General features: G+C 44.0%; 3 protein-coding genes, 2 long non-coding RNA genes and 2 other non-coding genes across 20 annotated transcripts; 2 read left to right on the top strand and 5 right to left on the bottom strand.

Moving 5' to 3' along the window:
* Positions 1 to 9,909: 9,909 nt before the first annotated feature.
* HMGB1 (high mobility group box 1) lies at positions 9,910 to 18,775 on the bottom strand. 3 transcript variants are annotated; one of them, XM_075139812.1, is made up of 5 exons: positions 18,574 to 18,775; positions 15,518 to 15,680; positions 15,101 to 15,246; positions 13,908 to 14,082; positions 9,910 to 11,877 (listed from the first exon to the last, which is right to left on the bottom strand). In XM_075139812.1, the coding sequence occupies exons 2-5, from the start codon at positions 15,665 to 15,667 to the stop codon at positions 11,701 to 11,703; spliced, it is 648 nt and encodes a 215-aa protein (XP_074995913.1). In that variant the 5' UTR covers positions 15,668 to 15,680; positions 18,574 to 18,775; the 3' UTR covers positions 9,910 to 11,700. The 3 variants fall into 3 exon arrangements, with proteins under 3 accessions (XP_074995913.1, XP_074995914.1, XP_074995915.1); XM_075139813.1 differs by lacking the exon at positions 18,574 to 18,775 and adding an exon at positions 16,556 to 17,140; XM_075139814.1 differs by lacking the exon at positions 9,910 to 11,877 and adding an exon at positions 11,887 to 13,263.
* A 5,794-nt stretch (positions 18,776 to 24,569) lies between these two features.
* LOC142077748 (uncharacterized) lies at positions 24,570 to 30,311 on the bottom strand. The gene is made up of 4 exons (XR_012671995.1): positions 30,037 to 30,311; positions 26,801 to 27,200; positions 26,209 to 26,437; positions 24,570 to 24,838 (listed from the first exon to the last, which is right to left on the bottom strand). It is a non-coding gene; the product is annotated as an uncharacterized LOC142077748 (long non-coding RNA).
* A 176-nt stretch (positions 30,312 to 30,487) lies between these two features.
* On the bottom strand, positions 30,488 to 72,107 carry LOC142077747 (uncharacterized). Of its 7 annotated transcripts, none has more exons than XR_012671990.1 (7): positions 72,027 to 72,078; positions 61,282 to 61,449; positions 59,533 to 59,707; positions 57,579 to 57,654; positions 57,191 to 57,267; positions 46,380 to 46,533; positions 30,488 to 31,336 (listed from the first exon to the last, which is right to left on the bottom strand). It is a non-coding gene; the product is annotated as an uncharacterized LOC142077747 (long non-coding RNA). The 7 variants fall into 7 exon arrangements; XR_012671991.1 differs by lacking the exon at positions 72,027 to 72,078 and adding an exon at positions 43,253 to 43,387 and having other exon boundaries at positions 61,282 to 61,954; XR_012671988.1 differs by lacking the exon at positions 61,282 to 61,449 and having other exon boundaries at positions 72,027 to 72,107.
* Positions 71,970 to 88,896, top strand: USPL1 (ubiquitin specific peptidase like 1). 6 transcript variants are annotated; one of them, XM_075139807.1, is made up of 11 exons: positions 72,109 to 72,238; positions 72,397 to 72,468; positions 73,667 to 73,744; positions 77,975 to 78,141; positions 78,719 to 78,847; positions 79,794 to 80,445; positions 82,640 to 82,726; positions 83,147 to 83,276; positions 84,535 to 84,660; positions 85,331 to 85,491; positions 86,654 to 88,896. In XM_075139807.1, exons 4-11 carry the CDS (start codon positions 78,043 to 78,045, stop codon positions 88,558 to 88,560), a joined length of 3,291 nt encoding a protein of 1,096 aa, XP_074995908.1. In that variant the 5' UTR covers positions 72,109 to 72,238; positions 72,397 to 72,468; positions 73,667 to 73,744; positions 77,975 to 78,042; the 3' UTR covers positions 88,561 to 88,896. The 6 variants fall into 6 exon arrangements, with proteins under 6 accessions (XP_074995906.1, XP_074995908.1, XP_074995910.1 ...); XM_075139808.1 differs by having other exon boundaries at positions 72,175 to 72,238; positions 73,667 to 73,729; XM_075139810.1 differs by lacking the exon at positions 73,667 to 73,744 and having other exon boundaries at positions 72,175 to 72,238; positions 77,975 to 78,070.
* A 4,320-nt stretch (positions 88,897 to 93,216) lies between these two features.
* TRNAV-AAC (transfer RNA valine (anticodon AAC)) lies at positions 93,217 to 93,289 on the bottom strand. Its single transcript has one exon. It is a non-coding gene; the product is annotated as a tRNA-Val (tRNA).
* Positions 93,290 to 93,528: 239 nt separating this feature from the next.
* TRNAN-GUU (transfer RNA asparagine (anticodon GUU)) lies at positions 93,529 to 93,602 on the bottom strand. Its single transcript has one exon. It is a non-coding gene; the product is annotated as a tRNA-Asn (tRNA).
* An 8,464-nt stretch (positions 93,603 to 102,066) lies between these two features.
* On the top strand, positions 102,067 to 109,609 carry ALOX5AP (arachidonate 5-lipoxygenase activating protein). Its single transcript, XM_075139804.1, has 5 exons — positions 102,067 to 102,209; positions 106,796 to 106,895; positions 108,109 to 108,179; positions 108,844 to 108,925; positions 109,426 to 109,609. The coding sequence occupies exons 1-5, from the start codon at positions 102,140 to 102,142 to the stop codon at positions 109,586 to 109,588; spliced, it is 486 nt and encodes a 161-aa protein (XP_074995905.1). The 5' UTR covers positions 102,067 to 102,139; the 3' UTR covers positions 109,589 to 109,609.
* The last annotated feature ends 33,514 nt before the right edge of the window (positions 109,610 to 143,123 follow it).

Here is a 143,123-nt window from a genome sequence, read left to right as displayed (position 1 = left end):
TGACAAGATATATTTCTGGTGTTCGCATGAACAATCCTTTTCATTCAGGACTTTCCTCGTGCTGTAATAATTTGTTGGTTTGGGGTTGCTTTTTTTTTCATTTTATTATTTTAACTGAAACTGGCACAATGCCCTCATCGCTTGTGATAAACTTGTTTGTTTACTTATGTCGTGGTAACCGGAGAGCTGGACTCGGGCTCTGCTTCCTCGGACGCTGCTGGTTTCCTACCAGAGCACTCGGGGCCGTTTCACACAGGTAGTGAAACAGAAAAACAGCATTTCATTGTTTTCTTGCCATGTTGCTTGCGGATGATGAACACTCCGGCTTCCGCAGGCCACGGAGCAGGGGCCCACGAGACCTTTTCTTACTCAGACCCCACGGCACAAGGACCCCAGCCCTGCTCGGCCCGGCCTGAGGCAAAGGCAAGAGAACTTTGCGGGAGGCGACGCCGTTACTTCATAGAATCACAGAAGGGTTTGGGTTGGAAGGGACCTTTAAAGGACATCTGCTCCGACCCCCTGCAATGAGCAGGGACATCTTCAGTTAGATCAGGTTGCTCAGAGCCCCGTCCAACCTGACCTTGAATGTTTCCAGGGATGGGGCATCTACCACCTCTCTGGGCAGATTCCCCAGAGCAAAAACTCGGGGTTTGCTCTGGTACAGAATGGGAGCTGAGTTTTCTTCTGAACCGATGTTATTCTTTACTGAGCTATGTTTAGCATCCAAGAAAATACTTTGCTTTATGCTTAATGTTATATAAATACATGGAATGTGTTTAATAGACACTCCTGCAGCTCTAAATGTGTTTTAAAAACACGCTGCTTTCCTGAGCATCGTAGGCAGCAAAGGCATCGCTGTGCTTTTACAAGAAAAACCGAGAGCACAAGCGCACGTTTGTAAGTGAAGACACGTTATCATTAATTATACATGGTTTGAGTTTGTGCTGACTTGCCGTTCCTCCTTGGATCCTGCACCGAGTCCTGCCTTTCTTATGGCACAGATAATAACTTAAAAGAAAGAAGCCCAACACAATTGCCGTGATCTACAGCAGGGCATCACATGTGGAAGACATAATATTTGACGGTAAATTTTTGCTTTGACATTATAGTAGAAGTTAAGCGAAAAGGTGTCAGCCTTGGCCTAGAGTTTCACGAGTGCCACAGGCGGAACACGCTTCTTCGGGCTCTTTTAAACCTTCTCCTCCTCTTCCAAAAGGAGAAACTTGCAATCTGGACTCAATTGAACCTTAAAGCTGTAAAATTCCAGGTTCCAATAAATCTTCGTTTTATAAAAACACATCCAGCATATATCAAAACAGAGACTGTAAAAGAAATTAAACATGTGTGGGTCACATACTCTGCTGGATGCTCCCTAACAGTATTGCAAAACGAGTGGAGTAACGAGGTGCAGTTCTGCTATGAAGTTTTGGTACCTCCGTGTAGCTGCCCGGGGCGCCCACCCGGAACACGAGCAACCACACGGGGAAGGGGCCGGCGGCTCCGCTCCTGCGTCGCCTCCGTCCTTTCCCGGTGCGGGCAAGCCGGGCTCCAGCCAGCATCCCCATGGGCCCAACGCCTGCGCTCGGCCGGGGGCTTCGGGTGCTGGGGTGACAGGATGCACCAGCCGCAGGATGCGGCCCGCGGGCACCCCGCACACCCTCCCTTCAGGAGGGGCCCAGCACAGCGGGGACCCGCTCCTCCAGCCCCAGTGAGCGCCGAGGCCACGGCGAGCAAAAGCGCTGTAAATCAAAGGGAGAGAAAAGTAAAGCGGTATTTGGGGGGAGGATTTGCCTGCCTGTTCCCGTGAAGTTGAAATGCAAAGCAAAAACGAAAGCAGCTGGGATCACGCTGCAGAGAAATGGGCTTTTAATAAGCTCATTTTCAGGGCTTTAAAAAAATTCTGCCTGTGATGTAATCTTGACATTTCCTGGCTCACTGGCGATTTCCTCGGATCAAACACCCGGAATGCCGGGGAGTCGTCACCGCGCGCAGCTCGTGTTACTCACGACATCCCAGCGGACGCGGGAGGAGAGGCGCGAGGTGCCGGGACCGGGGGCAGCAACCTGCGCCCCGCTCCCCCCGCTCCTCCTCGGCCTGGCTGGGCAGGCACGGGGCGCGCACCTTCCCTTCCAGAAAGGCTTCTTCATTCCGGGCAGTGAGGTTTAGGGCTCCTGGCCGGGGATGCTGCATGCCAGCAGCCTCCGCAGAGACACTAAAGCCTGAGAGGGCCCCAGCAGGGTTAGGCCCTCAGGCTTTATAACAAGATATAATCTATTTTTTTAAAATCTATTGTATTATGGCAATTATATGAACTCCCAGGTGACTTGCTGGAGCAGTCACGACCGAGTCCAAAAGCAGGCAAAGCCCTGTACACTTTGGAAATCTTATCATGAAGATTCATCAGGTTTCAGCTAGCAATGTGCTGAAACTAGAAAGTTGCGGGGGAAAGGGGAAAAAAAATCCAGCACACTTTCTTTATTAGCATTTTACGGAAGTATTTCAGATCATATTCAGAGCTCATTTAATGTCTCCTGGTTCTCGTGAATTCAAGCGGCCCCAAGGAAAATGCCTGTAAGAGCACTGGGATGTCTGTCCAGGGGGTCCAAAACCACGGGACCTGGCAGCAGTTCCCAGCAGCGGGATGCGACAAGCCTGCCACGAAATCGTAACACTGGGATGAGCAGCGGGCGGGCAGGCAGCGCATCCTGGGTTGCCAAAAGGAGCCCCATGGATACCAAGAGCCCCCATCCCCACCTGCCACCCATGGGGACATGGGGACAGCTCCCGTGACCTCCCGGGGCAGTTGGTGTGTGCATTCTCATGGGATAACGCTGGGACAGGACCAGTCTCCCTAGCTCAGGGGATGCCACAACAGCGCAGCCGGAGAGGGGGACCCAGCAGGGCACAGTCGCAAACTCCCATCCTGACTTGAGATCCTCCAACGTCTGCTGCCGCGGGTGGAAGGAGAAAAAACCCAGACTCTTCCCAAATTTTGTTATCTGGATCTCCAAAGGCTGTCCAAATTTGGGTTGCTCAGGAGCTCTCTATTACTAATTACCCTAAAATAAATAAAATCAAAGGCAAGCAATGAAGGACCCGTCTGGGAAGCACTCGTACCGTGACCAGAGACCCCAGGCAGCTCTTCCCCACCTCTTCTTTCTCACCAGGGAATTATCCGCAAATCGAGCTTCTGGAAATGCGTCACCTGGCGGCTGCGAGCGCCGGGGGCTGGGGGCGGTGGGACCCGCGGGGGTCACCCTTCTCCTCCCGGCTGGGGGCACCCAGCTGGCTCCGGCTGGCGTCGCCTTTGCCATGTTTAAACATGGCAGCTGCAGCCAAGAGGTTAATGCATGCGCCTCTTTCCTCTTTTAAAAAGTATTTAGACGGGGTATTTAAAAGGGTATCACCAACTAATTTGATGCAGCACCAGCATGGCTTGAGAAGTAGTATTAAAAAAAAATCTTCTAATATTAAAAAGAATTTTTTTTTTTACGATTTCCATGCAAACCGTGTAAATAATCGAGGGAGGTAGCCACAACCCCACCCTGCGCAGCAGAAAGAGAAAGCGAAACGAATCCCGCCGTGCAAGCTACAAAGCCCCGGGCCGGGCCGGAGCAGGCGGGGCCCGGAGGAGCCCCCGCGGCGCCGCGGCCGCGCTGGGGCCGGGCCCGGGCAAGGGCTGGGCCACGGGCTGGCAGCAGGGACTGGTTCAGCAGCACCGCAGCTTCGGCTATCTAGACTTTCATTCATGTAATCCTCCAAGTCTTGTGTTAACACAGATGGGTCGGGTTTGGGTTTTACCTTAATTATATCACACGCTCCAGCTTTTTATCATGGTATTTTCAGACTTAAGTCACTTCAATTTTATTATTGCAGGTGGCCCAAATAAATTTTCATTAACTTTTTCATATATGTTTTCTAAAGAGAACTGTAAAAGGAACAGTTCAGAGTTTTGTTTGGGTTTTTGAATAAGGATCGGGAGCAACTTCCCTATCAGTTTTACAACGATGTTCTCTGTTTTGCCTCAATCCTCACATTCAATGCAGCATTCGAAGGCCAGAAAAATCGTTCGTACTTATGTGGCAGGCACAGATATTCAGATACACAAACCAACTTTTAAATGTCTTTTTTAAAGACATTTCAGGCAATGACAATTGTGTTACATATCCCTGTTTCCGCGTTTCTTTCCTACGTTTTGCTTCACTAAAGACCTTCACAAAGCTGTATGCGCATAATCTGCCTCACACGAACAGCCTCCTTGAAGCCACGACTCTGCCATGGCTTCTCCCAAGGTTAATTTATTACCAATTAATTTGAGGTGCTCAACACCTTTGCAACAGCTGGTGTGAATGCTCTAAATCTACAGCTGGAAATCAAATATGGGTAAATGTCTAATTAAAAAATAAAAATAAATAAGGAACACAATTAGTAATCTATCAGTGCTTGGATACCAAACCCAAAAGCCACAGAAAAAGGGCGCGAGCCTAATGCCCACAACCCCTTTTTGGAGCAAAGCTACACACCGAGCAGCGCAGTACTTTCTCTCTGAAGCATTTTTAAAAGTCTTCTGTGGGACGGTGGAGTTGTCCTGAACTTTATTGTTTTAAAATTAATGCAGAAAAATGGGGAAAAAAGGGAGTTTCCTCTGCAAAAGTTATGGGCTGCTGATTAAGCACTGGGGATACCAACTTGAACTGACAGAGAAAAGTCCACGTAAAATTCTCATTCTGCATGTTTGCCTTTGAAAACCCGCCTGTCGAGTCTCCTCTGCCTTTTGCTTGTTCTCATTAAACCCCAGACGTCTTGATGCTGTGAGGTTTCTGTACGCCGCGGGTACGAGCCATGGCTCGGAGCGGTGCTCTGGGACTTGCAATCTCCGTGTTTCTATTTCAGCGCTACGCGTGATTAATCCTCCATTTCATTCATTGTCTTTTTACTTCTCTGCTACTGGGAACAGTAAATAAGAGGGAAGTTGTAACAAGAGCCTCCCTTTTATTCAGAGACCTTCTGTTTCCTGCAGGCTGGCGGCTTCGAAAAAAATCACAGCTCCATTGTGCTCCAAAGTCATGTTAAATGATTCAGATGGAAAGAAAAACCCACGTCAGTAGGAACAGGGGACTCAAAGAGGAGCGTCGAGGCCGGCGGACGAGGGACACTGCTCCCGGGCAGTAGCACATCCTGAGGATGCTGCACCCCATGGCAGCACCGACGTTATGGTTTTTACCCCCATTTTGTGGGTCTGTGGAAGGCGGGAGCTGCTCCCGTCATTACGGGTGCTTTGGTGGGTGTCCCCGAGCACCCTTGGCACCACAGGAATGGCATCAATTGCCTGCGGGCGGTGGGGCAGCAGGACAACTCTGCTGTCCAACCTGGAGAGCCCGGATCCAGCCCCCAGCTGCCAGGGGTAGGTGGACTCGCTCCTACCCCCCGGAGCGGGGCTGGCAGCGGTGGGTGCCAGGCAGGGCAGGAGGAGGGTGCGGGCACCGCTGGGTGGCCCCTGGGCACAGGCAGGGAGGCAGAGCCCGGGTGCTCCTGCGCAGAGGCAGAGCGTGCAGCTCCCGAAACGGCATCGACGTCGCTGAACATCTGGTACAAATGCTCCCCAAAAATAGATCATTTCCTTCTTCCACCTCAAAGGAAACAGCGTTGGAAGGAGGCTCAGTCACACCCGGGCCGCTGTAAGGAGGGGTCCCTATCACAGGTGGGTTCACTGGCAGCCTCCCGCTGGGAGCTGGTTACACATCCCGGAGCGCGACTCTGGGACAAGCCATCAATCCCAGGCAGGACCCAAAGGTCGAGTCCTGTGAAAATGCCCAGGCAGGTCCTGTGCCCGTCAGCCCCCACGAGCAGAAACCCACCAGCACTTCACCATCGGTGGCTGGTATAGCAAAAACAAACCCTCCTGTCCCCGAAACCTGCCATTAAAGCTGCTCCTGTGCCGAGGGGCTCAGGCTGTGATCAATCCTCACCTGCATTTTCCAGTATCGGTTTTACAATATAGTGCTTGTTCGTGGCATCTTCCTTATTGGAAGGTGTCAGTAGAAACGTGTGTCAACAGAACTAAAACGAGCACAAGCACCGCTACAGTCAAGTCTGATAATAAAACATGAGTCACTGTTATTCAATCATTTACTAACGCACATTTTGCAAGAAAGTTATCTCTTCTAGGAATCATCACCACACAAATTTGAGAGGTTTTTTTTTATATAGAGAGCACTGTGATTTTGCTTTTTACTGCGTAGCTGAGTCCTCACAGGGCTGGTGCCTGTGATCCCTATCTGCAGCCCGCCGCCTCGCTCCCTTTGCATCTCCATTTCAAACCCGAGCGTGAGCCCCGCGCCCCGGCGTGACCTGCCACTTACGCTCTGCATCACACGGCCGTGGGCAGGAGCCTGCCAGCCTTTCAACGCCATCCTTCCTCACAGCAGTTTTCAGGCCCGACGTCTCCCTGGCACCAGGAGCGAGCGGGCAGCAAGGAGGGGGCTGCCGGTGTCCCCGCGGCTGCCATCGGTACCCCCGCACTGCTGCAAGCCTGCATCATCTGCAGTACCGCTGGCTGGCGTTAGTTTAGGGGACGGGCATTTTCCCATGGGCAGGCTGTGGAAGAGTGTGGTCAACCCCAGCACTTCGGCGAGGGAGACTTTCTTCCCAGAAGAGCATTATTTGCATTGCTTTCTTGCGGTTCGGTTTGCGAAGGAGCAGGGGTGTGTCAGGGATGTCGCGCATCCCAGACATTTCTTCGAAAACGTTTTTAGTCTCAATAACAAATGCACTCGCCAAACATCGCAGCACATGTTCTCGGTTTCCCCTCGATAAGCCTGATTTTTTGAACGGCGTCTTGCAAAGGGCACTTAAGTGGTGACCTCTTGCTGCTGTAAGGTGTGAGGGGAGCTGGGTCCTTTCCAGGCATTCAAGCTGTAGCGTTTGGTCTTTCCTGTTTTTATTGAAGAACTTTTGGGAGGTCAGAAATGTGAGATTTGAGCTTTTGCTGCCTTAATAGATGAAAGGCTGCTGGAAGCATTAGGATGAATTTCCTTTGTGCCAAATGGCCATCATTTAAGTCAAACACGTTGTAACAATATAAGCAAGATTTTAAAAGGTGTAGCTAAAAAACCCACACTTGCCTGGCTTGCTCGCTCCTCACTGCTCCGCCGTCTCACCGCTTAGCTTGATCTCGAGCACTCCTGCTGCAGGGAAGGCTTGAGCTTCTGATGTAGCAAACAGGTAGACAAAGCTAATTTATAGCTTAAGTCTTTTATTCCATCATAAAGTAGCAAAAGGGGAGGCTTTTCTCTCTTGCAGGTCACCTCTAATAGCGATCACTTCAGCAAGATGGATTTCAAAATTAGGTGCTCTCGAAGCAGAAGCCACACTGTATTTTTCAACAGCCAAAGCAGCTGTAAGAGCAATCTGACCTGCATTCTTAATAATAAATTCACTGGGGGGAAAAAATCCATCTTTGTTTTTCTGCTTGAAGTACTGTCAAAAGAAAAGCTGGGGCACAACATATACACAATAAAAATATAAGAAAACTTCTGCAAAACGATACAAAACTCTTGGAGATTTACTTTTCCTATTTTTTTACTCAAACATTGGGAAAAAAATCTGACAGCTTGTCTACAAGTACATTATTTTGGAATAAAGGATGGCGTTAATTTAAAGTTAACATATTCTAGACTAAATTAATACCATCTCAAAGTGTTCTTCATATGTAGGGTGCAATCCAGTAGCAAAGTCTGGCAAAAAGATTATTGATAAACACCCACATTTAGGGACTGCATTGGACTACCTCATTTGTAAAACGTCCCTTAATATATTTCAGGGCTAAAATAATGTCTATTGCAGCCTGCAAAAGTAAAATGTCACACACTTACTTTCTTCTAAAGCAGCCCCAAAAAGATGTGGAGTCTGTAGTCAAGTACAACGTGATGGTAAGCTAAAGAATATAACGATGGAACATTGTTTGAAAATACTTGGCATTTTGCTGTTATTAATAAAACGATCGGTACATTTGCGTCCTAAAAGCCTGTAGCTGGTCAGCTACTACTTGTAGAGCCTGGAAATGGCGAAAATTAATCACCTCTTGTATTAAATACTATCTCTGTATTTTGCCAGGTCTCTGTTACAGACTCCGTATTGAATAACATATTATAACCCAATGCGGTACGTTGGCTTTACTGTCGGGCACAGCTGGGAAGGCAGAACAGGAATGTTTATTCTAACTAGCAGGTTTAACCCTTAGGCTAGCAAGAATTAGGAAGGGGTTTTTTCAAGCTCAGCTTGTCATCAACCCAGAGAACCTAATGCTGCTGCTGCAGTCCACCCAGCTCCTCTTCTGGCGGAGTTACTCAAACCCATCTTCCCGCTTTCTAGCAAGCCTAAACCCAGCTATTACTTAGCCTTTCCTCATTCACGCTGGGCTTGTTACACTGATAAAAGGCGCTGTAAAGGGACTCAGTCTCAGCAGTGCCAGCACCACCCTAATTAAGCTGCAGAAATCTTTTCAGCCACCTGATACCTGTTACTTCAGGTTTCTAGAGGCCCATCTGCCTGGACAGAAACATTTTGTTTAACTAGTTAACTAGTTTAACTAAGTTAAAAATTACAGAGCAAACCTAGAAAGCAGGTGGCCACAATGCAGCTCCTTTCAGGACCAACTGAGATAAACAACCATTTAGCATTCAAGATACCGTAACTACTGCTTATTAATATTAAAGTTCTCTCCAAAGCAATTCCCATTTTTTTTGTTTAGAACAGGAAAAGCCTCTTCTCCCTCTACATCAAGTATTTATTTGAAAGTTAAAGCCCTTAGGAAATGCTTTTCGTTTTGACAGCGACGCCAGTGCTGTCCAGTTCCCCTGTAGGGAACCACTGCCTAAACGGTTGCAATTTCACTGCTCATTATCCCTCAGCAAGCACCAACTTCCAAAGATCACGGGGAGGCAGATTCAAGCAAAAGTGTCAGCAATAACTGACTTCAGATCAAGTAATCTTGTAGTAGTCACGTCTGACCTCAGTGCCGAGAATCAGGCCGAGTTTCGACCACGAGGATTATTTAACTGCTGGAGCTCGCAGGGGACCACAGCTGGGGAAGAGGCAGGTCCTTTCCAGCAACAACTCTCAAAAGCTCTTATTTTATTTTAAAAGGAGAATTAATCTGCCTAACTATGGTATTCCCCTCCACAAATAGTGGTTTCATTGTTCCGAAAGTTTTCTAGAAGACACAAGTGAAGACTTCGGTCCCATATACGTGTCCAAGCTCAGTTCATCACAGGCACGTACCAACTGCTCACAAGAAAACCATGGCCATCCTGGAGAGCTCTGGAGGCTTTGGTACACCTCCCAACCACCATCAGCCTCTGCAGAGTAGTACCGCAGGTTGTTTTTCTCAGAAAGTAGCATTTATAATTATTATATTACCTACCCTCTTCAGCCTTGAGCACGCTCTGTTTGTTATCAATGTGCTAACCCAAAGATAAAGGCAAACGCCATGCCTGGCTGCTGGGTAAGCGCTTGCTACTCATCTTTTAAGATCAGCCGAATCCTCTAGGTTACTTCTGTCAACATCAAGCACCGAGAACAAAGGCACAAGATTATAGGGATCTCATTAAGTATGTTTGTTCCAAGAACAAGAAATGTGTCTACTTTCCTCTGATGACCTGGGGAAACAAAAAAGGCCTTCAGCACAGAAAATTTATTTGTAATCGGTTATGAGCATTTGAATGGGTAATATCCAGTTTAAGAAGAAAAAAAGTAAAATCTATCTGTCCTACACTTTCTGTATCGTGACCTTGTGAACAGCATCGTTCTTCTGTTTGAAACAGAAAGCAGGTATGTACATCTCTAAAAACACCAACACACACAAAAAAAAAACCCCTTAGGATATTAAGTGAGCCATTTAACTAAGTATTTAAAACCTCTGCAATTATTAGTTTATTAGTATCATCCAGGATTCAGATGTTCAATATTTCTCCTGAAGTTATACATAAATGCAAATTGAAATAAGAATCTGAAAGTCAAAATTGTATAACAAAACAATACTCCATCACAAAAGCGTGTAAAATTACAAGAATGCTATTTTTTTTTTAAACACTGGCACTTAAGAGAACCATAATTTTGTAACCACAAAATTGCCAAATTGTCCCCCAAACTGGTAAGCAGGTATATGTGAAAATAGTTACAGTTGCCAGCACTTGAAGTTTTACTAAATATGCAAAAAAACCCTTAGCTTTGGTTTTGGAAGAGAACTATATTTGACCAAATTAGACATTGTTGGTATACCATAAACATTTCACTTTTTAATGCAAAATTTAATAAAATGTACTTTTCCATACAGCTATATTTAACTTAAAAATGGGCAAACATCAAGAGTGCGGTATAAAACCTAACAGGAAAAATACATCTTATCTCATTTTCAATTTGAGACAATATACAACTTTGTTTAAAGGGCTAAAACTAGAATTTCAAGAATACAAATATGAATTTACATAGATTTAACAAATAATAATGGTACCATTTATAGAAATCTTAGAAAGAAAAATCATTTCTCGTGGGCCATTTGCTACCAGGAGAGTTTCATGGTATAAAGCCCGTGGCCATCACCAGACCTGTCACCAAAAAATAATATGGTAATTTCATGCTTTTAACTTTACACATTTTAGGTACGCTCATCGCTCGCAAGTGTTCAGAGATTTACAAATACAACTTCCATTACATGGTAACGGAGTCACACATGTAAATTTCTCTACACCGGATGGACATACACTCTTCCTATGGGTCCTTCTAGGACAAAATTTAACATTCCCTCCCTCCCCGCCCCGCCCCAAAGTATTTAATTTCTGTAAAATTGAACTCTATACTTCTCAACTCTCCAAGACTGGTAAACTCATGCAACTCAATAGAATATTACATTTCACAAAAATCTGAACAAATATCAGTTTGTTGAGATTGAATTTTTTTGTTTTGTTTCCAGTTACGGAAGAATATTCTTTCATCATATGCCTATATATTTCTTTTCTTACCCTATCATGATTATGCAGGGTATGCAGATCAAAGCTTTGTTTATCAGCTGGTTATATGAAAGATGAAAACTGTAATATTCCCGTGATCCCAAACGGGCATTCAATAAAGCAAAAGATGAGTTCCCCTCAAAAAAAAAAAAAAAAAAAAAAAAGAGAGAGAGAGAGAAAAGAAAAAGTATGATTTTTCAAGGGCACCTATTAAAAGGACAACAATACTAATAAAAAAATTGTATTTACTTAGAAGCATTCAGAATGTCAACAAAACAGCTGCAACTTTTTTTTTTCCTTTTTGCAATTACAGAGTGGTATTCAGTTAACAGAACAACAATTATTTTTATGATGCATCAGAGACAACTGAAGATGAAAAATGAACTACATCCCCGTATATAACTAATTTGTGCTGTGCACCAACAAGAACCTGCTTTAAAACTCCCATGCCAATTTACAACCCCCACACTGTACCAGGCAAGGTTAGTGGCCATTGAAATACCACTAAGGACAGGGCTATCTAAAGACACATTCGGTAGTGTGTTAACTATACAAAAAAAGAGACACTGTACAGTTTAAAAACAAATCTTACACAGCCTTACATTTCAATTTTTTTTCTTTAAAAGGAGTGAGTTGTGTACAGGGGGGTTAAATGCTTTATAGACAAGAAAGAAATTGCTCTAAAAGAGACTTATTCATCATCATCATCATCTTCATCCTCCTCCTCTTCCTCTTCTTCATCATCTTCATCCTCTTCGTCTTCATCCTCATCTTCCTCCTCCTCCTTCTTCTTCTTGCTCTTCTCAGCCTTGGCAACTACTTTTTTGCCTGCATCAACCTTCCCTTTGGCCCGGTATGCAGCAATATCCTTGGAGGAGAAAAGCAGGAAGAATCTCTCAAAGATTTAACCAGCCAAGAGCTCTGAGCAACTTCCAAATGGTACTTGTGAAACCAGAGCCACCCAGGTGTCTGCCCCTTCTCCACATCCAGTGGGGTAGGACCGGGAGCTGTAGCTTCAGTTACAAGGTGAGCTGAGGCCCAAAAGAAAGGGGAACCCTCTAACACAGAAATGATACTGGCACGCTGGGACACGCTGCTTACGGCTGTTGAGGAAACTCCGCTGTTAGGCGTCTGGGAACAGGTTGGAAAAGCTGCTGCTTCGGATGGTAAAAGCACAGCTGAGCCCACTATCCCGTAAGGAAACGAAGTAGGGAGACCTCTTAAGGTCCCCTTCTAGCCCTACCTTCTATGCTGCCTAAAGAAATGCACAGGAAAATCCTTGTTTGAGGCACAAAATTGTGATTAGCCATCCAAAACACATTAGAATGACACGGCCTAATATTTGCAATGTTACGCCTCAGCGAAGAGCAATTATATAGAATTCTGCCTAACTGAAGTTTACAAAATAAAAGGTATAAGAACTTGATTAAAGGGTAGACAGTGCCACCTTCTGCATGCAATAAATTTATTCTAGTGGTTTGTAATGCACAAAATTCAGTTCCTGTTATAGGGAAGTCAAAACTGCAGCTGGAAGACCAAGCCAGAAAAACGGTTAGACTTCCCGACTTTGTGCCAAAATAATAAAAACAATTATGTAACAGAATTGATCTACAGGACTTCAACACACCAGCTACAGAGAAACGTCAACACCTTTACGCAGATGGTCCAAATCTTCAAATGCTCTCCATCCAGTAAACATTACACCACTAATCTTACAGTTCCCTGAGACTTTCTTAAAACTTAGCATGAAATTTTCAGAAGATACAATAGCCACCGAATCGAAGGCCAAGCAGTGAAATACTGAGACTACTGCACCTTAAAACCCCATTTGTAAGTGTAAGAAGTAAAGACAATATTAGTGAAGATTAAAATACCTGGGAATAAAGATTAATAATTCTACCATTTAAAAAGTCTCTTAAGAGTTGCCTTGGCTGTACGTACAAATAAATACCACACTGAAGAGTTTAAGTTGCACAGGAAGGACAATATGGGAAAGCTTCTAGACCTGCAGTTCCTCTCCAGCACATAATTAGGACTCAAAGAGGCCACCTTGCTCGCTATGATGCTACAATTTTTAAGTGGTTTTGTTTGCCAGCAGGAGAAATACCCAGAGGAAGGTCACGGCACACAAATGAATGTACATGGTATACATTAGCTATAGGTGGTTGCTGACCCACTGTAAAGCATCATCAGGGGATGCTAACATGCATCCCCTCTTCCCTTGGTTTCTTCATATTGGGATGGGCATCTGCCTCTGGAAATAAAACCACATGTAGCGCTACCCTGTGTGCGCCACACATTTCTACAGCTCCAATAACAATGATGGGATTTAGCTTTAATAATTCAAGAAATTGTATGACATGCTGCTTCATATGTATTATTAACTATATTAATTACTAGAAAGGAGATGGACACAAACTAGGTACAGGAAAAACACATGTCTAAAACTAGCATCTCATTAGTGTTCTCACATTATCCCAAGAATAAACTAAAAATTATCCTAATGTTCAGGGATGTTCATCAATACCAAACACCTCCAAAACCAGGGAAAACCATTTTATTCTTTACTGGTGTTAACTTAATACTACCAACTTAACTCAGATACTGCTGTGACCTGTTGTTTTAGTAACAACACAGACACCATGGTATCTATTAAACGATCATTGATGGTCCTGAACTACAGATGAATGCAAACAGTTCAACACGAAGGACGGTAATTTAGTGTTATAGTAATAAACTGTATGCTCCTTTACATGATATTTTCCAACAAATATAATGTGCTAATGATAAATGTCATGATAATTTGCAACATCAGGTTATCAGAGTACACAAGAAGGAAAAAAATGTCTAAACTGAGGCTTGACCTCCCCAAACCATCTCCATAAATGTCAATGTTACCTTTTCATACTTCTCCTTCAGCTTAGCAGCCTTTTTTTCATAAGGCTGTTTATCATCTGCAGCAGTGTTGTTCCACATCTCCCCCAGTTTCTTTGCGACATCCCCAATGGACAGACCAGGATGTTCCCCTTTGATTTTTGGACGAAATTCGGAGCAAAACAAGAAAAAAGCCGAACTACAGAGAGGAAAGAAAGAAAGAAGAAAGGAAAGAGGGAAAAAAAAAAAAAAAGATAAGATTATTTTAATTTTAGACTTTACTATAAAAGAAAGTTTTGTGACCTTTGTTACTGTTTCTTAGGTGCTTTTCCAAAACACTCTTAAAAGTGAGACAAAGGTTAATTACAATGGAAGGTATTAGAACTGAATAAACTTTGAAAACTCAACGCACCCTTGTCTCTTAAGTAATGCTGCACATCTGGTCCCATTTTTGGCAGGACCCTCAGAAGGGCAAATTTTATATACTATATGCAGAAAAAATCTTAAAAAAGGAGAATGAGTGAATGATACCAGGGGAGCAAATGTTACGTCAGAACTGCTAAAGGCAGAGAAGCTGCAATATTTGTTATGAGAATTAGGATTTCCAGATGACAGCATCAGCCCAAATAAGAACATTAACTTGTACAGGAACTTTCCTGTTCCTTTCAGCGTTAGCTCCATTTAAAACACACACAAAAATGTACTGCTACAAAGCACTAGTGTCTAGTATAAGGTGAACCTGAAGTCAGCAGTCTTTACGTAGTGCCTGAAGTTTTAATTCTCCAAGCTGTTTTTTGTGCATGATCATCCCTCTAACCTGGTCTGTGCAAAAGCCTCTTAATTTTAAATGGACTGCCAGTCAAAAATTCTGCTCAAGCCAACAGGTGGGGAGGGCAGGGCCTGAAATATTTTACTGCCATTTTACACTAGAATTACCCTCTTAAAAGAAATTGGAAACTTGAGTCAGAACTGCATGTCACCGATTTTTGCATCCACTTTTAAAGGCTGATGTTATTCCAATTTAGATAGAGGGCCAACCTGAAACCACAAACCTGTAATTCTTAACTAAAATTTCACCCTATCTTTACACCACTGGTCAGGAAAATCATGTAGTCTTGTGTTTCTGAAGTTCCTAAACCTGGATAAAATGATAATTTTATAGATACACTCCAGTGTGATGGTCCCGAACAAGATAAACTAACTAGAAATCTACTTACGGAGGCCTCTTCGGTGCATTTGGATCCTTGAACTTCTTTTTTGTTTCCCCCTTAGGTGGTACATAGTTTTTCATTTCTTTTTCATAACGAAGCTTGTCAGCCTTTGCCATATCTTCAAACTTCCCTTTCTCCTTAGAAGACATAGTCTGGAAGGCAATTAGAATCATAGAATCACAGAGTATCTCAAGTTGGAAGGGACCCATAAGGATCAAAACGGTCTTTTAAAATTCAAGTGCATTCCAAAATTTCAGTTGGGGGAGCTAAAGGTAAGGCAAGAACAATGCTGCTAATCTTAAAACTGCACTTCATACTTACCTAAAACCTGAACTTTTAAAGAAATAATTTACAGTCTCAAATAGTATTTCACATAAAGCAATCGTTTAAGGTTTTGTGGTTTTTTTAAGTGGTTATTCCTACCTTCCATCGTTCTGAGCATTTTTTTGAGAACTCTGAAAAGTTCACTGAAGCATCTGGATGTTTCTTCTTGTGCTCCTCCCGGCAGGTTTGCACAAAGAAGGCATATGAAGACATTTTACCTCTCGGCTTCTTAGGATCGCCTTTGCCCATTTTTGATGATTTTCTGTAACAAAACAAAAAAGACATCTTTAAAACTTTTACTTTTTACAAACCAATGTGGGAAGTAAGGATCATGCCAAACAAGACCTGTCAGAGCAGCATTCTGCAATCATACAACAGGAAGAAGTTTCACTTCTAGAAAATTTACTGAAGATTTCTGCCACTGCTGTTTAAGGTGACCTGGACGCAAGCAACCTGAAACCTCAAAGGGCCTTCAAAACGTGCAGTTCTGATCTCCTGCGAACAAACACGTCCCTTCCAAGCAATCTGAAAGGAAGTACTAGCATCACTGCAGCGGAGACTGCACTTCTTGATTACTGCTGGTGTATCAATACTATGCTTGGAAGGAATAAATTATATTGAAAGAAGGGAGAAAGTACCAGAGTATCCTGTCTCAGCTGGCTTTACGGGTTACTGATTTTTTTTTCCCTAAAGGTCGTATTTCTATCCTCCTCCCCTGTAGGCCTTGGGTGCTCATTTGCAAAAGATATGTATTTTTTTAAATTATTTTTGTATGCCATATATTATCACTCTCCTTTAAGTGCACTGCAAAAATCTACTCTCTCTTTGTATGTATACCTAGAAATACAGGAATGAAACATCGCACTCAGTTAAACATGTTATAACCAAGCCAGGGACGCAAAAAGTATGACATTTACATATGACTAGCAGAGCTGTGCTCAGCGTGAGGACTATCTGACTCTTTCAGGGACTGAGAGGGAATGAAAAACACCTTCCTGGAACTTTCACACCCAAGACAGACATTCAGAGTATTTCTTCATAGCTCCCTGGAAAAAGCCACTTGCACCCTGACAAACTCTGCTCTTCAGCAGGAATTAAAAGGAAAAAAAAAAAGTAAAAAAAAAGAAGCGCACGCACCGCCTGCCCGTATTGCCACAGCAGCAGTATTTCCTATCGGTTTGGCGGATAGACAGAAACAGATTTCTGCTCTGTGACTAAACACGTCCGGTTTGAAGTTTCTATCAAGTAAACAAGAGGGCTGAAGAACCAGGAGCCGCTCCTGCCTGCCATGGAGACATTTCCAGAGCCAGCCGGCACCCAGGGCTCGGCTAGTGGCTGGGGCACTTCACGCTGGCTGTGGGGGGAAGGTGGTGACGGCCGGGGGGGACAGGGCAGGGGTGGTTCAGAGGCATGGAGTGACTGTGGGAAGGATTAGGCACTGCGACCGCAGCACTGCGACCATGAGCTGGCGTTTAAAAGCCTCCTTCCCGCCATTTTGGACGTTTCCCCTGCGAGGGGGGCAAAGGAAAACTTCAGAAGTCCCCTAAGAGACCTGCTGGGGGTGGGGAGGGAAGAGAAAAAAAAAGAGTCCCGTTATTAGGGGAAAGCTGTGGAAGTTCTATTTTGTGTTCACGCGAGGGCTCGCAGCCAGCGGGCGGCAAGCACATGCCCTGGAGCCGGCCACCGGGGCTGCGGCTTCCCGCAGGCGGCGACCCCCGGTCCCGGCCGCCGCTCGCGGCCCCGGGACAAAGCGCCCTCCCGGCCGCCGCCTCCGTCCCCCCGCGGCGGGGCGCGCCGTCCCCAGGCCTCCCCCACTCCCCGCCGCCATGAGGCCTGGCCGGCGAGCGAGGCGAGGCGAGGCGCGGCGCGGCCTGCCCGCCCGCGCGGCCTGCGCCGCCGCAGCGGCGGCGGCGGGAGCGGCCGCCATGGCGCAGGCTCCTGGCGGAGGAGGTCACCCGCCGCCGAGGCTCCTTCCATTTTGTGCGCTGAGGAGAGCGAGCCGCCCCCCCGCCCCCGCCACCACACCCCCCACGGCCCGGCGGGCGGGGCGGGGAGGCCAGGCCGCGGGACCCCCGCCGAGGGGCCGCGGCCAAGCCGGGCGGCGACCCCCGGCCCGCGGGGGCGCGGCGGCAGCAGCGGCGGGGCGGCGCGGAATGGCCGCTGCTGGCGTCGCCCGCGCCCGCCGCCGCGCAGAGAACATGGCTCCTTCCTCCCTTCCCTTCCCTTTGTGTGAGCGCGCCCGCTACCCTGGCGCACACGCTCAGCCATTGCAGCCGGGGGAGGGCGGGCGGGCGGGCGGGAGGGAGACGGGGGGAGGCGGGTGGGTGCGGGGGGAGCGGTGGGGGAGTGGGGGGGCCGGCGCGCTTCCAGCGGCTGCCCGAGCCCCGGTGGAGCGGGCAGAGCCCCAGCGGGGACCCCCGCTCGCTCCCGCGCCCCGCCGAGTTGTACGGCCCCTCGGCCGCGGGCCCCGCGCCCGGGCGAGCGGCGGCCGCTGGAAAAAAAGTTCCCCCGAACTGCGCCCCCGCCCGCCCGAGCGCCTCTCTGCTCCGCCGCCGCTCGCCTTGTTTTCTCGCTCGCGGCTCCCGTCAGCCATGTTACAGCCGGGCGGCCGCGGGGCCAGCGGCTCCCCGGCCCGCTCCCCGCTGCCCCCGCGCTCCTCGCCGCCCCGGCGGCGGCCGGCAGCGCGGCGCGGCCCGCCCGAACCCCCCGCCGCCTCGCCGCGCCTGTGCCCGCCGGCTGCCCCGCCGCCGCAGCGATGGCTACGGCGAGGCACCGTAAGCGGCTTACGGCGGGGCACGGCGCGGCCCGCGCCCCCCACGGCGGGCGACTCCCGGCCGCTCGTCCCCCGCCCGGGCGGCTTCCTCGCCCGTCTCCCTCCCTCCCTCCCGCCGCCCCGCTCCCGAAGTCGCCCGCCGCCCGCGCCCCCGGCGCCCCCGCCCCACCCCGGCCGGGGGGCTCGCCGCCCGGGAAGGCTCTCCCGGGCACAGCCCGGCTCGCCTTTGTGTGCCGGCGCCCAAGCCGGTGCTGCCCCGCGCTCCGCGGCCAGGCAGCGGCGGCGGCACGGCGGGCAGCGCCGGCTCGCCGCCCGGCTGCGAGGGAGCGGGCGGGCGGGCGAGCGCGCCCGGCCGGCCCGGCGGCCCCCGGCGCGTACTCACCCGTGTCAGAGTCGGCACGCAGCCCTCGCTCGGCCCCGAGCCCCAGAGACGCTACCCCGGCCGCCCGCCCGGCCCCAGCGCTGCCTGGGTCCCTGTGTAGCCCGGTGCACCGCAATGGCTGTGAGAGCGGGATCGATACGCAGCCTCCTCACACTCTCAGCGCTGGTAACATTACTCTCAACACAGCCCCGTCCCCATTGGCTGCCGCCAAGCCAGCCGCCGCGCCGATTGGCCGAGGCCCTTCCATTGTCCTGACCAGAGAGCTCCGGCGATTGGGCGCGGCGCGGGACACGTCACTGAGGATTGAAAGGGCGCGCAAATATAAAAGTGAGTGGAGGGAGCCGGGCGGCGGCGGGATGCAGAGTTCCGAGGCGGCAGCTCGGCGCCGCGCCGCCGCCTGCGAGGAGCGCGGGCCGCTGCCGCCCCGCTCGCCGCTGCCGCGGCCCCCCCGCCCCCGAGGCCCCCCCCCGCGCCCGGCCCCCGCCGCCCCGGGGGGAGCACGGCGCAGGGCGCCGGCACCGCGGTAGCTCCCGCGCCGCCCCGGCAGCGCCGCCGCCCCCCCCCCCCGCCCGGCACCTCCCCGACGGGCCGCGCCGCCCCATTTCACAGACGCGGAAACTGAGGCGCGGGGGTCGGGGCGCAGCGGGGCTCGGAGAGGCGAGCCCGCGTTTTCCGACTCCTCTTGCCCGGCTTCAGCCGTCGCAGGGCGCTGGCTGGCACACGGGCGCTGCCTTCTGCTGCTGCGGCAGCATGCGCGGTTCTGCCTGCACGCGCTGCCTATTGTGGCAGTTTGGGGTGTTTGGTGGGTTTTTTTTTTTTTCCAGAAATGAGTAAATTATCTGTAAGAACAATAATTGGAAGGTCTTGGCTTTCTTCATAACTTCCTGGGTGACAAGGAGCAGGCCGGGCAGCCCCTCCAGTTCTCAGCGCTCCTGGATTGACGCCCCAAGTGCCAGCCTGGGCATCCCAGTGCAGAGGCGGGCTGAGCTAGCAGAAAGTTGGCAGTCTGGGCCACATCTCACCTGCCCTTTGTTGCCCCTTCTCTCCTTGCTTTTTTATAGTCATTTGCATTGTATGAATCATCTATGGAGGACTATGGAACAGAAGGAATACCCCTTTACATCTGCTCTGCTGTTTACATCGACTGGTGCAAACAACGCTGTGAGGAGCACTGTTGAGATAAATCCAAAACTACTGACCTTCCTGAAAGGCGTTACCAGTGCATTTACTGAAGTAGCAGAAACGTGAATGATGAGAGCTACACAGATGTACATATTAAACTGTTCTTACCTCGTAACTGTTGTTACCGCTGGCAATATGAGTAGCAGGTAACATTAAGAGATGGTCCATACGATCCTTAGTGTTTTGTAGGCCACCTAAACGTGAAAACAGGACAAATCCTCATCTAACAGACCACAACCCTTCCAAAACTTCATGGATAGGAGATTTTAAGAGAATGTGATAATTAAGTAGATTACCAAAATCGACTATTAACACATGAACATTTGTGACCAATAATAAAATCTAAGTATTATCATCTGACAAAATAAACTAATTGATAAAGTGTCTATCTTTTCTTTGCTGATACCATTGAGTAGCAGGCATTAACTACAGTGAAAAGTGAGTCCTAGGAAGTCATGTTTAAGGTCCCAAGCAAAACCTGCCCCTACATTCAAGAATAATAATTCCATGGACCTTTTCATTCAGCCCAATTCTGCTTGTTTAGTTCTTAGTAAGAGAGAAACTTGGAGAATACTAGTCTATTAACTTTAGGCTTATGCAAATGATAAGCTGTACAAATACCGAGAGTTTAAGAAAAGCCCCAAACCCACATCTTAAATTCATAATTGTACCAATTTCCAGTGCAGCCGGGCCTAAGTTCAATAGACTAGCTTCCTCTTTCTTTAGATACAAATGTCATTAAAAAGAAACCAATATAATTATACTAGTACTAGCTTAATGCGGACAGTTTTATGCTGGGATGGCTCAATTCTCTACTTGCTTGCATCCAAGTTGGGTGGATTGAATCATTTCAATTGTATCAGTAAAAGAGTCACGATAAAATCCTGTGAAGCTTCACCCAAGGGGTCACTTTGCACAGTTCGTCTCTAGGAATCAAGCCACAGAAGAGGCTGCAAGAGATGGCTTTGCCACAGACTTACTGTTTGATGATCCTTGGACAAATCTTTGTGGTCATTCTTCCTTCTTTAAGTGGGGTGGTATTTCTAAAATGTTTATAAGACACTGTTACAACCGAAGTAACTCTCAAGTGAGCAGATCCCCTAGCAGAGGCCATGGATGCTGATCTGCTAGAAAGAGTTACCATAGTGGATGGAGTGCAGCGACACTCTACGCTAAGTCTCAGTCCGGAGTGCTACACATCGATGACTGGTCTCAGTGTCATGTTGACATTTGTGTCATATTGGACGATGTGAAACAAAAACTGCATTTTTTTTCCTCACTGGCTTACTTCTTTCAATACGCTTTTGCGCACAGTACCATTAAGTCCCATGGAAGTAATATATAAGGTTCTATATACGATATAATAGGTTCCTGTTTAGAAAGCTGGCAGCACATATTAAGATACATTAAGCTGAGAGCTGTTCAGCCCCCCAAGATGTAAACCACCTCCCAATAAGCATCTGAACATCCAGCAGGGCAACTTTATCATTCAAGAAGTTTATACCAGGGCTTCTTTTGAGTGTTATTCAGATTTTCTACCCTTGCCCTCTGGCGATTCTCTCATACAAGAGAACACTGATCTCTCCTCAAAGTCTTCCTAAGTTAACTGGGCCCCTCATGGCTGAGGAACAGGCCCCACAAATCATACACATTTTTACACATCTGCTGACAGAATATTTGTATTAGTTATCATCTGATCCCCTTAGTTAATCCAGAGTCCAGTAATTTCTGTTCCGGATCCAATGCCCAAGCCAGTTGCTGCTGCTTGGTTATGATTGTTGCCTCCTAACATTTCTCCTTCTCAAGCTGGCGCTTCTTTCAAGATGTTGCTGGTGAGAAGCAAACAAATTCCAAATCTTCTATTGCAATTATCAAATGTTTGGCAAGCCAGGGTGCTTTATGGAAGTCAAAGATCCTTCTAAGTAATGACCCTAATTCTAAAACTGCCTCATTTGTGAAGAAGTGCCGATGGACACATGAAGACAGCGGTTCTGCTATTTGAAATCATGTGAAAATACATGAACAGTGAGGAACACTAATGTTTCTGTCTCAAGGAAAGTCTTTTTTTTGGCTGGTTTGTGTCTTAAAGTTTAAACCTTTACACAGAATATGGAGCAGAGGAAAACTCTAAAAAGCACAAGCATTTATGTGGCTTAGCGTGCAGGAGCTGATAGCTTTGCACATACTGAACTTCTTTACAGTTTCTTCCATGAAAACCAGACCTGAAAGAAAGGAAAAGGAAGGCATTTATTCCCAGCTGTTGTCTAGAGCCAACAATTTAGTAAAAGGCGAGCGATGAGGAGGTTCTGATTACATGACACATTCCTGTAAAGGTTTTCCTTCATCTCTACTAATTACATGCTAAGGCCTGTACAGGTTTTCATATTCCAGTGGGTTTCTTCTGCAGCTCTGATGACAGAAATAAAAATAATTTGCTCATCAGTTGCAGACAGCAGCATTTTTTACGGAAGCAGTGTATGTTTCTTCTCTTGTTCATGCTGTGCCACATCCATTCTGATACTTTACAAATAGGCCTTCTTCTGCAAACCTTACTGAAGTCCAAATGTGTTTTAAATTACACTCCACATGACAGGTGCAGTCACTGAGATAATTTGGATAACACAAGCCATCTTCGACTTCATGCACAGAGGCTTTGCCCACGGAATATTTGGGTCATAACAGCCCCATATGACTGCTCTGGCTAAAAAAGTATGTAGCTGCACAGGAAGTTTCAAAATCCTATTTAGTAATTTTGGTGTTTTGCAAACTAGAATATACTTTGGGAAAAGTTACGCGGATTGGATGTCATATTGCAAAGAAAGAGTAAGACTATGATTTCTATTAGATATATGTTTTCAAATACTTCAATTTTTACAATAGCCTTTGTAGCTACTTACTTCAAAACTAGTAGAAATGTTTGTAAGGAATCTTCTGGCTCAACTTCTTTTCCATGTAAGGCAAGCTGAACTTGGATGGAAACATCAGCTATATATTCTTAACCTTTTTTTAAAACATCATTTTGTTTTCCATTTTCTTTAGAGATAACAGGGAAAGGCCTCTCCAAAGACAGAACTGTTCTTCTAAACAGCGTATTGCTGAGTAGGAACAGAAAAGTTCCAGCTGAATGATGAAAACAGTTTTATTTTATTTATTTAAAATTATCCTCTCACATCATCCCCCATGTAGCTCATAACTGAAGACTTCTAGCAAAGACAGACAAGGATGGAGAATCTCAAAGGAGCACAGACTACAGAGACCACCTGGTTGGCAGTGAAGCCTGACCAAGAGATAGATGCAGAGCGGGGAACTCCTTTCTCCTCAGCTCCCAAAATAACATTGTGAAAAACCTTGGTGAGACTCCTCCAGCAGAATTTTCGAGGAAGCCACAGTATATAAAGAGTCAGACCTTAGAAAGTCTCTGCCCACTTGAGTGCTGTAGTTGCTGACAGAGGTGAGAAAAGGAACTTGCACCAATTCCATGAGACACAGGAGACACAGGACGCGGGACAGCACTCCCCTCCTGGGGCAAGAAGATTGCTGTTCCATGCCACCACCTTCTCTTGCAAATTTTGCTTTCTGTGAAGGACACTGCTTACTCCCAGTGGTTTTGGCTGGAAGGCAGATGATTTCGTAGCTCGCTTTGACAATGAAGAGCTTCAGTGTTGTCACTGGACTTCCGCATTTTGTCACTCTGTCCTCCCTCCCAAGGAACGAGATCATTGTTTCTTCTGGTCAAAATTAAGAGAGTATTACAGTGAAAATGGCACATCAAAAACTAGCTTGTCAGTCAAATCCAAAGCTACTATTAGGCTATTTTTAATGAGATCTGAAAGACTTTCTCAACAAAAAATGTTACATTTTCAGCTCAAAACGAGAGCAAAACATCTGCAGAGACAGGGCACCTGGGCACATGTACTTATGATGGAGCTGCTGCTGATTTAGATTGTCACTGTTGCTTTCGAACACTTCCAGCCATATAGCGGGTAGGTTGTTCACAGCATATTTGGAAAAAGCACTGGCCCTTTTCCGGAGGCTGCAGTGCCAGCCTGTATGCAGCCCAGATGAACACAATTCTCAGTTGCTTATTAGATGCAGACTTATGCAGACTTATAACCAGTTTTTTCCTCCAGTGTCTTATTTGAAATCTTCAGGACATACTTCAAATATTTCCTTAAAATAATTTCTGGAAGAGAAAGACTCCATTCAAAGAAATGAGACTTCGCATGGCTGCAAATAGTAACAATGCATGGAATGTGCTTTGCTTTACCTTTCTGGCTGGATTTGCTCAGATTGCGTCAAGTAATCTGCATATATTGCTGGCTCTCTTCTATTAGCATGCACTATCTAGGGTTTCAGAAGGCCATTTCAGTGTGGATGAGTGGCTGGCTACTCTAGATGTGCGAGTAAGTGGTAACTGAGGAGAAGTAGCAGCCAGACAAGGTAACCTCGGCTGACTACAGGAAGTGGTCTGGGAGAGGCAGGCAGGGAGCTGGGATGACACCGGTGCCGCTGCAGTGATTTCCTTGCCAGGCTTCATGTGCGAACCAGCTGATTTTTGTTGACATGTGAGCCCTGCAGACAATTCCATCGTTTCTAGAGCTGCTATGTTCTTAAATCAGGGTCAGTACTTACACAGTGCTTTTATCCATAGAATGGATAATGTTTAAATTTGTACGCTTTTTGAGGAATTAACAGATACACAGTAAAGTACCCAAGAAAACATATTTCCATAGCAAAAGTGTATACCTACACTGTTCAGCTCATGAAGTGGGCAAAACTGATGAAGATACATCAGTATGGACTTTTCTTTTGATGATCAGTATGCCATTAACATTTTTTCACAGTGAAAATGTGTATAGAAAGTAACCATTTCATGGTAACAGTAATGGAAATTATTTACTATTATGACATGTGATTCCCTTAGCATCTTATTCCTTATGTATAAGTACATAACTTCTTTAAGTGCCTCTGTGGAGCTCTCAATGCAGAGTTTCAGACAGATGGGAACTGTGTTCAGCTTCAACAGCAAAAAAGAGTTCAAGAAACGTTCTTCCAGAACTGCACTATTTCTGAAATCACTGACCTGTTGAGATGTTTGCTTTGCTGAGAGCACAACATGCAGTGCAACATCCACTTATCTCTTCAACTTTCTGAAAACATTGCATCAAATATTCAATTCCTCTCCAAAATCTCCAGACCATTTATGTGATTGTATACTCAAGTCCACCACAAAGATAAGAGTTATCAGCTGCTTCTAATAAACCCAAACCACTGCTCTCCACCTTCACAGACACTCTCCTCTAAAGGTATTAGTACTCCGCCTCCCTCACTTCAGTCTAGATGCAGGTAAGCTTCTGATGCTGACACCACTATTGGACTTCTACACCTGAACAGGCAGAATCCAACCAGGCCTAAGGTGATGAAAAATATCTGAGATTCCCTTCCTTCTTATTTTATCCAGCTCAGAAGATTCAACAAGATATGCTCCCTCACACCTGGGACTCCTTTAGATAGCCCTCAATCCTACACATTAAATTGAAAAGATTCCTTGAGCCAGGTATAGTGCTGGGACAGAGCTACTATTCCCTTATCTATATGTTTTCTGAAAATACACAATATACAAACATCCTTTATACAGGACCCTATTCATATCTGCAACACAGGCTAAACCATCTGCTTCTGAATATGCAGAAGACACCTTAACAGCAACATAGTCCCTGATATAAGAAATCCTAGCACAGTATTATTGCCACAAGACAGGAAAATAATGTGAATTTATGGGATGCTGATATCCAAAGAAATAGAGGATGCAGCACACATCACTATCTGGTAACTACACAAGATCTACCATGATGTCTACGCTGCATACAAGCAGTTACAGGAACTGCTGGAGGACATAATCATTAGCTTGCGGCTCAAAAAGGAATTTGCATAGTTTGACAGGACAGTCTTGTCCTTTCGCTGAATATAGCCAAGTGTATATGGTTGTCACTGAGTAGTGTCCGTCTCATCCCTTACAATGCAATGGTAGATAATTGAGTGTTTCTCATTCATTCAGGGAATTGTCCACATCTTCAGCAACTTCATTAACTTGCTAACTTCCCAAAGAGATATGGTGCTCACGGGAGATTACAAGTACTACAAGTTATCAGAGTGAATGACTTAAGGAGGGCAAAGAACATATCCTGGAAGAGCAGAAGCAGCTTCAAAAAACTGTTATCCTTTCTCCACCCCTCTCCTTTCTGTCCCCTTTCTCTCCTTTTCCCCATACTTCTGTGCAAAGATAAGCTAGAAAATGCACTGTGGCAGCTGTATCTGCTCACCAAATACTCACCAGTAGCATTACTTAATGATAAAGTGATTTTTGAGCCACCACCCTTCTCCCCTCACCCCCAGAATGGCTATCCAGTATATATTATACTCCAGTGGGTGCTGCATTGGTCAAACACCTACCATTACATACCGCTGTCCCAATTTATTACTCGTTCAGGAAGGAGGATCACCTCTTACATGGTCATTCAAAGAAATGAAGTCATGCTAGTATTCTTATGAAGACTGTCTCCAGCTTCTATCATAATGATCCTGTTTCTTCTACCATCTTCTTTCCCAGAGCCATCATCTCCCTTTATTTAAGGGTTCTATTCCAGGACTTGGGAGATTCAGGAGAAGAAACTGAGGCAACCTAGGATGTAAGAAATGACATATTTTATATTGACTAAACCTGTGATACCAAAAGGCGTTCAAGGGAATGCCCACTTCTCTCATCTCTTTCCAACAACAGGTAGTTGTTTTCAAAAGGGCTCGGTGACCTCATCATCGCAGGGGGACAACTTCTACCCCAAGTCACCCTGTGCTACCAAAATCTTAGCATTAATTTTTTCATTAACACACATTTGTAGTCTAAATCTATTTAGATCAGTACTTTCTTAACTAGAGGCCATTTGACTTTATACTCTGTCCTTATTCGCCTTTACTCCTTTTTCAGGAGTTTTAGAGGATTTTAAGTCTTTTACATTATTTTAATTCTCCTTTTTTTCTTATTTACCGTGTTTCCATGAACTTCAATTTTGTTGAAACAGATTAAACTCCTTATTGAATATGCCCCAAGTTTCACTGAGGGAATGTTGCCACAAAGGAAAGGCAACTTCTTTTAGAAGTCAAAAAGCAAGAGTTCAGACAGAAAGTCAACGTGATGATCTCAAATTTGTGTAAGACACAACATTAGACAAACTTGCATTAAACTGATCTGCAGTGCTGGGAGTTTAAACAGTCTGTAGTTCAATTTCATGAAAATCTGATGGTTTCCATGACAGGTAAGCGTGGATCTGGGAGTGCAGATTCAGTTTCGATGCTGATATGCATAAAAGTCATTGGGTAGGCCGAGATGCTTTGACCAGGCAGGGATCTGATTAGTCTCCTCAGGGTAAATTTAACTCAACGTTTTCCTAAAGCATGGATAAAAATCAAAATGAGTAGTCACTCCTTTGGTAAGAAATACTGAAGCAGTAAAACTTTCAATAGCCTCTTTGAAGCTGTGGATTTTGATTGTTTGAATTGTTATATGACTTAATGGAGATAGCTTGTATAACAAAATAAATTCTTAATACTATGTTATTTATTCTCTTACAGCATAACAGATCACATAACTGTTCTAGGGTTTCCAAATGTAAGCAAGTGGCTACTTATGGGATTAAATGGATGTAAGGGATGCATGTTTTCACATCCATTCACAGTCTCTATTTTCAGTAGCCCAGATAGTCTGTTACTAACATAGGTTTCGCATTCAATCCTACAAAATTTTGGCAAGCACGTTTACTGTGTTTTCCATAGCACTTAAGGTTTTGATGTATTATTGTTGCTTCACAATTAAGATTAGTATTTTTATTTCACTTCTATCTCCTTAAAAACCTCAACACAAATACGAATACTTTTGCAACCCCTCCTGCACACCCACTCTTGCTGATTTGATAGATCTTTTGAAGTTTATGAAGCATTTAAATGTTTTTAAAATGATCCATCCTTTTCTGTTGTCTAATAATTACATACTCAAATGTGTTGAAGTCATATTAAATAGATGTTTATTTTATCTGACCTTGCAAAAACATTAATTTCTGACCATACTAACACAGGAGTAACTAGTGAAGTAATTTTACTTCTGTGTATGTGACTAGTAAAATACAGTTCTGTGTCTCTTTTTTAATAGAAAAAATAGAGAAGGAATAGAAAAGAGCCACAAAAGTCATACGAGAATGTGAAAAAATAATGAGAACCATAAAAAGCTCAATTTGTTTAGCTTTTAAAAAAAAAAAAAAAAAAAGATTGAGAAGTAACTTGATTACAGGGTAAAAGCACCTTCCTAGGTAGAAAATAGTGAGGACTAAAGAGCTCTTTAATCCATCAGAGAAAGGCATAACAAGAATCAATGACTGGAAGCTGAAGGCAAACAAATGCAAATGGAAATAAGGTAGAAAATTTTTAGCAGCAGGCATGATTACTACTTGTATTATCCTAGTACCTGGAAGCCAAGTCATGGATTAGGACTCCCTCACACTAGGTGCTGGTAAAAAAAAAAAAAAAAACCACCACCAACCAACCCCCAAAAACGCCAAAACAAAAAAAAACCCCAGAAAAGAAAAAACAATCCCTGCCAAAAGGTTACAAACAATGCATAAGATGAAGTAACATAACAAATCAATGATAATATTATCTGATCTGACAGGCAGCAGTTTCAGGCCATGGTTTCACGATACAAAGTGTTGAGTTGAGATACTGGCTTAAGGTGATTCTGCCCTATCAAGACTGATTCTTCCTGCTCCCACAACTTCTCTACAGCTGTGAAACTTTGAAAAATGATCCTTATTAAAAAAAAAAAAAGTGTTAAAAGCAGGGGTTTCATTTTTTCTTTACAACAAAATGCCAGTGGAACTGATGTACTTTTGCAAGTGTTTTGATTTTTATGAATTTCAGTGAATGGCTTGACCAAAATTTTCCTAACTACCCATATATATCAGTACCATCTCCCACGCTGTTTACAGGACATCTGAATTTGCTGCATTACTTGTGGGAAAAGACTGCATAACCCAGAGAAAAACATGTAAAAGCAAAGCACGAACATTTCTTTGTTTTCCTCACAGCAAATCACTAGTCTGGTCACCAAACATTAACAAAAACTGAAACCTAGCCCATAGCCTGGCAAGATTACTCTGAAAAAAACCTATCATCCTAATCAAGTCTAACATAAAAGATAAAGAGATGAGCTTGTGATTCCCAACATCACTGCTCTGGCACTGGAGTCTACACACCATCCTTGGTAGCTTGCAAACACAACAGGCCGCTACAGTTTGACTGAGAAGAAGGTTAAAGGGGGAAGCTGAGAGCAATATTTTTCTATTATAAAAGTTTTTGCTACATATTTTTAAGATCAAGAATCATATGGATTGCCCCTGAAATTCATCTGGGAGAAAACTGGGAGACTTGAGAAGTGCCTCTTCTTATTTTCCAGCAGAAAAACATGGACAGGAAAAAATCCCACCTTTGATTTCCATTTCTTTATTTACCCTATTAGCAGCCTATAGCCACCACACACCCCCAACATTTACTGCACTGAGAAACCCCGGAGGAGCTCATTTCTTGGGCTAGAAATGCTGAAGAGAAAACAAAAGCTAGGGTAAACTCTCCACAAATGGACCCTGAGACTGAAGGCAAACCGGGTATACCCATGGCGTTTCCTACCCAGCCTTCTTCCTTCCCTTCCTCCCTAGAGGTGGCCAGCTCTTCCTACCAGCTGATGTTCTGTATTTCACTGAGCTGAATATTCACGTTTGGATGCTAGACAGGGAAATGGTTACAACCAGATCTAAAAGCATTCATTTTTTCTTGTTCCTTGTTAAAAATACCCGAAGCTAGAGCTGTAACAAGCTACATTAAAATAATGTTATTTCATTGCAAAGTTTAAATACTTAAGACCCTTAATATTTGGCCTCATCTACTCTACTAAACTCTTCCACAGGACCGCGGCTGCCTTGTGTGTGCAGGACACACGCTGCTCAGGAAATGAATCAGGGTTGTGTATCGAATTAGATTATTTATAGGTTGGTATATGTGTTTGCTCTAGAAGTTGTGCAGAGAACAAGACAGACAACTACAGGAAGAGAGCAATGGGCATGTGGTTAAGGCAGTTGAACGCCACACAGGAACACTCAGTTCTGCCTCTGCCTTTGCCATCGGCTTCTGTGAATGAGGAGCGAGTCAGACCGAGCACCTTGGCAGATGGCCACCAACCTTGTCTTCCTGATTTTCTGGGAGTCCAAACCGAAACACCTTGGGCCTTTCACGTCGAAATGCAAAGCAGTTGATTATAATGGAAGCTTTGGCTTTTGAGGGAGAAATGGACCTGGAGGCACAAGGTTAAAAGGCAGGAGAACCCAATTAATATCATTGACTTTACTACTGACTGAACGAGTGGCTCTATTTTCTCCTTGGTCAAACAGGACAACGGTGCTTTTCTGCTGTTCTGTGAATACGCAAAAAATTCATCAAATACTGCGAAGCTCTTGGAGATCATTGTAATAAGCCCACAAAGAAAAAAAGGAAGGTATTTCTGATTCCCTATATACAGAGAAAGTTTTGGATCTTTTCATCTGTTAATTATCCTATATTGCTACATACTTGCTTTAAAAAGTCTATACAATATAAATACTAACATGCATAGAGATGGAGCATATCCATTTTTCCCCTCAAACTCTATTTTTAAGGTAATTTCACAAAGTCCCTTCCAGCTTCTATCAGGGCTATTTAACTTTAGTACTCAGTGAAACTGCAACATAGTCATATGGAACAGGACAGGGAACAACACTCAGTGTAAACAAAAGATATACTCTGGTTCACAAAAATAAAAATATCCTCACTCTCATGTCATATAACCACAGCCACAGAAATACAAAAGCAACAGGAGAGCTAGTAAAAGTTAATGCCTCTTCCTACTTATTTTATTGGTCTATATCACAGTGTATCATCATATTGAAAGCTTTCAGTAATAGTAGGCTACTAAGAAAATAGCACATTGAAAAATGAAATAAAATAGATGTACTTTATGTGCAACAAATACAAACCAAATTTACCAACATCTTTAAAAATGACCTTAATAAAGTTCCAACAGTTACTCTGACTTCAAAATCTGAGTTAAGAGAAATACCACAACGATTGAAAACACAGGTGATGATCTCCTCCATTATAGGTAGGAAGCCATTGAATGTAAAAATATAACACAATAATCACGGCAATCATGAGGTTTTGGCACATGACAACAGAAATATTTTAATCATGACTGACAACATCCCAAGCCTACGTGTCTGAATGCTACTAAAGTAGATGTGCATGAGACTCAAAGACAATACCGTTTTGTAGGATAATTTTCATGAATTAGAAGCAAATAGGCAGGGGAATAAAATAGAAATTTAGGTTCGGGCCTACAATCAAATCTTCAGAGTAGAAACTTGCAGTCATCCAGAGTCCCATTAACTCAGTCAGGCCCCATGGCTATTGAGGTCCATTTGAGCAAATCCAGTGGCAGGATTAGGGCCTAAATATGTAAACAGAAAAAGGATGAAATCAGGTACCATAGTGCACAACTCCAATTAGAGAGACACCAAACTAGACCCAGAAAAATAATCTGAGTGTCTAGACCATTACAAGACTCACATTTTTACCACAAAACGCTGCAGCTACAGGAAAAGGCTACAGTGATATCTTACATCAAGAGGTTTATACAGCATTAATTGATCCCAGCATATTCCCCTTCAGGCAAACACGAGTACCTGCAGTGCGTTTGCTCACCTCCTGTGTGCTGCTGATTTTTCATATTTCTATATAATTTGTTTTATTATTTTAAATAGAGTAGTCTAAAATCAATAAAGGCGGTATTTTTATCTTCATCAACTCTTCATTTCTAGACATGTAAATTTTTAGCCTCTTAGTAACATGGTGACAAAAACTAAAATGAGATAATCTTACCATATTTTAAAACACTGTAAAACTGACAGAAAGTAATATTATTTCTATAAAAACATTCACTGTTTTGCCCATCTGAAGGTTGTGAGAAGTTCTAGCTTGGCAGTGTGTTAGATGAAGTCACTTTTTATGCTGATGTTTCTCCCTAACATACTAATAAAGGCTCATGGTAGCATACACCTACTATCATACACAATTGCCAATGAGAAAATGTACTGTCTCAAAAAAATGCCTACTTTGTAAGGAAGTTTGCCTACCGAAATACATGCTTTAATACAATAGGAACGTGCAACAGCAGCAGTGAATACACTACAGGAGTATCAGGTTTATGGCGGAACAGGCACACAGACCCACGGGCTACACCATGGAGTATCGTGTCATCTGAACTTCAGCAGCAGCACTTATCATCCAGCCCAGGAAGAGGTCCATGCCTTCTGCTGCACCTGGCACCTTCACCGGTACTACCTCTCTGACATAGCCAGACCAAAGATAGTATGAGGTTGTCCAGGAGTATGATACCATTCTTCCCTTTACTATAGTAGAGTTATGCCTTCAGAGATCAGCATGTAACCAGACAAATCAATATAAACAAATTTTCTGTCAAAAAAAAAAAAATGTTCAGGAGAATCAACTGTCTGGTTACTTTTACTTCTCCTACTTGATGGCTTAAGACGCAGCAAGATCCTTTATATGAAATAAATTAATAAGTTTAAAAATTATTCCAAGATAAGCGAGGACATGAACACCTGAAATTCACTGAAAGAGATGTTGATTTGTCTATAGCGCTGATGGAGAGGTAAGGACTCAAATTGTTATTATTTCTAGGTGGAAAAAAAATACTATACACAAAGTTTTCTATGCACTATGCACGTGGATATTAAGACACCCTTTTTGCCGAGATGTGACACTGTCTTTACTTAGACTACTTATATATGAGGAAACTCACAGATAATGCAAGACAGATTTCCAAAATTTGTGGGAGATGGTAATGGTTTTGTCTTTTTAGTGTTGGTGTTAGCCTAGGATAGATATCAAAATCTTTATTTCCATTTTAATGTTGAATTCCCACTTGTATACCACATGCCTGTCAGAAACTGGTACATGATAAAGAACCAGTAAGACCACACTTAGAAAATAGTGTAATATTTTGGTTATTTTATCTCAAGAAGTTACAGACTAAAACCTGGCTGCCGCTCAGTAAGGACACCAGGGCAGGGGGAGAAAGCGCATCCCAGCAGGGCTCTGCCTCGCTGCGTGCAGGCAGAGGTCCCAGCCGCAGGGCCGGGCGTGCCAGTGGGGAGCAGAGGGACTCCTGAGCCCCCGCCTCATCTCTCCCCACCGGCTGCGAGCATCCAGCCACCGGGATCCCGCAGACACATTGCGCTTTTTGCCCGCAGATGTCTGGCATGCCATGAAGTGTGCTTGCTCACGAATTCACGAATTTTTAGCAAGCAAAAGGTCATTTACTGCCTTACCTGGCCATCACTGCTCTTTCTCTGAATAACCTGAAGCTATTGAAGGGCTATTAATATCAAATTCCTTTCCAAAGAGTTACATTTTCGAGTAAAGGCAATTTTTACATTTCTCTTCAGAGCAGAGCATACTACATACTTTAATATTTTAATCTGGACACCTAAGACAATCTTTCTTCTTCCTGTTGCAAAAATGCATTAAAAGTTTGTATTTCCACACCTGGTGAAAATGTATCTATTATAAAAATAACAAGAAAGAAAATAAAAAGCTGTTTGTTTTCTTTCTTCAGGTTATGCCTCCCTGATACTAAAGTTGCCTCATCTCTGATTTAAGTGAGAAAAGCCTAGAAACAATTCTAATTCACACCTGTTTGCTACCGTGCCCATATGACTATACGCCAGTGGAAAATTAGCCAAGAGCAGATGTTATTTCCTCTGCCCTTTCTCCGGTCCCCCTGCTCAACCTGTGAGTTCTGGGACGTGCTGAAGGGGGAAGGAAAGGATGACTGCGGCTGGTACAGGACCTGACTATAAAAGCCTCAAGCAAACTGAAAACTTCCTCCTGCTGGGGAGAATTCTTACATCATCAGGCAGGACCAGAATAAGGAACTGAATCAATTAATTTTATTACTGAAGTACTATGGAGTATAGTTATTAGAAGGCTTGACTTAATAATTTAATTGTAAAGAAATTACTGTACCCGGTGTTCGTTATTACTATAAACCAAATGAAAAGATCAGTGCCTTTCCAGCAAATGCAAAACACACCTTTTCATGCTAGCCACCCCACAGCGACATAACAAATCAAACTGAACAATTAATGTCCAGTCCTTGGTGGCAGGTGAGGAAATGTTCTAAACAATATTACGTGGGAAGCAATCGTAGGAGTGAAGAACTCCAAATAACAAACAATACAATTATATTTGAAGACAGATCTTTAAGGTTTTCATATGAATGACTTAATTGCTGGTGACACACACAAAGCTGCACAGCTACACCATCATCCTGCCTACTGCTCAGACACATAACTCTAGCATCACCTTAGGCCCCAAATTTACTCCAAATCCTAAGATTCATATTCATAATTCGCAGATACTTTCAGTGCAACATTTCCAAGATGGTATTTTTCTTAATTCTTCCGATCAACTGAAGCATTCAATCAGGTCATCATCATCATCGCATTTTGATTCAGCAACATTTTTCTCTCTGCTTTTGAGAAACGCAGCCTAATCTCACTTGCATTCATTCAGAAAACTGCTGCGAAGACTCTTTTCCTAGTCGATCACTTGGAGAACACGTCACTGCCTCCACAGCTCTCCCTGACTTCTCTAATATCTGTTACTTGTCTTCACTTTCAAGGCCCTTCCTCGCTTATCACCACCACACCTATTGTTCCTTAATCACCGTCAGGAAGCCAGCTGTGGTTTCCTCGCATTTGAAGCTAGGCCAATTTTCATCAAACATAAAGCTGAAAAGACCGTTAGATCATACGGTTCGATTTGTTTATTATTTCGTGTTTGGCTAGAACACTTTCAAACCCCCCCCACTTCTTACTGAGAAAATAATTCAGAGATGCTTCTTGTATCTCTTCCCTTCATATCTCCCACCTGTCATTCACTATCAGGCATCCAGCTTCCAGCTCCTCTCTCACCCACACATTTTCAAGCAAACTTCTTACACCTTTTCCCATTCTACACCTTACACTTTAGGGAAACTCCCTTAAATATTTGAAAACATCCTTCATTGCTCTTCTTCAAAGCCTTCTCTGAAATTCAGCTTACTAATATCCCCTACAGGCCCTATAAGCAAAATGTGTTATAAGAAGGTATATACACACCACCTAATTTTAAGTATCTAAAGTAGGCAAGTGTGGGATGTAGGAGATGGATCCTCCTATACAGTAAATGGAAAGAGGCTACTGTTGAGAGCGATTTTGATGAAGGAACTCCTAAACTATTCCAAACTGTCCTTTGAAGGAGTCTTTGGACAAGCTGTGGAAATGGCCTAGGGAGATCAGTCTTTCGACTTAGGTACTTGAGTTGGATGCCTGAAGTACAAATGTTCTCTCTCAATTCCTAGTATTTCCCTTCTTAGTTGCGTATATTTTCTCTTTTCAACTGTATCGTATTTACATTGCAAACATTTAGGATTGCAGATAATCTTCTCAGCCCGTGTTTGTGTGGTGCCTAGCATCACAGGAACTTCAACGCCCAAATAACACTATTTTATAGCAATGCAAAACCAGTCTTACAGCTATACAGTATTTTATTAAACAGTATCTGATCATGTAATTATCATAGAATTATGCACACATGCCAGGTAGAAGATGCACAGCTATGCATCAACTTTAACTTTGTTATTTTCTAAATTCCTTAATGCTATAACAAAGAGCTGGAATGTATTCATGGCTGGCACCAGTTGGTTTTCTCCCCAGTCTGAATGATGGGCAAATCCTCTAGACAATTCAACACAGTGAAAGAGAAGGGAGAATAAGAGTGATGGGAAGGTGGATCCAGGATGCTTGCAGAATTTTTGGCAGAGAAAGCAGGGTGGGGGAAACAAACCATGGAAACCTTTGTCATGTGTGTGACAGATGTCATAAGCTATTTTCTGAAACAATCAATGGGAAAATGGTAGAATGTAGGACTGATAAGGTAAAAATAAGAAATATAAGGAGCCCCTGCATATATGCAAAGAGTTCATGCCCCACAACACATGCTTCTCCCTGTTAAACTTATTGAACTTTAAATATACCCTATTAAAAAGGAAATTTCAGTAACATGACGAAGGTCCCTAAAGCCCAAAATAAGGAAGCAAAACCCCCAGATACATCTTACATGCTAAGAAAATCTCTGAGTCGCCAAAAACATGCTTATTTCTGGGAAAAAGATAATAAAACATTAGGAAGAAGCAATGAGCTTCAAGAAGTTATTTGAATCAAATAGGAGTCTCACACAAATTTGGAAATCTAATCCTAGTACAAACAATAAGCAAAAGTCATACCAGGCATCATGTACAAAAGAAATAGAATAGAACAACTACTACTGCTGATGGTCTAGTTCTTGCTCTGGATCTATTCATGCAGGTAACGGAAAATAAGTTCTTTCAAAGCCTAAAGTAAGAGAAGAATTCCGCCTGAAGCAAACAAAAAAAAACACCTAAGACACACATAGTCATAGATCAAAACCTGATGAGAATAAACAAGGCAAAATATTGGATTAAATGATTGATTTAATTATAATAAATTTCATTAATGGCAAAGAGTTAACTGCAAAATGTCTCTAAACAATGGATTTGGTCCTATGTTATGGTTTAGTTGTTAATTATCCAGAAACTGGAGTGACTGAGTACCATGGCACAAAATCTGCAGTTATTTAGGTTACTCGGAATCATGGAAAACTGTTAATCTAACCAAAATAAATAAGTGGGCCTCAAAAATGCCAAATCAAGTTTAATTGATGATAGACAACAAACACATACAAAAATAAACCCAAGAGAAAACAGTTATGAGGTTTCAAATTAAAGGCGCAACTGCAGGAAACTCGATGTAATAAAACTGAGTATGTTAGGCAAGGGGAAGATAAGTTACCTACAAAATCTCCAGGTAAGTGGATGTTACCCACTGACATTTATTCTCCCATAGATTTAATTCACTCATACTCTTACGCTCATTTACTCACAAGCACCAAGACTGATCTGTCCAAATGGTCTGGCCAGGATAACTTATGAGAAAAACAAGAGCACAAGGGCCATCAGCTATTAAGTCCTCACCCCATTTCAGGAGTTGTTCTTAATTAGCAATAAAAAACTAGTATTTGAGCAGATCCTTTAGGATATCCTTCAGGAATCATCAGCTGTGACAAGATAGTCCTTTGCCTCAAGATCTTGCATACCTCGCCTTCCATAAATCTTAGGCCATATTGCTGCCCATTGTCTTTTTTTCCCTCATTTGTAATACAGGTCTGAAATGCATGCCTGCAGTCTCTTCTCCTGTTCGGCTAACAGGAAAAACAACGGTGTATATGATATACACAACCTTGTTGCCATCCTCCTACTGTTAGGATGGAAGGTCTTCTGCTGGCAAGTCATCTGTGCTGTGGCACACAGATACTGCTGGGAATGGTGTCCTGGAAACGGTGTCCTTCGTTATCGGTACAGGCCATTTCTTTAACTCTTTGTTTCACTCTTTCTCCTTATGCTTACGCACACATTTCCATCCATCCTGCATTCATACCAATCTTAATACTTCTGTTACAACTCTCTGCATAGTTTTATGTTAGTTAAACTGATCTGATGCAGATCGCTGCACAAAGGATACGTTTCATACTTCTACCTCCTCCTTCCTTTGCCACGTGCTCCTCTATTTTCCTTGCAACAGCAGCCGCAGCCATCACTGGTAAGCCTGCTCAGGGTGCAAACCAAGAGAAAAATCAGCTCTCTATTGGTAAGACTAGGATTGCTTTTTTAACGGTGTACTTCCATGAGCTGGATCACTGGGGCGATGAATGCCAGTGTCAGGTGCAAGGGAGGTGGTAGGACTGCCTCTGTTTAATGGAAGTTGTTCATTAGATCAGTTAAGCCGTCATGGGAAAGAACACCAGATCCCTTGGCCTCAGGAAGGAACTAAGGCACCACTTCAGCAGTTCAGTGAAAATCTCTGCTCAATATGCCGCTACGCTCAAAAAACCAAACCAAACCAAAACAAAAAGCAGGCTGCTTAAACAATGGAAGAGAATTAGAAGAAAGCCAGTGTAATAGGATTACAAAAATCAATGCTGTGACCTTACCAGAAAAAAACACATGAGGATCTCCAAAAGGGTACTAAAGAACTGGAAAGAGTTCAAATGTGAACAATGACAAGCGTTGAAAATATTATATGAAGAGAAACTGGCAAGTTTAAAATCAAGTGTGTTATGAGTGGACACAAGAAATAATAAATGCTCTGATCAGACATTTCTATGCTTGCTATCTTATAACGCAAGAAAAAAATACCCAGAAACATCCAAAGTGTGGAAAATTCAAAACTGATCAGAAGAAATGTTTTTCAAGTCATATGTAATTTATTGATGTTGATTATCAAGGAAATTCAGTTATTAATGCAAATACAATGCCTCTATCAACACTAGTATAGATCAAACCAGTTACTACATAAAGAAATCAGGAAGAAACTGATTTGGAGTTAACATCAGCTGAAGCATCAGGATGTATTTACTAGTGAAACAGGAAAATGTATTATGGTTTAAGCCAATGTGATAACTCCTATGTAAAAATATCAATTTCAAAAAAGGAATAGCAAGTTGATTTCATTATTGAACTTTTATTCACAATCTCACACTAACTTTTCTTACAGTTTGCATGAACTGCTATTAATAGCTCATTATCAACAGTATAGTGATAGAAGATGTTGAAACAACTGAAGTTTGGACACTTTAAGCTCTTATGTAAGCAATATAGGCAAATACATGAAAAATGAAAATCAGCATGATTATAAACTCATTTTCTCCATCACTGTGGGTTCTACCTAAAATGTATTTTTCCTGATTTCCAATCACAGCCAGTTTCTTAGAAGTTTATTTTTCGAAGACCTGAAATTGAGCATTTTTCCCCTTACCAATTTTTTTTAAAAGGATTGTTTTAACAAGGATTCTCATCACAGATCTTGCTAAAAAACACCTGAAAAGTGACTATTTACTGATCACCCACAAACAGGGGAGCTAGAAATAGCTTAAGTACTAATTCATTAGCATGCCACCACTATACTGCTCGGTTATCTTGATTAGATCATCCTGTTTTAGTTTGAAATGCATATTGTCACAGCACATACTAGAAAACACATTGCCCCACTGTATTAGTCATTACAAAGACATTCAGAAAATTATAATTCTTTCTCAAAGAGCAAAGAGTGTTAATTTTATTAAGATGGGAAAGGAAAAAAATGAAAGAGAGCAGAAGGATGGGGCTTCATATATTTTGAGTTTTTTCCACTGTGTCTGGGAAGGTAAAGAGAATATAATAATGTCTGGGGGTGGGGGATAGTGGGGGAGCAGGGAGGAGAGGCTGCCAGTACTGCCAACGCAAGGATGGGACTTCACGGTTTAGTCAGTGGCTGGGTCAGGTAAACAGGGCAGAAATAAATGGCTGAAGCAACACGCAGTACAATAGAGGGTACGCAGTACAATAGAGGGTACGAATGAAGACTCAAAAGGTCAATAATATAGGCAGCACAAAGAACCAAAAAGATCGCCTGGGAACTCTTTCTTGGAGAAAGAGAATGCAGCTGGTACCCGCACGAGAGAAACTGAGAAATTTAAATAGCTACATAAACTTTGTGCAGTGACACTTGAATGTAGGCAAGGGTACTGGTTCTGGTAGAGAAGGGAATTTCAGTCAATGTAGGGCTGTAGGCCTGAGAAGACCTTACTGTCCGCAATGACAGAAAAGCTGTCTGGCATAAAAGCAAGCCAACAGGTTGCAGAAAGGCATTATTTCCAAATTTCTGAATCCAAAAAGCAGCATACCTTTCATCTATGTTCCAAAAGCAGCAGACCATTTACCACCAGGAAATCGGAACATAACATTTATTCCCTTTGTTTAACTTACTCTGTTTTGCAGATGACACAGGCTGTGAATTTGTGAGTAAAAGAATTGTCGCTTGCCAGATTTATCTTTTAGTTGTATAGCTTTTGCCTATGATCATTTTAATAACACATCCCATTGGCAAATATTGATCACTTTCTAAAATAAAAGGGACATTTTACTTTTCTAAGCCTATTTTATTATATGCTTGAAAATATGTACTGAATATAAATAACTTGAAATTTACTTCACTGTACGTTTACCTGCAAAGTCGCCCCACGCACTTTTTTCCTTTTAAGTAGAGGGTGGGCAATTGCAATAAACTAAACTCCTCTGGGAGAAGGTGTAAACGAACTTCATTTACATGTGAAGGAATTTCTTGTTAAAGACATTTCTTTGCTCATTCCAATAATATGAAAGCTATTTTTGTGGTAATAAAAGGTTTTGGACTGAAACAGGTATTTCTGAACTTCTTGTTGATGATTAATGTACAGTTTAAGAGAGCCATTACTTTGTGACAGGCACTTAGAGAAGCCAAGAGTCAGATAATATATCAGCTTCTGCTCCACTTAAATTCTAATTTAATGCTCAGAACTCTCTTATTAACGTCTTGTTTTAAATATTAAACAGCAAAGAGTTCAGCACGATACATAGTAGTTACTGTAAGAGCAGAACACCTGTCTTGTAGTGTGAATATCATGTAGGCATTAAGCAGAAGATACTTTAATATTAGCCAAAGCATATTTTTGAACATGAACATTTGCCACACTCCACTGTATATCCATTAAAGGAAGATGTATGTTTATGCTATATATGCACAAAAGAAAACGGACATAAACAAAGCAATAAAATTACTTCCACTCACATGGTAAACTTTCAGATTGTGCTTATCATTTGGTCTGTATGTTGTGCAAATTACTGTCCTGAAACGAACAAAATATTTCTTGGTATTTTAAATGTTTTCACCTATAATTATTTACGTATCATTTTCCAAGGTAACAAAAGCTCTAGGCAGGAGCGTGCCTCCATTCCAGTGTGTGGCCCAGAATTACACAGAAAGGCATGTTCCCAGCACCAAACAACTCACAGCGCGCTCTCATCTGCATTAGAAAAAAGTACGACGACGATATCAGCAGAAACATTACAGTAACACACGCGCATCCCAAGCACATTTGTTGAAAGCAGAGTTCAAACACACGGCGAAAGACGGCTCTAGGTCCAAAAAGCTTACAGCTAAACCAGGCTACACTACGGAGAACGGCTAACCTAGCCCTCGGCAGCGCGGAAAGCCACAGCAGCAGCACCACCGAGCCTGCCGCCTGAGCGGAGACGAGGAGGCGGGAGAGGAAGACAGGAGACGGCGGCGCACCGGACTTATCACGGCGGCAAAGGTCGCGCTGGCTGCGAAGAGGGCGAGGCCCAGCCTGGCGCGCAGGGAGCAGCCAGCGGCGCCCGCCCCGCGGCGGCGGCCCGGGCGGCAGAGCCCAGCGCGCGCAGGGCGCACCGTGCGGCGGACAGCCAATGGGGAGCGGGCGCGCCGCCCGCCCCGCAGGCGGCAGCTGGCGCGGCGGGCAAAGGTCCGCGCGCCGCCGCGGCCCCAGCTGCTGCGGCCCCGGCTGGCTCCGGGCGGCGGCGTCTCCCCCGGAGGAGCCGCCCGGGTCCTAGTGCCGCCGAGCCCGGTGGCGGCCGAGGCCAGGCAGGGGCCTCTCGCCTCCTGCCCCGCCGTGCTGCGGCCCCGGCCAGCGCTGCTGCTGCTGCCTCCGGTGGCTGGAGTCACCGAGGCGATGCCCTGATCATCCCAACGGAGGCAGTTTTCTGATCGCGCTGCCAGCTGGCCCAAGGCAACATTTGACTCGAGTACTGATCTCACGTAAAGACCCTGAGGCCGCTTGAACGCGCTCACGTGCAACACCCCCGTGGGCTGGGTGACTGGCAGAGCTGTGCACAGCCACGGCCGAAACCACCGCCCCAGAAGAAAAGGACTAAAGGATTCAACAAGAGAAGGAAAAGGTCAGTACCTTCAGCGCCTGACATCAACCCTGCCTGTGCTTATAAGAAACTCTCAAAACCCAGCCCCTAAACTTAACCTTAGAGCTGCGCATCTTCATCACGCGGTACAGGAAAGGAAAAAACGCTGTGAAACAAGCGGGAAAGTGAGAGCAGGACTGCAGCTGTACATGCTGTAGCATACGCTAGTAAGATTCCAGGATCTCTCCTGGCAAGGCTGAAACAGAGGAAACTGCAGGAAGAGCAGCCTGGGTGAGGCACCTTTTACACCTGCAGGTGGAATACACCAGCATGCCCAGTTTCTGGCTTGCTGTTGCACCTTAGGTTTATTAAAAGCGAATGCAGCCTTACAGGAAGGCAGAGATAACTGCCCTCTGCATCTACACCCATTCTCTCAAACACACCAGCCTGGCCAGAGCAGCAATTGCAGGTTTATTTTCACTTTGCTACCTCCTTCCTCTCCTTCCCTATACTTCAACACCATTTGAAGATGAAACAGTAGTATTCTGTTACATTTTTATACCTTTTATACTCTTTTAGTGACACATTTTTAAGTGACCTGAGATGACTTGGTCTGGGGTGCTAGAATCAGAAACAGAATTGAAATGGCTACTTCTATTGCCTTCCAGTGTTGCCTATGGAAATTGGGATCAGTTTTGTTAATTGTTACACGTAGTTTTCATTATTGTGTCTATAGTCTTGCAGCCCAAACCAGACAAGGGATGGACAGACCAGCTCCACATCAGTGGAAGTAGAGTCAGGTGAGCATCAACAACCTCCTCTTGAAAAGGAATAGGGAGATAGACGGAAAGACTCACACCCAGTGTACAGCCATGAGAAGTGTAAAGTGAAAAATTTATGGGAAGACCACTCTAGTATGAATGTATCTGTTCGCTTTGGCATAAACTCCTCCACTACATATTAGGCATGATAGAACAGGACCATTATTTAAAAGCCAAAGTACCTGACTCATGATGTTTATCTATTCTGTCGCAGCAATCTCTTATTCTTATTAAAACCACAGGTCTCTCATCCAGAGAACAAATATTCTGGAGCTATGTACGTATTTTCAATATACAAATCAATGGGGACTGTGGTGGTTTGACCCTGGCTGGACGCCAGGTGCCCACCAAGCCGCTCTATCACCCCCCTCCTCAGCTAGACAGGGGAGAAAAATACGACGAAAGGCTCGTGGGTTGAGATAAGGACGGGGAGAGATCACTCACCAATTACCGTCACGGGCAAAACAGACTCGACTTGGGGAAATTCGTTTAATTTATTGCCAATCAAAATCAGAGTAGGGTAATAAGAAATAAAACCAAATCTTAAAACATCTTCCCCGCACTATTATAGTTAATGCTACTGTACAGCACATGGAAAAAAATAAAATCCCAAAGATTTAAAAAAATATCGGAAAAAATGTACTTCACTTACATTTCAAAACCTTTCCTCTCATCTTGCTGCTGTGAGTACACATCTGTCTCCATATTACAGATACTAAAGAAATGTAGGACCGGAATCCCAGGCCAGTTTTCAACCTGCTTCTTGCAGTGTTCCAGTATGAAGCTTCTGTAATATGTGATAATTTGTGTGACATGTTGTCAATAGGTAAATCTGTTTTGTCTGTGACGTTTTTATGAAACAAGGAAAAATTAAATTGGTAAAAAAGCCAAAATTCAAGGAGAGCTAAGATAACCAGAGGCCAACTGGTTCACTCTAATTAGTTTTTTCACAATATGGAGAGCGTTAGATCTGTGCCATCAACTTACAAAATAAAAGCATTTCTGAATGTCTAAATCATTACAAAAATACACAGGTGGCAATGCAAAGCAGATACTTCTATAGTCTCTCATCAAATAGTGCAGAAATGAATACACTGAGACTGTGCCACTTTATAAAAAAAAAAATCACTGTTTTTCAGTTCCAACTTAGGCTCACAAGACAGCTGTAGCCTACAAACTCAGCAAATCATCGATGTGAAAAAGAGCAATCAGACATGGTACAACACAGCTTTTTAAAAGAACGTACATTGAGTAAGTAATTGATAGCACACACATCCAATATGCACAAAACTTCTCAAGGATTCAAACGGGTATGAGGATATTCCACATTTTTATATGTAATGGCATCAAGTTTCACTGTGGGCTGCAATATTGAGGGCATGCCTTTAGGCTGGCCTGTTCATTTAACGTATGAGTCATTCAGAGTGGAAACAACATAACAGAAACATCCACGAACTAATGAATTGTGAAAGAACTATAACATTTTCTCCCTCAGGCTTCCACCTACTAAAGTGTCACAAATAAAAGTTAATATAACAAAAATGATTTAGCAAAAGAAGAATTAAACACTAAATGACAGTCAACTCTTTTACAAGTCAATCACTTGTTTTAACTGTTTTTATTTGAAACAATACCAGTCAGTACAGTCACCTTAGAAAAGATCAACAGAAAAAGACACTCCAGCCTTGATTTTTGTAAGTACTGCAACTACAGATAAAATACCTCTACGACATGGAAATTGCAAACTAGTCCTTCAGAATTTGAGAGGTTTTAAAACTAAGAGCTCACCCCTCTCTTCTCCCCCCCCCAAAAGCTGGTTTAAAATATAAACAGATCAAATAAATAACCAAACACTTGCCATGCAATGAACTGGAGTGAAAGATTAGCCTGGCAAAAAAAAGTTGAGCAGCCTAACTTCCTCATTCGAAGTTACTACGATAGCCTACAGAATCACAGCAGTTTAAAAAACTGCTTATAAATATATCTAAGCAGATATCTAAGCTTATATTCATATATCTAGCACGCATACTTTTCCAGTGCAGATAGAGGAACCTAATGCCCTTACATTACAGTTGCTGATTTGTGTTTTGAATTTTGGCACTGGAATGAGTGCGTAGCACTTTGAGGGCCAGATTTTCTCTCTCACCCACCTAGAAAGTAAAAATGAAAAGCTGAGTGTTGCAGAAAGGGATATTAAATAGAAATCACTATTAGTCACTTCCATACCAATCTAGTTTCAAATGAGGAGACTGCTTACATTAATCTTTTCAGGTCTCACTTACATCAGGCCTTTGGAGTCTGGCCACAGACCTCTCAGGAATTCACCTACCAGGCATTCTCCATACTTCCTCTCCCGATATCTTAGTGAGGATACTCTGGTTTAGGTATCTCTTAAGTTATGGTGCATGTCTATACTGTGGAACTGAGTACAGTGCAACTAGATTCTGTCAGCCAGGCTGGTACTCCTGACCCCCAGGATTCACTACAATTTTGGTGCTCTCATCAGGTGCCCATAGGAGGTATCTGTATTAGCACAACGCGTCTGAGCTCCTTATCCTTGCCTCTCAACGGGGCTAAGGGCTCTGACAGGCACACAATGGACCGAACGCTGTTACCACTCTCAGACATTAACCCCCACCCCTTTGACAGACATTGTCCATCCAATTAATGCCTAATCTGCTTGCGAATCTTCTCCTGAGCCACCACAGCTTTTAGCATGGCATGAGAAAATTAAGAGTTCCTCAGGTCTGTCAAAATCCTAATTTCACTGGAAGTAGCATGCTGCTGGGACAGCTACCTCAATTATGAAACTAGTTCATCAGAAGAACACTCAATCTCTGTGCTGCTATTTACTACATAGTGTATACATACCAGGACCTCAAATACCTTTAAGAAGAAGCTTTAAGAACTGCCAGCTGTTATCGGAACAGTTCCACTGCAATACCAACCACCAGTGGGACTCAAAGAGCAGGAAGAAAAAACAAAGGCACAAATTGTTTGTGAATTTCAAGGTATCAGTATATACATTGATAAGAACATAATTGGCTTTGGTGAAAACAAGAATTTTTGCCTAAGGAATTGTTGGCCTAAGCGATTTCAAAGACTAAATTGAAAGGAACCACTTCTACTACACTGTACTTCCAGTAAAACTTCCACTGGTGTTTTTACCATTTGTGTACATTACTTAAATACTGTGAAACTTCCAACGAAGTAGAACCAGTACTTAGCATGCTGCCATTATGGTTTTTTTAACCTATGCAAGGATTAAAAGTTTCCAGCTACGATTAATTTGTCAATAATTACGTAAGTGTTTCATATCTCCTGCAAAGTTGGATGCAATGCCTGTTAGAGCAGTTACATGGGTAGTGGTGAAATATGCCACCAGAGGTTAGCTATAACATTCTCTGAGTATACTCCAACTGCAAGAAAGCTGTTTTTTTAAATGACAGTTCAAAAATATTCAGTTCTAAATATTCAGAGAAACAGGCTTACAAATAGTGAGCCATAAATGGCCACTAACTACTTCTCTAAAATAACTTACTTTTCTAAAAAGATACTTTAACTGTTTTTATATGCAAGAAGTCACTGCTAAGGAAACTAAAGTTGTTGTACACTGTTTCAGAATTTAAAATACTGCATGATATAAAGCAATCCTCTTACTTTTCATATTTTAGAAGAAATTTTCATTAAACAATCAGGCAAATCTTCAGAAAGAGATACAAACACATTTTACTGAGAACTATCACATACTGTTTAATAAATTACATGCAAATTCTTACCAGAATGCCACTGCTTTTGAAGATACCATATCCATTGTCATCCTCAAGATATCCATTCATATCCATCATTAGTACCTGCACTCAAGCTTTGGAACGGATTTCTGACAAGCAACCTGCACCTACCAAAATGGTTTCTAGAAAGCACATTTAAAAGCTGTAAAACATGGAAAACAAACCAACAATTTGCAAACAACTGCAAGTGTAATGCAAACATAGTCAATACAAAATTAATTCTAAAATGTTCATCATATTATGCTGGACTGTAATATAACCACAGTTATAACATTATACTTTTAAATCACTAGTTCACCTATAGAAAAACTGCAAGAGTAAAGTTCCTCTTATCTTGTTAAATCTCATATACCTCATCTCATTAAGGGTAGTCATTTGTCTAGAACTGATTTCTTATAAAAATCAGGATAAAGGAATATTATTCTTAACCATATTTAAGGTCTTCTAAGGACTAATGAAAACTGAAGTTCCATTATGCTGGACAGCGCATAAACATAGAACAGTAAAAGGTCCCCGATTATATAAAAACCAACAGTCTAAACCGATAAGACAGCATGGGGGAAAAGTTCACACACAGCACAAACAGCATGATTGTAGTAAATGTAACAGTAGTTCTATTTTGGGGGTGGCTTTTGCTTGCATAGAAAATGGAAGGAGATACAGAGTAAGGAGGGCAGATTGGGTGGGGGGAAGCATATGCAGTAAGCAGGATGGAAGCAGAAGTAAAGAGGTTGAATGGAAGGAAAGAGAGTGGAACAAATAGTCAATGCACATAGAACAGAGAACAGCTAATTAAAGCTAGTGAATGTTCTCTGAATGTTCAAAGGTCCCTGGGCTTTTGGCTCTTTCTGTTCCTGCTAGTTACTCTCTGACTAGGTCCCTTCTTTACTGCTCCCAGGCTTAGAGCAAAAGGGTTATACTGATTTTCAGTCTTTTCCCCATTGCGACCCTCCCTCCCCACCTTTTAATATGGGATCAAGATCTCTCCCTCACCTGTAGCTTTAAAACGGGAATCATCTGAATCTGCTCAACATTATCTTTACAGAACAAGCACATGCAGATCGTGAATCACTTGTTTGCAAGTGATTCAAGTTCTGATGTTCTGACTTCAACTTTCTTAATTCTTTCTCAGGTAACACATATTGGACAAGATTCGTTTACACAGCATAAAAGCGAGGCAAGACACTGATCTATAAGACAGCAGTTGAAAGTTTGGTCAGACTACGTTATACCTCGTGTTCTATGCTGAACAAGAGAGTTAAGCTAGGACTGGGGGAGTGGGGAAGGGGCAGCTGCTCTATAGGCTCTGGTGCATGCAGCCAGATGGAAATATTCTAACTGTTCACAGTAAACTGTACTTCCTCTAGTATTAACTGAATAGATTAGGCTTATATCAGAGAGGAAGATGCATTTTTATTGTCAAAACACTCAGCATTTATATCCTCTAGCATAGATGGAGATAAGTCTGTGTAAAGGGCAAGTTTGCCCACAAAGGCAAATTGAACCTCCAAAACTGAAGTGGTGTAACTTTTCATGGGGCTCTATGGATAAGGGCAAATAAAGTAGAATGAAGTCACTTTCTTCTGGTATAAGGTCTCCAATACAAATAGTTTATACAGGCATAGCAACTACAATATAATTAAAAACAACTTCTGGAATTGGGCCAGCCCCTCCGAGGTTGTTTCCTTCTATGCAGAAATAAGCTACCAATATATACAGTTTTATACTGATACAGCTCTATTCACACTATGGGGAAAGACGGCTGCTACATTAATTATACCAGTACAGATAAAGTAGCAAAACGTCTGACAGAGAACTTAGTGTCTCAGATATAGTCCATTTACCTACTGCAAGACAGCTGCAATATTCCTAGTGCAGGCAAGGCTTCAGAGTACTAATTCTTGACTTAAAAAATAATCCCTCCTATGTAATTCCCAGAACATCATCAACCTTTGAGATGTTAATGGAATTACTAGAGACAAACCAGACTTTGAATTTCTGCCAGATTCTGTCAGGAGTTCAGCTGACAAGAGTTTTCTGCATGCCATTCAGGTGTCACTATCCTTTTCATAATACTGTTTCTTTTAAAAATATTTTTTTTCAGCAACAATGCTGTGATAATTTTGAATCTTGGTAAAAACACTGGTAAAAACAAAGTGTGTGTTTTGGCTTGAAAAATACACATAAAAGCAATTACTCCTCCTCAGCCAGACTACAGCTTTGGAAATTATCTCTGACTTGCCAATGATAATAACAGGCAAGTAGTTATCCAGCAAAATCCCTTTAGTTCAGCTGCACAATAGTATTTCCACCACTATCTATACTTTATTTGGTTGTTTGAAACAGCATCTGCAAATTCAGGCTGCACTGTTATAAAAAAAACCAACCTTTTTGCTTGTAGAGGAACAAACTTTAGTTACTTCCCCAAGTATTCCTTAAAGGAGAAAAGAGCTAAAAAAAAGTTTTAACCAGTGTGTTCCCTTTAGAACACTATGAATGGTATCTTCCAGACAACTGAGTTGAGACACCAGAATCACCTGATAAAACAAGAACGCATTTTCCTCCTTACTTATGACTTGTTTTACAATAGCTTCCAAAACAGACTCGAGATAAATGCATATATGTGGGACAGAAGTTCAGTAATTCATTTAAGCTTAAGTTACAATGTGTGAGTCTAGAAAATGTACCGATTATGTTTCTGTAAACTAGGAAAACTATATGAAACATGAAGGTGTGCTTTTGTTTCCCTATGTCCCTCTCCCCCGAAAATAAGACTCCTACTCCCAGAAATCTTTGGATAAAGTGAAATATCTACAGTAGTAACTTGCTTACTGAAGGTGAACTGTATGTGTTTCATTAAGAATAAGAACTGTATCGACCATAACCTAGCTAGCACATAGAAAGTACTGACAGGTATATCATAGAATCATAGAATAGTTTGGGTTGGAAGGGACCTTCAAAGGTCACCTAGTCCAACCCTCTGCCATGGGCAGGGACACCTTCAACCCAATCAGGTCGCTCAGAGCCCCGTCCAACCTGACCTTGAATGTTTCCAGGGATGGGGCATCTACCACCTCCTTGGGCAACCTGTGCCAGTGTTTCACCACCCTCATTGTAAAAAATTTCTTCCTTCTATCTAGTCTGAATCTACCCTCTTTTAGTTTAAAACCATTCCCCCTTGTCCTGTCGCAACAGGCCCTGCTAAAAAGTCTGTCCCCATCTTTCTTACAAACTTCCTTTAAGTACTGAAAGGCCACAATAAGGTCTCCCCGGAGCCTTCTCTTCTCCAGGCTGAACAACCCCAACTCTCTCAGCCTTTCTTCATAGGAAAGGTGTTCCATCCCCCTGATAATTTTTGTGGCCCTCCTCTGGACCCGGTCCAACAGGTCCATGTATTTCCTGTGCTGAGGACTTCAGAGCTGGATGCAGTACTGCAGGTGGGGTCTCACCAGAGCAGAGTAGAGGGGCAGAATCACCTCCCTCGACCTGCTGGCCACGCTTCTTTTGATGCAGCCCAGGATACGGTTGGCCTTCGGGGCTGCGAGCGCACATTGCTGGCTCATGTCCATCTTTCCATCCACCAGTACCCCCAAGTCGTTCTCGGCAGGGCTGCTCTCAATCCCTTCATCCCCCAGCCTGCATTGATACCGGGGGTTGCCCCAACCCAGTTGCAGGACTTTGCACTTGGCCTTGTTGAACCTCACGAGGTTCACACGGGCCCACTTCTTGAGCTTGTCCAGGTCCCTCTGGATGGCATCCTGTCCCCCAGACATGTTGACCGCACCACTCAGCTTGGTGTCGTCTGCAAACTTGCTGAGGGTGCACTCGATCCCACTGTCTATGTCATTGATGAAGACATTAAACAGTATCGGTCCCAATACGGACCCCTGAGGGACACCACTCGTCACCGACGTCCATCTGGACATTGGGCCGTTGACCACTACCCCTCTGGATGTGACCATCCAACCAATTCCTCACCCACCGGACAGTCCACCCATCAAATCCATACCTTTCCAGTTTAGAGAGAAGGATGTTTTTGGGGACTGTGTCAAAGGCCTTATAGAAGTCCAGATAGATGACATCCGTAGCTCTTACCTTGTCCGCTCTGTCATAGAAGGCCACTAGGTTGGTCAGGCAAGACTTGCCCTTGGTGAAGCCATGCTGGCTGTCTCGAATCACCTCCCTGTCCTCCACGTGCCTTAGCATAGCTTCCAGGAGGATCTGTTCCATGATCTTCCCAGGCACAGAGGAAGGCTGACAGGTCGGTATTTCCCAGGGTCCTCCTTTCTAGCCTTTCTAAAAATGGGTGCAATGTTTCCCTTTTTCCTGTCACCCAGGACTTCACCTGCCATGACTTTTCAAATATCATGGAGAGTGGCTTGGCAACTACATCAGCCAATTACCTTAGGACTCTGGGATGGACCTCGTCAAGTCCCATAGACTTATGTATGTCCAGGTTCCTCAGGTGCTCATGAACCTGATCTTCTCTTACAGTGGGAGGGACTTTGCTCCCCCAGTCCCTGTCTTGCGGTCCATCCACTCGAGTGGTGTGGGAAGAGAGGTTGCCAGTGAAGACTGAGGCAAAAAAGTTGAGTACCTCAGCCGCCTTCTCATCCGTTGTTACCAGTTTGCCAGTCTTGTTCATCAGAGGGGGTATGCTTTCTTTGACCTTCCTTTTCTGGCTGACATTCCTGTAGAAGCCCTTCTTATTATTCTTTGCATGCCTTGCCAAGTTCAGCTCCAGCCGCACCTTGGCCTTCCTGACCCCAACCCTACACAACCGGGCAGTGTCCCTATACTCTTCCCAGGATACCTGTCCCTGCATCTACTGCCTGTGCATTTCCTTCTTGCCCTTTAGTTTGACCAGCAGGTCTCGACTCATCCATGCCGGTCTCTTGCCTTCCTTTCCTGATTTCTTACACCTGGGGCTCGAGAACTCTTGTGTGCTATGGAAAGCATCCTTAAAGAACTGCCAGCCCTGTTCTGCTCCCTTGTCCCTGAGGGCAGCTTCCCAGTGGGTCCTATTGACTAATTTCTTGAACAGCTGGAAGTTTGCTTTCCTAAAATTCAGGGTCCTGACTTTATTCTTCACCTGATCCATATCTCTCAGGACTGTGAACTCCACCAGTGTATGATCACTGCAGCCCAGGCTGCCTCCAATCTTGACATCACCGATTAGCTCACTTGCATTGATGACCAACGGGTCCAGTATCACATCCCTTCTGGTGGGGCTGTCTATTACCTGGCTTAAGAAGTTATCCTCAATGCATTCCAGGAGTCTCCAGGATTGCCTACAGCTCGTTGTGCTTCTTTTCCAGCAGATGTTGGGGTGGTTGAAGTCCCCCACCAGGACAAGAGCCTGCGAGCACGATGGCTCCTGTAGCTGGAGTAAGAAGGCTTCATCAATAGCCTCCCCTTGATTGTGCGGCCTGTAGTAAACACTGACCACAAGGTTCCCTTTGTCGCATCAGTCTCTAAGTCTTACCCATAAGCTTTCAACCTGCTCGTGGCTATTCTTCAGAGACAGCTCTTCGCACTCTATCCATTTCTTGATGTAGAAGGCAACCCTCCACCTCTCCTTCCTCACCTGTCCCTTCTGAACTGCCTGTAGCCATCGATAGCCACACTCCAGTCATGGGATTTGTCCCACCAAGTTTCAGTAATGGCAACTAGGTCATAGCTTTCTAGCAGCACAGTGGCTTCCGACTCCTCTCGTCTGTTGCCCATGCTGCGTGCGTTGGTATAGAGGTACTTCAGCTGGGCTGTCGGTCGTGTCACCTTCTTAAAGGAATATCCCTTAATTCCTTTGAGGTATTTCAATGGTGTTTCCCTCTTGGCTTCTATTACCTCAGGAGCTCCTAGCTCATCTCCGTAAGACTTCAAGTGTGCTGCAGTGAACCCAGCACGTCTCAGAGCAACAGGCCGAGGGCCCTCACTAGCACCCCGTCCCTCTAACCTTGGCGTGTTAACCCACAGCTTGTCACGAGCAAGGCTGATGTTATCGCCCTCCCCCTTCGAGCCTAGTTTAAAGCTCTGTCAATGAGCCCTGCAATCTCGTGAGCAAAGACCCTCTTTCTCCCTTTGAGAAAGGTGAATCCCATCGGACGTTAGCAAGCCTGGTGCCATGTAGGCCATGCCATTATTGAAAAACCCAAAATTGTGGCGGTGACACCAGCCACAGAGCCATGTATTAATAGACTGGGTCTATCTGTTTCTTCCAATGTCGCTGCTCACAACTGGAAAGATAGAGAAAAAAATAATCTGTGCTCCAGATTCCCTTACCAACCACCCCAAAGCCCTGAAGCGTCTTTTGATTGCTCTTGGACTACACGTTGCAGCTTCATCGCCACCCACATGGAAGAGCGGTAATGGGTAATAGTCCAAGGGCCGTACCAGGCTAGGAAGTTTCCTAGCGATGTCCTTAACCCAGGCCCTAGGGAGGCAGCATATTTCCCTAAGAGGAGGGTCTGAGCGGCATATTGGACCCTCTGCTCCCCTCAGAAGGGAGTCACCTACAACTATAACCCATCTTTTCTTCCCCATGGAGGTGTTGATGATACAGGAGGTAGGCCTTTTTGACCTTGGCAACACCTCTGGTGTAGATGGACCGTCATCCACATCATCCATCAACTGGCCTTCCACATCCAGAGCCTCATACCTGTTGTACAGGGGCACCTGGGAAGGCGAGGTGGGCAAGGAGGCGGTTTGTCTGCCGCCTTGAGCATGGACTTGCCTCCATTCACTCCTTTCCTTTAAGCTATTGCCTTCAGCTTGGCGGGGGAGGATACAGGATCCCCTTGATCTTGTTTTTTTTTCTGGTGGCTGTCCCTGTTCCTGACTCAGGGAGGGCAGAGCATGGTTCCACCAGTCTATCTCTTTCTCAGCCTCCCTGATGCTCCTTAACCTTTCTATTTCCTCTCATAGCTCTGCCACCAGGCTGAGCAGATCATCCACTTGGTCACACCTCACAGCTGTTCTCACTACTGCCATCCATTACCAGTGAAAGGCTCTGGCACTCCCTGCAGCCTGAGACCTGGATGGCCACATGTTTTCGTGGGAGCTCTGTCTGGCTTGCTACATCCATATATATAAAAAAAAAAGTAAAAAATTTATTTTTAATAACTTAAACTTGTTCTAATCTTAGGGATGGATCTGTGTTGCAAACTGAGGTACTTAAAAGTTGGGGGTTTTGTTTGCTAGTTGGTCAGCCTCAGTAAGAACAAAAAAATTGAAAATAAAAATCAACAATACAGTCCTTGTAATAGTAGCATCTTGTCATAAATAAATGGGAAGGGCATACTTATACAGAGAATCTTGTTAAACAAACATGACACCTCTATATAGAAAGACTATCTCATTACAAATAGTTAACAGAGCACTTTAAGGATAAACAAGGCTGGAAGGTGGAAACATACATGACTGATGTCTCCAGTAGGAAGTCAGTCCACAGCAAGTTGCAATGAAAGACACTGTCTCTAAAAATGGAGGAGAGAAAAAGCAGTAGCAGAAACAGGTCAGACTCTAAACACCCTCATCACCTGGTGTTTAGAAGCAGAAGGCTATGCCAAGACAGACACTGCTTAAAGAATCATGATCATATTCGTCGATGAGCTAGAGAGTAAATCAATGCCGGAAGCAGTCATGAAAACAACTGGTAGAACTTGGCAAAAAGATACGCCTTTAACTAAACCAAAGCAGAGGACACTTCATCCATCTACAAACTGTAATACTTTGCCCCTTAATTTAAGTGTCTTCAAATGAATCACTTGTCCTTTTAAAGTATCTGGAGTCCCAAAGCCAGGTATCTAAATGATTGCATAAAATTAAATTCAGTCACTGACTATCCCTCTCTGATGTGCTGATTGGAGTCCTCATTTGATACCAAGTACAGTATTTGTATCCCATAAGGTAGTATTCCATAACTTGGACTGTAATCCAAGAAAATGTATCCTCTTCCTGACCCAGAGAATACTCCTCTGTAGTTCTTTCCTTCTGCTGTGCTGCAGCCTCTACTATCTTTGGAACAGATGTGGTACTTCAGACTAACTGTTCTGGCCATTGGGTATTGTTAAACCAAGCAACCAGGAAGCTGTACTACCTAACATACACAATTACCCATTCCACAGTAGGATAATGAAGTTAATCTTCAAGGCACTACACAGGCTTTGTCACCTTTTCTTGGTGAGCATGTCAGGAATGAGATATCCTTTCTTGGAAGACCCTGAAACTCCCATAGCCGGATTGCAGATAAGGCAGAAGAGTCTCCTCCTTCAAAATTGTAACCAACCAGCTCAATATGACAACATCAAAATGGTGGGATCGAAGAGGAGAGTATTTAAGCTGGAAGTTGATGATCAGGACAATAAATTTCTGGGTCTGCTCTCAAAAGAATATGATGCTGGGAACCAAAACCAGCATAGTTTGTTAGATTGTATCCAGTCCTGCCATCGTTGTACAGCTTACCTTAGGGCTTAACATCAGCTCTGACAGCAACGAGCCCTCTCTCAGACATTCTTGGATCACAAGCCCCAAGAACAAGGTAAGATATGTCTCTCAGACAGGGGAGAGGAAGTTAATTGTGTTCCAAAGAGAAATGGAATGAAGATATTCCATAATACTAATACATCAATGTGCTAGGCACAAAAAGAGATATGTGCACAGCTTATATATTGCTCAGATACCATGCTTCTAATTTACAGTGCTAACGGCACATACTTACCTACAGTGATACGGATTGTCTCTTAAAAGACATCACTTCTCTAAGACTGAATCTGCTGTCTGCTATGTGATTTTTTTAATTATCAAGAACTCTTAGTAACTGTTGCTCAGATTTTATATAACTTTACAAATTCAAAAGGTGCAGAAATTTGTCCCCAATTGTTTAGTATACCCGTGACAAGAATTACAGGGATTACTGAATTGTCTAGGGCAAAAAAAAAAAAAAATTCATCACCCCTGAAAAAACATGCAACTTACTACAAGCATGTGATATTTCTTCCACTTACTTAAATTAATTAAAGAGCTACTATGAAAACACTTGTATTTTAATAGTTTTGTTTAACCAATTGCTTGGCAGGAATAGTTGCTTACTTTCTTAAACCAGATGATCTACTTCAGATGCACCTGTTTCTCTCACAGTCTATACTGCCTATAGAACTGAACATAGAAAACCCTAAATATCTCCTTGATGTTAATGGTTCATTGAAATATTTTTAAAAGGTAGTACATGTATTTCTTTGATTTCTTGTAATCTTTTTTCTTAAAATACTCTCTGTTTTTATTCTTGATCTTGATCTCAAAATACTGATCTTTTACAGTATCTTTCTGATTTTGAAGTAGGCAAGGACGTAAGTCTATAATTGAAATTATGTAAGTCTTAAAAAAAAAAAAAAGAATCCCCAAAGCTTTAATGTTTTCTCTTTGAAATACTATCATGCAGAAGTGTCCTGGTTTTGGCAGGGATAGAGTTAATTTTCTTCCTAGTAGCTGGTATAGTGCTTTGTTTTGGATTTAGGGTGAGAGTAATGTTGATAACACCCTGATGTTTTAGCTGTTGCTGAACAGTTCTTACACTAAGTCAAGGACTTTTCAGCTTCTCATACTGCCCCATCAGCAAGGAGGCTGGAGGTGCACAAGAAGCTGGGACGGGACGCAGCCAGGACAGCTGACCCAAACTGGCCAAAGGGATATGACATCATGATGAACAAAAACTGGGGGGAGTTGGCCAGGGGGGCATTGCCACTGCTCAGGAATCAGCTGGGCATTGGTCAGCAGGTGGTGAGCAATTGCACTGTGCATCACTTGTTTTGTATATTCTTTTATCATTATTATTATTTTCCCTTCCTTTTCTGTCCTATTAAATTGTCATCCCAACTCACAAGTTTTATCTTTTTGCAAATTCTCTCCCCCATCCCACTGCGGCGGGCAGGGAGTGAGCAAACAGCTGTGTGGTGTTTAGCAGCCTGCTGGTTTAATCACGACAAGAAGAAAAACTTTTTGCTTTTTAAATAGGAAAATTTCTTGCTCTTTTTCTACCAATTACAGAACTATTTTCCACCTTCCCCCCGCCCAAAACAGAGAGTGAAAGAGGACTCTGAGTGATAGACTAGGACAGATTACTGGAAATGGCCGTAACAGTTCCTGTTCCCATTGCGCGCCCTGTTCCTCTCCAAGTACCCTGCCTCCGCTACTGAGGCAGCAGTACCTGCTGCACCACTGTACTTTCCAAGAGCAGAAATAAAAGTAAAGCAGCACCAGTTCCGGGCGAATATAAGGCTCTAGGTTACAAACTGCATTGGATGTTACAACACAAACAAATGAGCTACCCTTTCCCTGGAGAAAGTGGGAACCAGCTGGAACAGGAAACAAATCAAGTTAATCCCATGATCTGAACAGAGGCCCTAACACTTACTCCAATATAGAATGTGTTACTTCTAAATTATGCATTACCAAAAGACATCTCTGTCTTTGCAAAATGGAAATTGCAGTAGCTGAACTAGCTAAACACTCATAGCTACATTGGAAAATAAGATAAAAATGTGGCTGGGAATAGAACTAGACTTTCATGTTCTGTGCCGGTAAAGAAGTCCTCTTTAGAAACAGTACTGCTGAAATGTTAGATAACTGTATAATGCTCAAACTCTAACTAACAAATCCTCTCACAAATATAGGCACATCTATTTTAAATGCAAATGATAAATGGAAAATATTTATAGTTTAAGTTGCACCCCTTGCTACTTAATTATCATTATTTAAAAAAGAAGAAACCTTTAAGTTCCTCCTCCAAAGAAGTTACTTACCTGAACTGTAGCTTGGGAGTCCCCAGTAGTCAGTCTGTTCTGAGATTCTCATCCCACTGAATGTCAAAGACCTAGTACTTCAAGGATGGGATTTCAAAATCACTTAGTGATGACTTAACTTTGTCTCACTAAAGATAAACCAACCTTTATTCCCACTCAGGTCAGCTCATTGATTTCAGAGAAAACACATTTAGAAAGCAGAGCTGAATACTTTCAGAAATTCCACCCATGAGATAAAAAGGAAAAACAACAAACAGAAACTGATATAAACCATCTAAGACTTCTTGATGCATGACAAATCATGCATTTTTATATATTTGTGTGCATTACAAGTCATTGAAATTACTTTTAACGGCTCGCTGAAATAATATAATCTCAAATACCTTACCTTCATACTCTTCAGATGCAGGACTCTCTTTATTCTTTGAGGAAAACCCAATTTTGTCCATGTACAGGAGGTTGTGCTAGGAACAATAACAGTTCTGCTGAAAGATCCAGAAGAAAAATACACTCACTGCTCTCAATATCCGTATTATAGGCATCATAAGCATTATTATTGAATAATACTGAACTTTCTTTATGTTTTACTCTTGTCCCACTTTGGCTTCTCTAGAACTGTGTTCAGTAACAGTTTGACTTCATGTACTGCCAGAAGCCATTCTCACCAACAGGAAAACCTATTAAGCTTAAGAATATTGTTCTTTAAATATATTAAAAATAAAGTCAGATGCATCAAGCCCTCAGTTTTTATAATTCTGTAGGATTTATAAAAAAGCATTTTGAAATTGTCATCTGGTGGGCACTATTCACTACATTCATAGTGCAAAATAAAACCAGAAAAAGAAATATCTCCAGAATGAATTCTCTTTTGTGATGATTTCATTTAAATGCATTTCAACTTTTAGAACTTCACTGAAGCAACAGCCTGATTTTCACTGGTCCTGTCCCTGTTTGGAGTACCTTACTAACAGTTCAAAAGCTTTTCTTAACTAGTTTATCATTTTTAATTATCCATTACATTTATAAAGCATTTATTTAAAACAGTATCTTCACATTTTCTCTAAGTATAAGGACACTAAAGTACAGGCTTACACTAAAAAAGTACTGTTCTTTCTATGTCACTGAAGTTCGTAAGCATCAATACTGTTCCAGGATGACATTGATATAAAGTTAAGCATGTGCACAAAAACATGCAGAACAGGAGCCTCTGTTTCTGGACCCAAAAGATACAATAGTATTAAATTTTAAAAATCTAGTACTTTTCGTTCCGTAGGATTTTTAGCAAGACAAATGGTATTGTTAAGGCTTTTCAGATGATATATGCATCTATAAAGAAATATTTTTATATATGCAAGTGATCTAGTAATTTAGCAACAAAGCAGACAGTTATCATAAAGAGGTTCTAGATTTGTGTGCACCACTGAAATGGCTGACAAACTGTACTCTGCCTTTCTGGTAAGAAGCAATTTGGTTGTTTGGTTTTTTTTCAAATTATCACTTGTTTGACTGCTGGTTGGAACACTAAACGCGTAGCTTGTGAGAGAATCCCTGCAGTTTGCAATGAGAACACCGGAAAAGAAATTCAAGTACCTGTTTAAATATTCATAATTGTTTTATTATTCTACTGCTAACACTTCTTATTGTACATTGCATACAGTTCCCATGCAGAATACGACTATAAACCAACTTCTGCTGTGAAGTCATTATTATGTTATAAAAATAATTGGATGTGTAGACAAAATAAACACAACATACAGTAACCATTTGTCTAAAATTAAATCCTGATCCAGTGTTACCATGCCAAGATTTAAGGATTTAAGGATCCATTTTAGAATGGCAGAAAATTCAAAAGCTGATTTTTTTCAATAGAAAATTTGAAGATATTCCACATTGTGAAAACCTGACCATAACTTCCTTTTTATTTCCCCTGAATGATTTGAGACTTAATTATTAACACTTACATCCAAAACAACAACTCTGGCTTAGCAAAATATTGAAATCAGAAAATAAAGAAACACATAAGAAAAGTCTGAAAAAGAACTTGTAGCAAAAGGGAATTGTGTCATTACGATCACCATAATCTCCATCCTCAACAGCTACTCCAGAGATAATAAATTATACTAAAATAATTTTCCAGACGATGATTTCCCTCCACACATCTCGTAAGTATGCCTGCTACTGCATGTGCCTTTTAATTTCAAGATACTTTACGTGTCAAATGACCAACACAAAGGCTGACAGGCTCTGACATGACATTGCACGTATGCTAATTTAAATGAAATGCCAGACTACCAAAAACCAAATAAGTATAATTAAAAAAATAACAAAGAAAAACCACTTACCTGAACTTGACAAAGCACCTCTTAGCTGCATGGGTACTATTTCCCAAATGAAGACTCTTCCTTGCAAGTAAGTGGGCTTTCTTCAGATCATTATTCTGTGGCACAGGCTCCTCCAAATGGCAGAATGAATGTATTGCCATTATTGAAAATTTACAGATAATATGAAGAAACTGAACTGAAAGCAAGAAATACAGAGGCTTTATTTTGTGTAAACCTACTGAAAAGATTTTACTTAGTTTTCAAGAACTTGTTACTTATCAATAGCATTTAAAAACACAGAGAGGATATGTATACGGACTGATTGATAAAATAAGATAAATGACTTAATTAAACCAGATGGACAGTTCATTTGAGCAGAAATGCCCAGGTAAAGACCTTCCATTTAACGCTACTGTGGAGCACCACTTCAATAAATTTTAGGGCTGTTTCTTTTACAGTGGGCACACTGCAAAGAAGTTTTCACCAGGGCATCTATAATGATACATGTATTTTTGCAGAACATTTACCTGTAATTTAGAATTATCTTCAAGTTGTTCAAGTTATTCCTTCCACTATGGATAATTTTGTAATTGCAAATATCAAATGACATCTACCATTGTTATGCTAATATATCCAGCCTTAGAAGTTTGCCTTCAAGTTCCTCAGATCTTTCTCTGATTTTACAGAATGTATATAGTATTTTACTTCAGGTACTTATTTGAGGACAAGACTAATCACTTCCAAGACAGATTCTAGAGGCATAATTTGATGAACATGTATTTTGGTAAGAGTGCCAATTCAAACAGAGATGACCCTCCTGCTGCTTATTCTCATCCTTGTGCCACAGCCTCATTTGTGCAGATGTCTCTGCTGGTGGAGCCACTCGGAGTACCACATTGAGGAACTAGCTTGGGCTAAAAATTGCTGCTTGTCATAGACTCCTCTTGAAGTCAGGATCAATTTTCTGATCCAAGTCACTGCATGACGACACAAATGACTGTGCTAATACAACAGGAGGGAAAATGCAGCTACAAATGTCAGCACTTCAGAAACCACTGTTGTCACCTAAGTGTAAATTACAAGGTAGATCACGGCTTTGCCACTGAAAGCAGCATGGGGTATTCTTGGACTGCTTTACCTTTCATTTCCATCTCTGCATCATAGTTCACCATCCTCACAATTGCACCAAAAATCAGTGCTTGTAGGGCCACACCAAAATTGCTTGGGTTACAGTTTCCTGACAGAGGCCATACATTGTAAATTTAAGAAGGTGGGATGAACTACATATGGCATGTGAGTATACGAATATACATGTGGGTGCGTCTCTCTCTTTTCCCCTAACAACTTAGATCATTGTTTAGACAACTAAAGACAGAAGACATTAATGCTGTTTAATGTGTCTGCCTAGGTTATGCCTGACCCTTTCTAACTTTTGAATCCACTACCTGATTCAAACAGTTTTGTTAAAGAGGAAGGTTCAAAAGTCATTTACAGTTTAATGAGAAGTCAGAGAGTTCAGAATTCCAAGTACTGGGCAGGTGCATAGAGAAGACCGACCCACAGACCGCCCAAACCAAAGGAGAGGCTGCAGCATATGCCCATGTTATTAGAAAACAAACACATATGTAAGAGACACATCTTATAAATACCCCAGCTGCAGCTGGTACTTTTCATTACCTCTGAGGTACAACTACATAGGAAACTAGGTGCTGTAAGATCTTGTGCTCACAGAACTACTTGACTATCCATTTAGTATTCAAATCTACTTACGTGGCATTAAAATATGAGTCTTTGGTTTGCAAGTTCCAGATCTGCTCCTTGTGTTCAGTTTAAAAGTACGGTATGTACAATACTTGATAGCTTCCGGTCTTCTGGCACAGAATCTCAACCTAACGAGATGCATTCGTAGCAGATCAGCCACTTCATCCTTTAGAACCACTGAATGAATGAATCGCATTCATGACTTAGGGGTCTTTAGCACTTTATTCTAGCATTCAGTCTTTTGATTCTCTAATCTGATAATCAGATAATGTCTCATCAACATTATTTGAAAAGAATAAAATGTCCACAACATCTTTGTGGTGAAGAGTAGCATAAAGAAATCACTCCACTCCTTCCTAGTGCCTCTTACTCTTTTTAATTGCTTTCTATACTCCCTGAAAGTCCAGGAGATCTGTCAAGTCCTTAACACATTACTTACTATGTTACCATCCTCCTTTTCTTTTTAAATAAAAGCATACAAATAACCAAGTATTTCCCGGAAATATGCTGCTACCAATAAGACATGATAACAACTATATTCTGTTACTGTGGTTAACTCAGGTATTTGGAAGGGTTAAAATGTTGCATAAAAACATTTCTGGTCCCATGCATGTGAAAGTGATTGGCCTTTTACAGCCAGTAATTTTGAAATTTCCTCCCTCATCACCAACTTCTTTCTTAAAAATAAGTAATTAACAATACTAAATGAGAACAGTTAAAGATGTATCAATAGGTATAAATTTTATCCAAACATAGGAAGGAAATCCATATGAATTCCCCATGCATCTTAATGAGAAGGATCATGCTACTGTTACTTACTATGTTACCATCCTCCTTTTCTTTTTAAATAAAAGCATACAAATAACCAAGTATTTCCCGGAAATATGCCGCTACCAATAAGACATGACAACAACTATATTCTGTTACTGTGGTTAATTCAGGTATTTGGAAGGGTTAAAATGTTACATTTTAAAATGCTACCAAAATACAATTTCTTAAATAATAGTAGAGACTTGTTCATTTTAATAGTCACTTAACATGTATTGTTTATTAAACTCAACTAGTTGTGTCTTGACATCTATATATATTCAGAATCTACGTAGTATATTCTAACAGTGGGGTGTTTTGTTGGAATTTTTTTGGGGGGGTGGTGGGTTTTGGTTTTTTTTTAAATATAGGAATGCCCTCTCACTTTCTGAGTCCTTGCTTTGGAAAGTTTTTAGGGCCTCGAGCCTTTTTTAGACTGCTAACCTGCACTGATGGCTTTGTTACTGTAATCTCAGTGCTAGCAGTACCTGAAATAGGCAGAGTAAGCTTAAGCTTCATAAAGCATCAAATATTCAGGCACTCTACTCTGGACTAGTTCCAGAACTGGAACCGAGTCAACTGTATGCTAGGAAGGAATTCCTATACAAGGAATTCAATGTGATATAAAACTGTATATAAGGAATTCAATGCAATAGTCAAAAAGGCACGAGTGTATTTCTCTTATGGTTTAAATCTTAAACTTGGGTCAAATTTGCAACTCCATGCTACAACATGATGCAATAGGTAAAATAATTGCAATGATTTGCTAGGGCTTAGCTTATTCAATTAATATGTTTTTTATAAATGAAATATCTGTTTGCATAATACAAGTGTGATAATCATAAAATCATTCTAGTTGGAATAGACCTCAGAGGTCATCTAGTTCATCCTCCTGCTCAAAGCAGCATTAATATGTGAATACTCATTAATGATACAGGTCACACTCTTAACCTTGCAGACCACTAATCACATGTAATCCTTAATCAAATGCACTCAACTGCTTTTGATAGGATTACTTATCTGCAGAAGGGTTTGTGGACCAGTTACTTGCCATACATTATTCCTAAGCATGGCACATTATAGTACTTCCCAGCTACCTCTGTAACCGGTATCACACTTTAATTTCACTTTAAACATCTTCTAAGCAGGTACTGTTTTGAGAGCACTTTTTGAAGTCGGCCTACTGTGCATGAGTAGATTTTGGTGTATGAGAATAGGATGGAGTGAAGTGGAGGGTGATAAACCAGTGAGCGAGGCAGGAAGCACAGAGTTGGGTCCTGGTTTCAGGTGTGTTTCTCAGGTTGATGAACATAGGATAGAGGTCCTCCTCTGAAAGATACCTATAAAACTAGGGAAACTAATACCACTGGTACCAACAGTCTTTCAATCATCAGTGCCAGTGACCGAACTTCAGTAGAGTAAGTTTGGGAACCTCTGCTTTAGTGTTGCAGGTTTATTTTGTTGCTCTAATTTTGCACTGATAAGGATCTCCATTTTGGATTTGTATTCAAGTTTACACCTTTTCTTTCATGCATGAAGAAGTGATTTAATATGGTACAGCATTGCTAATTAAAAAAAAAAAAAAAATCACCGAAACAATCCAAATGTAAAAAGAAAAAAAAAAATTGAAATGTTTTATAAAACCATGATTACCCAACAACACAAGCTGAATTACAAAAGAAATTTGCCTTATATTAATTCAGTAACATTCCTCTGTTCTGAAGCATAAAATACAGTAACAGTTTATCTATGCTGTGTGGCGATACATGAACTCTGCCACACTAACTAAATAGAAAAGAAAAACTCATTTCTAAATAATTATTTTATTTAAACATTTATTACCTGCTATTGTAAATAACTTCAGATATTAATACAACTTCATTAAAATTAAGTTTATTTAATACAACTGAAAGAGAACATAATATTTTTATTTACTTTGTTCATTTATTAGGATTCCATGGTCATTTTTGTTTACTGTAAACCTTAAAAATGCTCTAAATGGTAACAACAGCAAAAAAAAAAAACAGCAGCAGGATATATAGAAAGAAAGAAATTTAACAGCTTTGATAACCTTGCTTTTAGGCCTATCTAAAAGGCATTTTTAAACACCCATATTTTAAAAAATATACTGAAAACATTTTAAATTCTGCAATTCAAGACGTTATTTACATGCCTTCCCCAAGCATTCATTAATAGCCACAGGTGTATGCTAGGTTGCATAGAGGGCCTGTCCCTATTTGACCTGATATACTAGCTCTTAAAGTACAAGGTACTCCAAGAATTTTACTCTTAATTATCCACAAAAAGAGTTAAAGTTAGACCTCTCAACAAACTTTCCCGCCAGTATATAAGTGGCAGAAGTTAGGTCACATGATGGTGCACATGCATCAACCACACAATCATGAAAGGGACATGGTTGAAAGATGCAGGTTAGGAAGCAGCAAGAGACAGGAATCAAGGAAGCAATTCTAAAGCCAAAAATGAGAGATCAGACAGATCCCCAAACTGACAGAATATCTTCACCAGCAAAATTTCCACCTTAGATAGCTTTATTTTATAGTTCTGTTAAGAAACATTTAATATTTTTCTGATTAATAAAGCTGAATAATCGATTCTACTAAATATTTAAGTTCCCTTTTAATACAAAACTATATTGCTTTTGTGTTTTAGAAAGTAAAATTTTACTAAAGAATACTTGTTTGCAACAAAACTAACCGCATTTCCATGCTTGTGGAACCTTGCCTAGTATTTGGCATTCTAGTTGAGACAGGAAGCTCAATACCTGACTACCAAGTAACAAGTCACTGTCCTGGCACCTTGTTTGAGGGAAGAGCGAACAAATTGCAGGGAGATGCTGTCATGATATCTTACAAAGGCAGACATGCCCAAACCTTCCTAGGTGCTGCTGCCATATAAAAAGCAGATGGTTGGTTTTGAGTTTTGGCCAAGATGCGAAACTACTTTCCTGAAAACTTTGACTAGAAAACAAACAAAAAAGCAAGAGAGAGCGCACAGAAGTTGTGAGTGTCAATTATACTGTATTGTATACAGAGAACGACATCTGTATACAGGTGACATAACATCAGCTCATCTCAAAAACTTCTGCATTAACACACCACAGGTTATATGAGAATTACCAGCATGGCTAGTTAATAACATTTCTGATATAAGGAAAAAGCACTATCGGACTGAAAAGGACAATTACAGCCACTCCCTTCTGTTCTAAAGGCAAAGGTAGAAATTATGCTTTATGTAGAACAATTACTGAACATTATCACAGTTTTGGAACATATTATCTCTAATTTTAAAGTATAAAGAAAGGTTGAGAGATTGACAGGGAAGAGGACATACAATTAGATGCATTTAACAGGCCAATAGGTTGCAAGACATGAGAATGAGAGGGGTGATAAATTTACATCAGCAAACAAGAAGGTAGTAATATTTAGTTTCAGCTAGAAGTTGAACTATTGATATATTAGTCTCCAGGGAAAAAAAAGTAATAGCTTTTTTGTCAGCACCATTATCCCCTCTGTCCACTCCCCACATCCCCTGCCAACACAGGACCTAAGAATTTTAGAAAAATGCTCTACAAACAATTTGGGGATTTTTTAAAACATTTATTTATTTATTTAGAGAAGGATAATGGTCTCCAGGCCCAAAATGTTTGCTTTTTGAGGGTGAAGAACTACATATATTCTTACAGCAACCAGCATAACAAAACTCAATCATTATATGGCCTTTCAGCACCACCACAAAATAAAAACTGACGTATAAAAATATCTATGTCCTACACTTCATAAAGACAAATTATTTTCTTTGATTAACCCTACCTAAGGAATTAATTCATACCATCAGATTTACTAGCTGTTTCACCAAGCCTGATACTACATTTTCAGACATTAAAAAAAGCACCAAAGGGTAATTCAAAAACAGGAAAGATTTTGCAAAGGCTTTAAGTTCACACAGAATTAGTCCCACCAAGTTTAACAAACTATCTAGACTTATGCAATTCTATGAAATATCAGGGAAGTATGCAATATGTTGGCAATTCAAGAAAGATGAGATGGGACAGGTATTTTAAACTCTTCAGAATAAGCATTAGTCTTTCTTTGCATTTATACAGCACTTATTAGAAAAAGATGCCAGCAAATGGAGCCTCTGCTCATGCATAGTGTCAGTGGCTATAACAGCACTAGCATCCTTACACAGGATGTTTTCCTAAATAGGATTGTAGAAAGCAAAAAAATCCAAGACTAAATAAGAAAAGGACCACAAGATAATGGTGATAAAATTTAGTTCAAGTATCTATAAGTACTGGAGGGAAAAGTCTCTAATGGATAGGGAACAATACGTCAGTATAAGTTTAACTAGATAAGTAAGAATGGATAATCTGTTACTTTTAAACTTTTCACGAAATATATGATTGCTCCTTCTTCTTTCTCAGTATGGACTGCCATCTTACCAACATAGAATCAGTTTACTTGGAGAGACTCCTTCCTTTTGAAAGTACCAGAAACTGGACTACATGAAAAATGTCTTGAGGCATATTATAGACTGTAACAAGAACTGGTTAATTTCTTGGACAGGCAGTGTGTTACGTAATATTCTTCGTTCTGCTAACACCTGAACCAAGTTCTGCAGGCAAGATATTTAGAAACTTTTTCCAAGAGTCACAAGGGTTCGACTTTAATTACTATCTTTGATTACCGCTTATTTTCAAGGAAACAAACCATCCAGCCTTCAAAGTTACTTCGAAAACAGAATGAAACAATTAGATTCTTTTTTAAAGAGTCATATATTACATCAGATATTGTATTCTTACATAGATATAATTTGGAGTTGATTTTCCTTTTATAAATACACACAAAAGAGAAACAGCACATTTTACATCATCCCAATTTTCTTAAGTCCTGTAAAACATTGCCTTCAGCTGCTATTGCTGAAAATAAAACCTAATGAATCACCTTACTGATAAAATGTCTTTGAATTCTGCCATAAGTCTATCACTTAAAATTATAACCACAACTAAGGAAAAAAAAAAAAAAAGAATTCCTTAGAAATCTCAGTCTTTCATGCAGAAGAACAGAAAGTCAGTATAAAGGCCAAAGAAAAACGAGAGTCTAATAGAACCTGTCTTTAAAGAGCAACACCAATTTAAAAAAAACAGTATGAGACCGGAAACCAACATATCATATTTGGGCATCAAATATTATCCATTATTTGTTCACTTAATTTCAAAAACACTTTGCTTGCTCTAATCCTTTTTATTTTGTATGTCATTTCACCAATACATCTCCAAACTTCCACATCAGTTTTTAAAGCCCTTACCATCATAATCAAGCTAGCCAAGATCTCTGCCCTTACAGAGACATGAATTTTGTCTGACTGTTGTTACATTGTCTCATGCTGGGTCCCATTCAATTTCTTCCATCAACATTAAAATGTATTTTCTATTTACACTGACTTGCACTAAGAGTAGTAATGCAACACCATGATGCCACAGGAATGTAACCTAGCTATTGGAAGAATCTTAAGGACAGAAGTGCACAACACAGCGACCATGATCATACCAAACATCACCCATCTTTACACAGGTTTCTGAAGCTACATTTCATTGTCGATACTTTCCCACTAGAAATATTCCTGAAAACAATTCATTTCTGAAAACCCAAAAGCTACTAAGTTTTGGCTATTGTTCCCTACTGGAATGGAGTCAGAAGCCTACAGGCTGTAAGACAGGGAGGTAAAATAACTCAAAATAATAGAATGAAAATTAAGAAAAACTATTTTGAAGGCCAGCTGCAATTCCCAAACGGAAATCTTTGCAATGATTTCTGAGAACACTGCAGTGTTCAGTTTCTGTCTTTGCTACAGAGCGAAGACGATGTTCCTGTTAAGGATGACAAAATAAGAGCCACTCTTAAGACCCAAGAAAAAAAGAGTCTACCTTTAACTCAGAGCAGTGAATAGATTTCTCCTGCTTTGGCAAGGCTACAGACACCATAGTAGGGAAACAAGCATTTATTTTCAAAAGTATAGGGGGGGGAAAAAAAGAGTCACAAAAATGTCTTGTACGAGGTTTTTACTCCAGAAAAAAAGGATTTAAACAGGTAGTGGTTGACAAAAGAGAACCTGGCCTCATGTTTTAGCTATTGATTTTATAACCTCTGTCTCAAAAAAGATCTCCCTTTCCCTGGTTAAAATACTACAATGCAATAGCCAAAGGATACTACATGTACACATTAAAATCAGTAATGTTTGTGGACTTAAAATTAGTTATGAAATGCAAGAAAATTTACAATCACAGTAATCTTGACTTATATACACAAAATTATCAAAGTTGAGATTACTGTGACTGTAAGCTTTCTTGTGGTGTATATTTAACAACAGAACATTAATAACATAATCAAGCATTAAACAGAAAAAGAGGTATACATATAACTAATTAGTTGCCGTTGTCTTCTTACATTTCCAAAATGGCACTTTGCAAGTTTAAATTTTAATGTTCTTTTATTAGTTTTCGGAAAAAGAAGAAGGAAAGCCAAGCAAACATAAAACCCAAGGGAAAAAACCTTCAGAGCAAGTTTTCAGTTGGTACCTCCCACTCCATATTCAGTTTCTCAGGGACCATCATGCAGTGACAATCTGGTTAGAAGTAAGCAGCCAATGGGTGTGTAATTTGCATGTGAAAATATTTTTAGAAGACACACATGAATAGCACATGTTCTCAGCCTGAGTACAATCTTCTAAATATATGCCCTGAATATTATTTCCCCAACATTCATAATTATTTTCCAGATAATGATTCCTGGTACAGATATGTTATTCTTTGAAAACAACATATATATCAAGCCTTAAACAACACTCATTTTAGAGTTCACCTTGGGGGCTGGGCGGAGCCTCTATATGATCAATTTTTCTCCTCCGTATCTGAACATACTAACAGAAAAAGAAAAGAGTTTTTTTTCCTGTTACACTACATGCTCGATGTACACACTAAGAGGCTTCAGTCATGGAAAGTCTGCCCATTCCAGATATGCCTTTTAGAAATATTATAACAAATTAAAATTAATTAATACTTAAACTGTTTTAAAGTCTTTACTGCTGATGTAATCACAAAGTTGGCAAATTATGCCTGAAAACAGAGTGCAACAAGAGGATACCCCGATTCAGAAAGTTAAATCAGATATGTATGTTCACTTGCCTGAACCAAAGCAGCTTCAAAAATTGTATCAGAAAACCCTTTTAAGAAAAAACAGTTTAAAAAGGTAAAGACGGAAGTCAATAAAACCAGAAATAAGTCATGTGCTCATACATTGTTAGTTAAATCTAAACCAAATCTAGTCAAACTGACACAACATGCCGGAGAAAACAATGTTTGAGTAAATAGCAGTCTTACTAGATCCCAAAGTCATTACCAGTCCACATCTGGAACACCCAAACCAATTCCTGGTGACTCCGGAGTTTGCATCGTGTAGTAATCACTACTTTAGGACTGTTTTGTTCAGGCCAAGAAAAGTTCTATTGTATTGTGAGATGACAAACCTGCATTTCTTTTCTTTGCCAACATGCAAACTCTCTTCCTCAAGCACGTGGAAAAACTCAGGTCTGGATTCTTTCTTTGACCCAAGCTTTCCTTTATTCAAATTGAATGTCAGGGAGGAAAACAGGAGGAATACCAGTAAATTATACCGTGGTACTTAACAGTATATAGAAAATACCTGAAATCATAGAATGGTTTGGGTTGGAAGGGACCTTTAAAGGTCATCTAGTCCAACCCCCCTGCCATGGGCAGGGACATCTTCAACCAGATCAGGTTGCTCAGAGCCCCGTCCAACCTGACCTTGAATGTTTCCAGAGATGGGGCATCTACCACCTTCTATCTCCTTCTATCTAGTCTGAATCTACCCTCTTTAGTTTAAAACCATTCCCCCTTGCCCTATCACAACAGGCCCTATTAAAAAGTCTGTCCCCAAATATAAGTTAACTTACCAAATAAGCTGGGGTGAAGGGGAAAGGGGAGAGACAAAACAGAAAATGGAAGCATTAGGTAGCTTTAAAAAATCTTAACAGCATCAAGTCATGAATTCTAACTGATCAGAGAACTGGAATCTATACTGGAGCTTTTTCAAAGACAATCCATGCTAACAAGCAGGAAAAACATCTACTTAATCATTCTAGAGCACAAACACACACACACAAGCAAACATCTTTTACCACATCATCTGTTAAGCAGTATACACTTGAAACAAAAGCTTATGCTTGGTGGAAGCCCAAAACAAAACAATGGATCCTAGTCACCCCGGAAAAAGTGAAAACTTAAACTGCAATGAAAACAAGCTAAAAATTTATTATTGAAATTAATAAACAGAGCATATATTAATTTGCATACATCCAAACACTGTATTTTAACCATAAATAAGTATTAGTAGGGCTAAAACCACAATACTCGGAGTCCTAAAATGCCACAAGGAAAAACATTGCGTATATACAACTAACTAGTGAAACTACTTAACATTATTTAACCAGTTTTAACAATCATATACACCAACTGAAAAAGAGATGAAATACACACTGCATTTGATGCGCTACGTATGTAGAAACACCAGTCTCAATGGCTGTAGAGCCAAGTGAATTCCCTCTCCTATTCAACATACTCAAAAGTGCTTTACACTCCTGATTAAAGTACATAGGTGAAAAAAAAAACAACACATTCTCCACAATGAAAGCACTAATGGGTGAAAAACCAAGATCAATTTTAAATATACTCCTCGCAAAATCATTACCAAATGTCATTGCAATCTTTCTCCAGTGAGGCAAACAACTTCCTCCAATAGAGCAAAATACCTTCAAACATTAATTCAAGCTTCAAAACATTGCTATACAAATCAAAGGAAGAATATCACTGCAAAAAGCTAGATTATGTAGGTTACAATGGAGCCATCATACTAACAGATTATTTCACGATGTAAATCATATAATGCTAAATGCTTTTTAAAAATGCAACTAAGAGTAAGGTGTCAGCAGAGTAGAGGCAGGCAAGAAGAGAGAAGGCATTTTTCTTGCTATCACTAGAACAGTTTCCTGACTCATTCCATCCTGCAGCCCTGGGGACCAAGCTGCCTTGGTCCACGCTGACAGCCTTCTTGACGTAACTGAAGCAGAGCATTGACCTAAATGCCGATGCTGTTGAGCTCCTTCCAGCTCATGCTCCAGGAAAAGTGGCAATATGGTTTCAAAAGCTAGCATCAAATACTCGAGCTATTTCAGCTTGAGACTGCTAGTGCAGAAATGCTCGTTGAGACCGAGAGCCCCACATCACCTCAACCTCTTGAGACTGAAATCTTCAAAAACGACTGCAAGGCAAACTCTAGGCTGCTTAAGAGAACATATTTTCAAAAGGGAGCCTGCACATCACCACAGCCCATCGGTAGAAGCAGAACCGGCAGAACCAGCGTCTCGGTGCTAGGAAAGGCAAGACCCGAGGTACAAAACCTCGGACAAGGTTAAACCACACCCTGGGCATGATTTTAAGCAGGTGTTCAATGAATTGCAGGTTAATTCCCAACTCCCTGCCCCAAGCAACGCGCAAAGGCATTGCCAGGAGCGACGTGGCTGTGAGGCGGCAGCGCGGTCCCTCCCGTTACCGGGGCGGGCACTGCAGGGTACGGGGGCCGCAGGCCTACGGCAGGCAGGGCTGCCGGCCTCCCGCCAGTGAGCTGCAACGGGCCCAGCTGCCGCGCTTCGCCCCTCCGGCTGGCGGGGGGAGCAGGTGCGGGCCCCCTCCTTGCTCAGGCGCTCGGGGAGGTGGCGGAGGGGAGCGATGCTCCGCTCGCTCCTCGCAGGGCCGGCCCCCACGGAGGCGAGCGGGCCGCGGCCCGGATCGTCCCCTCCCACCGCTCCGCATGAGGGAGCGAGGAGGAAGGGAAGGGGGGAGGGGAGAATACCTCAGCCGCTGCTCGCACCGCCGCCGCGCAGCCCCGCTCCCGCCCGCCGCCCGGCGGCGGCTCCGCCTCCGTTGCCTGCCGGGAGCGGGGCGGGCTGGCTGGCATGGCGGCGGGGACGCGCCGGAAACTGCGCAGCAGCCGGGCGGGCGGCGGCGCGGGCCACGCTTGACGCCGCCGGCCGCCCCGGGGCAACGGCCGGCGAGTAACGGCTGGTGAGTAGCGGCTGGCGCCCTACGGCCGCGCGGCGGGGGGCCGCGCCTGCGCCCGCCCCACGCACGTGCGGCGGGGGCGGGCTGCGCGGGAAGGCCGCTGAGGGGAGGAGGCCCGGGGGGCGAGCGAGCTCGGGTGTAGGGTTGCGTGTGCTCCGCAGGGCGCCGGGCAGCGCGACGCTGAGAGCCGGGAGCGGTGGAGCGGGGAGCCGAGGCATGGCGGCAGCCAGCAGGTGAGAGAGGGGCTCGGGTCGTGCCGCGCGTCCCCGCCGCGGGGCCCGGCAGGGCGGCTGTCGCCGGGAGGGCCGGGCCCGGCGTGCGCGGCGCTCTGCGGGCGACGCCGAGCCCTTTGGCAGGCTGCGGGGATGCCCGTTCCGCGGGCTGTGGTAGAGTGGTTGCCTTACGGCTTTCTAAATGCCGACTGACTATTTCACGTCAGTAGCTGTGCCGTTAGGGTGTGCGTTCCCTTTCTCGGACAACTCTGGCTGAAAGCACTGTTGAATAAGAGATGCACTTGGTGAGATACTAGTGCATGTGTGTATATATTTGCACAGTTTTCTTATGTTCTAACAGCTACCTGTATAAACACTTTTTGCTTCTACAGCCTTTCCATAGCATATGGATCACTTTGGGTGTGGATTAAAAATCAAGGAGGCTGTTTAACCATAGGTTTGTCTGAAACAGTTGAGCACCTTTTGGTGTTGAAGGAAGGCAGCAACCAGCACACTGGGCCAGCACAGCCCTGGCAGCTGGTTAGTTGGCAGCCCACCCCTGTGCCCCTCATTTCCACTGGCTTGGGTCAGAGACTGAGGCTCTGCCTATGCTAAGTCCCTTCCTGAAATCTTGCATCTCTTAGCTGCAGCTATAATAAACTGAACTAGTTTAGGCTTTTTTTTTTTCTTCCCACACTAACATTTTTTTTCAGGAGGACTGAATGATTTGTCAAAAAAACACGTAGTCCCTCTCCCTTGTTGTACACCCATCAAAGCATTTAGTATGAGGAGGTTAAAGAGAAGTCTGACTGTAGAAGAAACTTTTAGAATAGCAGAGTAATAATGTTGCACTCTAGTTTATTTTGCACCTTCATCAGTTTTATCTCTATTTGCCTTAGTCTCTGTTAGGCTTCTTGCAGGAAAGACATTTGTGTTTGCTTCCACGTACGGGAGCTTTGCAATTCTGCCCAGCGCTTACAGGCTGGGCTGTGGAGAGAGTTACTTTGTGACAGCAAAAATGTCTTGGTACTGTTGCACTTAATGGAATACATTTTGTGGCCAAAATTGTAATTTTACTTTTTTTTTATGGATTGTGATTTGAATATTTATAGTTATGACCTCAGGTAAAGAAAAAACTTAATACTCTGATTTCTTCTTGTATAAAGAATGGATAGGTAACAAATAACACAATGGAAATTTTTCTGACTTTTTTTTTCAGACTTTTGTTTGTTTCTTTTCATCTTTTCAATATCCCTTTGATGAAGGAAAGAAGACTTGTAAGGTGATTTACAGGAAGGTGATTTTTAAGTGTGCATTTAGCCTTTAAACAAAGAGGAGGTGTTCTCTTCACTGTAATGTAATCAGTGTTCTGTCACCTGCTTATTGCAGTTTGTAACTGATTTTTGTTTATAAGGTACTGTTTCACAAGGTCCAGCTCACTATTATCAAAAGGTCCAGGTCCCTTTTACCATAGAATCATGCAATGGTTTGGGTTGGAAGGGATCTTTAAAGATCATCCAGTCCAACCCCCTGCAATGAGCAGGGACATCTTCAACTAGATCAGGTTGCTCAAAGCCCCATCCAACCTGACCTGGAAAGTTTCCAGGGATGGGCATCCACAACTTCTCTGGGCAACCTTTCCCAGTATCTTACCACCCTCATCATAAAGAATTTCTTCCTTAGGTCCAATCTAAATCTATCCTCTTTAAATTTAAAACCGTTGGACTTTGTCTTGTCACTACAGGCCCTGGTAAAAAGTCTCTCCATCTTTCTTATAAGCCCCTTTTAAGCACTGAAAGGCCGCAATAAGGTCTCCCCGAAGCCTTCTCTTCTCCAGGCTGAACAACCCCAACTCTCTCAGCCTTTCCTCATAGGAGAGGCGTTCCAGCCCCCTGATCATTTTCATGGCCCTCCTCTGGACCCGCTCCAACAGGTCCATGTCTTTCTCGTGCTGAGGGCTCCAGAGCTGGATGCAGTACTGCAGGTGGGGTCTCACCAGAGCAGAGTAGAGGGGCAGAATGACCTCCCTCGACCTGCTGGCCACGCTTCTTTTGATGTGGCCCAGGATACGGTCGGCCTTCTGGGCTGCAAGCGCGCATTGCTGGCTCATGTCCAGCTTTTCATCCACCAGTACCCCCAAGTCCTTCTCGGCAGGACTGCTTTCAACCCATTCATCCCGCAGTCTATTCATACCGGGGGTTGCCCCAATCCAGGTGCAGGACCCTGCACTTGGCCTTGTTGAACCTCATGAGGTTCACGTGGGCCCACTCCTCAAGCCTGTCCCGGTCCCTCTGGATGGCATCCCGTCCCTCTAGCAAATCAACCGCACCACTCAGCTTGGTGTCATCTGCAAACTCGCTGAGGATGCACTTAATCCCATTGTCTATGTCGTTGATGAAGATATTAAACAGCACCGGTCCCAGTACGGACCCCCGAGGGACACCACTCGTTACTGATTTCTGCTTGGGACATTGAGCTGTTGACTGCAACTCTTTGGATGCGGCCATCCAGCCAATTCCTTAGCCATCTAACAGTCCATTTATCAAACCCATATCTCTCCAATCCTTCACCTTTTCCTTGTTTTCTGTCTTCTGCCCTGTCAGCTCTGTAGCTCATTGGACCTTTTCATAGGCCAATTTAACTCACTGGAATAGCAGAAAAACTTGTGCTTTACTGAGTTTTCTGCTGTTTTGTGAGTTCAGTTATCTTGTGGAAAGTCTGACGAGGATGTGAGCTGTCAGGGAAGGTGGGGGGAGAAGAGAAGAGAAAAGAGAAGAGAGACCTCCCTATTCTGCAGCAGCGAGCCATTAGATCAATTCATCTACTCAAGGAAGCATAACCATAGCATTAATAATTATACCAAGTCCATAGCATATTTTGCATTACATTTTTCAAGTATCCAGGGTAAAAGAAGGAAAGTAGCATAAATGGTTTAAAACATGACCCAGTAAGCTTGAAAGCGTGTTCCTGTGTACTTTCCCACCTGTAATGCGGATATTACACGTTGCTGCAATGGGTTGTTTCAGTACTTGATACAGCAGTCTTTTAATTTACTGTTTTTCTTGGCAGCTGGTGATCTGATGCCCAATTTTTGTACATTGTGCAAATGCAAAGATCACTAATAACTTACTATAATGTTACAAATACTGAAGTGTACAAGCAGGCCATTTGGTACCACTCTGCATATCAGACCCGTTTTATTTGCTTGATGTTTTTATGTCTTTGAAATAAAAGACATAAATAAAAATTTTATGTCTTTGAAATAAAATTTTTTTAAAAAAATATTTTTTAATATTAAAAAATTAATAAATTTTTTTAAATGTTTGTTATATTCGTAAGTGCAATAAAAGTCTTGGACTCCAGTACTATAGTACTATTGCATGGTGATTATAGTTGGGGGAGGTATGGTACATCTCAGAAGAGTATTTAAGCTTTAAAAAGAAGAGCAGAACAGAGAACATAACTGAAAAAAAATACCTGCTTTCCTTTTGAGAGGGATGACAGGGAAAACAGGGACTTGCAATGAAATAAATATGTTTTATAAAACCAAGGCATGTTTAAAAAGGAATAACCTGCAGGTTGTTAGTATTACTAACCTTTTTGAGTGTGTGTTGTATTTATGTGGTGAGAAATTGCCTAGAGTTCCAGTCATGTATTTTATGTATTTTATTTACTCTGGAGAGCTGAGACTGCTTCAGGCCAAGGAATTGACTAAAAGTCCCCTGAACAAGTTAGAGACATTTTCTTACTTGCTATGGCATGGAGAGTAAAGTTGTTATGTGTTTTAGCATGGTTGATATCTGCACAACTTGTATTGTATAAAAAAAAATCAAGTTCCTGGCTAGACTAAATGTATGATAATAGAGTTGAGTCACAGTGTGATAGTGCTATTGCCACTGTGTGAAAAATTGGAGAGCTTGCTTTTCCTTTAGAGTCCAACAAGCTTGTATACTTTGAGCTGATTCATTAATTTTTACCTTGAGTGAGTCCGGGACCATGCTGTTTCTTGTAACCTTCCAACTTTACTTTGAAAGCTAAACATGCACTCTAAGGCTCATGGGTTGATATTTTTATGTTCTTACCTTCCATTACAACCATTAGTTTTATAAGTCAGGGCATACTGTCTTTACATGCTGCAGCCTGGTAATTTTGAAAAGTGCTGCTGAACACATCAAACGTGTCGATAGGACACACCATGACCTCATTGACCCTCTCTTAAGTTGCCATTGGGGACTGATTTGAAATGAGTTGTTACATTTTCCCTGTGTTTTTTTATTCATGCTCTGTTGGTTTTTAGCATTCTGTCCAGTTCTGTAGGGTCTCTCCTTGCCCAGTATTATCAATGGTTTTGGGCTGATTGGTATTTACACAGATCTCCAAGAATGCCTTGGGAAATTTCTTTTTTCAAAAGGAACTATAATCTGAGTTAGTGCTGTAGTGTAAGAAAGGATTGAAAGGACGTTGTGGTGTGGGAGAGGATGTTACTCAGTGGAAGTAATAAAAAGAGGACAGTCATGGCTGAAGGAAATAGATTACATTGATGACTTTGCAACTCAACTTACCTTAACTTCCTCCTGTATCTTAAAGAGATATGTATTTATTCTAGTTAGTTCCATTTGAAGTCAGCAGGAGCAGAATTGGGTCCTGTAGTTCTAAACCTCTGTGTTTTTCTGGCTGATTCAAGGTGTAGTGAGCCTCAGTGCCAGTGAGGGAATGGACTTATGGAGCTGCCTTCTGATATGTACCTGGTTCATACTGAAGTTGTCCTCCACAAATGTGTCTGTGTGTATGTGTGATATGTGAGAAAGGCAAAATTTGGCCCTGAATTTGAGAAATCATCTGAAATAGAATATTCAATGTCACTTGTAAAATATGTAATAGAGTTATATAGCAATGATACTGTGGAAGAGCTTTAGTTTGCTAAAGGAAGTGTATAAGGAAGTATATAACATTGTTAAAATAACATTAGGAGAAGTTTCCAAAAAGTGCCAGTAACAGCAGGATGCCCTTCTGTAGTTAAAAATTGTTACCTTTGCAGGATAAACTTCTAATAGCTTATTATGCACTAAATTCACTGTTTTGAAAGATGGAACAGTGGGGTTTTTCTGGTTGGATTTTTTTTTTAATGTTCCTCAGCAGCCATCTATAACTGTTTGGGATCTTATTGTAGCCATCTTTAAAGAAGTTTGTTCTTTCTGTGGGTTAGATGCAGTAAGCTGAGATGCCCAGGCAAGACATCTACATTTCTGCAAAGTATAGTGCACTTGGAAAATATGTGAGACCTTGTAGAGTGCAAAGAACAGATCAGCTTGCAAATTCAGGGCCTAAAGCTGTTAAATCTATTATGTGACATATTTAAAGTTTTGAGTTCATAATTTGCACAGAAAATAAGTATTTTCAGTTGAGAAAATACTCTTCTGAATTCATTCTCACAGAAAATACAGGCTACATTACTGTTGGTATTTTTTTTTTCCCAAAATTTGATCTAATTTTTCTTTAATTGTTTTATTCACTTCTTATTTTTCAGGAGTCTTTGAAAAATCCTTAGTGGTCATGACATTGTTACAAGTGACATAAATTAGCCAGTGGCTCAGAATGATGGATACCCAGAAGACTACAAATGGTTTGCAAGTGATTGGAGAAGGGACTGGTATAGGGAAATCGACACTCCACATGGTGGGGTATTTGGGAAAAGTCAGTTGACACTTGTTTTACATATGTGCAAAGTTCATATTTTTCTCTGCTTTGAGAGATTTTTAATTGGTCTTAATTTTACAAAAAAAAAATCTCAAAATTATTTTCCACGGAAATCTATAACAATGGCGAAAGATTATTGCAAGTAAATCTGTGCCTATGATTTTTTTACTGGCACTATTTTTAGAACTGTTTGCGTTCCTATGAAAATTGATTTGTCTTTCAAAGATCTGAGCTTGTGTTCCCTGGCAATAAGTGTCCTGTGGTTTAGTTCAAGTAGAATGAAATGTTGCACAATTGTGTTGTTAAAGATACCTTATTAAATATTTGAATATTTAAATCAAAAGATAAATTTATTTAGAACACTCTACAATGGGAATATATATCTTATAAATATTAAAAAAAAAATCTAGTTTTTTGTGTTGTATTAGGTATTATATTTAGAAGTTGCACGTTGGTTTTCTATCTTGGTATGTATGTATGTCTTACCTTGGGATAATACATGAAATACGTAAATTTATGCTGTTTTTTCTGGTTTTTTCTTGTTTTTTCTTTTTTTTTTTTTTTCTTTTCTAAGAACTGTAATCCTGTGGAAACAGCTGTACGTGAATATTGTCCAGTCTGCAAAGAGAAGGGCCAGATCCAAGTTTTACGGACTTACCGCATTAATTTTCAAGAGTCCATTTTTCTTTGTGAAAATCCTCAGGTATTACACTAATTAACGGTTTTGTTTGGTTGTGTAGAGGCCTTTACCTTCACCAGTTACACTTCTTTAAGTTCAAGATTTTGTTGGTGGTAAGCAGACTGTTGGAATAGGACCCCTTTGAGTCCATATGCTGGATGATGTTTGCCTGTATATAGACAAAAACATAACTAACCTGTGTACATGCAGTGTTTAGGCACAGCTAGCTACCCTAAAGAATTAAAAAAAGTAGATTACAATGAATGAAGGAGAGTTTCGCTTGTGTAACAGGGGAACACAAGTGGTACTAAATAAATCTTTGTATGAATCAGAATACAAGGATGAAATTTGATGATCCATGTAACTAATACACGACTCTTGCAGATGTGAGTCTCCCACTTTCCCTTCTTTAAGTCTGGGTAATGCAAATAGGTTTGTAATTATAATTACAATGTTTTTCTCCTCCCCGCCCCTTTACCTTCAACCTTAGCTGGATTTCTGTGCTTCTTGATATTTGAGTCATGATTTTGCTGCCTTTCCCTTCTCCACTGCTTGTGTATGTGGGGAGGATATAGCAATCCCATATGGACTGGTGCCCTTAAATTAGTAGATAGAGACTAGACTAGATATGGGTCTTTTGAGTTGCTTTTCCCATCCCTCCCCACTTTTAAGTAATCATAGTATCGTTCTGGAGATTGGTAATAGTTTTCAGGGGTTGAAAGCATTTACTGGAAAAGTAGTGTTGATTATCACTACTGATATATTCACTTCACAATTGCTTATAAGACAGTGGTTGGATAAAACACCCTTCCTGTCATACATATCTTGAATTTATGTATTGATTTCATTAAAATATCACTTTACAGAAGTCCTACATTCCATTTTAAGAGTGTGGTTTGTACTTTTTTTAGCTCTTGTTCACCTGAAATTGCTATGTAGATTTCACTATAACTTTCTTTCTTTCCTTTAGTGTATCTACCCACTTGGTTATAAACCGTTAAACAGCATAATTACTTCTGCTGAGTCAGAAAATCATCAAGTTCCATCTACTCATAAGAAAAGGAAATTGTGTGATATCAGTGACTTTTCTCCTGTTGAATCACATCCAAAAAAAGCAAGAACTAATAATGTGGTAAATGTTGAGCACACTACTAATACAGACCCTGTTGTCAAATGCTATCAGAATAGCTTATGTGTTCCTAAGTCAAGCCTACACGATGTGTTACAAAATGACCAGCAAAAACTTAATAACAATGTGGAGTCCTGCATCCAGAAGGTGGATTTTGAAACAAACACCAACAACTATCAAGAAAGTCCTCCTAAGACTTCTAGTCCCAGAACACAACTCTTGCCAAATTCTGAACTTTGCCCAACATCATCTGACATTTTGCTCACAAGTGGTAAAGGTTCCACTAATAACACAGATTTATGTCTTCAGTGGAGAAACATGCATAATCTTTGTTGGTTAGATTGTATTTTGTCAGCACTGGTACACTTAGAAACATTAAAATTTGCTCTAGCAGAAGAATATAATGATGGAAAATGTTTACTCCAGAAACTCTTAAAAAAATATAATAAAGCAACTGTGCTTCTGAATACCTGTAAAAGGAGTAAAGTAAAAGGTGAGTAAATTTAACTGCTGTTTCTTCATATTCAGACTGACCTGATCTGCCACAAATATGCGGAATTTAGTACAGTGCACTTAAATATGCCTCCATTCTATTTCAAGATCACAAAAGAATGAGTTACAACTCATTACTATGAATTTGCAGAGTAGTGTGCTTTATCTAGCAGAATCCCAGTAACCTCAAAAATTGTTTTTCTTGGGGCAAATGTGCACACTTTGAAGGCATCAAACACTAAGCATTTTTTGAATTTTTTTGTCATATCCCACATAGAGAATTTGTGAATTGTTTATGTAATTGAGCCTTACTTTGTTTCCTTCCCCTCTGTTGATTAACATATTAGAATGCTGTTCTAATCTTAATCTTCAAAATAATTTTTGTTGTGATTTATGTCCTTGTATAAATGGGAGGTTGCCTTGTCACACCAAAAATAGTAAAGTTGGGAACATATGTTCTCTTCTGGCTCCAGCTGTGCTTATTGGAGGAATGCTTCCCCTGAGGTCTGCAAGCTGTGCTGTGGATGATAGTGCTTCCTAATCTGTTTCAGTCAAAATTAGTCAAACACATGAACCTGGTTCATATTGTCCGGAAAGGGTTAGTGATTACTCACATGTGCAGCTTAACAGGTTCGAGGACTGTAACCTCCAAGCATAGGGGCAGTGATGGGCAGCTGGGGGGCAACCTTCCAGGCAGCACAGCTGGAGTCAGAGGAGGATGTGTCACTGTAATCTACTAGTATGGCCTTTGGTCATTTTCTGTACTGTGGATTCAGTTTAAGACCCTTAACTAAGATCTATTTTTTTTAGTCCTCTTGAACTGACCCATTGGTGTCGTAAGTCTGAACTTCTAAGAGATCATCTGTTAGAGAATTAATACTGATCTCTGGTTAGCCAGTACCTTTCATGAATTTTTTTTTCAATAGACATTCCAGGAAAAGTATATGTTTGAATATATAGACTGTAGTCCCAGAACAGCATTACATAATTTGAAGAATGTTATATATTTCCTGGGAAAAATAATGGGTGTATCAAAAATGGTTTAATCCACCTTGTGGCAGAGAAAACATGCTATTTTACGGGGGCGGGGGGCGGAAATCCAAAAAGATTCTGAAGTAGTTCATATACTCTGCTTGCCAGAAAGTCAGGCTGCTTGATTTTAGGTTTTCAGCTATTACCTCAGAACTTGTCTGAAATGTGTTTCTTTCCCCTCTGTTGTGCTGTGTTTGCAAAGGCACTCTGGTGTGCAAGAGCCCTTAAATGGGGATGTTAGGTGTCAGAATATAGTGTCGTTTGAGATAACTTAAACCTTTTCATTTCCAGGAATTGCTGCAAAACAAATTAGGTTATTTGGGCAACAGTGGAGAGGGGATTGGATGAAGAGTATTGTTGTGGAGAATAGGTGTAGTATTTATTCTGCCCTTCTGCATAGTTTTTCAGCATCTTTTATATATGGTTGTTTTTAAAAACAATCAAAAACAATAGAGCTGCAAGAAACGTCTTTTTACCCTTTTATAGACATAGATTTTATACATAATAAATAGTTTCAACAGCTGTTCTAAATCCTCTAATTTGTGCAGGTTATGATCATGATTGTGTAGTAGAAGTTATGTTCTTGCTTGTGCTTAAAGAATGTGTTTGTGAATAAAAAATGTAACTTGCAAGTTTAAAATACATACTAAGATATATAAAGTACAATATTTTAAAAAGTATTTTTACTATTTTAAAGGCTGACTTAGGAAATTAGTATTTAATGTGGAATTACACACTTAAATGTTTTATTATGAATTATATAACATCATAAGAAAGCATGTAAGCAAATTTTTGTGCTTTTGATCTTAAAAATCTACTATTAATCTCAGAATCGCCAGGATTTGTAATGTCTGGTTACATTATCCTTAAGTTGTAACTATCTAGCTATTAGTACACACTCTTAGCCATAATTTAAGTCAGGTCAAGTAATTTCTGGTTAGCAGACTGCAGTAACATGTATATAACTTCCGTAAATTCTTTTCTAATTTTCAAATCAATTAATACCAAGCATTGGCTATTTTACCAACAGCTTTAGGCAAGAATAGGTCAATATGAAAGGCATCAGTTTGCAGAGAATGAATGCATGTTAAGCGTACATATGCGTGTGAAAGGGTGGGGGTGTTACACAAATACATGAAGGCATATGTGTTTTTTTTCTTTAGATTTTCTTCCAAAAGCAGAATCTCATCTCAATGAAATCAGAAGCAGAATGTTTACACAGCTTCAGCCTCAGCTTAAGTGTGAATTGGGTGAGTAATTAGTGCAGCATCTTAGTATTTACTTTCAGGAAACTCTACATGTAAAGCCTTGTATGTCAGCGTATAAAAATACATACGTACGTATGCATACAAGGCAGCTTGCAAATACATTTGTTTTTATTGGTGACATACACATACTTTACAGTGTGATCAGCTGTTTTGTCCCTTGACTGGTTTTGAAGTTTCAGAGAGCACGTTCTTGTCTTTGTAACTGTGCTGTGGTCATGAAATTGTCATTGATAACAACCTAATAACATGGATCAATCCCTTTGCTGTGAGGATTAGGAATATAGCCTTGAAGGGATAACTGGAATTAAAATCATAGCAGTAAGCTTATCTTCTTCGTTTTTGAAGTACTGAAAGCTGATTTGAAATATGCAATGACTCTCTTTTTCTGCCCCATCTTTGAAGGTAAGAAGGAGAGTCCAGTGTTTGCACTCCCTCTACTCTTACAACAGGATCAACAAGCTGAGAAACTATTCTTGCATTCATTTTCATGGAAGTTTGAATGTGTATGTTGTGGCTACAAATACCAGGATAGGTGAGATTTTTATTTAAGTAGCTTCTATATAATTTTTCTATCTTACCTTTTTAAATCTGCATATAATAGTTGATTTTTCTTCATATCTCCAGGTTTTGTACAGCTTATGCTTGTTGGTGAAGTTTTACAGGATCCACTTTTTTAGACTAGCGTTTGCAAATAGTTTACTGCTGTGTAGTGTCTTAGGAAACCACGTTATCACTTAATCAAGAAAGAGATAATGGGTAACTCTGTAAGTCCCTGGCCATGCTCACTCTGATACTTTACTAAGAGTATACAGATTGTTGCGGTTCTAAAGAATATATGCCTGGTACACTTTTGCTACTGAAGAATATCTGTAATATTCATTTGGATTACAAAGAATCAGAGATTCACTCACATAATTTAGTTATTTTAAAATAGTATTAGGGGGAAGTAATTTCTTGAGAATTGATTTAGTTCTGTGTAGCTGCAGCTACAAGCTAGTCATTCAGACTCCTTTTAGAGTCAGCAGAAAAAGAGACACCTTCAGAAGACAGCTCATTTTACTTGAAAAATACCTGTTTCTCTCCACTCTTTTACGTTTATACAATAAAATTGTAGATCCCCAAGTGAGATGAGATTAATGCTATTTTACACTGCCAGCTAATGTGTAGTCCTGGTTAATAGGATGTGTTCAAAAGCCATTGTTACATACTGTGGGTTTTTTTAAAAAGTTGAAAAGTCTAGGTTAGGTTGAATATAAAGGAAGTCCCTTCTGTGGCTAATGAATGAACAAACTACATTATTTCACTTTAATATCCCGTACATTGTATTTTCATACAATATAACCTCAGTGTAATCTCAGCTCTGAATGTACTGTATTTGAAAACAAAACCTTGTATAACATGGATTCTGAGGTAATTTGTTACCGCTTCCCTCTCTCCTTCAGATTCTGTATTAGCTAATAAATTATGCAGATCCTAGTACAAGCTCTGTCTTATGTTGGAAAGGAAACAAAGGTAACATCTAAGGGAGAAAGAGCAAATAATGTGAAACTGAAGGCCACAGAGCTGCTGACAACAAATGGTGACTGATACTGTTTGGCAAAACTGAACTCAGTGCTGACTTGGATGTGATGCAGTCACAGTGGAATTCACACAAATAGCATGAATATGAATAGAATTTGGCTTTGTTATAACCTTTTTGTAGCTTTTCTCCTGGTAAAGTGTGTGTATTTATTGTTTTCTGATCAGCAATCAACTTACTCCTTTTTTTCTTTTCTCGTGTGTGTGTCCAGATTTAGGAAAACACTAACAACATTCACAAATATAATCCCTGATTGGCATCCACTTAACGCTATTCATGTTGGACCATGTAATAACTGTAGTGATAAATCTCAAAGACGACAGATGATCTTGGAAAAGTAAGTTTGAATATGTGAACTTGAAAATAAAATACATAAAATTCTGACGCTTCATTTATTGAATGTATCACTTTCAAAACCAAACTATTATCTTGGGTTTACAGAGATTCTAAACTTTAAACTCTGATAAATACTCACTTTTTAAGATTTTAGATCATTCTTAAATGCTGAAATGGGAAATAGTGTTTAATAAACATGAAACATAGAGCAGTGTTTAACATGCTGACCAGCACATGTGTTTGAGCCAGGTCATAAATACTACCAAGTAGTAAATATAGACAACTGATATCAGTTGTCAGCCTTTCCACAACCCCTGCCGTTGGTGGATAAAACTGTTGTCTGATCATCTGTTTACTAGTTTGGCTTGGGAACAGTGTCCTTTCCTACTGTGGTTATGGCACAGTTGTCTCTTGTTTTTCTCACCTTTTCTCCACCCCCAAAATCCCTTAGGTGGTGGTGGTTTTTTTCCCCTCATCTATAACAAAATGGAATATCCAGTTGGGGTATTCTTATCCCTTGACTACCATGCAATCTGGAGAGTCCTGAGTGGAAGCAGAATAGTAAGGGCAGGACTACATACTCTTTGAGATGCCTTACTTGTGATTTTTCATTAGGAACTTTTGCCACTATTTTGTTATAATAAACCGGTTCTTTATTGTTTCCTTATTAGAGTACCCTCAATATTAATGTTACATTTCGTAGAAGGCTTGCCACATAACAACCTGAAGAACTATTCGTTTCGGTTTGAAGAAGACACCTACCAAATAACAGCTATTGTTCAGTATCAAACAGATAAGAAGCACTTCATAACCTGGTCTTTGAATCCTGATGGTAGGAACCATAAATTCTATTATAATACTTAATAAGTCTACATCAAATACTGTTTGTTGGGTTACTGCTATATTCTCAACGATCCATATATAATAACAAGGATTTCTTTTGTCTGCATTCCAAAATTCATATTAAAATTCTGTGAATAATTGTGGGAACTTTGTTACTCAGGGTGAAGGTTTCAGTTTGGTTTAGCTGATTTGTTCAGCAGTGTTCTACACTGTACTCACTGGCAAAAGTTATTTAGGTAGAGCTGTTTCCTTTCATAACTTTCTATAAAATTAAAAAATACAGTCTCAGCATGGCTGTGGGACAAATGGTATCGGTTATTTTGAAGCCAGTTATTAATCCATTCTTGGCTGGAAGTGAGGGAATCTATGGACCTATCAGCATTAATGAAGTTTCTTTTCATTTCTGAACTTCACTGCACGTGAGGAATGGAAGGCACAAACTGATGTTTGTGCAAACATTACTAATGGTATCAAGGTTGTACCATTGGCAGGAACTCCATAATCAGAGAAGGTGAAAGGTTGGTATTTTGATTCTTATGCTTCTGCAGAGAGAATGGAGTGCAGTCTTATCAAGTGTTCTGACACCACGAAAGTTGTCTAAATCATACTGCCAGAATTTAAGAAGAAACAGGAAGAGGAAACAGCTGGGAAGCACCTAATTAGGAACATCCTATACATCATATATATCTATTTTTAAATTCTTAAAGCTGTAAAGTATTTGCTCATGATGTGTGAACAATTTGCAGATGATTAAAATGAGCAGTTTCTCTTAAACCCCCGTGCCTCCCACCCAGGCAAAGAAAAGGCAGAGGAACTTAATTTGAGAGGTAGTTCTTCCCTCAGACCTGTGCAGGTATTTTCAGACAAGATGTCAGCATCATTAGCTGAGACAAAAAAAACTTAACTTTGTTTTTTGGCTGACCTACTCTGATCTGTAATAATATTGCTGCAAATTCTGCTTGTGTGTGATCTTTTTACAGTGCAAACCTCCCAGTTTTCTTAAATGCAATAAAGAGTGGAGGGAAAAAAACCCTTTATTTTCTGCCTATCAGGGGAATGGGTTAATAAAAATATTTGACAAGTGTCTGAGGATAGTGACTTCAATTTTAAAAATCTCTGAATCTCTACACTGGTTACTATTTATTTTTCAGGAACTTGGCTTGAATGTGATGATTTAAAGGGTCCATATTGCAAGAGACATAAAAAATTTGAAGTTCCTCCTTCAGAGATTCATATTGTTATCTGGGAAAAGAAAACATCCCATGTGCCAGAAGAACGGAATTCACAGTTCCAGAGTAAAAATATTGAAGATTTTCTTCTTGATAAAGTACAGTCAAATTCCACTGTGTTGCATCGTGGTTTTGATAACACTGTAGACAAAACACCTGCAGAACATCGCAAAGAGGATTCTGTGAGAACTCCAGATAAGAAGCAGCAGCAGGTAGCTGAGGATAAAAGTAGCGTTCATCATGGTTTAGAAAATCTAGCACATGATGATCTCGTTACACTGATGCTTGAAGAAATTCAAGTGGACTCAGAAGGTAAATCACTGTCAAATGGACAGATGGTGGGAAGTAACCTTCTTGTTGAAACGGGCATGCCGCAACAGGGGGAATTAACTTTTTCACCTAGCCCTCCATATACAGGAGAGTTTGCTGGAACTAGTCTAGCTATGAACAACAAATGCATGTTACATGAAAATTCCAGCATTTGCTTGCCTCTGGAAGAGCTGAACCCAGCAAATATTATTCCTCCTGTGCCCAAAAAACATGACCCTGACCCATCTGACTCATCACTTGCTCAAAGAACAGATGACAGAACTAATTTACCTAACAGAGAACATGGATTAAATTCAGAACTACAGCTAAACAAGAAGTTGTCACCAGTAGAGAATATTATGCAAAAATCACCTGACTTAAAAGATGCAAGCAAAATTATAGTTAATTCTCAGGTTGCCAATTCGTCTGCTGCCAATAATTCCTTTCAGCCTTCACACAAAGACCAAAAAAGAGGATTTGTAGGAAGCTGGGTAAAGAAATTATTAAGCAAGAATACTTCTTTTATGCCTTCAAGTGCCTCAGCTCTCAAGAATGAGAGAAGTTGCAAAACTCCCTCAATGCAAAAAATAAGTGAAGTACGGTTGCCAGTTAAGGGAGCAAGTAACTTTGGTGGATTTCAAAGCAGAGGTACAAACAAAACAACTGAGACCCTGAAGTCAGTGGTTCCTCAGAGTAATAATACTCATCCTTTATCAAATTTCAAAGGATTTTCTCAAAGCACTCGTCTTCCAACAGCAAGTCATACCACTATTGAAGGTCCAACTTGGAATAAGTCAGGAAGTACGTTGGGTACCTCAGGTAAAGCGACTCAGTTCCATTCACCTAGCTGTAACTCTGGGAAGGCAGAAGAGTCAGATAGTGACAAAACAAAAAAACTTCGCCTAAAACTGTTAAAAAAACTTAATGCTAAAAAGAAGAAGTTGGCTTCACTGGATAAACTAGCAGTGGAACAGATGAAACATGAAAAGCCTATGAGTGGGGATGTAAGCACCCCATCACAGATTGAATCTCACAATGACAGTGAATTATTGCAGAGCTTTTTAAGGGAACTGCAGTATCAGATTGATGTCGCAGATAATGAATCTGAATTTAATGCAAACTCTGTATCAGGGTGCACTAGCCATAATAACAGTGATGAAATACTGGCAGAATTACTGTCCCCTACTTCAACTGTTGCTTCCTTAGAGGCTCCAAAAAGTGAAGGTGAGTGTATGTACATGGAAATGGTAGATAGCAGTGTTGCAACAACAGCGTCTGATGAAAAGACCAGTGTGCCACAAGCAGCAATGACAAGCGAGGAGCACAATTATTACAGTCCTGTAAAGGACAGTAATTCAGAACTTCATACAATAAGCAAACCCAGTGTGAAGAAACTTACTTTTGAAAGTCCTACAAGGGAAGATATCCTTGAAGACCTGTTCTCCATTTCAGCACCAAGCTCAATGGCAGGTGACATAGATTTACCTCATTTTGATGAAACTCTGTTTGAAACTTGGTAAATATTCAGTTTCTTCGTTTTAAGTATTTTTCAATATTATGTATATTTTGAAACAAAGCACTATTAAATTATGTTTTCTAACTAATTTAATTGCACACTGGGTGTACTTGAACAATTTACATTTGAGGTATTTTTTTTCTTAAAACTTTATTGTAGCAGACAAACACGGTTTTAATGCATTTTACTTTTTTGAGAAACAGTTATTTTAGCTGTCAGATATGATGATGATTTTTAATTACAAGTTTCTGTGAGTCTTAATTTTTGCTGCTTTTAATATGGAAAACTTATCCATATTCTACTGAGTTTGAGAAATAATAAACTTCAGTAGTCTTGATGATGTAATGGTGTAAGAAATATTATTTCGGTAGTAGTGATTTATTTTACACAATTACCCAACTCCTTTGTCCGACATTTAAAAAAAAAATTACCTTCTGTAATCGGGGATGATGGCGTCGTTTGATACAAAGATCATTTGCAACACTAAACTGGAGGCTGGTATTCTGTTAGGAACTCCACTCTTTTCAGAATTACTGTTCAATAAGCTCACCCTGATGTATACACCCCTTGGATCCAAGGAAGGATGGGTACATGGTGGAAATTTTCCTGTTTAAAGTTACGGCACGTACTGAGTTTTCATCCCGGGTAACTGAAAATATAATTTGGCAGAATATTCTTCTGATCCAGGTTATTTTTTAAGCAAAATTAATAAGATTTGCACTGGAGTTTGCAGCACTAAAAAAGAGTATCAGATGTAACTTTTAGTTATTCATAGCTGCAAATTCACTAATAAAAGAATTAAAGTTAACGGTAAGTTAGCACACATTTCTGTTGTCACTAGGAATTTTTCATGGCTAGAGCAGCGTGTCCCCATCCATACGTGAGAGTGCCAAGCAGAGGCAAGGTCAACAGGAAGAAAGTGATGGAAAAGGTGGCAAGACAGCAGTGAGGAAGCAGAGGGATTCACATCTTGGTGTTTCTGGATTTCTATAGCTTTCATTTTGCTAGATGGGAGTCTTTTTTTAAATTCATGGACACAGAGCTGAGGGCATTATATGCTAAATTAGATTAGGTATACATTTTTCTCGTACTCGGAAATAAGGATTTTATGAGCAAGTCTTTGTTTCAGCCATTTTTAGAGGTATTCTGCATTTTTTCATTGTTTTAGATCCCAAGTTCAAAAGGTAAGTCCTCAGTCTTACTCTTTCAATAGGTGCAGTTGAACATAATTGTTATTACAAGGCGTGGGTGCAAATTTAAATGGTCTTGGATTGCTTGAACCACATTCACAAATTGTTTGAAGAACACTTGGTAGCACTGAACTCACCTTGCCAAGCTATTTCTGTTACAATTACATACATGTTTATCAAACTGGCACTTCAGACAATGAATGGTTTCTTTGTAAGTCTTTGTAAAGAACTTGAGCTCCTTCTTTGTTTTAAATGTTGTAATTGGTAACATTACAATAGAAAACAAATCAATGGATTCTGAATGTAAAGTGCCGGTGTACTGCTGGTGAAATGTTTGCCTGTTTGTGAATTCCCTTATTAAAAAAAAAAAGCTGACCAAAATTAGTTTGATTTATCAGTGAATAAAATAGGTGCCTCAGCAAGACTTGAGGGGGGTGATAGGATTTTCCTGTGGAGTTTTCCAACCAGTGGTTTCTATATATGCAAACCACTAAAAAGCAGTGTGTCTCACTACCCCTGACTGCTCGTTGCAGAGGTTTCCCCAAGCGGTGGGGAGCTGCCTGCAAGTGTAGATACCATCTGTGACCGACTGGATTGCAGCTACCTGCAGCTGTAAAGTGGGAGCTCCTTCACCACTGGCTCGGGACATGACAAGACCCAGGGATGAGTGAAGCAGCGAGCCTGGTGTTGGAGTGACGCAGAATGCATAGGGCAGCATGAGGAAGAGACCCTGCTAGGAGATGAGGAAGTCCTGGTGGTAAGGGTTATAATAAGGTTAATAGTAGAGAAGGGTATGGGGGCACATCTGCTGTGCATATATGCCTAGACAGAAGCAAGAACCACTGGCAACACCTCTGCAAACCAATGTTAGGAGTCCTTGGTCTGCAGCTGCGTGGCATACAGTATGGGTACACAAATGTATAGAAGCTCCAAGAGCAAATAAATAGCACTTGAGATTAAAGTAAATATGAAACAGAATCTGTTGGTGCTGCAAGTTCTTTGCTGCCTTTTTTCTGAAACAGTTAACTAAAGATGACGCCGTGCAGATTTGTCTGTTTCCATAAATGTTTTACCCTCTCCCTGTGCAAGTGGGGATTCAGCTGAGGTTGAATGAAAACCCCATGACCAAAGAAACCTTTTGGAATTTGATGGTTGCTGGACTTTTTGTTTTGAGACTAGTTTTAAAATGCAGGCTGGATGATCAGCTTTTTACTTGCCATAAAGAGAATACAAAGTATTCGTTTTCTGTCAGTTAGAAATACCCTAGGTGGGCATATAGCAAATACGATTAGTGAGCAGAAGTTAGTCACTGTATTTTGGAGGTGTATCAATGTTGTAGAGTAAATTTCCACAAGTCTGATGGCTTTGTGCACTTTGAAGGGATTATATTTCATATGTTTCTTCACCTCTTGCACCGTATGATCTTGTCGGTCTATGTCTTCTGGTTTGGGAAAGGCGCAATTGTGGCACTTACAGAGTTGCAGCTTTGGAGTTCAGAGTCAGCTCTGTGGTGGATTCAGGTCTTACTACTTCAGGGTATGCTGAAACATTTTTTATTAAAAAGAAAGGGCTGCCTTCTCTCACCCTGCCTACAATAAACCAGCCCATCTGCAAAGGAGCTGCCTAGATGGATTTTTAGCTGTATACCTGCTAGAGCACTCTTCTAGACATTCATTGTGGTGCTGATTACAAATCTGATTTTGATCTTGATGTTTTTCATGGCTGGCTATTGCCATTTATTATGCCAGCATTGGTTTTTGCTTTAAATAATGATTCCCTTCCTGACAATGTATCAGTGAGAGTGATTGTATCTTGTCTGTGTTCCTTTTGCTGCTGTTCTCCACGTGAGACCCTTCATGCTCAGAGCAAAGCACGTTACCTTCCGAGCAGATTATGCAGCTCTAAGTGTGTGCTGTGCTTTGAAGTCCACGAGGATTCAGTCTCAGAGTGGAAGAGCTTATGGTCTAAGTATAGATCTAAGACAGCATGCGGACAGAGCGAGAGAGAGAATAAGGTTAACAGGATTTTAAGGCTGATGAACTTTGCAGCATGCTTAGTTTTGCACCTCTATGCGCGAACACAGTCCATTTGTTTACGAGAGAGATGCTGAAGCTGCACAGCGCAGCAGAACGTGGCGGAGCCGTGGGGCACATGAAGGAGAGCGAGTGGTGGGAAAGGAGTGTGAAGAAGAAGGCCTGGCCCACTTGTTTGGGGCCGGGTGCCTTCAGCTTGCGTTTTCTAGAGAGAGGCTGAAGAAACCCTCAGGAGGTGTTTCTCCCTGGACGTGGGTCTATATTACTCTGTTATGTAAATGACATAAAGGGGCTTTTCTATAATGCCCAAGACAGGGTTGGGCTAACTGTAATTCTGTGCCAAAATTTCCCGTTTAGAAATAGGGAAATAGGCAACATGTTAAAATAACCCGTGAGCTGTAAGGGTTGGCAGTACTCTGGGAAACCTGCCACAGAAGTACCTGGCCAGGAGGCCTCTCCCCTTTCCTCTTTAGAAAAATGAGCTTTGGTCCTGTTGCAGAACCTTTCAATGCAAACGCCAGAGATGGGGACCTGAAGAGTAGGAGAGCCCCGACTTATTTTATGTCCCTCTGTGAGTGCACTGTGTGTTCTCTTTGGCTTAGAGAAAGGGTGGGCCATATTTTTTGTGTATGAAATACATGTTTGAGCCTTTAAGCAGTGTTTTACAGTTCTGTACTGTAACTCTACCTTTTGTGTAGCTGGTTTTATTTTTCTGTATCTGTATTTTCACTGGCTTGCTCTTTTATTGGTGTAGCAGAGCAACAGATTTAAGTAATGGGGAAAACTGGGAGAAAGAAGTTGTGCACCTGAATTTTCTAAGATAGCATTTCAAACTATTTCAGTGAGTCTCCCTCTCTCTTTTTTTCTTCCCTCCACCTTCAAGCCTTGCTTTGCCATGGGAAGATGAGATTTTTAAATGCTTTGTGCCGCAACACCATAAATGTTACCATTAACTGGCGTTATCTTCAGCCAAAACTTCAGCAGTTCTTGGGCTAACTAACCAAACATCTTCTACAACTGCGGCCGTTCAGGGCCAAGCAGTGACAACACTGTCATTTGGTGGTGGAATCGTACTGGTTTTGAAGGTTTTGTCCAAAGTTTTCTGATGATGTTTAGACCATTTCAGCTGAGACTCATTGCTCCTCCTTTAGGTCATCCTTGCAAGTAGAGGAGGGAAAAGTCTGTTTGCAAGGGGGAAGCTTGTGCAGGGGGATGAACCAAACCTGCAAAATACCACACCAGCCCTGCCCTTGCACTTCCACTCCCGGCCTTGCTGCAGAGCAAAACCCGAGCCTAGGAGGCGGGTCGCCTTCGCCCACTCCCCGGTGAGGACGCGGGTGTGCTCACCGTGGGGGATGTCCCCCACGCCCTGCGCGGGCGGGTTTTAAAGGAGGAATCGGGAAAACGGAGAGCCGCAGCGACGCGGGAAAAACATGGTGTTTCCGCCCGGTTTCGAACCGGGGACCTTTCGCGTGTTAGGCGAACGTGATAACCACTACACTACGGAAACTCCCGCTGCTCCAACTTCTCCTGCAGCCGCCCTTGAGCGGGCACAGGGAGCTGCACGGTGCCCCCGCCACTGGCGGCAGCCACGGGGGAAGCTCCCCTCGGCGGAGGGCGAGGCCCCGGTGCTGAAAGCGAGTCTCAAGCAGCTCCCAGCGGCATAAAGGCGGCGCAGGCCAATCCAGCCGCCACGAAACCGGCCCCGCGGGCGCGGAAAAAGACCCGGCGTCACAAAAAGCCGCGCTCCGTCCCTGGGTGGGCTCGAACCACCAACCTTTCGGTTAACAGCCGAACGCGCTAACCGATTGCGCCACAGAGACGCGCTGAAAATCAACGTCGCCGAGCCGCGCCTGATCCCCGCGGCGGCCGGGGGCGCCCTGGGGAGGGGGCCGCGGCTGCGCGTCCGCGCGGGGAGCGGCGGGCTCTGCCCACGCACCCCCGGAGGTGCCTTTGTCACCCGCGCTGCGACACGGCTTGGCGCCGGAAAGAGTTCCCCGGGAGAGTTGCGCTTTGTATTCCTGCCGCTTTTCCTACAGCGCTTTGGGTTGGTGGTGGTGGGTTGCGTTTTTTAATCGCCAGCTCCGGTGTCTGTTCGCTTTTTCAATCTGAAGAATATTCCTTCTCTTTTCTTCCCTGTTGATTCTGTGGCCTTTCCAATAGGAGCAAGGGAGAGCGAAACAGTAGACAAGCAGAAAAAAATAGGGTTTAAAGTTGTGTCTATTGGCAGGACAACCGTGGGTGGGAGCCTGACAGCTTCTTGCAGAGACAGACCAGCCGGCAAGCAAAGGCTCTGTGAGAATATGCCAAGGATGAAGAAGACAAAAATGAGCATCGGCCTATTGCCTAATACACTGCTGAAGTATCCAACATCTTGTCTTCCTGTAATTTCAATACTAAAAGGACTAGTCGTGACCAGAAACTTGAGGAACAGAAGACAAAATTCATCCCACGCCATTTAAAGACCTGTGATAATTATTTGCAAGAGTTAATGGAAAGTGGAAACACTGGCAGACATGAGTCAGGGCAAAAGAAACATCTCAAAGGGGAGCGGAGGGGAAACTGCTGCCCAGGCAGCCTCGCTTTAGCTATAAAAAAGTCTATAAAATGAATTATTAAACAATCAATTTGCAGCCACCTAAAAGGTAATAAGGTGATAACGACAGCTAACGTGAATCGTGAAAACCAAACCATGCTAAAGTAGTGTAATTTGCCTTCAAGAATCTGAGGTCTCAGAGATTGAGAGGAAAAGCTGGAGCAAGGAAGGGGTACCCTCGGTGGATGAGGATCAGGTCAGGGAATACTTAAGCAACCTGCACATACATAAATCCTTGGGCCCCGATGGGATGTACCCACAAGTGCTGAGGGAGCTGGCAGATGTCATTGCAAGGCCACTCTGGATCATCTTTGATTGATCATGGTAACTGGGAGAAGGACTGGAGGAAAGCACATGTCACCCCCATCTTCAAGAAGGGCAAGAAGGAGGACTTGGGGAACTACAGGCTGGTCAGCCTCACCTCAATCCCTGGGAAGGTGGTGGAGCTAATGCTGGAAACCGTCTCCAGGCACACCAAGGACAAAGAAATCATCAGGAGTAGTCAGCAAGGCTTCACCAAGGGGAAGTCATGCTTGACCAACTAGATAAACTTCCATGATGAAGTGATTGGCCTGGTAGATGTGGGGAGAGCAGTGGATATTGTCTACCTGGGCCTCAATAACTTTGACGCTGTCTCCCATAAGATCCTCACAGAGAAGCTGTTCATGTACAGGCTGGATGAGCAGACAGGTGGATTGAAAACTGGCTGAATGGCCAGGACCAGACAATGTTGATCAGTGGCACGAAGTCTAGTTTGAGGCCAGTAACTAGTGGCGTACCCCAGGGATCAATACTGGATCCAGTCCTGTTCAACATGTTCATTAATGATCTGGATGGGGCAGAGTGTACCCTCAGCAAGTTTGCAGACGCCACCAAACTCAGAGGAGTAGCTCATACGCCAGAGGGTTGTGCTGCCATCCAGAGGGACCTCAACAGGCTGGAAAAATGGGCTGACAGGAACCTCATGAAGTTCAACAAGGAGAAGTGCAAAGTGCTGCAACTGGGGATGAAGAGCCCCATGCAACAATAAATGCTGGGAGCTGCCTAGTTGGAAAGCAAGTCGGCTGAAAAGGACCTGGGGGTTCTGATGGACACCATGTTGAACATGTCCCGGCAATGTGCCTTTGCAGCAAAGGCGGCGAATGCTATCCTGGGCTGCATTAGGAGAAGTGTTGCCAGCAGGTCAAGGGAGGCCGCTACTCAGCACTAGTGAGGCCACACCTGGAGTGCTGGTCCAGTTCTGGGGTCCCCAGCAACAAAGAGACATGGACATACTGGAGAGAGTCCAATGAAGGGCCACAAAGATGGTGAAGCGACTGGAGCATCTCTCTTACAAGGAAAGGCTGAGAGAGCTGGGGCTGTTCAGCCTAGAGAAGAGAAGGCTCAAGGGGATCTCATCAATGTGTACAAACACCTGGAGGGAGGGTGCAAAGAGGACGGAGCCAGGCTCTTTTCAGTGGTGCCCAGTGACAAGACCAGAGGCAATGGGCACAGACTGAAACACAGGAGGTTCGCCCTGCACATCAGGAAACACTTTTTCACTGTGAGGGTGACCAAGCACTGGCGCCGGCTGCCCAGGGAGGTGGTGGAGTCTCCCTTCCTGGGTAAGTTTGAAAGCCGTCTGGACATGGTCCTAAGCAACTGGTTCTAAGTGGCCCTGCTTGAGCAGGGGGGTTGGACCGGATGACCTCCAGAGGTCCCTTCCCACCTCAACCCCTCTGTGATTCTGTGAATTTCCTCCTGTGGCAGGGTGGCTGGCTGCCGGGGCTGTCCGGAGGCCACCACGCTGACACCACATGGTATCACAGTGGCTGCTGAGAAGCTGCTCCTTGGGGACAGGGGCGGGATTGACGCCAGAGAGGAAATCCCCACGAGGTGGCTCTGCCACTCATTGGGCACCGCTCAAACCCCACTAATCAATAGTTTCCTGGGAAATCAGGGGGCTTTTCCAAAAAGGCCTCAGAAGAGGCTGTCCTAGGCCCCGCTCAATCATCCAGTCTCCCGGTGGCAGAGAAAATACCAAATCTACAGATGTGCCCCGGTCGGAGGCGGGTTTCCAGCATCCCGGAGGAGGGGCTCGGATTCAAACTGGTCTCGCTACATTGCAGCGATGCGCCAGGCTCAACCTGCTGAAATTTAATAAAGATAAGCCCAAACAACCGCTCTGGGGAAGGTGAGCCCCGGCCCACAAACTGGGTTCCACGAGGCTCGCCCGAGAGGCAGGAGCGCTGCAGGAACGGACCCGAGGGTGAAGCGCAGCCGCGGGGACGTCGGCGGCGCGGCCCTTGTACAAAAAGGCAAATGTTATTTGGGAGAGCGGAGGGTGAGGCGCGGGGGGTGCGGAGGAGGCTGCGCCAGAGGCCCAGAGGGACTATGGGCTCTGGCTTCAAGCGCTGTGTTTTGAGCTGCATTTGGACAAATGGAGTACGGAGACAGTAATGAAAAGGATGAAATCTGGGAAATGTGGGGAAGGAGAGGTTTTCGAGACGGCGCTCTGACTGCTCCCACGGTGTCATTCTCTGGGCCATGCAAAACGAAGAGAGCTAAAAAACTGCAGCATTGCTCTTTTTCTGGAAGCATTTAATGTTTCCAGCTCTGTTTGTGTTCTCCTTTGGGGTTTTGTCAGGCTTTGGAAAGGATGTGGCGCTGAACAGACTGACGTGACAGCAGGTAGTCACACACACGTACGTATACGTACTATATATTTGGTGGTTCTGTGGCGCTTTAAGTTTTCAAAGAACTGTGCTAATTTTAACCAACCAGTCCAAGGGGCTTGTGTCCCCTTGCATTTATGATAAAGCATGATGGCTGTGTGTCGCCTGGCATTTATATATAGGAACTTCTCAGGAACAGCTTTTGTTTTATTACGAACATGCTTTCGTTGGAGTCCTTGCAGCCAAGCACTGAGCAGAGTGCATGAGACAAGAGAAGAGATGAACATCCTAAAAGATATTTATAGATCTGTGTTCCCAGTCCTTTCCTCTTCAGCATGAAAGCAATTCTACAAAAGGATTATTTTGACTGGCTGTTCAAGATTTCCAGAGGAGGAGATTAATGTGCGGGAAGCCTCGCAGCACAACTGGAAAAGCTCGCTGGCTTTGCACATTTTCATGAGCTTCATGGCTCACTGTGTCAAGGTCATCTTCCTCAGACAGGAAGATGTGGATTTCCAAGAGCAATGCAGCAAGCAGAAGGGCTGGGGTCTGACAGCAGCTGCTGAAACGCAGAATTATCTGTGCCCGGAGACCACAACTGCAGCTGGGGGTTACAGCGGATGCAGGCACCTTTCCACCTTTTTTTTTTTTTGCCTACTTGAGAAAATCCCCTATTTCAAATGGCCAGGTGGGATGTGATGGAGGTGTTTTGCACCAGTCTTTCTCCCAGGTGGACAGTGTTTTCAGGTGGTGCCAACTTTGCCTGACCCAGACAGTGATCCTGTGTGTATCCCACAAAAGGGGAGGCAAGAGCTGCCCAGATGTTTGGGTCTCAGGGAGAGGGAACAGTTTAATGTGTAGGTATGGCAGAAGCTGTCTGCAGAGTCATTTTGGCTCCACCTTAGCCCTCCCTTGCCAAGGCCATTCCCCAAATTGCAAAAAAATTGCCAGAACCTCCTTCCATCCTGCAGCTATTCCAGCGCCAAGGGGCACGAAAAGATAATATTCCCTCCCCAAGGGGTTTCTGCTCTGTCTGACCATATTTACAACAGTGTTGCTCTGCCTTCAGTGTCTGTCATACGCTCTTGATTTCCTCTGCTTTTCCTCAAGCAGAGCCCTCAGAGTGATATTGCACTTAAAAAAACCCAAAAAAACTGCAGTTCTGATATTAAGGCAGCCATACCAAACACATTCTTGCTGGCAAAGCTCTTTTTCTCCCTGCACATGCAGAAATGGTTTCCCACTGACTGGAAAAGGGGAAACATAACCCCCATTTTTAAAAAGGGAAAGAAGGAAGGCCTGGGGAACTACAGGCCAGTCAGTCTCACCTCTGTGCCTAGGAAGATCATGGAACAGATCCTCCTGGAAGCTATGCTAAGGCACATGGAGGACAGGGAGGTGATTCGAGACAGCCAGCATGGCTTCACCAAGGGCAAGTCCTACCTGACCAACCTAGTGGCCTTCTATGACGGAGTGGAGAAGGTAAGAGCATCAGTGGACAAGGTAAGAGCTACGGATGTCGTCTATCTGGACCTCTGTAGGGCCTTTGACACGATCCCCAACAACATCCTTCTCTCTAAACTGGAAAGGTATGGATTTGATGGGTGGACTGTCCAGTGGGTGACGAATTGGTTGGATGGTCACATCCAGAGGGGTAGTGGTCAATGGCTCAGTATCCAGATGGACGTCGGTGACGAGTGGTGTCCCTCAGGGGTCCGTATTGGGACCGATACTGTTTAATATCTTCATCAATGACATAGACAGTGGGACCGAGTGCACCCTCAGCAAGTTTGCAGATGACACCAAGCTGAGTGGTGCGGTCGACAAGTCTGAGGGACGGGATTCCATCCAGAGGGACCTGGAGGTTCATGAGGTTCAACAAGGCCAAGTGCAAGGTCCTGCACCTGGGTTGGGGCAACCCCCGGTATCAATACAGGCTGGGGGATGAAGGGATTGAGAGCAACCCTGCCGAGAACGACTTGGGGGTACTGGTGGATGGAAAAGTGGAATGTGTGCTCGCAGCCCAGAAGGCCAACTGTATCCTGGGCCGCATCAAAAGAAGCGTGGCCAGCAGGTCGAGGGAGGTGATTCTGCCCCTCTACTCTGCTCTGGTGAGACCCCATCTGCAGTACTGCATCCAGCTCTGGAGCCCTCAGCACAAGAAAGACATGGACCTGCTGGACCGGGTCCAGAGGAGGGCCACAAAAATGATCAGGGGGATGGAACACCTCTCCTATGAAGAAAGGCTGAGAGAGTTGGGGTTGTTCTTGTTCAGCCTGGGGAAGAGAAGGCTCCGGGGAGACCTTATTGCGGCCTTTCAGTACTTAAAGGGGGCTTATAGGAAAGATGGGGACAGACTTTTTAGCAGGGCCTGTTGCGACAGGACAAGGGGGAATGGTTTTAAACTAAAAGAGGGTAGATTCAGACTAAGTGTAAGGAAGAAGTTTTTTACTTCTTGAGGGTGGAGAAACACTGGCACAGGTTGCCCAGGGAGGTGGTAGATGCCCCATCCCTGGAAACACTCAAGGTCAGGTTGGACGGGGCTCTGAGCAACCTGATCTGGTTGAAGATGTCCCTGCCCATGGCAGGGGGCTTGGACTAGGTGACCTTTAAAGGTCCCTTCCAACCCAAACTATTCTATGATTCTATGATTCTAAATCAGCTTAGCAAGCCCTGGAGGTGATGTCATGGGGTTTTTTTTTTGCAGGGAGGAGGGTGAAGCCCTGTTTTCCTCCACACATATGTGAGGGATGACTTTGGAGTGAGCCTCAGCAAGAGGAAGTAACAGGGTGGGTTTCCAACGAAGCGCCGGTGCTGCCAGCGGATCCTGCGGCGCAGAGTGGTGGGAATCGGAACGGGCAGAGCAAAAGAGCAAAGCAGGGATGAGGATGCTGTGAGGCACGGAGCAGCATGAAAGCAAAGAGGTGGAAAACAAAGAATGGGACGAGGAGAAAGCGAAGGCATCAGCAGCCCAGCCGTTCCAACCTGGCCTGCACATGGGGTTTTGGCGGGGGGGGTTGGCATTATGGCAACTTCAGACCTCAGCAGCCTGATTCCTACCCCATTTAATATAAGACTCCAGCCAAACTGAAGCCACCTTTGGGAAGTCTTTGAAAGCAGGAAAACGTGTACATTTTCATTGCGACTTGGAGGAGATCTCAGAGCAGACTCATCTGCTTTTACTGCCCCTTGTAAAAGCAAGCCTCAAGCTGCTTGGTAGGTTTACACTGGTGTAAAACAGGCAGAAGAAAGAGAAGGATCAGTGCCTGCTGTGGGAGGACGGCTGGGATTCATCCTGCTGCAGATGCCTTGAGGACCTGTGTTGTCTCCTTTGCCCTCTCCTGCCAGCAGCTCCCTCCTGCCTGCCTGTGTCCATGCACAGGTCCTTTCTTCACGGTCACGGCACTGGTCTCTGCTTGGATGATATTCCTCTTTTGACTTAATTCCATAACTGCTTTTAGGTGACGGGTTTTCCTCTTCAGGAGATTAGTAGAAGCTTAGCATTAAATAGCATCCTTAAATACCAGCTATGATGCTGTGGTCAGTAGACCACAAAACATAAACTTTGATGCTCAAGTAAGAAAAGGTCATTTTGTGGGGAAAAAGAGAACTTCAGTCCTAATAAAAGCATTTGGCCTAATAAAAGGCCAAATCTCAACCTAAATACTATTTATGGCCTTGCTGCTCACGCAGTGGTGTCTGCGTGGACTGTAGGGAAAGTATCCTAGAAAGACAGCCGCCTTCTATTAAGTTAACAGAAGGTCACAACTCACAGTGTTAATCACCTACCTCTCAGCCAGCATGTTTCTATATATTTGCTTGTACCCAAAGTACCTGAGGGTTTTCCATGGCTAAAAGTACAGATGGTAATAATTTGCATGATAGAGAGACTGGATAAAAACACCATTGTAGGTAAACGTGTCCCCATTGAACAGGATGGATTTCGCAGCTTGGCATCTGCGGGGAAGTCCTACCAGGCTGTGTCCCATCCAGAGAGAGGTAACCAGTTATCCGGCCGTGGTTTGGATGCTGGGCAGCACTCAGACCTTCTGGATAGCACGTGGTGGAGTACAGACAGACAGATGGGGCAAAAGTTGTCCAAGGCTCGGTCCAGTGAAAATGTTACTTTTAGTAGTGTTAAATCCCTACTAAAGGTAAGGATTTTTCATAAGGCTTTTCCCCATCTGAATATGGCCATAAGGGAGCAGAGCAGTTACAGTCAGCAAGTGGTGTGCACTTCGGATGAGGATGCTTTCCAGTGATCTGACAGAAGCTGTGGGACTTTCTGCAGGCATCCAGCACTTCCGTCCCATCACGGGGCTGAAGCCAAGGCGTGAACATGGTGCAGCAATTATGTTCAGCCGTATTGGGCTTCGACTACTAAAATTGGGGTACAACTGTGAAGTCTGAGTCTGAATGCTGGCAGCTGTCACTGTCTTCCAGGGAGTTATTTGTGGGGGGAAGGATGCAGGATCCATCCCTGGTAATGAAAGACATATTTTTGTGCCCACCACGATGCTCACAGCATGTGTGTAGTGCTCGTTCAAATACGCCAGATGGATCAGGAGCTTTTGTTTGTGACCTGGAGACCTGGGGTCTCCTCACTGGTGAGCCTGGTGGAGATGTGACCAGGGAGGACACATGTGTGAGAACAGCAGTGTTACTGAGACTTATTTCTCCTCCCAGCTACTTGTGGGGTGGTCAGGCACTTGCAGGTAATGCCGTGACAGCCTGGCTGGTCTCTTCCAGCCTTTCTGCTCTTCCACACAGCTAGCGAAATGCTTAGACATACTTTAGAACTCAAGGTTGCTATTTTGCTCCTGTGCGGGAAGGGCAATAGATATCTTTCCACATTATATATCCTCTTAGATCACAGACAGGTAATGTCGTGTTTTTCTGGGCTCCATCTGTATATGATGAGTGAATGAGTGGGTTTGTGGCTGTGTTGCTCTGACAGGCACCCGAGCGCAGGGTGCTGCTGCACTCCTGTGAAGCCATAGGAAGTGTTTCACGATTCAAGATAAGACAGACCTTCGCTTCCTCCTTCTGTGCTTGCAGGGCTGAGCTGCCGCCGAGGCTGCACCGTCCACCCCGTCAGCCCGCTCGCAAAATGGACCAGGAAACCCTGGGAAGCGTTGTCCTGCTCGCCATTGTCACCTTGATAAGTGTTGTCCAGAACGGTAAGACAAAAATAAGCATTTATTTAAGGGCTAAAAGGGAGCTGAGAAAGTTCAGCGTGATGTATGCTGATCTGATCTTTGGGTAGATGATCCGTGGTTATAAGTGTGTATGTGCTTAGGCATGACTTTGGCTTTAGAAATTATCTTCTAAGCATATAATTTTGCATGCTGTTGTTGCAGTATCTTGGCAGTCGCGTGGTCCTACTCTGTGATATTCTAGAATGAGCTTGTTATACATACGTCAGCTAATGAAAGGACTAATATGCTGGGGTACCCTGTGACAATATGCATTTTGATTTGATGACTGAGACCTCCTTTCCTGGCTAAAGTCCCTGATGTGGGCAGCCAGGGCTGCTCTCCAGCCGGAGCCCTGCTGCTGTGGGCAGGGGCCAGGGCCCCGGGGGGCTGCGACGGGTCAGACCTTTGCATGGAGCTGGGAGAAGGGGGCAAAACTGCACCGACTCATTGGAGGAGTCTGTCTGCGTTATTTGTGGGCCGGCAGCTCTCTTGCTTTCCTTCATCTCCAGGTCCTACAGTCCAACTAATCTCAATTAACTGCGGTCCCAAGAAACTGCGCATTTCCTGCAATGGAGAAGTTGCCTTTTTTAGCTCTTCCTCGGACCTCTATAGTCCCTACTATTCTTCAGAATTTTTTAAATAAACAACAAATTTCTCTCTTGTGCAAATCTGGTTTTAACTTGATCATCGTTTCTTACAAATAATTCATCATTTTAGCAGGAAATTCTGCCCAGAAAACAGAGAAGGGAGTGAGTTTTGCCACAGCTGCATTGAGATCGCCCAGGTTCAAGGAGAGACAGCAGAGGGATGGGGGGCTGATGCAAATGCTAGAAATCTTCTGTGAAGGCTTCTTGGTACGAATGGGAGATTCCCATGGAGCGCAAACCCCACATTCCATCCTAGGAAGTGGGCTATTCTTGGCCTGCTGCAGAGAGGGGAAGTGGTGGGAGCCTCAGCACAAGCCTGGCTGCCAGAGCGCGAAAAAAAGAAATGCAGACTGGTTTAGTTTTGATATAGGCACTAAATGCCACATTGTTTAACCCAATGCTGTTTTCTGGTAAATGCACAGTGTGTGATGTCACCAGAATGTGGCACGTTGAGATCAGAGCATATACCACAATTAAAAAAAATGTGTCAAATATACATTTCTTACTATTTAGCCAGATGACTTTATTTACAGTTTTTTCCTCTCACTCTGAAACTTGGGCATTTGCCTTCCAGCCTGACACACACTTTCACCTCATGGAAGTCTGTCTCTGAGATTATTGACCCAGCTGCTGCAACGGGCAGCATGGTGCTTGGCAGAGGACTTAGTGTGCCAAGCACGAGTGGCACACAGCCCTAAACCATGATTTCAGACCTTGCGTCTTCTGATTTCCTCTTCCCAAGCTTTCTGTCTTGAAAGACCCGATATGCAGTCCTGCAACAAATGCAATACTTAAGGCAGTAGAAATGCTTGTCAAGGGATATCAGTTGTACTGAACTCTTGCTATGGCTCTGGTTCAGCAAAGCACTTGGGCATCTGCCTAACTCTCTTTAAGTATGTGAAGTCAGTACCATGTCAGTTCAGGTTTATATGCTTTTCTAGATCTGGTGCAGAATTAGAAAACAGTTTGGGTGAATGCTGTTATTCCTGAAGCTGGACGTGGGCTGTGGTGCTGCCCCAGTCTGACATCCATTTACTGTCATCTTGTCCATGTCGGGAATCTCCATATACTACAGAATAAGTCGTGTGGCCGGATGCCACTGAGTCACACATGTAGCTTCAGGTTTTGTTCTTGCATCAGAGAGATGTTGCAATTTATCAGCTTTCAGGGCAAATAAGCGGTCATTGCTGAGCAGATTGGGACAGAGGAAGCAAAGTGAAGTCAATGGAAAGAAGGGGCAACCTGCATGTTTGCCAGCACTCACTAGGTCGGAGCTTCAGCACATGGTTTCTGTTGGCATGAACTTGTGAAACAGTCAGACTTGGATTGAACTCTTGTACATTAACTTGACCAGAGTGGGACTGCAGTTGTTCAGGCTCAGGGCAGCCTGTGCAGCCCTGGAGCCTCAAGGCATCATCTCCTGGTGCAGCTGAGCTGAATTAACCCCTCAGCTCCAGCCCTGCTCCACTCACTCATCTCATGCCGGCTTGTGAAAACACCCTCTTGCCTTGAGGTTCAGAGTAAAGAGCAGGAAATACAACCATGGTGTTGCAAGCTGCTTCATGCTGTAGTCTCCCATTTCCCCAATGCCAGGTTAACAGGAGCCCAGCGTTGGGCTGGGCACAGATGTGAGCACAGACCCGTGGCGAGGTCCACCCCCGCATGTGATGTCAGCTCTGCTCCGGTCCTTTGCAGAGCTTCAGCCTGGCTGAGCCTCAGGCAGCTGGGACCCACTTCTTGGGCTGCCCTCTGGGGAGATTTTGGGAGCCTGCAGGGCATGTGAGATTGGCAGGGCTAAGGAACCACAGAACCCGGGCAAAAAGCTCACTTGAAGCAGGAGGCTCTACCTCTCCGTATGATGGTGAGATGCTGGGTTCCCTTCCGATTCACTGCCCTCACCTTGGGGGTCCATGTGGTCCTGAGGAAATGCAGCTGCTGCAGTGGGTTGGAGGTAATCAACCCAAGCATTTTCTCTAACGAAGAGGTGGACATCTCATGTGAGGTGGTTGTCTAAACTCTTTCCTGAATCAAGGGAGAAAGATCAGCACTTCAGTGGGGTGGTTTCTGTCATGCCAGTAGCTCTCTGAGGGATGGATTGACCTCTAGAGGTGCCTTTCCTCTGTTTTTCTCTGTCACCCACTGTTTACAGAAGGAAAACATCCATCTGCCCAACACTTCTCAGTGTCTCTGAAGTGAGGTGAGACAAAGCCTGCTCCTCATCCATGGCGTGGGTGTACATGATAACCCTACCAATGCCCCATCTGTTGACCAAGGATCCATACACCTTGTCAGGACAGATGCCTGGACCTCCACAACCAGATCCTTCCCGGGAGACCCAGCACCCCCATGCCTGCCCAGCCCTGATCCCAGAGACTGTGCACCACGAGTATCACCACTGGCACCTCCAAGTTCTTGTCCTCAGTGACCACCGTCACATTGGACGTGTCTGGGTTCAGCCTGATGGCTCTCAGCATCGTGGAGCCTCTTTGCAGTGGCACACTGGCATTTGGGAAGCAGCAGCACCTGTGGCAGCAGAGAGGGAGGTGTATATAGCTTACTCTTGGCTTTCTCTGAAGCTGTGGCATCTTCTAGTGATTTCACACACATGCTAAAAGGAAGGGAGGAGGTATGCTATATATCCCAGTGAGCCCATGCAGTCCCAGACCTGCAGGAAGTGGTTTCCCATCACAGCAGCTTTGCACTGTACAAAAAATTGCCGTCCAAGCTAGTCCTCTTCAACTAGGTCCTCTTAGACCCTGTGGGCAGGTTAATGACTCCATGCCAAAGACTGGGCTGGCATGCAGATGGAGATGCTGGGAGCTCTTGGTGGCTGTGCTGTCTGCTCTGGGTCCCCCAGGGCCAGCTCCTCCAGGAGCCGGCCAGTGCACCGCGCTGGTGGCAGTGGGAGGGTCTGCAGACCAGCTCAGAGTGGGGATGCTGGCTTAAAGCACTGCGGGATTTTCTGGAGAAAGGCTGTATGTATCCAGCGAATCACACGATATTGGAAAGCAAAAAATTCAGTAGCTTTTAGTGAAGGCAATGGAAGTACAGAAGACCTACTTACAGCAGCAGTGAGGGGAAAAAAGAGGTAACTTTTCAGATTCCCGGAATGAAATCCTGCAGCTTATCAAGTTACACTTCTATTGTTGTAATAATGTCTTTCCTGATGGGTTATCTTTTATATGTATCTTTGGCTAGTATTCTAAACCGTAGAGTGATTTGGGTTCACTGAGATGGGATGCACGATAATACAAAGCTTGCAGCTTGTAGCCTGTCAGGGCTCTGCCTGGTATATTTAGGCACATGACTGATGGTCTCTGGTTTAGTGTCATCAGATAAAACGTGTCTGTCAAGTGCATGATACATTATCTTGAAGTGCTGCATTTTTGCAGCAGCTAACACCCTGACACAATGCTGTTGCTTAAAAGGAGGATACACACAAGATGGACACATAGAAATCAGCCATCAGGAGCAGGTTTTCAATGGACCTTTCTGGAAAATGAACCGGCCCTGCCGGAGAGCGAGAATTGGGTTTGGCAGCTCTATCTAGAAAGCTTTTTTCCCTCTGGGGGCACAAAGGATCGAGTCTGGGCTGTACTTCTGCAGCAGGCAGAGGTTAGGGCTGCCAAAAGTGCAGTGCAGGGATGAAGCAGGGCTCAGAGGTGAGAGCCTGCTGCCAGTCACATAAAAACACGTGGGGATGTCTGAGGTCACACTGCACTGCGCCCTTGCACAGAGGGTTTGGTTATACCACAGTGACAGAGCGAGCACGCTGGCCACATCCTGCACCTCCACGTCCCCGCGTCCTTTCCTGCCATCCAGCCTGGATGCTCCTGAGAACAGAGCTGAGCCCACAAAGCCCAGCTCCTGCAATATCTCCAAATTACATCTCAGATCAAACACTTTGTGTTTTTTTAACAGCTTTTTTTGCTAACAAAGTGGAGCATGAAAGCAAGCACTGCAACGGCAAGGGATTCCAGCGGCTGGGGTTGTCTGCCTTCGACCGTGTCTACACTGCCAAGTGAGTAGGCAAGCCCTGAGGAGCCGGTGGGGGCAGAGCAGGGTTCGTCTCTCTCTTTGTTATGGTTTAATCCAAACCCTTTTTTGGGGTCCAGACTTTGGTCTGCAGTCCCATTGCTGTGTGCATTGCAGAGGTGTTTAGACCCACGGTTCTCCAACATGTTTGCTGGTGACCCCAGCTCCTTTCTGGACACCAGGTGCTTTATTTATATTGGACTTGCAACCCTTGTGTCTTTTATGTCCCTTTATTTGGGAGCCCATTCACCCAGCAGTAGCTAATGCTGGAAGTGTGATACAAGCACAGTCGGCGTCCCAAGGGCACGGCGGCTCAAAAGGAAAGAGCCAGCGGAGACACCCCGATTTGCCGAGGAGCAGGTCGGTGGCAGAGCTCGTACAAACCTCTCGGTCCCTCGGCAGCTCCCTCGGCACATGGCTCTCTGCTTCTCCGTCACATCTGTACCTCTTGTCTTTGCCATCCCTTCAGGGAGAGCAAAGGGAAAATTAATTCCAATCCAGAAGAGAAAAGAACATAAAATATTTTTTATTACCCGTGAAGTACTGATGATGTGCTTGAAACTGGATGGGACATCCCAGTGCTGCCCTTCACAGGTGTGCAACCTCTGCCAAGGGCAGAGTGCTTTCCCCTTGGAAAGCATTCCCAGCCAAAAGAGGCAGCTGGAAATCATTCCTGTTCCCCTGCAAAGACACAGGTTAACGCTGTGAGACGCTCCTGTTTGTGGTGCGATTCTCCTTTTGTTGGTTTCATGCAGCTTTCAATGCCACTAACTTGTTTAACATGACTTAATTACAAGGATTTTCCAAGCCAATAAAGCACACGGCATCTATTATACACGTGCCATGATCAAACAGGTTAGAGGAGGAAAGCAGCTTTCGCAGGTGCCAGGCATGTGCGCGGGCGGTTTTTTTTCCTCATCAGGCAGGACAAAGGCATCCATTATCCGAGCAAGGGAACAGGGAAGCAGACCTGCGGGCGAGGCAGCCACCGTGTTCGGGCAGGGACACGTCAGCGAGCCCCCGGCAGCTGCCTGCCACAGGCAGGTCGGGGGCCTCCCGCCACTCTGGGGCAAAAGCCCATGCACAGCGGCGTTAGCACAGCCCAAATTCACACCCCACCATCCTTTGCTCATGAAACATGTTGATTTTGTTTCTATTTTCCCCGTGTTCTGACTTCTCTCTGACAAATTCCTTTCTAGCCAGAACTGCGGACACGCGTACCCTACGTTTCTGGCCATGCTTTGGTGTGCTGGCCTTCTCTGCAGCCCAGGTAACACACAGGTTTTTTCCCTCTTCAACCTTGCACCACTTTCAGCAAGGGATGGTGAGCATTTCGGAGGTTACGCTTCCAGGGCCCAAATTCTCCCACAGCGGGGATACCAGTCTCACCTGGCTGTCCTGCAGCTACCCACGCCATTTAGTTAGCAGCACGCTCCCTGGCATGCTTTATGCCAGCAGACATGTTTCCAGACATGATTCCGGACAGTCCAGGCCACGGATGTTTCCCACATAGGCATCACAGATGAGATCCCTCTGTTTTGGGTGATCCCTCTGTTACATCCGCCAGTACTTGGATGCTGGGTGCCACATTATTCACCCCAGGCATCTATTGGCTGCCTTCTATTTCTGGTGAAGGCAGTGCCTGAGCCGGCACCCTCCTTCCCGAGCCCAGCATGATGCACACTGGCTTTCTGCAGCGGGCACAGCTGTGGGCAGGATTACACCCACAAAGTCTTCAGAAAAGCTGGTGTGAGGGCAAGGCAAGTGCTCTGTTTCCCATGCAAAACATGTCCTCTCTGTCCTGCTTCCAGTGACCGTTCCATAGCCCAAGGCTGCAGGTTCCCGTTTCCGGGTCCAGCCCAGGCAGCAGACGGGGACAGTACGTACAGAGACTGTGCTGGTGTCTGTAATGTGTTGTTTTATCCTTTACCCAGCTCCTGCCGCCTTTGCCGGCCTGATGTACTTGTTTGTGAGGCAGAAGTACTTTGTGGGCTACCTGGGGGAAAGGACTCAGAGGTAAGGACTTGCAGAGCCTCTTTACAAAATCGGACATGGGAGGTGCGGTGGCACCGGGGGTCAGGGGAGCTGCGGGAACAGAGTGGCTGCTTCAGCATCTCCTGCTCACAGCCTCTGCCAACGCACACGTTTGTGTGTTTGTGCCACTATTTGCACAAGATCTTCCTTTTATGTTGATAAAACTTGTTAAGCGCGTGTGGAACAAGATTGTCCCACAGCCTTTGATGGCTGAGACGATATACGGGTCCCTCCTTTTTGTAAGCAGCAGCCTTTGCTGAGCACAGGAGGCCCAATCCAGACTGAAATAGATCCTGAAAATAGCATTTAAGAGCTCACAGCTGGCCAGAGCAGCAATGCGAGGCAGAGCAGAAATTTGCCCCCTCTGTCTCAGCCCCCAAGGTGTTTCAGCTGGTGTCAACAGCAGAGACCTAAGTCTGAGGGCTTCTCACGTGAAGTGATGTATGTTAACAAATTGCTTTCCCTCTTTTCTGTCTCCTCAGCACTCCCGGTTACTTGTTTGGAAAGCGCATCATTTTGTTCCTGTTCCTCATGTCCGTGGCTGGAATACTCAACTACTATCTCATATTCTTTTTTGGAAGTGACTTTGAAATGTACATAAAAACAATAACCAGCGCAATCTCTCCATTGCTGCTCATCCCGTAGCTCCCTGGAGCACTGAAGGGGTCAGCGTGCTTAATATATCGATACCCAGAAGCAGCCATAATTCAACTGTTTAAGAAATGAACCCGTAACCCTTTTAGATTGCTGTAAATCTCATGCTTGATGGGCTTTGTAGTTTGATTTAACCTTGCTTTTTCCTTCAGGAAAAAGATTTATCGTGAGCACTCAGCATGCCCAAGGAATGGTAACAACTTCCAGTTAATTCTTTAGAGTTTTTTCCATAAGTGCAGCTTGCCAGCTGATTGCATGACTGGAAGGGACATTGTATGCTTGCTTCATAACTGTGTTGTACTTAGCTTTTGTCCCAAAACCCAGGAGCCTTTCAGCGTCATTCCTGACCGATGGCTCCCACAGTTATCCTCACACATAAGCACAGCCTTTTGCCAGCATCTCACACGCCCCTGCCCACGCAAAGGCGCGGACCAGCCTCTTCACCTACCCTTTCCCTCCCACTTTTTGATGACCGAGCTCCCACTGCTGCAGGAGGGCAGCAAATTGGCCCCTGTCTGGTCTTCCTTGATAAATATTAATGTGCGTGGTGCTCCTGACACTGATCTCATTTACACTTCAGCCTTTTTGTTCTCCCAGAGCTGTGGAAAGGGGCTTTGCGTAAATGAAGAGCTGGTGTATTGATGGTGGGGTTGGTTTTGTTTTGCTTGGCTTTGTTTAATAAAACGGTCTAAAAGGATGAAATCTGTTTGCTCCCATCTTCTTTGCCTGGTGCGTGATCTCAATGCTGCACGGCTCGGCAGCTGGCCAGTGAGCGGAGCAAGGGGAGCAGCACCGGGCTCTTTGTGCGAGCTGCTAATCGCCCCGGGCACGGCCTTGCAAGGACGCGAGTTTAACAACTCCCTCTCTATTAGCAAGTTCAATTTTCTGCCTCCATCATCTAACAATGTGCCCCTACAAGTCCATACCGAGGAGCAGCTTGATTAGAGAAGCGTACCGAGGTAGGCAAAGAGGCCGGCGCAATCTTTTTAAACATTGCTACCCTATGAGTGCTTAAGCCCTTAAGCCTGTCTGATTACCGCATGCAGGATGGACAAAGCTGTATTTTATGACTCCTTTGGGAGGGACAGAGACTCCTCGCTATGTGAGAAGAGGGTTTGCAGAGCTGTTTGAAAAAGCAGGTGCAGAAAGCCACCTGCCTTTGTACCACATCAAGGCTGGCGGGTTTTGTTGCTGCCCGATGGTGCACGGCTGCTCTCCTCTGCACCTGAGCATTCACACTGCCAAAATAACACCCCCCCCTTCTTTTTCTTATCATCTACAGGAATTTTAGATGTGAAAGGTTAGTAATAAACATATTTATTGCATGATGATTAGCTAATAAATGTTCTTACTGGTTAGAATAGGTAATTCAAAAAATATAATCTAACCTTCTAACCTATAGCTGCTGAGACACCTTATTCTGGGGCACAGCACTTACGTTCCTTCCCTCCCCTCCATCTCAAACCACCTTACGCTCCAAACCCTGCTTCACACCATGCTTCTCTGCCACCTTCTCTCTCCATAGCTCATAAGCAGCTGCCTATCCTTGGCGGTGACCCACTGCCCTTCTGCCCTATGGGGTCAGCCCACCACGGGATGGCAGCACCTCCGGAGGAGAGGGGTAACCCCTGCGGTCTGGAGTTTCAGAGCTCTTCTGTATTGCTGGTATCAGCAAAGGCTCATGCTGCCACCACCCTTACTCGCTTCAGAGGAGGAGGTGCTTCACGAGCACCACAGTCCCTGCTCTCCAGCCAGTCTGGTCTCCCTGAGGTCTGAGACTTGTTTATGGAGACCATAACTTGTAGGAGATGGCTCTCCCAACCCTATGTGTCCACCTTGCAGGTCTCCCCAGCTGGATGAGTCTCCCCAGTGCCTTTTTGTCTTCTATAGCAAGCAGCAGCTTACTTGACCTCCTTCTGATGTCTCCTTCTAGCATGAGAAGAGCCACTCCACCAACCAGCTATAAAGGGCAGGGAATTCAGATGTCTATTTTGGGTCAGATAATCTATGCCAGCACTCTCAGGCCTCTCTGTTGACTTGACAGTTGGTTTCTACACATCTGTATTTAGGTAAGATGAGGTCATCTTCCGAGGGAACAAAGGCCCATCTTTTGCTGTAATAATTTATTTTGCAAGAATATCTCCTACTTACTCCCTCAAAGCCTTTCTGATAACAAAAGAGATGAAAATGTAAGCAAAATCTATTTTCCATCTATCTATAAATGGAAACGGTGATAGTATCAGTCAAACAGGTGGTACATAAATCAATCACTATGTAAATTCTCTGTGAACGTCACACTGTGTTTTCCATGTAACAGGCAAGCCTTGTGGTTGCCTTTGCCTTCCCACTCTTGCTATGAAAGGCAGACAACGTCAGTGCTATTTGGGCTTTCTCCACTGTGTTAGACAACTCCAGTTTTTGTTTTCGGCAGTAAAACCACCCTGTTCTGGGCAGTACAGTTGCCATCACTTTGCACACCAGCTACTCAGAAAGCCGCAAACATAGGCTCATTGCAGGGGAGTTGGACTAGATGACCTTTAAAGGTCCTTCCAACCCAAACCCTTCTATGATTCTATGGTTCTATAGATCCACATGCAAAAATACATACGCTACTGTAAAAGATGTACAGGTGCATACTGGAGTCACATACACATGAACTCACTAGGACCTACTGAGCTACATTGGACGTGGGGACATGACTGGTGGCAGAAGTGGCAGGTCCGGCTGACAGCTCCCGTTCAAGCTGGCTTGCAAGCTCCGGGGGCCAGCACCCGTGTTTGGTGCAGCACACAGCCTGGCAGCTCCTGGCCTGGAGCCGGGGCTGTATGTGAACAGCTATCGCTTTCCCATCCTGCTGATTGCGCTGATGCTGCTAATTGTCCCATTCGCCGTGTTGCCAGGATGTGGGCTTTGCTCCACCAGAGATGCCCCAGCTCCTTGCGATGGCGTGCCACCGCCAGGCTGCATGGCTGTTCGTGCATCGAAATCCCAGGCACACAAATAAATGTATTTTTTCTGTGTGTATACGCATAGACACAGTGTATCTGTGTGTGTGTGTGTATATATATATATATATATATAGTAGGTGCTGAGTCATGTGAATGCCAGAGGCTTTTCAGGGAAGGCAGGGAAGCGGGTTGCTCAGGCACCAGCCCTCTCGCAGCTTGCAGGCTGTGTACATCAGAGACTGCGGAGACTGCTGGAAGCCAGGCTATCGCAGGATGCTTTTGATCTGCTGACAAAGGCGTACACACAATATTCCTGCCACAGTAACTGCATCTGTTTCCGCACAGCACTACAACCCTCTAGTGGAAACTCGGCCCTATTGACACGCTGGTGCTTCTGGCCCCGGGATGAGCCATTCCTTTGAGGTGTGAAGCCTGAAGGTGATGCAACGGCATCCACATTTCTGAACAGATGCGTTGTTGCTATTGAATGCTATTTTTTATTATTCTGGCATGTAGGAGCCCCAGTCCTGAAACAGGACCCCCATTCTACCCATCACGAAGTGAGCAGTCCTGCTTAGCACAGGGTCCAAGCAAGCAGGTAACACCCAAGTGGGATAAGAAATCTGTGCGCATCACCCACAACAAGGGCTTCCTGCAGTATTTCCCAGATTCCCAGTTTCCCAGAACTTGCAAAATTGGCCTGTGCAGTATCAGCTCAGTCTGAGTCACGTTTACCCAAGTCAAGTTTCCAAATGAGTCTCTGAGGATTGGGAGCGCAGTTCTGCTGGCATGGAGCAAAGACTGGCCCTGGGCAGCTTCTTCAGCTCTCACCTGCCCTGAGATTACTTTCTTCTAGCAGAGCAGCTGGTTTAACATTCACAGAAACCTTTCAAATGCCCTGTCGGGGTGGGATGCTGCAAAGCATTGAGCACTGGCCCAAGTCAGTGTTGTGCCTTTTGCAGACTGCAGTGGGAGCAGGATTAGGCCATGCGGGAAATGCTTGGAAGTTGTCACCCTCAATAAGTGAAAGGGCAGCACAGAATGATAATAGTGGTAAAACCATTCCCTAGGTTATTTTAAATTGGTCTCATGACCCAGCCGGAGTGAGCAGGGTGAGCATTCCCATGGAAAAGCCCCTCGGTGAGCTGCAGAGCCCAGTAGCGCCTGCCCAGCATTCCTGCAGAGGACATGCTGACACCCGGAAGGGGGAAGGACCTCAGAGGCGGTGACATCCCTTCGAAGCACCCAGGGGACATGTACGAGCTTCACCATCCCTTTGGGTAATGAAGACTACTGTTGGGGAGGGTCCAGGACACCTCAGCTGTGGCTCAAGGCGGGTCGGTGCCTCGAGGGATTAGGATGGAGAAGCATCCTCTGCACCACTAACTGGCTGCAGCAGAGAAAGCTGCTTTTAGCAGCACTGCCGTGAACGCCAGGAAAACACATCCCGTGGAGAGGAACAGCTCGGGCCAGTGCCCGACCTCTGCCCCTTGGTGTGCCTGCCCCGGCGGAGGGAGGCTGCGGGCGGGAGGGCATCAGCACTGCTCCATCCATCCTGCCTGCCAGAGCATCTCACTGCTCCCAGACAGCGCGCAGAGACACAAAAGCTGGCAAAAGGGAGATTCCTGTCCCAAAGGACAAACAGCCTCCACAGCGAGCTGTTTTTCCCCTTTAGAGGAGAAATAAATAACTTTTCAATTTCAGCTCCGAGGATCTTCACACTGCGAGATGATTTCATCAGACAGACGAGCTCCCAGGGCTTCGTGCTGGGCTGCCTACTGAGCTGCTCGGATGCCATCCGCTGGGCGCTTCCCACTTGTCCCCGAGGGAAGGGGACCAGACTCCAATGGGTCAGCCATGATGTGGGGGGTGGAGAGCGCACGGGATGTGGTTTTCACTGAAAAAAATAAAAGCGTGATGGCATTGCTGTGGAGTTAAACTCACGGTTACAGCAGTGCCGTTTCTGCCACGTGGGATCTGGCAGGGCCAGCTTGCATGCCGCGACCTTTCGCAAGGCCAGGGGATGCTTCGGGAGACTTAGGAGAGGGGCTGCCGCCTGCTGCGCTGCTATTTGCCACCACTCGTACAAGCATATGGTTGATTTATTGTTCCTGTGTTTTCCCAAGAGAGTGCCACCGCTGCCTTCATCCCCAAACAATGTTTTCTGTGCTTTTGGCACAGCACTTCGGAGGGGGACAGTCTGACCCAGCAAGAACCCCCTCAGTGCTCTGGGATTAAGCAGAGCAGCACGATGTCTCCTGGCCAGCTGCTTCTTGCTTTTCGTTTGTGCTGCAGCAAAGGAATTTCTTTTCAAAAGGCAGCACCAGCCTGCCCACTGCCCTCAGCGGATGGGAGGGGATGGTGCATGTCCCCGCCAGCAGCCGTGGGGCCGCGGTCCTGCCGGCTGCTGCGTCCCTGTGGTCTCTCACCTCGGCGGGGACCATGTACCCTTGCTGGTGGACAGATACTGGTGGACAGATTTACTTCTCTCAGACTAGACAGCTTCAGCCATAAACCAAAGCAGGCAGTCATTTATTAGAGTTTAAGTTACAGCTCAGGCCTGAACTTTGTTTAACAATACTGTGGTTTCTTGGAGCGTATCTCGCTCCACATGCCTTCAGCAGAGGCAGTGCTGAAGAGCAGAAAAGAATAGTTTTCATGGCATAACCCCACTGCTCAGCCCAGCTCTGATCTTGTTCCCCAAATCCCACGTGCCCCCTCTCCCTGCTCCCATCAGGCTTCCCAAGCATCCCCTTCAATGCCAGCCCCACTCGTTCATCCCTCTCCATGTCTGTTGTCCCCTCCACATCCCTCCGTCCAGTCAATACGCCTGTTGGCGGAGCCTCCTGGGAGCCAGGGCAGGGAGCTGATCTGGCTGAAAACAACCTCTTTTTTCCTCTTTATTGTCTTGTTTTTAACCCATCCCAGCTCCTTGATCCCCATTGCCACAGGTGGGGACCCCAACAGAAATACTTGTGGAGCTCGCGGGGTTTCCCCTCTGCGCGGTGTGAATGCTGTGCGGATGTGTTAGTCCTGAGGCGCTCCTACATGGGTGAGGTTTCCTTCCCCTAATTCACACCGAGTTATCGCAGAGTCACCCAGAGGCCAACCCCCCGCTCTCTCACCTCATACTGTCTGTAGGGTTGACACGACATCCCATGACTGTACCTGGATTCTGCCAAGCTTGCAACTTCTGCTGCAGGTCTCTGACAGCGCCGTCCCTACCCGTGGCATACTAGTGACACAGCTCACAAATGGAAAATAGCAGCAGGAAACTCTGTCCAGGCACGTTATGGGGACCAAAAACCCAGCCAGGCATTGCTTGTCCCACCTTCTGTTTTCAGAAAAGTGCTTTCATTTCCCAAATAGGAGCTTAAGTTTGTATTTTTTTTTTTTTGACTGAAGTAGGAGGATGTAACCCTTCTGACAGGGCTTCGCTGGCAGCAGCACAGTCTCAGCTCAAATTTAAAGAGGTTGCTGATAAAACATCAGCTCCAGCTCCCTGGCAAAAGTCAGCTGAACTTTTCCTGTTCACGCACAAACCACATTACCTTGGAAACAGTCTTTTATGAAAAGGGAGAAATGAAAAGCAGAAATGTAGATAAACAGTGATACACCCCTACCCTTTCACAGCCCAGTCTCCCCGGTGAGGTGCCCTGGGCCAGCAGGCTGTTTGCTCCCATGAGGTGCCAGCAAGTCCCTGTCCTGCCAGAGCCACCGCTTCCCTGTGGGACTGGACGCACCTCCCTGAGCCTGGCATTTCTCGGATGCTGCAAGGCCACAGCTCAAGGCTTACCACATTTGCATGTCAGTGGTACCCAGCTCCAGTATTTTGCTGTAAAACATGTTTGCCCTGGCCTTCAAGGTGTTGAGTGCCCTGCATCACCTCCCGCTCCGTGGTGGGCTGCTCCGGCGGGCTCGATCACCCCTCGCCTCCTTTCCCTCTGCACCCCCAGATCCCCTGCAACCCGTGCTGGTTTCGCCCCCGCGCTGTGTGGTCTGAGGAGCTGCCAGCTGGCAGCATGTTCAACATCCTAATTTGAAACAACGGGACCTCACCAGAGCCACGCTCCTGGCACTCATCAGGCGCAGGGAGCGACGTGCTGGGTGTTTGCTCACTGTGGGACGCGGAGACACCCATCCGCGCGGCCGTGGGCAGTCCGGACCCGCTGACAGCTGCGTGATGCGCAGGGCTGCCTCAGGTGAAGCTTTTGCACCGCTGAGTGGGTGTGAGAGGATCTGGTCGGGTGTCCCACGTGCTGCCACCATGCAAATAATGAGTGGCGAGTGAAAGTCGAGACGTGAGGTTGCACATCACATGGCAAGGCTGCAGTTTCACACACCGCTAGGCACATCTGATAGCTTGCAGGCACTGGAAGGAGATAGTTCATAACTCCCCGTGCTTTTCCCAGCCCTTCTTTCCCAGTCCTGGCCCTGATGTCTCATCCCCACCTTTGCTTCAGCTACAGCACCCAGCAGATCTTTCCCTGAGCCACTCCATCTCCTGAAATGGCAGAAGACCACCCATTTCTGTGGATTACAGCGGTCTGCAGGAAGAGCCTGAGAGGCCAGAGCTGCTGCAAGATTAATTGCAGGGTGGGAAGCGAAGGGTGCAGCCTCTGCCTGTGGCTGTGAGTTGTGTTCGCTCGGTGTAGCTAAGGTTGCATTTGGATGATGCCTGGGTAGTTATGGTGTTGGACTTGAGATCAGTGGTGTCATCCCGTGCAGGTTTTAAATGCAGCCAGAAATCATAGGAGGCTTGGGGAGTATCACTGTGTTTGCCCTGTGCTTACTCCTGTTCACAGGGATCTGCTCTCAGCCACCGTCAGAGGCAGGATCATGTCAACCCGAATTTTTTGTTTGACTCAGTGCAGCTGATCTTATGTTTTGATGAATTGCTGCTCCCAGCTAATTTTGCAAAGGGCACCATGGCTCTCCTCCAAGGCGAGGGGAACGGAGCGGTGATGCGTGCTGCAAATCAAGTAAGAGATACCCTGCCAAATCTGCTCCTTTGTCAAGTGATTCAGCAAATGACTACGGGATGGTACAAGTGGGTTTTATTAGGATAGCATGAAAAATTCAGCACTGTAAATGAAAGAAAGATTAGTCCACACGCCCTCAAGACCGTAGCTGGGCAGGGCTTGTTTTCTCTCTCCACCAGCAGGTGACCATCAGTCACACACAAACCTCAAGCCTGGATGGCACCAACCTGCTCCAGGGCTTGCAGTGGAGAAGTAACCTCCTCCTAACATTTCCCAGGGGAGGAGACCTCTCTGCTGGCCCAGGGCATGGCGCGGTCCTTGTACGGGAGCTCTGCACAGCCGCAGCCCCAAGGGCAGTAACTGAGGTGGGTCTGAACAGTCTCCTTGCAGCTTGGGTGAGGAGACAGGTCCTGGGGCCTGTGGTGATGCCAAGCAGCACCCCACGAAGTGAGCATCCCATTGGCATCCCCAATCCACCTGGGGAAGCTCACACAAGCAAAACCTACCCTGACTTCCTGTATTGCTATCACTTGGAAGCAACATGGGGCAAAACCTCTGAGATGCAGCTTGCCAATGTCCTGAGTCACCCTGCTGACTGTGGGCAGAGGTTGCCACCTCCCAGCAACTGTCCTCTCATCACTCCATCCTCCACGCCAGGGAAAGGTGGTCCCACACAGGCAAACACCATCACTCCCATCCTGAGGTCCATCCACTGCTGCTGCATGTCACTGCTGGTGCTCAGCACCCTTTTCCTGGACCTAGACTCCATGAGATGTGGTGCTGCCACTCTGAATCTTTGTTATCAATGAGAAATTTAGCAATGCGGCCAGTGCCAACAGCTCTGCTCTGAGTCTGTTGTGTTACATGGGATGAGTAGGAAGCCAAGTTGTATCTGAACTGCCACTTGCAGGACTGGTGGCACACGCCAACCCACACTGCTGGACCCACTGCAGCTTGCACAAGACACTCCGGAGGTGGTGGGGGCAGCAGGCCGGAGCCCTCATTTATGGAAGAATTGGCATCCTGGGGCTGATGTGCTACCTTCACTCATACAAGTATGGCAGAGGCAGCCATGCGGAAGGCATGAAAGACAGGGTGCATGCCCTCTGCAGTGCCACCCAAAGCACCTGCAGCCTGCACCATTGCACGCACTGCATCCCGTGCTTGGCCTCCTTCAGCAAAAATGCCACTGAAGGCAGGCTCAGGGCAGACCTAGATCAGATGTATGCCTCCAGGAGAGCCAGCACAAATACAGTGCCAGCAACTGTGAAAGTGTGGCTCAGGGCAACACTTTGGCAGGATCCTTAATGCTTCCCTCCCTCCCTTCTGGGCTGAGGAAACACAGAGGGTGATGCAGCAATCGTTTCTTCAGCGCAGCCTGTGTTGCAGCTCTTCAATTTATAGTGGAGGTGTAGCAAGCCTAGGAAGGCTACACATCCCAGGAAGCCTCTATGTGGACAGCTTCCGAAACCTCCTTCAAACCAGTCTGTGATGGGCCTCGGCAAGTGTCAGTTGGACAAGCTTTTGTAAAAGTTTCATTCCCAGCATGGCAGTGTTCTTTACTGTTGCTGTCTGGGGTTTTCTAACCCAGGTGGCAAATGCTAATTGGCTTTTTCCTATGCTTGACTACTGTAATATGTTTTACACTAACAAGGGATCTAAAGTTCATTACTGGTCCAGTTTCTTGGTCTTTCATTATAAACCGCAGTAGAAATTTGTGGGAGGTATGCTTAAGATATCCCTACCATAAGTGTACAATTGTGGTATAGCCCTGTGGAAACTATATAAGAGTACATAACTTATTCTTTATATTCACCATCGATGTGGGTAAAGCTAAAATTATGGCATATATCCAAAGTTCTTGCACTGGTACCCTGCTTGTTATGCCAGGAGACCCTACTGATTACATTATGGAGTTTATTACTTTACCATTGGCAAATGTCTAGTGACATGGAGATTTTGGGTACAGGAGCCTTCCAGGATGAGGTGTGCCCTGGATGGAAGGTGCAGTGAGACCTGAAACAGAGCCAGTGCCAGCTTCTAGCAAAGGACCCCTTTGCGCAGGGGCTGGGAGGGCAGCAGAGCTGTGTCCCCTGCTCCTGAGGACCTGTCACCGTCCTGTGCCTCAAACACTGTAGCCTTGGGGCCGGGATAGAATAAGTTGAGCCTGGTTAACTCACATGCTCCTCTTCTGCCTCAGCACATATTATATCACTTAGGCCGATGCTCTTCCAACAGGTCTCAGGATTTAGTGCAGTTCATATTTGATGAGGCAGATCCCCAAGGAACCATTTGAATAGCGGAAGATATGAGTACAGAATACGAAGGGACCACCTGGGTCATTAAACCCAGTCCCCTGTTGTCCCTGGCAACCATATAATAGACATTTAATCCAGAAAGGCCCAACTACTTCCATTCCTCCTCCCCTGTGTGGCCGGAGCCTGTAACATGATATTAAAGCCATCACTGAAAGCACATTTCTTGCTGCAAAAAGGCAGAGCTCCCAGAAAATGAAAAGTCTCTGGTGTCTTTGGCCATAATATATCAGTAGGAATAACACAGTTCCTAGCAATAGCATTTCACACAGAGCCAGACTTGGCATTTCCCCAAACACTTTCTCAGACATTTTAGAGATTTATAACTAATAATTGCATAGCTGGATAAATAATTATACTCTGAGGTTTTGTCTTAGCTTTTTTCTTATAAATAAATCCCTTATTCACAAGCTATATTAAAACACCTGTCAGTAGTGTAATGTGCATTTCATATCGGTGACTCGCTTATTTCCTGCCCGGGTACATTGATTTTATTTCCATTATCTGTACTCTTTTATTTATGCAATTATCAGACCTGTCTTTCATCAGAAATACATCTATTCTATGTGTATAGGTGTATATCACTCTATTGGAGATGATTCAGGTACACAAACACACGTGCCAAAGGGTTACAGGGAAGCGGGTCAGCACAAGGCAGAAACCCATCACGAAATGATGGAGCCGTCCTAAATTGCATCTGATTGCCCTGAGTGAACGCTGAGATACAGCAGAGCTATGGCAGAGCTATAGCAGACCATGTTGTCCCACTGAAGGAGCACTCTGAAGGAAGAGCAGTGATTCCCAACAGCAAACTCGAACCCTGCAGAGGAACTGTTGTTTAATGTCTAGAAAAATCTTCAGAAGGTCCTTCTAGGAAGGGGAGGATTAAGAAGGCAGAGAGAGCTATTGCAGCGCTGAGATCTCATGGGACCCGGTGTTAGCAGGTATGTATTAAGCATCTAAGAAAGTGAGGGATAAAGAAAACAGAAAGAGCAGCATTAGCAATATATTCGCCTCTCGGAAATGTACACTGTTCCCGTTTCATTCTTGGTGTGCCCAGAAGTTGCACAACTACTTAGAGTCAAGGACAGGAAAATAGATATCAGGTTAGATTTATAAAAGGACAGGCACCCTCAGCACTGGGAATGGATGAGCACATCGCCGTTCGTCAACTGGAAGCAGATTTATGGGAGGGAGGATGTGGGAGGCTAACGGGGCTGTTGCTCTCCCCCACCCCGTTACTGGAGCCTGGTGTGGCACATGCTGTGCATCACGTCAGCGGGGCTCTGCTGCCCCTCATCACTACCACAGCCCTATCTGGCCCCGTTTTAATTTCCCCCACTGTCAGTCCCTCGTGCAGCTTTGTCTCCTCTCCCTGTCTTCACTCTTCTCCTGAGTTAGATGAAATCTCTCTTCCAATTTAGGGAATGCAGTTTGCAGCCCACAGGAATTAGCGTCTCCATTAGCACACCTCCCATTAGCAGGGGGATGTGCTGGGGGGGGCAAGCAAGGCAAAAGCTGTCCAGGAGCAGACCGACTCTTACGTAAACAGAAATGTAAACTCAGAAGACCCAGAAGATCCAAAAGCCTGTGTTTTCTCTGCACTTGATTCTCTTCCCATTTTATGCCAGCTGGGTGCTGTTGTGAGCTAAAGCCGATGGAGCTGCAGCAAGCCGGGCAGGGAAGACCTGCGACCGTTACTGAATCCCAGGGCAAAGACTGAGTATAGCCAGCATGCACCTGAGTCCACTTGACCTCGTTAGTGAAAACTGGGCTCACTTTTGTGTCAATCAACTTGATTTCATGGTTGCGTCGGGACACAAGAGCAAGTAAAGACACAGGCTTTGGGCCCAATGTCTTGTGCCTCATCTCTGACCCTGGGCAAGAGTGACAGATTACGTGCAAGAGATATTTCTTAGTGACACTAATTTCTTTTTATCCACCTGAAGACCTTTGCCACAACACCAGCAAGTACCAATAGTAAAGCAGGTAGGTAAACATTGCTTTTTCTATGTTTATTCTAAGGATGGACATATTTCGCATCAATCACTTGTAAAACCCAAATTCTAATGGGTTGAGTCAAACAAAAACAATCTCTAAGAACTCATTAATATTTCCTCATAACCACGTTTTTCTTTTCTTGCAGCAAGGGCCATAGGAACACTTCTACACACAGGATGCGATTCTGCTGGAATTCCACCCAAAGCGGAGGGGCTGTGGAGCCAGCAAGCCGGCCCTGGCCACACGCCTCCCCCTTCCCAGCGCTGCAAGCACGCACTGTGCTTTATCTCCAGACCTCGGAGACCTCCTGGGCGTGGGCTCGCACGGGCACGTTTGCCGGGGTCCAGGCCAGCCGCTTCCTGCGGGTGTTTTGCTCATGCCCCGAGGAGGGGTTGGTCTGAGCGGAGCCCCGAGGACTCTGCAAATTTAAGGCTTTGATTTTGCTGCCTGGCAGGAGGTTCACTTGCCCCTGGCTTTTGCTGAGGGGCGTTGGGGAGCAGCTGCTCCCCCACAGCCACGGCAGGGCTGTCAAGCGGTGACGGTAGGTGGCCAGCTGCTGGAAGGGGGCCAGGAGTTTCAGGAAAGACATTAATCATGCTATTTACCAGAAAAGTCTTCAGTAAACACCAAGTGCTCTCCTGGCCCTAGGAGATTGGTTTTTTTTTTTTCATTTCTTCGGCCTGTTGGGTTTTATTTTTGCTATTACCTTGTGAAACATCCCGGAGAACCTCTGCCCTTAGCAGCCAAACCTGTCCTCTGCCTCATGAACCAGGCGGCCGTCCCCACCGCCCAGGGGCCGCAGCACGGCTGCTCCGCTGTTGCACAGCCCTTAGTGAAGCCGCCTGGGCAGCATCCCTCAAAGAGCACCCAGACACCGCAGCCACTGCCCTGCCCTCATCTGTCCTCTTAGAAGCACAGTGGCATCGTAAAAAAGTCAATCTATTCTTTACACCATTAGGTGCCTTTGTGGGTCACTTCATTCTGTACATAGAAGGGAATGAGGGGGATCAACTCACCTATGTTTATCATAAATTTTCACATAATTAGAAGGACTTTCTGTCCAGGGTCCATGCTGACCTGGAGACCTGTGCAGTAAAATGTAGTCAGGGCAGCGTGGTGAGAACAGCCAAGCTCTTGTCTGATGAGGTGACCTGTGGGACTGAGAGGCTGGAGCCCACTTCATATGGGGCTATTGTGTCTGGAGTCAGGGAACTGCACTGCATAACCCACACACAAGGCGTTCCCACTGATGCTAAGCTATGTCCTCTCCAGGATGTGATGGAGTTAGAGAAAGGGCAGAGAGGGACAACTAAAACGATCAAGGTAATGAAACAACTTGTAAGGAGAGACTAAAAAGGCTTCAGAGAGGAGGAGTCTGGGGATTATGACTGACATATGCAAAATCATGAAGGCAGTGGATGAGGTGAATGCAGGTTCAGGAGGTTATTCACCATATCCCACACACTAGAACTAGAGGGAGCATGATCAAACTACTATTAGATTAGTTTAAGATAATAAAAGCGCTTCTTCACGTAATGGGTAGTGAGCCCACCTCAGAGCCCTATCTGGGCTTCATCTTGGAAAGAGCTAGATGGACCACATGCAAAACTGAATGAAGGAATGAGCCAGAAACCGAGCACTGGATTGGTCAAGGATGATCAGGGTCCAGTATCTCCTCTTTTATTTATCACTGTCATCATAACCATTGTGTACATGTCTCTAGCCTATATTCATCAACAATTTTGAGACAAGCCTTGTAGGTACTCACCTATTTGGCTTATTACAGGAACACATCCTCAGCCTGTAATTCTTGCACAAAAAGCAAAATAAGAATTAAGTATTAAAAGCTGTGATTTATAAGAATGAGTAAGGCGGTGTTTAACCTAGCCAGCTAATTCTCCTTTAAATGTCTGCTGAAAGCCACAGGCAGGCTTGCAGCATGTGAGTCTTTCTTCAGTATTTCCTACAATTTGAACAAGAGTTCAGCTGGAGTTCTAAATTACTGGGGAAAATTGGCTCTTCTCTATTTGGTTTCCACCAGTTCTGCAAAGATCACACAAAAATTGAAATGAACGTCCTAAAATATCAAAATATGCTGCAGCCATTGGAAGTTAGTGGGAAACACTAGTGCGATAACCTACCGGCAAGGTCGCACTGTAGAACCATGACCTCTGGCTGCAGTGTGACTGGAGTAGTGTGAGGAGCAACAACTGCTAGATCATGTATGAGGCAGAATTCCTCATCCACCCAAGTCAGTGGGAGCCACGAGGAAAGGTTTGGGGACTTCACTTTCCATTCAACCCATATGGAAAGAAACCTGGAAGCTGCCAATCCTCCCTCCCCCCCCAATCTCTAGGTCAAACCAAAACTTTGGCAACCCTATAGGAGATATGTTTTTTAGCTAAAAATTTTGGTGCTTGTGCCCATACACATTTCCAATGAAAGGGCCCGGAAACATCCCAAACTATGTATCAATCATGCCTTTTCAATATGCTCAGTAGCTATTTCTGAACCTTGTAAGAAATTTTATTGGGGGTGAGCTACCAGGCAGGTTGCACGTAGCTGGAAGCGGAGCCTGGCAGAGTGCAGAGAGGAGAAGGTGAGCATGGAGAGAGCGCAGTGGACACAACAAGGTATGGCTGTACAGCTGGGGATGTTTAATGCGAGTGTTAACACCTAATATGCAGATCATTTGGGACACAGGAGACTGCAGGTTCAATTTTACTTACTATGGAAACCCTTAACTCTGGAAATGTTTGGTGCACGTAGATTTGTTTAGCAGACCTGCGGAGAAAGCTGAAGGGTGAACATTTATCATCTCTCAGGGCTGCTCAATCTATAGGATATACTTTTAACAGTTAGTGTCTATCTGTGACTCTCAGCCAGAGAATAGGGCAGAGCTTTGGGCAGTGAATGTGAATTCTGAGCTGCTCTGGGCTTGGGAGGAAGAGAGGCAGAAATCTGGATAGTTACAGCCTTTGGAGAGACCTATGGAACAGCCATTTTATAGGCTGGGCCCAAACTTTTACAAATTTGAGTAGTGGCTACAGATTTCTGTTCTGCTGAAAGCCCTGATGACACAGGCAGGAATTTCTCACAGCAGCAGGGCAGCTTTGAGCAGCTCCTATGGGTGCCCTCCTCCCTCAGCTGTACTGTGTTTGTGGGAGGACATACAGATGTGTCCTAGAAACTTATGCAGCTTTTGAATAATCTTGAAAAAAAAGAGGGGAGGGGTTATTCCTAGTCCCTGTCGGTTTGCTTGTTTGGCCTATGGTGCTGTCCCAGAAATGATAGTTAGTAAATGTTCAGCTGTGGAGCGGCCGTGAGCAGTTAGCAACACAAGCTGCTGAAGCTGGCACTGCTGCAAAGAGAAATCTTTGTAGACCCACAGCCTGAAAAGTTAAAACTTTGCCCAGTACTTCAGCAAAGAACTCAAACTGATATACAGGGCAGCAATGTAATGTAATAATGCAGACAAATCATTTTGTCTCCACCTTCCGATTTCTAAAACATGATCACATCACACTTGTTATTGAAAACAAAATATCCTTTCTCAGTAGATCTACATCTTAGATGACATCATCAATTCAACGATTCTTCCAGCTCCCCATGAGATTTCAACCAACAGATGGCAGCAACCCTATTCCTAATGGCACTACCGCTACGATTTTTGTTCTCATCAAGGCACATGGTTGCCAGACTCCCTGGGATGCTTCGGACCTCACTGATCAGCTTATGGTCAGAAGAGCACCAGAAATGTCCCTGTAACAGAGCAAGCGGCTGTGAAACACAGAGAGTCGTCACTGGCTGCACTCTCCATTGCGTTCTTGGGGACAGGATGGCTTAAATGAGACTACAGATGCCCCAGAAAGCACAGCTGAGTCCTACCGGAGACATCGGACATTGCAGCCCCCCCGGCTGCGTGGCAGCTGACATTCAGCATCACCGTTTTTTCATACATGAACTCGGCGTGTTTTATGTAACTCATTTATTTACGCACTGCCTCCACCCTGTTTGTGAAACAGCCCTGGGCACAAAGCACGTGTAGGTGGTCCTTTTGGCCAAACACCGCAGGCACTTCTCACTTCTCCTGGCTCTTTGCCACTTCTCCTGTAAAGGCATTTGGCCATTCACAGACAGCCACAGGCTTTTCCCTCCAACAAACCACTTGAAACTCAATCTCCTCACATAAAAGTTTTCTTTCTCAGCCAGCGTTTACATTTTACATGGGCTCTTTATTTTAAATGTACAGTTAAGTTGGCCATGCACATCAATGGTATAAAATTCATTTTTGTGTGGACATCCAACAGACTCCCCACGTCTCTCGTACACATTTTGCTGTATGTGCAACGTATAGCCCAGGGCTAGACGGCTTGCCAAAAAATTTCCTTGGCCTACCACACCGTGCTGGAGAAGGGATTTGGTGCATTTGAGAAGCAGGAGGGAGTTGGGTGCTGCAGGGCCGGCCCTGCCTTGCTGAATTCGCTTTCTTCTTCCCAGTGCCACCGTGGTGGTCATCTGCCTCTCCTGAGCATTGGTCGCTGCTTAGCGGGTGCTGCACATCTCATGGTGCAAGGGGAAGCATGGGCATGAATAGGACAAATGTAGCTGGGAGGTACTGAGGAGGAGAAGACAGGATACATGGGAGAGCGGGGGCAGGAACAGGCATCGTTAGGCTGGAGTTACCTCCCCACTCATTGGTGTGCTCCTAATTTGAACCAAGGCCTCAAGCAAATGAGCAGCGATTTCAGCAAGCAGAGAAAGGGAAAACCTTGAGAGAGACAGCAGGTTTGCTGGCCGTGTCCTAAGCTCTGCATCCATCACCCATACGGTATAGGCCTCCTTAATGTGAAGGGTGCTGCAAGAAAAGCCTGTACAAAATAAGGACAGTGGCTTGCCAGTGGGCACACAACTGGGCAGTGCTGAATCCGGCTGTTACTGGAGTACTGGACAACAAGAAGGACTTCTATGGATATATCAGCAGCAAAAGGGAAACTGTGGGCCTGCTGCTGAAGTGGGGAGGGGATCTGGTGACAAAGGACATGGAAGAGGCTCAATGCCACCTTTGTCTTGGGCATTCCAGTAAGGCCTGCCTTCAGCAATCCCAGGCCCCTGAGACTAATGGGAACATCTGGAGCAAGGAAGACTCACTCTGACTGGAGGAGGACCAGTTTAGGGAACATTTAAACCAACTAGACATATAGAAGTCCATGGGACTCCATGGGAGGCACCCACGAGTGCTAAGGGAGCTGGCCAGTGTAGTTACAAGACCACTCTCAAATATCTTTGAAAGGTTGTGGTGATCAGGGGAAGTTCCTAAGAACAGGGAGAAAGCAAATATCGCTCCTATCTTCAAGAAGAGCAAGAAGAAAGATCTTGGGAACTACAGACTGGTCAGCCTCACCTTAATCCCTGGGAAGATGATGGAGCAAGTAATCCTGGAAGCCATTTCCAAATATATGAAGAAGAACAAGGTGACTGGAAGAAGTCAGCATGGATTTATGGGGGCTATGAAGGTGAAACCATGTTTGGTCAGCCCAATAGCCTTTTAAGATGAGATGACTAGTGGATGAGGAGAGAGCTGTGGCCTTTGTTTACCGTGATTTTAGTCAAGTCTATTTTCACAGACAAACTGATTAAGTACAGACTAGATATGTGAATGGTAAGGCGGCCTGAGAACTAACTGAACTGCTGACTTCAGAGGACTCAGCTTGTGATCAGTGGCACAAAGCCCTGCTGGAGCCCAGGCACTAGTGGAGAACCCCAGGGTTCATGCTGTGTCCAATACTGTTTAACAACTTCATAAATGAACTTGTTGATGGGACAGAGTGCATTCTCAGCAAGTTTGCAGGAGGGCTTGATGCACCAGCTGGTTGTGCTGCTATTCAAGGGGACCTCAACAGCTGAAGAAATACGATGACAGGGATCTCATCAAGTTCAACAAAGAGAAGTGCCAAGCTTTGCCCCTTGGGAGGAATAACCATATGCACCAGTACACACTGGGGACCAACCAGCTGGAAAGAGCTTTGCAGAGAAGGGCTTGGGGGTTCTGGGGGACACCAAACTGACCATAAGCCAGCAATGTACCCTTGCAGTAAAGATGGCGAGCCACCTGCTGGGCTGCATTAGGAAGAGTGTTGTCAGCAGGTCAAGAGAGGTGATCCTTCCTCTCTGCTCAGCCCTGGTGAGACACACCTGGGGTGCTGTGTCCAGGTCTGGGATCCCCAGTATAAGAGAGACATGGACATACTGGAGAGAGTCCCTTGAAGGACCATGAGGACAATTAAGGGATTGGAACACCTGATGTATGAGGAAAGGCTGAGGGAGCTGAGACTGTTCAGCCCAGAGAAGGGAAGGCTCAGGGGGATCTTATCAATGTATATAAATACCTGATGTTGGGAGAAAGTAAAGAAGACAGAGCCAGACTCTTCTTATTGGTGCCCAGTGAAAGGTTAGGAGGCAATGGGCACAAATGGAAATTCCATTTAAACATAAGAATTACATTTGTTTTACTCTACGAGTGATCGAACACTGGAACAGGTTGCTCAGAGTGGTTGTGGAGTCTCCATCCCTGGAGATATTTGAAACCCAGCTGGACATGGTCCTGGGCAACCAGCTTTAGGTGGCCTTGCTTGAGCAGGGGTTTGGACTAAGTAATCTCCAGGTGCCTTCCAACCTCAACCATTCTGTGATTGTATTCTTTAAATAACCCTGTTTTCAAGATAAGCCAAATACATATTTTTCCTAAAGTGAGAGCTGAGGCCAAGAAATGACACAGAAAGATGAATCAGTGGAATCTTATGATTTTAGAAAATGTCTTTAGTGATTTGACTGTTCCTTAAAGTAATTGTTTGGTTAAGCCTTGTTGGTAACTTTATTCCTTGGAAACTGAAAGCCTGCTGAATTCCAATCCACATAAAACTTAGCCCTGGCAATACCCCAGGCACCAGACCAATAACCTTCCTCCTCCATCACCATTTGGGCTAAAGAAAATACATTAGGCATCTTAATTAGGTATATGCAGTCATCTTGGAAGGCACGTAGAAAATTACCTAATCCAGAATTAGCTCACCGAGTCTGGATTCTGTGGGGATTTTCTTACGCTCTCGATTATGCTGCATACATTAGTGTGCACCTCTGCAAAACACCTCTGAGGCTGACAAGAATTCTCAAGCACACACATGCCTGCAGTGTCCTTGTCCCTCTGGTCTTACCACCGGTCTGTGTTTTGCCACTGTGGTGCCCTCGCAGCGGGAGCTGTCTGGAGCTCTGCTTGTGTGTATCCCAGGCACAATGGGGCCCTCTTGACTCTGCTGTCATCAATACATCAAATTGCTGCTCTCCATCTCATTTATGCCATCCCCAGGGGAGCGTTAGTGGTGCTTGCCTCAGAAGAAGGCGGATAAGAGAAAGCTTATCTTATCAGCCCTCACTCAAGGATCAGGCACAGCTGCGATCTCTGCACTCGGAGCAGGACAACGCTCAATACCCATTGCAGAGCCTCTCTGCGCATGGAAGGAGGGAGATAGGGACATGCATGGCTGGGATGTTCACAGAGAGAAAGGAGGTGAGAGCAGTACTCAGAGAGAAATGGGTACACATGTGCAGCCCTAGAAGATGTTTCATTTGGTTTTGTTCTTTTGAGCAAAAACAAAGCAAAAATAAATCAAACTAAACATTCCAGCTTCTACAGGTTCACTGAAAAACAGCCCAACTGTAATAACAACAAATCATACACAGTGCATAGCTCGTTTTTCCTTCCGTAGGTTAACCAGAGAAGGTCAGAGCAATCATGTTTAATAAAAGAAGGTTTCCCTTATTTTCTGGCACTGGCTCTGAGCAATTGGCCTGTAAAAGCTGCTTTCGAAATCACTCCCTGGTTATTCTGTCTCTTTTCTGCTCAACATTCCTTGAGGCATTTGCAGCCAAGTAGATTATTTCTCTTTTTTTAAAAAAATGAACCGATTATATTAATTTAGCTCAGATTTCATCCAACACACGTTATAAGTCTCTGCAGATTGTATATTAGCATGGGAATTTTGAATACACATAACTGAAATATATTACATTCAAATAAAGTCTCAAGAGGGCAGCTTCAAATGCTGGTTTAATTCTACTGCTTTTTTTAAAGTCTCTGCATGGTATGAAAATAAGTCACTGGGAGAGACTCCCCCTACACTGGTGAACTAGCTCACCGCTTTCTCCTATTGGTACCTTGTATTTTTTCTTTGACAGCTACCCCTGAGCATTTGGTTTGATTATCAGCAGATCCTTAAGACTCTCTAATCCTGGCTGTAAGCGGTCTGCGTGGTGAAGACGGTCCGTATTTTATGCCTTGCCCATCACCTAGCACATAGCCACTTCTCAGTCCCTGTTGAGCTACATCCATCCTACCCGAGAGCAACCACGCTGACCACGCACCCAGCCTCGCCGCCGGCTCTCCGGCAGCTCTGCTTGCAGGATGCCCCCGCCAGCCCCTTCTCAGGATAGCAGCAGGCTCTGCAGACATCTTTACTTCTTGTCTGGAAACCCCATCCTTGGGGTCTTCTTCACCAGGACTGCTGCTCTGCCAGGGCTAGCAAGTGCCACCAGGCCCACAGAGTCTGGTTAATGCCCACAGAGAATGACTCACGCGGGCACAGCTGTCACTGCCGCCTACCCAAGGAATGGAGAGCCGTGGTAAGGGAAAGCGAGCCTGCAGCTTGTCCTAAAAGCAGTGCTCACAGGGAGTGGGTGGTCGTGCCTGTGACATGCCACCGCCGTGGGCTCCTCGGGAGACTGGCCGCGCATGAGCCTCAGCCGTAAGTGACACTACCCTTGGGGCAGCCTGGTTGTTGCTGGGTTGAGATGCTGGACACAGAGATGGCATCTGGAAAAGAAAGGGAACCAGGCAGGCATTTCCCAAGCCAGTGCTGTCCTGCTCTGATGCCCTGCTGGGAAACACCCAGCTCAGGCCCCCCAGCAGCTGAAGGGCAGAAACTGAGGGCCCTACACCTTCCTGTCACCCCAGACCCACCTACCAGCTCAGGTCCTGCAAACAGGCAGGGGTCTCCTAAATGTCAATGCCCTGGCCTCCCTGGCACTTATCCAGCCTAAAGCAACCCACAGGCTGAGGGGACTTCTGCTCCCCCTCCCTCAGCCCCATTTGCCTGTCTAGTAATAGAAAGAAAACCCAAACTGTTAGTCTGTCTTTCAAGTCAGCTGGATGCAGCTGAGCTGTGGGAGCTGAGTGCTCCTTTGGAGCCTCTGAGGGCATGGTGTGAGAAAAGGAAGACAAACCCTGATGTGTCTGTGCCTGCATTTCCCCATCCTAAGGCTGTCTAAATCCCATGGACACTCTTCTTGCTTGGAAAGTTTTAGGGGGAACTGCGATCCAGCAGCCTCAGTCCACAGAAATCAGCCTTCCTCTACTGCTGATCTGCATTTCTCACCCCTGCTGCCTCTACCCCAGCAGCTAAAGTTTCCACCCAGCCTGCCCACGTGTGGACCTCACTGCTTCTGACCCCAAGCCCGTTCCCCTCCTGCCTGTGCTCTGATCACTCACCCCTACTCGTACACCAAGCTCCTGCTCCAGCTCCTGTGGTTCACGTGCTCTAGCTTGCAAATGAACATCATCTGCATCAGGAATTTTAATAGAAATTAGCCAGCAGAAGAGATTGAAGGATCTTCTAACTCTTCAGGCCCTAAGGAACTCTGCAGAAACGAAATATTTCAGAAATTAATTAAATGCGTGTACACTGTTCTTATCCCTAACATCAGGTTCATCAATCAAGATTGATCACCAGGTTGTGCCCTTGTATTGGTAAGCCCCAGCCAGAGGTGGGAAATTGGGAAATGGCATGGCTGCAGCACAAGAAAAGTGCTAGGAATTGTAGCACCCTATGAGCAGGAAGGCGGGATAGGGAAAACCCAGCAGGAGAAACACTCCCCTTACTAAGGAGAGTTAGAAACAGCTCCCAGACACCATTAGGATGTTTCCAAGAGGGCAGTATGGTTTACCAGAAAAGGCCAGGAATGCCAGCATGGATTAGCCGGAGAAGGACGGTTATGGTTGCTTAGAGAGCTGGTGAAGAAAGCTTGCTGTTATGGAAACAAAGGTACCAAACTAATCTCTGCAGAAAGGGTGGAGGGAGCTGGGGGACTGCCATGATCGGGCAGACACAACAGCATTGACAGCCATGGTGTGGGGTGCTGGCAGCCCCGGTAACACAGGCAGACAACACTGGGCAGAATACAAAACCGATGAGCTACAGACTGCGAAGACCTGGCAGAGCCCATGTGTCTGAAGGCCATGGAGAGGGCACACCACAGCCTCAGAACAGACCCTCACTTTGTAGGGTCATTTCTGACTGTCCTGAGATGGGGATCCATGCAAACAAGTCAACAGATGTCATTGCAATGCCTTCGATCTCAACTGGAAGAGCGGCAGCATGACAACAAAGTCATTTTATGTACGTATCCCTCTGAAATCCCAGCACCCTCTGAAAGATGCTAAGCAAAGATCCCAAACTGCTTAGGGTTTCTGAGAAAGAATTTAAATATTCACACAAGCAATAACACCAGGGTTTAGAAGGGAATAGGATATTGCAGTTAATTAATTTTTGATGTTACAGAGTGCTGTTATTCTACTCCAAGCCACAACAGGACAGCTGAAATCACTGTCTCCTACAACTCTAAGTTCTTAGTGATAGTCTGGAGCAAAAATGCTAACAATGCTTAGGTATATATGTTCCAAGGTGTGCTAGTCAACTGATTTTTTTTCTACCAGACAGATGTTTTGGAAAGTAGGAGGGACCTTTCAGAGTAGCTGGGCAGAGAAAATAACTTTGAACTAATTAATCTGAATTTTTGGGGACATATGAACACAAGTAGGTTTATGGAATAAAAGTTTTGCTGATTCCAAAAGGATAAGTTTTGATAAAATGAGGAGAGTTACTTAAAGTTTTTAATAACTAAAGGACTTGACTGTGAAAAAGGCTGAGAGTATCTTTACTGTAAAGATATAAAAACTATATACATTAACTCTGCTAAGTTTGTGTTCTAACCAAAAGGGGAAGGTCTCCATGGTCAACTGGATGAACAATTATCATTTAAAAAAAATATTGGGAACAAGGAAAGAGACTACTGAGAGTGAAAGGAAAACATGAGCAACAAAGCAGGTAATTTCTCGCTGGTGCAGAAGTACTGGGAAGAAGGTAAACATTGCCAAATACCAAGCTGAGTTAGAAACTGAACAACAAAATAAGAAAAAATGGCAGAAGGCTCTTAGAGCAAAGGGGGCTGCTTGCAGTCAGTACAGGGTGAAGATTAGACATTACCCAGGTATAGCCCACAAAACTAACACCCTTTTATAGGCCCGTGCTGAGAAATTTTCTGGAATACAGCGTACAATTCCCATAGATCAACTTCAGGGAACATCTGAAGTGGAACAAGTACAGAGTGTAAATACGAAAGAGAGAGAAGAGCTCTTCTAAATGGGAAACTGGATGCGGATGAGTCCTGGCTGGAAATCAGAGAACAACTTCCAGCTCATAGAGGAGAGGGGTTCTGTAACAGTTTTTCAGGAAAGGCAGTAAGAACAAGTAGGTTAAGTTCGAGTCTGGCTTCTACAAATCTTTTCAAAGTACTCCTGAAGGTGACAGCATATTTCTGATGCCTGAAAGTGCAGAGCACTGGCTGCAACAGACTAGATGTTATCATCAATGCAAATAAACTTACACAAACAAACAAATTGTAAGAAGGTTCAGCTCCAATAAAAGAAACATGATATTCTCTCTTAAACTTTTTCACTACATGTCAAATAGAACTATCATGTTGATAATTTTTTTATTCAAGTGTTTCAACCCAGGGGGTAGAACACAAAATTCCTGGACTCATGAAAGAAATGTAAGTGGTATCACTCACCATGCCCAGTACAACCTGATTACTGACTATCATAAAGATGACCTCTTGAAACTACAGAAAGCATTGCTTTGGTTTGATGAATTTCATAGCGCAACTCTTAATTGCAGTGATTTTTTAGTTCATATTTTTCCAAGACCCACGTATGCTAAGTACAAATGTTGCTAAGTTTTCAGCTCATTTCCTGCATTGTCCTCAATAGAGTATTTGCAACACTGTGAAGTTGAAGTCTTTTCGTTTCTCAAAATAGTTATTTTGTTCACTGATAATGGAAATACCTTGGACCTTTCCTTTGCGTAACTTATTATCAGGATAACTGAGGAAGGAAGAAGGAAAAAACAGCAGCAGTGACCCATCTCAGCACCTAGGCTGCGTCCTGGATATTCCTAGGATAAAGGCATTGCAGGAAAGCCAGTCCTACTTGAATGGTGCCCTACACTTTCCTGTTCTCCACGAGGCTGCCTAGCTCCATGGACCATGGACTTGCCCAGGCTTCTCCTGGGCTTGGGACAGTAGCTCTCACTGCCATCCTTGCCAAATGGCCCCACACTGATTAATACCACATGGTCCAGCAGGACAAATCTGATCCTGATTAAGAGTAAATACCCAATTTCCCTTCTATTAAATTAGTCTGAGCACATCAGGATATTAATTCTGACTGTATGCTTCATCTGATCTTCTGACGTGTTGTGGAAGGACAAGCGATGCCTCTTCTGGCATGCAAATACAATGGCTGACAGCAAACCCCATCGGGTGTGAAGCGTGTACGTTCGAAAGGGTGGGTGGGCACTGCTTCTATACCTTGTATCATATGGCCGCAGGAGTTTTGATTCATTACTGGGCCGTCTAAAACCAGACGTACATCCCTTAGAGCTGCACTGCTGCTCTAGTTAGCGCAGCGTGGGGACACATTTTCCCTCCCTCTCCACCAACACACAATGGTGTTTGACGGGAGGGATGTTCCTCCCTCTCAGGACCCTGACTAAAGAATAACAGGTCTGACCTGGAAGGCACAGCAGGCCCTTTTCTGTCCTGAACTGTGCAGCCCTTTCCCTGCACTCACCTCATTGCCCTGTGGTATTACTGGCAGTAACAGAGCCGAGCCCCAGGTTGGCATCGCAGGAGTACTGGTGGGGGAAATAACGAAGGAGAGGGCTCAGCTCTACCACGGCCGCAGACCAGAAGCTCAGGTGGGCGGCATAGCAGAAAGGCAGGCTTGGGAGAAACTCTGTCATGCTTTTTCAGACTGATTTGGTTTGGTCTCCTGGTTGTGATTGCAATGTCTTCCACGCTCATTTAAAAATACATTTATGCAGGCTGAGCAGTGACTAAAGTGGAGCGGGGCAGTCTGACATGCCATATGAGGTACGACAATAGCAGCATGCCCAGGCTTTCTTCTTTCCCAGAGGTGCTCCTGAAGTCGCAGTTTTGCCGTTGGCCGTCAGGACACGACTCCAGAGGTGCTGGCGCTTCCGAACTGAGCACAGTCCAGCTTCCCTGTGCTTGGTGCCTCCAGCCGCTGCGTGGGCAGCCGGGGGCTTGCTGACAAACCACCTTGTCCTGCTCTTGGCTCCGTCTCATGCACTATTTAGTTGTCTTCACTTAAAAACTGTGCTTACATAATTAATAGTAAAACAAGGTTTTCAGGGAGTTTTAGCTTCATTACGTCCTTAAAACTTAGGTAACTTTAGCTCTTAGAAAGAGTACTTCATTGTATAAAATCACAACACAATAGTGAAGTCCTCCAGCCTTCAGTCTCATGTATCACAAGTTCCTTAAAATCCAGCTAGCTTTAGAAATAAAACCTTCAGTTATTTTACATTAGAAAGAAAAAAGCTTAAGGAAAAAAGTGGAAGCATATTTTTGCTGCATGAACAGTCTGTGGACATTGGTTGGTGCTCAAAAACCTCTTTCTGAAATGTTTAATGTGAATTCTTGGTGATATTGTTTTGCTTCTATCACATATGCTCCATCCGTAAGATTTGAGTCATTCTCGAAGAAAACAGGAGGGTCTCCATGGTGACAAACTCCTGTGGTCTGGAAGAAATGCGACAACATTTTCTCCATATCCTAAAACATTTTTATTTTGTGATTTTTTTTCCCCCCAAAGCTGCGTTTACAATGATAAAGACATAAGAGCATGGTTTTTAATATTCAGTATAAACAAAATCTTCCTGAATGTGCAAAGAAACTGTCCTCTCTTATGTACACCTGAAAAAAGTTATCAGCATGCTCCTATGTCGTGAAAACTCTCCAGGAGGGATACGTTAACACAAACTGCTGCAGACTCACCCACACGAGAGCTACCCGAGCTGAAGAATGTTATTTCCTTAGCCTTCCCTTATGAAAAATTAACACAGAAATATCTCTCTCATAGATCCTACCAAGATGGAGACTGTAGCATTTTACGTGTTTATATACCCTAGTGAGCGATGGCTGTAAGGCTGCTCTGTGCAAGCGGAGTATTGGGAAGCCGCTCGAAGGGGGCCAGGGCTTTGCGCCCCGCTATGATGCCAGCAACGCTCAGAGGCCCCTCTCGCACCGAGGACCCGCTGTGCAAAGGTCTGTCCAAGCCACCGGAGGAAACGGACCGTTTTTCCCAAAGGCCTCACGTTCCTATTGATGAATTTTGAGCCGTTTTCCCCAAATCACTGGAAATTGTAGAAGACAGAACATCCATCCAAGTTAGGGAAAAAAAACAGGCTCTTGTACTTCGCACCAGCTTGGAACAGGTCCGTCTCAAAAATACCATGGGATGCAACTGTGATTTTTGCACAGACTCAACTCACATTATATACGCAAAGTAATTCTAGCAGTTGCCTTGTTGTTGGTACATCGTACAATCTGTGTGAATAAAACTATTTGGGTTTTTAACTGGAGGTTTATGGTGCAAAATGGCTGGCAAAGAAAGTCCAATTGTGTTTTGCTCTTCCAGTGCTCTGTACTCACACTGATCCTGTTAAAAACACACCAGGATTTTCAAAGCCCCCAGAGGACAGGACCCAGCTGAACTTATACATTTTCTTATTGCTCCCAACATGTTAAACAGCAAACTCATTTATATTACTGCTTCTTGTGAATATGCCAGATCATACTTTTCTCAGTAAATTGCTTTTCACGTGAAGTTTTCTTCAATATCTGTAATTATGATAAGGTTGCACAACCAGTTCCCTAAGAAAATGGCCTTAGCTTTCCTAATCTTACACAGGTTTTATAACAGAATATTTATATTTATTCAGTAGGGTAGCTCCTGATTTATACTGGTTTGTTACTGAAAGAAAAAAAAAAAAAGAAGGGCCAGTGAATTATAGGATAAGGTTTTTTAACTTTGATTTCTGGAAAAAAAATTCTGGAACAAATGAACAATTTGTAAGCGTGAAAATGAGTAACAGATAAAATGCATTTGTCAAGGACAATCTGTCAAATTAATCCACATCTCTTCTGGGTGATAGGTCTTGTGAGTAAGGGAAAAGAAACAGAATTACGCATCTAGAATTCAGCAAGCTTTCCTCTGTCTTAAGTGACGTTTTCATTGGCAGAACAGGGAAACACGGACAAAACGAAACTGTGACTACAAGGTGCAAAAGTACCAGACTGCAATTATCAAAGATTAGCTCATCACATGAGAGGATATATTGACTGGAGTACATCCGCCGCCTGTCCTGAACTCAAGCCCATCGTGCGCTTTTGTTAGTAACCCGGCAGCAGCACCGAGCACGCAGGCAGGAAACCTGCCCGGGACAAAATGCAGGCTGCAGTTGCTTGATGCCTGTCCAATCTGGCATTGGTACCGCTGACCCTGCCATCCCTGCGGTGGGGGGATGAGCTCGGCCTGCTCTTGGGCAACTACGGTAGCTCACCTCTTTGTTAATGGTTCTTTCCCAAAGCTTCTGCTCCCAGCAGCGAGCACTGGCTGTGTCTGTTCTTCTTTGCTCTCAGCAGCGGTGGTAAGAATTTAGCATCGGTCAGCACTGAAGCTGTCACTGACTTCAAGGGGAGCGATGGTGCACTGCTCCTGTCACCATTGCTAGTGGGCTCAGTTCAGTGGTCTAAACACAGGGTTCATAGGGCGTGTGAGATGTGTGGGGTTGGCAGAGGTTACACAGCACTCAAATCCTTCTGAAGGAGCAGCTAGACACTAACTGGGGTGCCCAGGGCATCTCAAACAGCGCTGGATGCCAATCTTGAGGTAACACATCCAGTGGAGCCTAGCAGGCACCTCCATTTGATCATCTGAGTCCCTCTTTAGACTGTGCTGATGGTACCAATTAATCTCCATTGACTGTAATAGCTGAGATTCCTGTCTCGCATATAGACCCCTACATTTTTTCTTAGTCAAGAGCTGAGTCATATTTCAACTACTTTTTATAGAAGTTTTGTTGGACATTCAGTAGTATAGGTCCAATACCAAACTATTAAAAAGAATAAGAGTTTTGCCCTACCCTTCATAGATGGGAAAGGCTTTCAAGTCTTGGGCACAAGATTCCTTCATTGGGTTCGTTTTATGGTTCTACTGTTATTGACAAATGGAAAATATTAGCTGCTATTAATCATTTTCTCCCCATTATCACCAAGAACTTTACAGAGAGGGATGGGTAATCCTGCCTTTCTCCAGACACAGAAATAGCGCACCAAGACTTCCTCCCAGATTCATGGAAGATCAGTGCAAAATTGAGAACAAGACCACATGATTTTCAGCACATCCACCCACTAAGTCTTGCTGACCTGTGAAAAATTTTAATTGCAAATTGAACAGTTTGCTGATCTAATAGAAAACTGCATTAAATTTCCGTGCACCAAAACCCAGGAGCAATAAAGAAAAAAAGATGCAGAAAGAGGAGAGGTTTTAACCTACTGCATATGTATTCAAAGTATCATTGCTGTCTTGCACTAATAATCAAGGATTCCGGCTCTGGACTCTTCACTCACGTATGTTTGGGATCACATCATGTTAAATGGAAAAGCGTTGGTGTCTCCCTTCCCTCTTTCATTACATGAGGTTTGATCGCGTTGTGTGAATATTTGACCCCCAAGTGGAGCAGAATCAGGCAAGAAGAGAGCAGTCCTTCTGCCATGCTTAAAGCATTCATGTTCATTAAGATCACGGTGGGGCATAAGTACAAAAATGGAGGCTTCCAGCCAAGCAAAATACATTGTAGAATATTGAGAAATTGTGAGTAATGAGGTGTATGATCCAGCATCACTCAGCTTTCTCATTTCCAAATTGCAATGAGATCTGAAATTGCCCACTTTCACGTCATTTACTGAGGATTAACAAAAAGATCCATTCTCTCTCACATTGTGCTCCCTAGAGAATTTCTAAATCGTGTGATTTTGCCATTGTGATCCTGTTCTGCTTTCAGAAGTGTTTCTGGAAAAATGTCTATTGTCCCCAAATGCCTGTTAATTGTGCTCAGTTTACTATGAAATGATTGTTTTTTCTTCTAATGGCTTATCCTGCAAATCAAACAGAGATTGGCTCATCCATCTGAGCTCACGCTTTCTTGCACATTAACAACAGTGCAGAAGAAAGCTAAATTATGCCCACAGTTATTGCAGGCAGTCATGGTCTTCCAGCTAATCTCAGAGTAATGTCAGTGGAATCCCATTATCTTCAGCAGTAGAGATTAGGCTGAATTAAGCAGCTATTTTCCACCAAGTTCCTCCTCCACCATTTACTGAATTTGCAGGGCTAATATATAGTATTAACAACTTTCCAACACAGTCTGGATTTAGTGCTTCAACGAAGCGCACGTTTTCTTGACTACTTTTACAGTGTACATGTGCATTCAAAAAGTGGGGTGTTGAGAGCAATGCAAGCAGACAAAATTCATCCACATCTGACTTCAGCAGTGCAGAACTATTCCGTTTAAAGATGGTATATATAAGCCATCATCAATCTGATTAAAACTGATCATTAACAAGGCCACAAACTGGAGGTCTAGCCATCAGAACGATGAGGTCCTGGAACAGTTTTCTTCCAGAAATATTAGGTGTGAAATTGAGAGTAGCCCAAACTGAATGAATTGAGTGAATTGAGAGTAACCCTGGTCCTTCGTGAGGGCTGCAAGAGCAGCGTGCTCCACCTGCCCGTCAACAGACAGTCTCTGGAGGTGACTCCAGGTACGGAAGGTGCCTGCGCAGGCATGGAGACTGCAGGCTTCCCACCCCACCAGCCCCTGGCCGCAGGGCTCCTGGGACAGCGTTAGAGCTGCCGCAGGGAAGCGTACGCTCCTCACAGCTAAATACTCTTCTGTTTTGATTAAACTGCTGTTTCATCTGGGCTGGTAATTTGCACTCCTAAAATACAGATTCCAATGAAATTAAAAAGGAAAAATAAAGTAACTACTAATTTATGTGAAAACAAAAAGATCAGCGGAACCTAAAACCTATGATACATTTTTAACATTTCAGCATGCACACAAAAGTTATAAAGATATCCCTAAAAAACTCCAACAGCTGCTGTAACAGAAATATGTTCATAAACGATCAAGAAAGTTGTAATTGGGTATTTAGGCATTTGCAGACTAATTTGCCCCCAGAGCACTCAATTTCCTCTCCTTCTCAATTTTCTTTAACTGTAATTTCGTTTCAATTCCTACTCACTGTAAGACCCACACGGCATTAGCTATAATTGTATTCAAGGCACCTGCCAGTTTGCCAAAGGCTCTTCTGAAGTTGGTTACAACATACTTTGTGCCAAGACATGTTCAATAGCTCAATAATCTATTAGCCATATTAAATTGAAGTATCTGAGCATGAGCTATTGAACATTTCAAGAAAGCATTGGCAGCACTGGAGTAAATATAACCATAACTCAGTTTTCCTGGAGTTAAAATTCTCCATTTGTTTTTATTACACATGGAAAAACTTAAATGTATTCTGAGTTTAAAACACCACCCCTGCTACTGCTACCACAGATCAAAATTGCACTCACCAAGATAGTACATGGGAAACCTCTGGTATCAGGGTGTGTGGAAGGGAAGAAAAAAACCTGAAAGGCTCCAGGATGGCAGAAGTTTGTAAGCTGGGAAACCCATGTCTCTTTAAGATGCTCTCTGTGAAAGCTCAGAAAGCTCCTTCTCAAATTAATTTTGCATACTTCTAGAGCCCACTAATGGATGTGAACACTGATGTTTTCTCTGGCAACTGCAAATAGAGGATCATGAATGAAGTCTTACTGGAGCTGGCTGTGGGCCATGTGGTCTAGCTAAGCAATTAAAATACCTAGATAGTGCACTCAGTGCATCTGTACAATTACTGCGTCTTCTTACCAGCTCGTAATCTTGAGACTTTCCAACAACAGAACCTCTGTTCTGGCTTTTGAACACAGCCAAATAGCAGCAATTCATTAAAAGACTTGTTAAGTTCATTAGAATAGCTTCAGTGTTGTGGTATTGCTTTCACACTGTGAAATCAATGAAACCTTTCCAAATACCCGTAAATTGCCTTGAAATATTTCTTAATAATTTAAATTCCTGCCCAACTCTGCTGAAGTCAACAGCATTAAACAGGTGTGGTTGTATGACAGAGCTCAGCAAAGGAGGACTCAGCCGAGGGGGAGATTTGGGAGGAAAGACGGAGGCCCCGGTAGGGCTCCCAAGCAAAGCAGCACACGTTGGCTGTGGGACACCTCCAGCAGAAAACCTCCAGCAGAAAATGAACATTTTTTAAAAATCACTTGAAATTTTACCAGTAGAGGGAAACAGAGCACCTTGGCTGTGACCTGCTCAGAGATGCAGGGCTGTCACTGGCATCTTGAGTGTCCCTTTTCCTTGGTGATGAGCTGTTCTCCTGTCTCTTCTGGTGAGCGCTGGGTTGACTCCTTGCTTCCCACAGCCTTACACTTGCGTGCTGGCAGCCCCATGCCCGGGAGCAGGCAAGGGCCCTGCACGAGCCACTGCATCTGCTCAGCTCAGAGGATGAGCAATGACTTCAACATCTTGCTGTCCGGGCTTGTCTATTCCCGAAAATGAGATAGTGTTTGCCCTTGGTATATAAATGAAACCTTCAAAGTTGGTTTCTTAAAGTTAGATTGCTAAATCTCCATTAAAGCGTTTACATACAAGTAGCTTAATCTTCCAAGCTGTTACATACCTCTGACTTAGTGGAATTTGTGGCTTCTTAGCACTTCTGAACATCAGGCCCCTAAAGATGTACTTCTGTACTCATCTTTGGCATTAGGATCCTGGGTAGAGAGACGGAGTTGTTGGGGGCGGTGTTGATTTGTTTTTCTCAGTCTGTTAAGAAATAACACTTTTATATGCAACCTGTAATTGGTGGGTTTGCTTGCTTTTCAGCGTCTCTGCCTTTTTCATAGATGTGACTGTGGTATAGAAGTTTAGATAAAAAGACAGTATATCTATATCTTGCATGGTACAAATACAGCAGCAGTTCCTTGAAAGCAGTAAGTTCATAAACTTTCAAAGGAAAAAGAATTCCTTGCTTTCCCTGGGATGAATCCTATCTTCGGCAGCTGGAGAGCAATAGCGTGGTCAGAGAGATTTTTCTGCTCATGCAAATGTGTGTGCAACCTGCGCTTCACCATCCGTCCCAGCTTTCTCGTCTCTGCCCCATGTCCTGCAGCAGCGTCTTTGTGTTCCAAAAAATGACTTCTGTTAGGAGTTGTAAAGGAGGGAAGCTGGCAGGCTGTGTTTTAAATCTGCCATTATTAGTCCAGCAGATGTACGGAGTGATACCAGGCCCGCGTTTGTAACCTGCAACAACAAGTTGTAAGTAACTTTTTAAAAAAACTTCATTTCCTGAAGTCATGCCATGGGGAAGAAGAGTGCTCTGAGGTCTGGGTCTCCCATCATCAGAGTCAGGGACTTGCCGTGAGGTGCCGTAGTGCCTTTGGCCAGGACTTGTTGGGAGGCAATGGGACTCGCGCCAGCACGGAGCCAGGATGCGACTGCGATGGGCACCTGGGCTTGAAAGGCACTCCTGGATCCTGCAGCTGAGAGCATCCCTTCGATAGACCTAAACATGCAACCCATTATCTGCACATACAAATGCAACAGCTTAAATTGATATTTTAATTCTGGAAAACCACAGACTCACAGCAAAGTAGCCAAGAAGTGTGGGTTATAATTAGCGGAGTTTTTACAGGTTCAGTTTCCCTGTTGAGTAGCCCCATGCCCACTCACATGCTCTTCTTCTTAAAGGAGTCAATATTCTACAAGCATTCAAAAGCCATTTTTTTAAAAAAAGAATTGTGTCTTGTTAAGAGGGTTATCATTCCTTAGATGAGATCAATAGACGAAGCTGATTTTTCCAAGAATCAAGGTTATTTGGGGTTTAGTCTTGTCCTTGAAAACTTTTCTTGCATTGAAAAACAAGTCTTACAGAGGAATGATGAGGAACTACTGAAAATGAGACT

Source organism: Calonectris borealis, chromosome 1, assembly GCF_964195595.1.
Source record: "Calonectris borealis chromosome 1, bCalBor7.hap1.2, whole genome shotgun sequence".
Lineage (NCBI taxonomy): Eukaryota > Metazoa > Chordata > Aves > Procellariiformes > Procellariidae > Calonectris > Calonectris borealis.
This window is presented reverse-complemented; position numbering and strand designations above follow the sequence as displayed.

Excerpts from the sequence above, each read along its gene's own strand:
- HMGB1 (XM_075139812.1), bottom strand. The coding sequence starts at position 15,667 with ATGGGCAAAGGCGATCCTAAGAAGCCGAGAGGTAAAATGTCTTCATAT. Across the intron at positions 14,083-15,100 it reads AATGCACCGAAGAGGCCTCC|TTCGGCTTTTTTCTTGTTTT; the intron begins GTAAGTAGATTT and ends TCCTCTCTGTAG. Across the intron at positions 11,878-13,907 it reads TGAAGGAGAAGTATGAAAAG|GATATTGCTGCATACCGGGC; the intron begins GTAACATTGACA and ends TTCTCCTCCAAG.
- USPL1 (XM_075139805.1), top strand. The coding sequence starts at position 71,985 with ATGAGGGAGCGAGGAGGAAGGGAAGGGGGGAGGGGAGAATACCTCAGC. Across the intron at positions 82,727-83,146 it reads TCAGCTTAAGTGTGAATTGG|GTAAGAAGGAGAGTCCAGTG; the intron begins GTGAGTAATTAG and ends CCATCTTTGAAG. Across the intron at positions 84,661-85,330 it reads CGACAGATGATCTTGGAAAA|AGTACCCTCAATATTAATGT; the intron begins GTAAGTTTGAAT and ends TTTCCTTATTAG.
- ALOX5AP (XM_075139804.1), top strand. The coding sequence starts at position 102,140 with ATGGACCAGGAAACCCTGGGAAGCGTTGTCCTGCTCGCCATTGTCACC. Across the intron at positions 102,210-106,795 it reads GATAAGTGTTGTCCAGAACG|CTTTTTTTGCTAACAAAGTG; the intron begins GTAAGACAAAAA and ends TTTTTTTAACAG. Across the intron at positions 106,896-108,108 it reads GACCGTGTCTACACTGCCAA|CCAGAACTGCGGACACGCGT; the intron begins GTGAGTAGGCAA and ends ATTCCTTTCTAG.